The 114,863-nt window shown below is 38.3% G+C and overlaps 1 protein-coding gene across 5 annotated transcripts; it reads left to right on the forward strand.

The window, feature by feature from the left end:
• Positions 1-1,287: 1,287 nt before the first annotated feature.
• On the forward strand, positions 1,288-114,633 carry VPS41 (VPS41 subunit of HOPS complex). 5 transcript variants are annotated; one of them, XM_062498145.1, is made up of 29 exons: positions 3,902-3,982; positions 5,048-5,086; positions 28,127-28,234; positions 31,257-31,334; positions 49,353-49,427; positions 55,009-55,071; positions 56,196-56,261; positions 65,855-65,974; positions 69,374-69,520; positions 70,725-70,791; positions 77,327-77,424; positions 79,795-79,924; positions 81,641-81,756; positions 83,197-83,253; positions 85,466-85,527; positions 86,367-86,448; positions 91,846-91,938; positions 92,434-92,561; positions 93,477-93,621; positions 94,910-94,951; positions 95,060-95,110; positions 97,009-97,146; positions 100,059-100,113; positions 101,099-101,239; positions 102,669-102,805; positions 109,901-110,000; positions 110,775-110,819; positions 112,258-112,337; positions 113,904-114,633. In XM_062498145.1, the coding sequence occupies exons 3-29, from the start codon at positions 28,217-28,219 to the stop codon at positions 113,982-113,984; spliced, it is 2,415 nt and encodes an 804-aa protein (XP_062354129.1). In that variant the 5' UTR covers positions 3,902-3,982; positions 5,048-5,086; positions 28,127-28,216; the 3' UTR covers positions 113,985-114,633. The 5 variants fall into 5 exon arrangements, 3 of the variants coding, with proteins under 3 accessions (XP_062354157.1, XP_062354129.1, XP_062354138.1); XM_062498154.1 differs by having other exon boundaries at positions 109,901-109,985; XM_062498173.1 differs by lacking the exons at positions 3,902-3,982; positions 49,353-49,427 and adding an exon at positions 1,288-1,303.
• The last annotated feature ends 230 nt before the right edge of the window (positions 114,634-114,863 follow it).

The raw sequence follows: 114,863 nt of genomic DNA on the forward strand, positions 1-114,863 counted from the left end.
TTTTGTACAATGGCAGCCAAACATCTCTTTTTTTCTGTAGATATCCTGGGGCTTATATGGCCTGGATGACATTTACATAGTTCTTTGCCACGTCACCTTGATAGTCCATAACAAACCATAAAAAATATGTTTTCTTTTATCATTTGCAAATTAAATTTATTCAGAACAGCTATTTTCATACATTCTTACATTGAAACTGGTAACTTTGATAGCTCTCTCTCAACCCTGTGTACCACTTTCAGTGTGATTTTAAAGGACACTCACTTCTCAGCTTTTCTCAGCCAAAATACTGGCAATTAGTTTCTAAAAGTATGGTAAAGATATACATTATTTTCACGGCCAAGGTGATACTCCCTTGCAATTAACTGTACGGCCTTAAGGGTTTTAAGTGTGGTATTATAAGATTTCTTTTTTATTGCCAAAGATGATCTGCTCTGCACATTTTTTAGTTCATGGCTTTGAATCCAAGGATACATAACACTGTGGCTCCACCTTAGATTTTAAATAGCTCCAAAGGCAAAACCCAAACGGTAGAAAGTTCTGCCTGTTGCTCTTTAGTTTTGATTATGTTTGTAACACATAAAGTAAGTCACTTGTGTGCAAGCAAGACATTCAAGTCTTATTTTATGTTTTTAAAAATCAAAATGCAGCAGCTTCTAGAATTGTAGACCACATTTAGGCTTTCTGAAATCCTTCTCCTGACACTAGTGTGGGCCATTTCAATACCGATGATTAAGTGAAAAGTGCAAAGAGGATAGAAGCTGCTTTGGATGATCTATGGCAAGGGGAGCCGTGCACCTGCGTGCAGGTGCTGCTCGGGGGGTGACAGCGAAGGGCCTGGTGGGGAGCAGGGGCAGCGGGCAGCCTGCCATGGCTCTTGGCTTCAGCTACACCCGAGACCTCGCTCCTCAGGGGCCAGCTCGTCGAGCACTCCAGTGGCTGCCTTCAGTCTCATCGCAGCTGGCCGAGCCATGGAGATCATGCTGGTCTCCCTGAGGGAATCCATGGATTTCAGCTTCAAAAGGCGTCTCGCAGCTGAGGGCAGGGAGGCACCTTGGCTGGGGTGCGCTGTCCGATGGGCCCAGCCTTGCGTCTGTACAGCACCTCCACCACACCTCAGCTGGGCTGTGGAAGTAAAAAGGGGGAGAGGGGGAATAAATAAATAAATAAATAAATTTTATATATCTATAGGAAACCATCCCTCCCCCCGAAACTACATTTCCCAGAGTGCCTCCGCCTCAGCGGCTTCCTGCCCCTCACATGACAGCTGCCCTGCCGCGCCATGGCGGAAGCCGGGGAGAAGGTAGAGACTGTCAGTGCGCGGCGGCCGCAGCGCCGAGGAGCGGGGCTTAGAGCGGGACGGCGGGATGGCGGGATGGCGGGGGCACAAGGGAGTGGAGGGGCGGAGGGGCAGAGCCTGTGCCAGGGCCAGAGGCCGGCTGCCAGCCCTGCGGGGTGCGGGGCCGGCGGGCACAGCCTCGGCACAGCCTCCGGGACAGCCTCGCTGCGCCGGGGGCGGAGGAGGGAAGATGGAGGCAGCGGAACCGGGGTCCGGCCGGGAGCGTGGGTTTAGAAGTGGCGCCGCTGTGGAGCCGAGATTAAAGACCTGCAGGGTCTCTCTGTCCGGGGAAGTAGGAGACATGACCAAGTTCATCTCATCAAGGGCATTTTTTTCTGAGACGAAACTTGAGGAGTTTGATGCTGTTGTTCCCATAACCGGGTGTTCTCCTAAAGCTTCCCGCCCCTAGGTTGCTCTTTCCCAAGGAAAACAAAATAAAGCAAAAAATGCAGTTCCTGGCCCTTTCAGGTACTTTCTAGATGTTTCTTTGCTGAGCCAGAATTTGGACAGACATCTGACTGTGCGGTCATTGTCAATCTTGGATGCCTAGCTGTTGGAAGCTTAGAATTATTTCAAGGGAACCGGCCAAAATTCCAGACTGGCATTTGCTTTTTACCTTCCCTGCTGACAGAGTTTTGTTGGGAGGGCTTGGCTTCCTTGGGGTAGACTTTTTCCCCAGGATTGGTGAGTTTTTAACTGGGGCAGCCTTTGGAAATGAAACAAACTTGGACAAGTCTTCCCTAACAATACAAGAGATGAAAATAGCCTGTGTTTTGCTCTCTTTGGACTATGATAGGAGAGTTACCTTATTCATTTCAGTTTTTTTCCTGTGGGCAGCATGCACACCTCCACTGTGAGGGATGTGTGTGTTGTGCATTGTGTTTCTGTAAAACTCAAGTTTTGTGGCTCTCGCCTTCCATCAGGTTTACGTTGTGGGCTTAAACATGCAGTGGATTACATTTGTTGTTTGGAAAACCAGGGGAAGGGAAAACACTTTACCCATCATACTGGAAAGCCCACTTAAGAATTTTTTGAGAAGTTATGTTTGATCTGATAAGTGAGAGATTATAATGGTGAGAGATAACTTCACGTTCTTATGGTTTCCTCATCTGTTCCCTTACTGCATTCTTAGGCTACTTAAGCGACTTAGTATTACTTAAGTGTTAGTCAGCTGGCTGAAGTGTACTGCTGATTTTCCCCTTGAGTCTGAGTTAGATTAGAGCTAGAGACTGCTCTTTTTTTTTTTTTCAAATCAAAACCATGATTTTGGATTCCAGTTGTCTACAAATCCCTTTTTAGGGATTTCCTTTCTACAGTTACAAGGCTACTAAAAAGTGGAAGTGGAGAATAATCCTCTAAGTTCATGCATTTGGAGGGAAGGCAAAGGAACCTAGCAAAACACCAGGGCAATCACAACTACAGTTTACTGTTACAGTTTGCCTAAGCAAGTGGGAAAACCCAGGGAAAAAGCTTTGCATAGTAAGTTGCTACCAAAGTGAGTTTGTAGGCAAGTATCAATTCTAAGCACCTTCAGCTAAGTTCTTGTTAGGGAACAAATGCAATTGTTTTCCTAAGACCAGGCTCCCTCTGATTTTTTTAATGTAATTTTCTGCAGTAAAATATAAAGGCCATGAAGCATTTACCTCTATTTATATGACATTTGAGAAATTTAGTATCTGGGGTTGCAGTACCTTGTGAATACAGTAGGGATACCAGGGTAGATGTCCTAAATAAAAACAGATTGATATTTTCTTAGTTCACATGGATTGATTATTGGAATCAACTTCTGGCATGCCCTAATTTTGTATGTCAATATCCTCTATGGATGCCTTTGCACATAACTTGCAGCTCAGGTGGGTGTGAGGACCAGCTGCTGTCACAGAAAGTGAGCTGTTAGCTCCACCCTACACCCTACACATGTGTTAGTCTGACTGCATGGTGTTAGACAGTGAACTCATCATGAAAGTAAGTTTCTGTTCCTAGACAGCCAAAACAATTGGAACCATGGTAGGTGGTGTAGCTGCATTAGAAAGTCTCATGTGTACCAGCAAAAATGTCACTTGCTCTAATTCCTTTGTTTGGGAGAGCTTTTTTTTTTTTGTTGCGTACTGTGTGAATTATATCAAAATATTATAATGGTAGTGCGATTAATTTTGATTTATTAAGGAGTTGAATAGGCAGCTCTTGGTATTCAGGAGAGAAAATCACAGTTTTTTACTAGGCATCTGATGACACTTTGCATTGGACTTTGTTGTTCTGGCTCATCCAATTAAATAGCGGTATTGCACCACAGTGTTTTAGTTCTGTTCTCACTTGTTAAGTATAGTTTAAGATGCAGAAAGATTGTATGTAACAAAGTTGTAATTTCCTGAAAAGTTACAGTAGCTTGTGATTAGAGACTGGGAGACTGACAGACAAACAGTTGTGCTGGCAAACCTAAACTTCAAAGGAAGCTAAGATTTTACTCCGTCTTCCCTTGATTCCCATCTACTTCTTACTTGCAATTTCCCAACTCATGTCACAAGTATAGACTACACTGATAATCCTTATATGTGTATTTTAAAGGTGAGGAAAATGGAGGAAGATGGAGGAAACAGGTGTCAGTAATTGTGGTAACACCTTGCACAAATCTTCCAGTAGCAGGTAGAAGTGCTGCTTTGCTTCTCTCCCATTAGCTATGATGGTCATTATGGGCATCAGTATGAGCCTCCACTAATGAAAAGAAGCCTTTGCTTTTGGTGTACAGGTCCCAGTCAGTGCATTTTATAAACATTGAAAGTAAATAAATACGAGAAACAAAAAATTACACTGGTTTCCAGTACATTAAATTTTCTTCTTTTTCCATTTTTCTCTAAGCTGTTGGTAAGGGTGTCTATTTTTTTTTTCCTGGTGGAATTCTGTACTTATTAATCTTACTCTTCAAAGACTCCCTTCTTTAGATTTGAAATGCTGCCTTCTCTCTTGCTTGTTCTTTGTTTATATCATATTTTATTGTTAAAATGCTTACTTTCACTGCCGGTGTATTGGATGTAATCCTTTATTGCTATAGATAAAGATAAATACGTTAAGTAAATCTTTGTTTTGCTGACTTCTTTGAGGAGGCATTGCATCAGCAGATTTTCTCAGTGGACAGACGAGAGATGAGCAGGAGTTGACTTACAAAATTTTTTTTGTAGGGTAGAAAGAATCATCTCGCCAGAGAGAAAGGCAGGAGAAAGCCACATCTTGCATTAACATCAGGCGAGAAGGAGAATGTCAGTGAATGCTGGATTTTTATGGAAATTGTTTTGAAGTTATTTAAGTTTAAAATAAGTCTATTAACAGCTGAATAGCAAAACTGGCTTGTGGATAGGTTGAGAATGCTGTTCTGCCATGGAAGTCAAGATATGCACAGTTTCTTTGCAAAATTTGCTCCTGCTTCTGGAAGAGGGGAAGATATCACAGGGACAGATTCTCAGATGACCCAATCACTCTTTTAGGGTAGCTGACCACAGTGTTCCTGCTGCTCCTGAGTATCACTGTGGCACTGAATGCAAGTGCTAGCACAAATCGAGTGTGAATGACAAGGGTGGAAACTCTGAACTTTGAATTGCTTCTGCTTTGTCTTTCATTTCTTAAAAGGGTTTTAAAGTACTTCTTAAAGGGAAAGACAGCTCAATTATGTATAAACTTAGCTATTTACCCCTTTGTTTTTTGTGTCCTTTTCAGGAAACCAGGTCTAATGACGAATCAACAGATGAATCTGAGGTAACCCTTCTTAAAATGTTTCACATTCGAATCTGTGGTGGTATGGTCAGTGCTAATATTTTGTCATTATGGAGTGAAAAATACTATTTCCCTGTTGTTTTTAGACGATTGGCCAGTATTATGCAGCAGGGATTTTTAATCTGGGCTTAAATTATTAAAAAGAATCTCTGAATTCCTGATAGAAGCATCTTTCTATTAAAACAAAAAAAAAACATAATCACCCCATTACAGTAAAATGAATTATGTTGAGAGAGAAATTCAAGTGCATTTGCTTCTATTTTAATAAAATGAAAATTTGTAAGCATAATTTTATATGCAGTACTACTACATTCAGGTAATTACTTTGTTATTTTAATAGCTTCATAGTCTGGATTTAATCAGGTCCTGTAGACTCTGTTCTGTCAAAAACTGTCTAATTTTCTGGAGAGGTCTGCCTACACTGCTGTAGGTGATGGGAAAAGGGGGCTGGGGGTGAAGAGAGGAAGGAATCTACAAGTTCAAGAGTTTGTCCTTGAACAGTGGTGTACTAACTCCAAACCTGCTCCAAATCATTGAAGGAACCATAAAAGATATGAAGGAGGTAATTGACATCAGGGTGGTCTAGGAAGGAAGGTCTGCAGGAAGGAAGAAATTAAGGTGGCTGAGCAGCTTAAATTGTGACCCACCAGCAAGAACAGATGACACAGAGAAGACTATGACCTTGTGTGTTTCCACCCATTATATATCTTAACTTCAATGGACTTGCTCTTAGGAAGATTTTGGTTTTTACTGAGGGACAAATCTCCATGCTTAAGATCTGTGTTTAAGCACTAAGCAGACAGAAATCCTAAGTTCTCTGACAGTGGATAGTGCAGAGACTGTAGTGGTGGATTCTGAAAAAATCTTTTTGCAGTGGAAGGTGGCTTTGTTTCTTGTGAGAGATAGTTTTTTCTTTCTCCTATTGGGTGGTTGTCTTCAGTGGCACTGAATGACAATAGTGGTGACAAGCAGGGCTTTTTGGCCCTTTAACATTGCTCTGTGGAGCAGCTGCCCGGGCCTGATTTTTTTGCCCAGTGTGAAATGCTTTGGTTCTGAGTGGTGCTTTGTGATGCAGAGATAAACAATCACTGGGCAAGACTAAGTACTTAGCAGAATAGTAATCTTCTCTAGGCTTGACATTCACAGGATAGTGAACAGAGATATTTACCTACTGAAATGATTTTTTTTTTCTTAAAGCCTATTGCAATGAAAAAATGGCACTTTTAATGGCCTTTCAAGATTTAAGCTGTAGCAAATCAGTATTTACAGCAGAATTAATCATAAATGGGTTGCCAGGTTGGCCGTGCAGTACTGTCTTTTACCTTAAGGAGAAATAGGCATCATGCATCTTTCACAAAATGGAAAGTCCTAAAATTTCAGCTAGATCTGTGTTAAAGTTGATGTCTGTTTTTAAGGTCAATTTCACGTGCAGAGAGAAGTGAAAAGGAAATTTATATATTGAGAATGTAGATACTGGATCTAAAGAATAACTGCCATTCTAATGTCTGTGAAAATGCTTTGCATTAGTCATCTTCAAGTTTTAAGTCCAGTCTTTAGTATCTTGATCATCAGTAAATATTTAATGAAATGAAACTGATTAGACTATTTTTAATGGTTGTTCAGATAAAACCAAAATGGTTAAAGCACAAAATGTAAATGTTCTCAGTGCTTGCTTATATTATTTGAAGAATGGTCAGAGCTAGGATCAAACAATGGCTTCACTCCTAGCTCTTGTGATCAAAAAAATCATCATTATTTGTTTTGAATGGCCTGTAGTTTGAATGATGGGGGAATGTATTTTATGGTGGTGGTTGTAGAACCAGAGATTTTTGCAGCCTGTGTTTAGTTTTAGCCATTAAAATATATATTTATGGCATGGACTTCATTGACATCTTACCATAGTACTAAACATTTTTCATATGCAATTACTTTTGTAATTAATTTCATTTAAATTCTTCATTTAAAGTTGGATATTGTTTCTAATGATTCCAGAAGGCACATGATAAATCCAACTTACATTATAGATGTGTTTGCAATTATGGAGGAATGCAATATTAAAATTTCTGATTTTGAGTAAATTATGCCCCTGTCTGAACTGGTTGTGTAAACAAAGTAAGGAATTTTTTTTTTATGTTTTTACTTTTCTGTGCCATTATCTTAGCAAAGAATCAAATATACATTAATTCTGTCTCATGCAGCAACTCTCTCACTCTTTACTCTCTCTTCTCTCTTATTCCTTCAGCATTTTCTAGCAAATGAGATTCTAGTGCTGTTTTGCTACCTTCTGGGTTTGTTTTGAATGACAGGGTCTTTAACCTAATTGCCAGGATGCTTATTTGCACAGACTTGGTGATAGAGCTTAACAACAGGCCTCAAATGTGGGAGTCTGCAAAAATTTACTGTCTTGAATGTACGTCATTTAAAACTCATCAATATAAGTTTGGTTCCAGTGCTGGCTCCACAGTAAATTGAGTTCCTAAGACTGCCCCAGTGTAAAATACTTCTCAGCTGTTTAAGTCAAAATGTGTAAAATGCAAAGGTATCAATTAGCAAAGATGGTGCATTTGTTCAGATGTTCAGCAGACCTTTCTTTCAATATAGAGATAGCTGTAGTTGTAAATTTTGTAGAACTTGTCACACATGTAGAAATTTTATAGATCTTTCCTAGTAACTACAGTACAGCTGACACTTTACTGTCATGTCCTAATATATGATTTGGGGTGTTACAAGCTTTTTTCTTTTCCCATAGACTGCTATATATTATGCCATGGTATGATGAGGAAGCTATATATCTAATAGTCCTCTAATTATTAGGGGAAAACCTTGTTTTGTGAAGTAATTTCACTGCAGTCTTGAAGCACAAGTATTTTCTTTTTCAAAGTTTAGCTTTACGTATTTGGTTTTGGTGGCTTTTGGTCGGTTTTTCTTTATTGGGGTTTTTAATTTTTTTTCTGAAGTATATTTGCATTACTCATTCCAGCCTTGTCTAATCATCATATATGCAGCCAGATTTGAGGCTGGATTTGATCAGGTTTGTTTGGCCAAAAAGTCCTAGTACAATGTGGTTTCATTGGCTTATTTAATTTTATTTTATAGCACCTGAAGCTAAATGTCAGAGAGATAGTTATGTTTTGCCAGCTAATTAGCAAAGAATGAAAGGCTTAAAAATTTCTCCTCCATTCCAATTTACTACAGGGGTTATGAGCAGATTGTGCTGATCCAGCATGTGACTTTTTACAGGAAGCACCCTTTCAAGAACAAATGTCCCTGGAATTATAAATGAGTGCTGTGTCCCAAGAAACAATCATTGATTTTGTAAGGCATGTAACTGTATTTTTTGGTTTGCAATTATTTGGTTGTTAAACTACAAAAAAAAAAAAAAGCACCATATGACTGCAGATGTTCAGGTTCTGCAGAGAGGTATTTTTTTTTTAAAAAAAGTGCATTGATATCTGTATTCCTGCTTTTTTTTTTTAGATACATGAATGTTAGTCATCAGTATTGCATATATTTTCATCCTAGCAGTTCTATTTTTGTATGTCCCCTTCTTAACTTTATTTTTTGCTGTTTTGGTCACTGTTACCCTGTTAAAGGGACATTTGTTCATTTAGTTTCTTGTTTGGTTATTTAAACACCATATTAATAAATTCTATGAGAGTTTGTAGAGAGAAAGGTATTGTAGAAATTCCTGGTTGATGCAGTGCTCAGACTGTTTCTTGTGGTTTAGAAATATCCCTCTCTGATACACTTTTACCGCTGAAATTAGTAGTGGTTTTGTTCTTTAAGGTTTTGAAAACTGATCAGAGCAGGAACACAGTTACAAAAAAATGTAAACCTTAAAAAAAGGCAGCTAAAAAGCCTTGCTATTTTCTTTCTCTTTTCAGTGCACTCCAAGTTTTAGTCTTGTAGGTTGGGTCTGGATTAGGTCAAAGCAATTAAATCATTTCAAGTAAATAAAGCATCTGGTGAAAAAGGCTCCTTGTCATGCTGTGTTTCCATCAAAATGTTCTCTTAACATGGGGTGTGGAGCACTGGGCTGGAAGAGGTAAATTGTTCTGTGGATAGCAGAATGTGGGTGCATTTGAAGAGGCATCACTACTGCAAGAAAAATGGATGGTAGAAAAGTAGATGAGTCTGCTGTACCTGAGTCCAAGTTGCCTTTTTTTTGTCTTCTGTCTGACCTTTTCCAAAGTACTTCTTGTAATCATGCTACTTTTCCTTATTGAATAGTTGTACACTAGGTTATTTTTTTATATGTAAAATGGAAGAAAAATGCTCAAAAAGCATATTCTGTTTCACCTATCTAGGAAGTCTGAAGAGAGATTGGTTCCCTTTGCATGGCTTTAAATTAGATTTCCCTTTTGGGGAGAATGGAAGGAAAAGTTACATAAATTCCAAGTGCGAAGTTCTCCTTATTGATGAGGAAATGTATCATGCAAATAATTTATCAATTTGAGTCAGTAGGATGAGCGTAGTAAATTATTTATTGAAGTTTAAATGGAATCTTTCCATACATTAATTTAAAAAACAAGTTTGCAGTGACTAGTAACTAACATTATAATAAACATTATTAGAGGATTGACTTGCAGGAAAAAATGGATTACTGCAATATTCTTTCAAGATGTCCTGGTTTTGAGTGAAAATTAAATACTTCATTTAATGAGCTATTAATATTAACCAGAAGTGCCTGTTCTTTGTGTTGTGGAATACATAAAAACTAAAAATGCTGCTGTGCTTCCTACATAAATTAAATGCAATTGCAAAGCTACCGTGTTAGCAGAGTATGCAGTTGTGGCTATTCCAAAACACTAAATGTATTTCTCTGTGTGGAGTAGCACTCTTGGCTGCAAAAAGAAAGTAACAGTGAAATTTAGCTCTTCCCCAGTGGTGGGTAGGTGAGCTTCAAAAACTGCTATTCCCAAAACTGCACTGTCAGCTTTTCATATGCAGTAGATCACAAGGTGGCATCCGGGTTGCTCGAGTAGTGTTCACAGGGGAAACAAATGTTTGGCCAAGTTCCTTACTCAGCAAAAGGACAATAAAAGTAGAAATGCACAGCTTTGTTGAGATTTGAACTGAGTTTGGATTTTTCTGTGCTGGAATTGGATTTGGACATGGAAGATAAAACAGCCTATCCTGTGCTGTCTGTGTATGATGCACTTGGTGTGGATGGACTTAATCTATGCTTGTGAACACTTGAGGTGGATTTTGAAGTTTTCAGGTGTTCTTTGTCATGCACAAAACTATCAGTAAAATAAACTGAGGTAGTTGAAATGAAACCAAATTGTATTATATGGACTTTTTCCTACTTTTTCTTTTACATATGCCATTTATGAGGACCAGTCCTGTGCAGTATGTCATCTCTGTGTTACGCTTCAAAACTTGGCTGGTGCCCAACTCCTTCAAACCTGTAGGAGTAAATCTTCAACTGGTGTGCAAATACAGTCTACTATTCTGTATGTCACAACAGTTTTGCAAAGAAATAAAAGGCTCTCTTTTTTTGTCTTTCATCTGTGTGTCATTTCATACTGTTAATGCAGCCCATTTTGAGACATATTCACAGGCAGCTATATCATCTTAATTCCGTGCTCCTGGTGTATATCTGCATTTTCCCAGGGTATTAAATAAATCCCTGTGGAAAATGCATGGGGAGAACAGAAAGCTGCTGTGTGAAATTTTACCATCCTAATCCATATTTACCAATTTTACACCTAGGTACTGGAAAAGCATTAGTGATGTGCCTTATGAACAGTTGGAAAGGAATGAGATCAGAAGTTATTCATGTTTTCACTGAACTAACATTACTGTATTTTCACCATAGAGTTAGGGGGAGATATTTTTAGCAGCATAACTCATAAACAGGCTGTCATAGTTTAGAAATTTCGGTCTTCGTGCCTTTTGTTTGCTTGCGTACCAATAGTTGCGGAACTGAATTATTGTGCAAGTTAGAAACTTTAATGGGTTTCTAGCTTTTGTTCATTATTGCTCTACCTGCTTTTAAACCAGTGACTTCAAGAGAAAAATGCTCTTTGCTATTCTCATTCTTAAACTTTTCTTTTTTCTTTGTTAACATTTTCCTATAGGAACAACTTTTTGATATGAAAGTAATGGAAGAAAAGATGCCTATGTTCTCTCAGTGAGCTTCCAAAGGGTCTGGTAAAGTGCTTGGGATTTAAATTCAGCACAGTAAATAAAACAACAACTTGCAATAAAGTTATATTCCAGTTGTGGTACTATCAAGCAGCCTGGTTAAAGGCCTTAGTCTGAGTTTTTCTTGGCATTCCACTAGCATTAGAGAGTTGATTGCATTGAGAGAAATTGAATTACAATCCTAATTCTGAAAACAGGATAGGTGGTAGTCCCTTTTATCACTGGGGTAGGAGCAGAAGTCTGGAAACCATATCCTAGGGATGGAGAAATGGTAATGATGCACTTCTTGATAGTTACACATCCTATTACAATAATTTTCCTTGTTTGCTCTGTGGCACTTGATTCTTCAGCAGAAGTGGATATATCACCCAAAATAGTGGGGGATGGAGTGCTTTCTTCTGCTTGCTTCTGGATTTTTTTTTCTTGAAGGCCAGGTAAGACCTAGAAATGGCCGCGAGGGAAGGTTCACTTTGGAACACAGAAGTCTTTTTAAAAAACAAATATGGAGACATCTACTTAAGGAGCTTATTAATGAGTGTGAGATGAGTGATGGGTTGATGTTGGCCAAATGTCAGAGCACCTACAAAAATAATTTATTAATTTTCTTCAGCTACAGTTGAGCAGAGGAGGGGAAAAGAAAACTCATGGGGTGAGATAAGGATTAGGAGAAAACACTTTAAGGACAAAACAGACTCAAAATTTTAGAAGGTATAAAGGAAAGAAAAATATTAACAGAAGATAATGAGAACTAAAATAAACTTTTAGAACACCTCCCCCCCCCCCCTTGTACTTCATGAATTACAGGGAAACAGACTGTTGTATTATAGTCCTCACCACGGCTTGTAGAAGAATCTCAGCTCAGATGTTTGGAGCACTTTGTCCTCCCCCTCCCTCTTTTGCATAGTCCTTAGTGTCACCATGTTGTTCTCTCATGTCCTCACTTTTTCCTTTTCTCTGACTCAGGAGAGAATTGGTGTCTGTAGGTTCATTTGTTCCCAAGTTCTATCTAATTTAAACAGTTTTTATATAGCACTGTAGCACTGAAAGGATAATCTTGTCCAGGCTCCACAATCAGGGAATTGTTCACCACGCCTCTCTCTGTTGGTCAGGTGGTCTCTGCCAGCACCGTGCAAGCTACGCCGGCTGACAGCTCCACTTTTCATCGTGTGGGATGCCAAAAGGAAAGAAAAACTTCTGCCACCAGTTTTGTCTTTCTGTCTGCAGCATGGCTGGTTAAAAGCTGCTAAGTAGATAAAGTCCATTGTGAGCCATGTCAAGAGAGCTGCAGCCACGTTGGGGTCCAGCAGCCCCCTCTGGGAAAGGGGCCCTGGCTGGCCCCCTACTCCTCTGAGAGAGCAGGGAGCAAGAGAGCTTCCCGTCGTCTTTCATTCTTAAATGTGTGTCCTGGTTTGAAGGACAGGTGTTTGCCAAGGAAAGCAGAAGCTTCCCCTTGGACTGAAAGAAAATGTGATTCTTCCGATTATCATAATTTTGGAATTAAGAGAGCTCTCAGGCAAAGATATGGGGGTAGGAATAACAGTTCTTTACTAGTATATTTAACAAGACAAACAAGAACAACAACAGCTATGAAATTACCCACAAACAGAACAGTAACTCAGTCCCAGTGTTTTTTGGCTGCAGGCACCTTTTCCCTGAGCTGCAGTTCCCGGTGCTGGGGGCGGGCAGGTCCCGCAGAGCCGCAGGAGGGCTGGGGGTGATGGCAGAGCTGTCCCAGGGGGAGAGAGAGATGGAGAGAGAGCTCTCCGCTCACGGTGTCGGTCCCGGTGATCAGTAGAGTGCTGGATGGTGGTAGTTCACAGCGAGAAGACAGCCGGGCAGGGTCCGATGGTGGTTTCCCGACGCTGGGATGGGACACAGGCGGCGATCGTCCTTCTCGTCCGAACTCCGTGGGGGAAATGGGCCGAGGCCCAGCCTTCTGCTTCCTCTGCTGGCTGTTTGAATCTCGCGGGGCTTGCTTCTTCCCTCCCGTCCCCTCCCCCTTGTCACCAGGGCCCAGTCAACAGGTATCTTAGCATGACAATGGGGAAAATTCCACAGAGGGAAAAAAAAAGAAAGAACTAACCCTCAACATTATCCACCCCGAATTTTCCCCTACCATCATGCCAAATCAAATTAAAAATCTTCAAATTATAGACATCCATACAGTTACAGATACAGGCACAGTATTGTAGGTAGTTCACCCTAAAACAAGGTCTGCTTGGGGTATGCATCTGGTCTTTCCATCCCTTTGCATGATCCACCAGGTATACCCTGGCCCTTGAGCAAAAACCACCCCCCGAATTGGATTGTCTTTGCTGGAGGCAGGGTTCACCCACACAGTTTTTCCTAGCATACCTCTCATATGCACCACTGGAACCTTGTCCCCATCTGGTGTTCTCAAGGGCTCAGACTGGGCAGGGCCTGCTCGATTAGTGGAACCTCGGGTGTTCACTAACCATGTGGCCTTTGGTAGATTAATCTCCCAGTTTTTGAAAGTCCCCCCACCCAGTGCCTTCAAGGTGGTTTTAAGCAGTCCATTGCACTGTTCCACTTTCCCAGCCGCTGGTGTGTGATAAGGAATGTGGTACACCCACTCGATGCCGTGTTCTCTGGCCCAGGTGCTTATGAGGCTGTTCTTGAAATGAGTCCCATTGTCTGACTCAATTCTCTCAGGGGTATCATGTCTCCAAAGGACTTGTTTTTCCAGGCCCAGGATGGTGTTGCGGGCAGTGGCATGAGGCACAGGGTAGGTCTCCAACCATCCAGTGGTGGCTTCCACCATGGTCAGCACGTAGCGCTTGCCTTGGTGTGTCTGAGGCAGTGTGATGTAGTCAATCTGCCAGGCCTCCCCATACTTATATTTGGAACACCGCCCCCCATACCAGAGGGGCTTCACTCGCTTGGCTTGCTTGATGGCAGCACACGTCTCACAGTCATGGATAACCTGGGAAATACTGTCCACGGTGAGATCCACCCCTCGGTCTCGTGCCCACTTATAGGTAGCATCTCTGCCTTGGTGACCTGAGGCATCGTGGGCCCATCGAGCCAGGAACAACTCTCCCTTGTGTTGCCAGTCTAAGTCTATCTGTGACACCTCTATCCTTGCAGCCTGATCTACTTGCTCATTGTGTTGGTGCTCCTCATTAGCCCGACTCTTGGGGACATGGACATCTACATGATGGACCTTTACGGGTAGCTTCTCTACCCGACTGGCAATGTCTTTCCACTCATCAGCAGCCCAGATTGGTTTTCCCCTACGTTGCCAGTTAGCTTTTTTCCATCTTTCCAGCCAGCCCCACAGAGCATTGGCTACCATCCATGAATCAGTGTAAAGGTAAAGCTTTGGCCACTTCTCTCTTTCAGCAATGTCCAGGGCCAGCTGAACGGCTTTGAGTTCAGCAAGTTGACTTGATCCACCTTCTCCTTCAGTAGCTTGTGCAACCTGTCGTGTGGGGCTCCATACGGCTGCTTTCCACTTCCGGTTCATCCCCACGATGCGACAGGAACCGTCAGTGAAAAGAGCGTAGCGAGTTTCATCTGCTGGCAGTTGGTTGTATGGCGGGGCTTCATCAGCCCGGGTCACTTGTTCTTGCTCCTCTTCATCGGCAAGACCAAAATCTTCACCTTCTGGCCAGTTTGTAATTATTTCCAAAATCCCAGGGCGATTTGGGTTTCCGATACGGGCGCGCTGTGTGATGAGGGCAATCCACTTGCTCCATGTGGCATTGGTGGCGTGGTGGGTAGAGGGGACCTTCCCTTTAAACATCCACCCCAGCACTGGTAGTCGGGGTGCCAGGAGGAGCTGTGCTTCTGTGCCAATCACCTCTGAGGCAGCTTGAACTCCTTCATAAGCAGCCAAGATCTCCTTCTCTGTTGGGGTGTAGTTGGCTTCAGACCCTCTGTAACTTCGGCTCCAGAATCCCAGAGGTCGGCCTCGGGTCTCACCAGGTACCTTCTGCCAAAGGCTCCAGGACAAGCCCTTGTTCCCGGCTGCAGAGTAGAGCACATTCTTCACTTCTGGTCCCGTCCTGACTGGGCCGAGGGCTACAGCATGAGCGATCTCCTGCTTGATCTGGGCAAAGGCTTGCTGCTGCTCAGGGCCCCAGTGGAATTCGTTCTTCTTCCGGGTGACCAGGTAGAGAGGGCTCACGATCTGGCTGTACTCAGGAATGTGCATTCTCCAAAAGCCTATGGCACCTAGGAAAGCTTATGTTTCCTTCTTGTTGGTTGGTGGAGACATCGCGGTGATCTTATTGATGACCTCAGTGGGGATTTGGCGCCGCCCGTCTTGCCACTTTACTCCCAGGAACTGGATCTCTCAGGCAGGACCTTTAACTTTGCTCCTCTTGATGGCAAAACCGGCTCCTAGCAGAATCTGGATGATCTTTTCTCCTTTCTCAAATACTTCCATTGTCGTGTTCCCCCACACAATGATGTCATCAATGTATTGCAGATGTTCTGGAGCTTCACCCTTTTCCAGTGCAGCCTGGATCAGTCCATGGCAGATGGTGGGGCTGTGTTTCCACCCCTGGGGCAGTCGGTTCCAGGTGTACTGCACGCCCCTCCAGCTGAAAGCAAACTGAGGCCTGCACTCTGCTGCCAGAGGAATGGAGAAGAATGCATTGGCAATGTCAATGGTGGTGTACCACTTTGCTGCCTTGGACTCCAGCTCATACTGGAGTTCCAGCATGTCCGGCACGGCAGCGCTCAGCGGTGGAGTGACTTCATTCAATGCACGATAATCCACAGTCAATCTCCATTCTCCGTCAGACTTGCGCACAGGCCAGATGGGGCTGTTGAAGGGTGAGTGGGTTTTGCTGACCACCCCTTGGCCCTCCAGCTCACGGATCATCTTGTGGATGGGGATCACGGCATCTCGATTTGTCCTGTACTGCCTGTGGTGCACTGTCGAGGTGGCAATTGGCACTTGCTGCTCCTTCACCTTCAGGAGTCCCACTACAGATGGGTTCTCTGACAGTCCAAGCAAGGTGTTCAATTGCTTAATGTTTTCTGCCTCTACAGCAGCTATTCCAAAAGCCCACCTGAGTCCCTTTGGGTCTTTGTAATAGCCATTTCTGAGGAAGTCTATGCCTAGAATACACGGTGCCTCTGGGCCAGTCACAATTGGATGCTTCTGCCACTCCTTCCCAGTCAGGCTCACCTCAGTCTCCAGCAAAGTCAATTCCTGTGATCCCCCTGTCACCCCAGCAATAGAAACAGGCTCTTCCCCAACATGTTCTGATGGTATTAGGGTGACCTGTGAACCAGTGTCAACTAATGCCCTATGTTTTTGTGGCTCTGATGTGCCAGGCCATCGGATCCACACCGTCCAAAAGACCCGGTTTTCCCGTGCCTCTCCCTGGCTAGAGGCAGGGCCCCTCTAGCACTGGTTATTATTTCCTTCCTGGGCATACATGTTGGAGGTTCCCTCAAGGGGATCTGACAAATCATCCTCCCTTTTGTAATACCCTGCATCTTGGTTATGGGAAGTTGAGGCTACCTTCACTTTAGTGGAGCTCCCTTGGTTAGTGTTTCCCTCCCTGAGTTGACGCACCTGCGCTGCCAGGGCAGAAGTGGGTTTCCCATCCCACCTCCTCATGCCTTCCCCATGGTCACGCAGAAAGAACCACAGGTCAGCTTGTGGGGTGTATCCTCTCTCCTTAGCTGGGGGACGTTGGGCTCTAACTCTGGCATCTGTGACTCGCACTGGTGCTGCATTGACCTTCCTCATCTCCTCCCTCACCCCTCTTATCTCCTCCTTGAACTCCTCTCTGAGTTCCCTAATCACGGCAGAGACCTGAGCCTGCATTGGGCCATTCATTATACTCTCAAAATTTCTGAGCTTATCAGCAACAGAACCCACTGTCTCGTGGTTGGTGTCAGCATTAATGGCTGCAATGAATGTGGTGTATTGAGATGGCCCCAGGTGTGCCAGATTCCACAACATCTGCCCTGTGCACCTGACCTTGTCGGGGTCATTGTCATATTGTCCACCCCTCCCAAAGAGTACCTCCAGTATTGCCACTTCTCTCAGCTGTTGGATCCCCTCCTCAGCGGTTTTCCAGCGCATTCTATGGTGGTGCTCCTGCATTCTCTCTCTATGGACAAACCTCTCTCTTACACTCATTAAAAGCCGCTCCCAGAGGGAAAGGGGGCCTCGTTCCCTTACGAATATGTGATCCACACCTGAGTCCTGGGTCAGGGGTCCCAAATTCCTTGCCTCAGTACCATCCAGCTGCACACCTGTACCCATAAGGTCCCAGACCAGCAGTAACCACGTTGTAAAAGCCTCACGGCCCCTTCGTACAACATCTTTACGCAGATTACGGAGACTCTTGTATGACAGGGACTCTGTGACGATCTCAACCTCTGGCTCCCCTGCTGGTTGTGAGGGCCCTGCTTTCTGATCATTATTATCTAGGTGCTTTGTTTTCACCTTAGACTTTCTAGTTTCCACAGGGGCAACTGCTGCTGGCTGTGAGTGCCCTTGCAGTTCAGCTGGAGCCTGGAGAGATGTAACATTTGTGGGTTCCACTGCTGCACCATCAGGTTCTCCCTCTTTAAGGCAGGGGGAGAGTTTCTCAAGAGCTGGGGAAAGGTACTCCTTCAGCATTTGGCCCATCTCCTTCACTAGAAACCCCACCCACTCTGGATGGTTCCTTTCTGAGGTGAGCTCTGGGGCAGAATCAGGCTCAGGGGCAACATCCTTAACCTCTGGGGCAGAATCCTTAGTCTCTGGGGCAGAATCCTTAGTCTCTGGGGCAGGGGCAGAGTCAGGCTCTGGGACAGAATCCTTAGTCTCTGGGGGAGAATCCTTAGTCTCTGGGGCAGGGGCAGGGTCAGGCTCTGGGGCAGAGTCCTTAGTCTCTGGGGCAGAGCCAGGCTCTGGGGCAGGGCCAGGCTCTGGGGCAGGATCCCTATTCCTTGGGGGATGTATCAGGGTTGTCATCCAAGTCAATCTCCCCTCATCTCGGAATGTTAAATAGAACAGGTTTACAAGGCCTATTAGCAATGTCAGCCACTGTATGACATCATTACTGCTTAGAAGAGATTTGAACCCCTCAAAAGCTGGTGGAGCAGACCCAAAAAACTGTGTAAGGGGTTGGGACAAAATTTTCCCTGGTGTCATATCCTCACAGTATGTACCATTATTAAAGTAGCCCCAAAAACATACAGTTAGAGTGTGATAGCTCCAAATCCATGTGCCTACCTTCCAGAGGAAGTTAAAAATCCATGAATTTCTCACGTTATCAGCCCACAAAAGGAACTGGATAATAGTTACAGCAGCCTGAGTTATAGGACCCATGTTCAAGTAAGGGATTGCAAATGGGAGAGATAAAGCTGTGGCCACATGGAGCCCAAACCACGGTAAGCTGGACAACATGATGCCACCTAACACAAAACTGAGGTAACTCAAGAACTGTTATTCCTTTTTCACCCTTTTCTCTCAATGCCCTCGGGCCCCAGATTTTGGGTGGCCAAAATCTGTCCTGGTTTGAAGGACAGGTGTTTGCCAAGGAAAGCAGAAGCTTCCCCTTGGACTGAAAGAAAATGTGATTCTTCCGATTATTATAATTTTGGAATTAAGAGAGCTCTCAGGCAAAGATATGGGGGTAGGAATAACAGTTCTTTACTAGTATATTTAACAAGACAAACAAGAACAACAACAGCTATGAAATTACCCACAAACAGAACAGTAACTCAGTCCCAGTGTTTTTTGGCTGCAGGCACCTTTTCCCTGAGCTGCAGTTCCCGGTGCTGGGGGCGGGCGGGTCCCGCAGAGCTGCAGGAGGGTTGGGGGTGATGGCAGCGCTGTCCCAGGGGGAGAGAGAGATGGAGAGAGAGCCCTCCGCTCACAGTGTGGGTCCCGGTGATCAGTAGAGTGCTGGATGGTGGTAGTTCACAGCGAGAAGACAGCCGGGCAGGGTCCGATGGTGGTTTCCCGACGCTGGGATGGGACACAGGCGGCGATCGTCCTTCTCGTCCGAACTCCGTGGGGGAAATGGGCCGAGGCCCAGCCTTCCGCTTCCTCTTCTGGCTGTTTGAATCTCGCGGGGCTCTCCCTCTTCCCTCCCGTCCCCTCCCCCTTGTCACCAAGGCCCAGTCAACAGGTATCTTAGCATGACAATGGGGAAAATTCCACAGAGGGAAGAAAAAGAAAGAACTAATCCTGAACAATGTGTTATCATAGAGATGTTAACAACTTTTCTGACTGGCTTAGCAGTGTGCCAAGTTTCCGAGCGAGCCAGCGATTGGTTTTGCTAGGCAGGGAGGAAGCTGCTAGCAGCTCCTCACAGAGAATCATTTCCATGGCTGACTTTTTCCCTCTTCACCACAAATCAATTACTGCAAAACTAGCACAAGGTGCTATCTTTTTAAGGACCAAATTAGATTCTAAATTATACTTTGTGTTTCTTGACTATAGAGTAGCAATCTTCTAGAGGTTTTGCAACAATGAAAATATTAAACATTTGTTGTGAATTTCCAGCTATTTTTTTCCGAAGTAACAATTATTTAAATTATTTCTAAACTACAACATGGGTTCCAGTTGGTGTGAGAAGAAGTGGGACTTGGGCTAGTTTTTTTCTGACTTCCATGTCAGAATGGTTGGCAGTAGGTTGTCTTGAGTGCAGTTTCTTTCAAAAGTGGCAGCATCAGAAGCAAATACCAAAGAAACCTGACGTTACAGTGGAAGAACTTTGATTAAATAGCTGCCTCCTTTACAATGATGATGTTACATCCTCATTGCCCACCTCAGTAATTTGCATCTTTTGACAGTTGTGACATCTAGAACTTTCCAAAGACAAACCTTCCTCTTACCCCCATTCTGACCGGAAATGGTGATCATCTTTAAATAAATTCTTCCAGTTGATGCTGAGGAAGAATAAACTCTGCTAGTATGCACACATAATGCAATTAATAGGGGGTCAGATTACTTGAAATTGGACACATTTGCTTTTAGGGTAGAAGGAAGTGGATAAATGTCCAGAAATATTCCTGGGTTCCTTCTTGTACTAAATAGATAATACACCAATGTGTAGGGTTCAAAACTTCTACCCCTCATCTTTAAAGTACAAGTGATACTCTGATGCCTGCATAAGGCAATCCTGTGATTTATAAAGACCAACTGTTTTGTGACTGTGAAAGGGGAATACAACAAGAAAGAGGGGGAGAAGGCAAATTAACCTCATCACAGGTATAACCCAGTTGTTACTGTACTTAAAATTGTGAACAGGGTAAGCCATTTAGTAGGTAAATATTAAGAGTTTTTCTTCATGTTCTCAAAAAACAAACAAAATAACCTGTTCATTGGTTTTACCAAATATTAGAGGGACTTTGACATGGTCTGGGTTGGAAGTCAAACGGATTTCCCAGCTGTGCTGTGGCATGATGATGTTACTTCCTTAAATTCATCCACAGATGTTAGCAATTTGTTACAGCTTGCTGTTTAATATTTTCTACTTTTATTAACCCTCTGTGTTGCCATGTGTTCCTCTGATGTGATATTTTCACTTGCAGTAGGTTTTTTTGCTAGATATTTTTATTCATTTGCCATATTCCCTTGTATTACAAATGATCAATTTGCATGTTCATTTGCATATGTCAACCCTGAATTAGTAAATAAAATTCCTTTTTCCTTCCACATATTATAAGAACATCTGTGCTTTTAGGATATGGAAAGAAGTCTTGGAAATACAGGGTGGTAGCTGTCTGCATTGCCCAATCCATTTACTCAGTGGTCAGTCTTCTCTGTCCTCTGAATGTCTCTGAGTTGGTGTGGGTGTGCTGCTGGGATGGGAGCGGTAGTCAACTTTTTCCAAGAACCACCTATAGTATATTTGGTGAGCTGTTCATGCTGGATTCTGATGTCCTGTGAACAGCTGCTTCATGTCAGGCTATAAAGAGTCATTGAAAACTCTGTATAGGAAAGCTATGCTGTGAGGGTTGCCTGGCTGGAAGTGACCTTCCAACTGAGGACGTGGTAATTTTGAAGAGGAAGAAGATTGGGTTCCTGGCATGCACACTGAAAAGTGTCAAAATTGGACTTCTAGTCTGTGCTGAGAGGGCTTGATAAAGTGTTTGAGGAAAGTTAGGGTATCAGTAAAGGTCCATCTGAGGATTACAAGAGGATGGAGCAGACGAGATTTGTAATGGTGAGGAGTTGGGGAAGACTTGTGAGCCTTCAAGACTGCAGTCTTAAAAGTGGAGGTTAAGTGTTAGGAGTGGGAGCCAGCCCCTTTATGTGTTTTGTATAGTTGGATTATAGACAGATTCAACTGGTACTTTGAAGGCAGTCCTTCAGTCCTTTAACCTTCATAATATTGTGGTGGGGCAAAGTCACTGTTTTCCTTTTCCATTTGTGTCCCAAAATGGAGGGTAACCTCATCAGCAAAACTAGTCCTGCAGAGTTGATCTGCCTCCATCTTGCCCTGCTGTCCAAATCAGCAAAGTTGAAGAATTTGCTTGTAGTCCTAGCTGAGCAAGGGTGTCTAAACTGAAGCATTATTTCCAGGGTAAAGAAACTGTATGGTTTGTCAAGCTTAATTACTGCCATTAGATACAAGTAAAGTATGCTAAGCCTCAGTGTTTTAACATACAGCTATTAGAAAATGTTTGTTGTGAAGTATGGTAAAGAAGGAAGTGAGAAATGATGCACATGGATATTCGTGGGGTGATACTGAGAATATAGAGGCTTCTGTCTGATTATCTGGATTACCAGATTGTCTGAGCCACATTTAGCCATAAATATAAATATAATGTGGGTAGAGAAAATTAGAGATGACAGATAAGTGAACCTGCTTTTCTGACGAGCCTGGTGTTAGATATTTGCCCTGTAGATTTTGAGGAATGGGATTCAGAAAGTGTAAAATCAGGTTCATTTGTAAATCAGTATCTCTTTACCTTGAATCGGTGGAGACAGGTCCTAGCAAAGGTCTGAGAGCTGAACTGGGAAGGATAAAGGCTGAAAATAGTAATAATTTCTTTATCAGGCCAGAGGAGGAATTGTCACCCATTTGGTACAGTTCCCATGTATAAAAATGCTGTGAAGTTTTAAATAAAAAGCTTTATCTGTATCTTATGTTGGGTAGCACTTGTCAGGGAAATCTTGTGGCAGTTATGTTTGTAAGGTGTTTGTTGGGGTCCCTTATCCAAAGTAAGGTTTGCACAGCCATCCTAGATGCAATCCTGCCCTGCAAGCAATTCTGGTGATAAAAAGGGTTTGCAGACAGCTGGGGGTCAGATGTAAAACCTCACTGATGATGTGCCTTTCATAGCAGTCTGGCTAGAAGTCTTACATAGCCGCGCACCGGCTACTCGGCTTAATACTCTTTGCTCCCATGTCAAACAGGGGATTTATAGTTGAAAGATTATTTCCAGCCAGCCTCACAGGCCCTCAAAACTAAAGTTGAGACAATCAGTCAGTGCCCTGATGGAGATACTATTTCCATTAAAAAATTAAGAGTTGGAGATGGTTATACCTTGGATCAAGTCAAGATGTCAAAACCTCTTTTTCTCAAAAGAGAAAGGTAATAGATGATGTTGGCATTTGAGTTCTGCTGGGTACTTTGCTGCACTTTGTTCTTCTGCACATATTTAAGAGAAATAAGTGAGTATCCCTGGAGACTTTGTTTTGGGGCTTGAGATTTTTTTATGTTGGTTTCTTTTTCTTTTTGTATTTATCATTGAATTTCTGTGAGAAGTGAAGCTGCCCCCAGCAGAGCACTAAGGATGCATTTATTCACTTTTGCATAACTTAAAATGTTCTATGACCTTTTGTTTTAATTTAAAAATAATTTGAGTTAATTTCTTTGGTTCTACTGGAGATTTTCATATAGTGTGTAAGCTAGTAATTCTAGAGCTCTAACTATTTGGTTTAATTTTTTCTTCTGTGTCATAGTGATGACTGTTTAAATAAATAAAAGTGTTGACAGGATTTCTAAAGGTCTGACCTGTATTAAATGTCAAGAAAAGTTACTCTCACAAATTGCCAAGTAGTAGTCTCTTCTCACTTTTTTGTGGTAATATTTGAGTTGCACTTTTTGCGGCAGAATGGGGCTTTTTGGTTCCTTTTTGCTATTTTTAATGAGATTTTATGACATGTCCTAAACATTAACTATTCAGATGCACAGAGGCAGAGCACTTTGAATGACCCAGTAAGCTAGGGGGTGTTGCAATTTAGGAATGGTACTCCTCACTGTAGTGCTCCCACCGAGATTCTACAAACCACATGCTGCTTGCTTGCTCTCCTCCCCTTGCCCTTCGGTGGGCTGGAGAGGAGAGTAGGAGGCACCAAAGGGAAATATGAGGGGTGGAGATAGGAGCAATTTACTGGAAACAGCAATGAGATAAGAAAATGAGCAGTAACAGTGTCAGTACTAATAACTAGAGTGTACAAAAGAGAGAGTGATGCAAAAATACTCACCCATACTCACCCCTCTGGCTCGGAACCAGCATTACCCAGCTCGTCCTCTGCTCAACCAGAAGGAGCCCCTTCTCCTCAGAGGAGTCCCCTTCTCTCCCTTGGCAGTGACATGAGGTGGTGTAGGATAGGATAGCCTCTGTGACCTAGCCATGCCTCCCCTGGCTACTGTAAAAATTAACACCATCCTGGCCAGGAGGAAATGTGCTAATTCACCATTTTTCTTATAATCTCTGAAATCAATGTAAACGTGAAAGAAAGCATGTAAAAAAAAATAACTGTAGGGTTTTTGTTTATTTTGTCCTTTTTTTTTTTTTCCCCTAGACACAGCCTTGTTAGAAGGCCTATGACACTAGGGCCTTGTTGGAGTAGGGTGTGAGTGTGTCTTTTTTTGAAATTGCTTCACTGATGGACCTTAGCCAATGCTTTGCAGGATCAAAACTTGTAGGCATGAACAAGGCTGGAATGGACACTTAGAGTAACTGGAATTCTAGCTGGGGCTGGACAGAAGATGTGCAGCAAAAGGGAAGGACACTTGCCTTATAATGTATGCAACGTTTATTTCCATAAAGGCTTTGAAAAACTTTGAGGGCAAATTGTTTGGGAAGGATGACACTTTGCTGTCAGCGCCTGTAACATAATTAGAGTATCTGTAATCAATAGAGCATGTAGTTCATGTGACAGACTGTCCTGTGGGCAGATCCTCTGCTGCAGGAGCAAATGTGGGCTAATGGAATAACTCTGGGAACTGCCCACAGGTTCCTTCTGGAAATTTTCTTCACGAGGACTGATTTCAGATTTTTTTTCTTTTTTTGTACTCATGATTCCAGCACAGTAGTTCCTGTAGGCAAAACTAGGAAAGATGGGGCAGAATATCTGAAGAAGGTTGTGAACCTGGGTTCAGAAGGGCTGGTGAGCATCCCTTTGCAGTGGCACTGACCTGTTGAGAGCTTGTTGCACGTTTGTGGCTCTTGTTAATTTTGTAAATCCATTCCAGAAGAGTTGGTATTGAGTATGTGCTGGGTGAATGAGAAGGAATTTGTTTTCAGTTCAAGAGTGTTCAGCAATGACAACTGGAAGACTTCTCAGTATGAAGGGGTTTATATTAGTCTTAAGGGCTAATTAGTGTATTTTATTCAGTTGGAAATGTGCTTTCAATGGATATCTGTTCTTTACAGCATATTTTAGTGATATGACTGCTAGCTTTAGCTTTAAAAGGCAAGTAGAAAAATCAAATGGAGTATGAGTTTCAAGTTAGCATTCCTGTTGTTGAAAAAGGTCATTATTTATTTTACAACATCACAAAGATACCTTCCTCTTGACAGCTCTGTGGGTCTCCTTCCCTTAATTTAAGGCTGCCATGTGTTGTGTGCTTTACACATTTTGTGAAGTAAATATCTCTTTTTCTCTTAAAACATTTGTAAAGAATCTCAAAATTCAGTATTGTTTCAGATAATTTTAGGCATTAAATATTGGAGTAGTATTAAGTGGTGGTACAAAAAGCAGTGTTACAAAATTATTTTCAAATTTTTAGAATCCTCTAGGAGGGTTTAATTAAAACTGTCATACACTTAGTAAAAATCCATATAAGCTCAGCAATTGATGTTTTTATTATTTTTTCCCTTAAAAAAGGAAAGCTGTGAGTTCTCTTCTATGGGGTAAATGTCACTCTGTTTATATCTTAGCTTTGCTGCAAGTCAGGACTTGTACTATTCCTCTAGGTTGTCATAGAAACACAGCTAACTGACATCTCAACTCAGCCTGCTCATGGTTTAATTTGTGGGTTTTCAAGATTATTAAAATTTAACAAAAATTATTGATTTGCTTTTATTAACACTGGTTTGTGTTTACTTTAGAAGTTCAAACTGTATAAAAGCTTTTCCTGCTAGTAAAATACCTTTACAATTGTTAAACCCTGATACTCTAAATAAGATATCATCAAATGCATTTAATATATCAGAGTCTAAAGCATCAGAGAAATCTTGAATTTTTGCAAATCACCTTTTTATTTCATTTTATTTACAGTAAAGTGCCCCAACTTTATTTCAATTCACCTTTTAGCTTGACTTTTATTTAACATAGAAGATACCTGTCAGGAAAGCGTGAAATAGGTACATCATCATGCCTAATATTTGGGAGTTTTCATTTTATTTACTTACTTTGAAGCCTGCAGAATGCTTCGGTGCACTGACTTTTGAAAGTATATATTTTTTGTATATGCATGTGCAGAAAAAATTACTAAGTTTTCACTCATAAATAAGACAGGCAAAACTTATTTGCAGTAACTTTATCTAATGGTCCATGGATGAATGATTTTATGCAAACTACTCAAGAGACTAGAATTAACTTTTCATGTTGGTTGCACATTGGATGTCCAGGCCCCAGCAACATGTGGGATCTTATAAAAACTAGATGACTGGAGTTCAGTTTTTACTTTTATGAATTTATTCAATGATCACCCATGCATTTAAAGTGTAATCTTTGTAAGCAATGTATACAATGCAGTAATGTATTAATTGTTATAAAATGGACACATTCTTCCTTACTCCCTCCTTCTATCACATGTATGCTTTATACTTTGACTTTACCTCCTCCCTCTACCTTGTAGCCATTTATTAACGATCTGTAGGCATGAGGAATTTGACTGATTTATATACAGACCTGTAATTTGACATTGTCATTCTGTCTAGTAACAACTTTGTTCAGTGCTAGATTTACTGAATAAAATTGTTTCTTGGTGGACATTTTGACACCTCACTTCATACTCCTACGTCATGCGCTGCTGACATCCCTGTATTAATCTCATTTGTATTCTGTCATAAAACTCTCACATAACATTTTAAAACAGACTCTCTTTGCAGCATATTTCTATAAGCATGGGGCTAAATATTGAGTGTTTCCATAGGTATATATGGCTCTTTTGTGTTTTGTGTGGGGTTATGTACATGTTACCATATGTATGGTGTATATATATGATGGTAGCATGCATTGTAAATGGCTGTACTGTTTAACTTGGGAAAGACTGACTTTATTACTGCAAAGGCAATTTAAACAAAAGACGTTCTATTAACCTGTTAACGTGTCTCCCTTCCAAATTTATTTTTTTGCATCATTGACTACAAGGAAGTGTTGTACAAATACAGTTCTTCTGTGGGCTGACACTGCATTTTTAGGAGTTGGAAGGCAGTGGTTGGTGTGAAGTCAAGGCATTCGTTCAACTAGAGACAGCACTTGTATGTTCTGGTTGCTTAAGAATGAAAGATGTTTTATGTGGGAACCATATTCAGTGTTGATATATTCATTGCAGTCAATAGCAGGTTTAGGAGAATATTTTTGCAGGTATACTGTTTCCCAGTGAGGACCAAGGGATATATAAGGGTTTGTGTATGTCTGTGCATGTATAAGATTAACTGAGACTTACTGAAGCCTGTGGAATCTCTCTGGCATTGTACTTCTGTAGACAGTCTGTTACACATAGATGCCTAAGACCAAAGAGCTATTTTGCAACTGTGATTTTCTTTTCCTAAGAGATAAACATGTAGGGTCTTCTTTGAGCATTAAATTTGTTGCTTGTTTTTGTTTTGGGGGTTTTTTGTTTTGGTTTGTTTTTTTTTTGTTTTTTTTAGCTTGGTTTCCTTTCTCTTCAATATTTGCCCCATGATCTTTCCTTGCATTTAAGTAGTGTTTGGGTGATAATACCTAACATGCTTGAAAAGAAAGAGAGGAAAGCTTCAGTATTTACCAGAATATGATCCTAACCTGCAGCAGATAAAGATGATTCATAGAAATATACTGTGTCCAAATCCTTGTCCCAGAAAGCATATTTGTAGATTTTTTTTTTTACCATAAGCCCATTGGTGGATTTTATACAATTAACTTATTCCTAGTGGATTCTTCTTATTTTTGTTCACAGCATTTTGCCTCTATCCTTCCTACAGAGGTGCAGCATCTTGTAAAGGTCGTGAAGTTTCTTGTAATGTGCATGCTTCAGCTTTCAGTTCATTGTGGCTACAGTGGCACCCTTTATTTTATCATCATTCGTTATCATATCCATCCTTTTTGTATTTTACTTCTGAATTGCAAATGACTAACTTTATGTAACAAAGTACACATGCACATTTTTTCCTGCTTTTTAGATATCAAGTAAGTGCCTCTTACAGCTGAATTGACATGCTGCTATACAGTCTTTGCACACAGAACTTTGGAGTAAAAAGAAAAACCAGTAACAAAAGAGCAAAGCCCAAGCCCCTTCGGATGATTAAACTGTGAAAGTTTGGCTTTTGATTGTAATGGCTGTTGTGAAGAGATAGCAGTGATCCATCTTCACCTGTTGCTGTGTGATAGTTTTGGGATATCATTAAATTTGTTTTTCTATAATGAACTTCTAAGTATTTTTGTTTTTTTTTTTTTTTCTCTCTTGCTCCCTTTTTCTTACACTCCTAAAAATTTAGGAAGATGAGAGTGAAGAAGAACCTAAGCTCAAGTATGAACGGCTTTCTAATGGAGTGACTGAAATTCTCCAGAAGGATGCAGCCAGCTGCATGACAGTGCATGAAAAGGTATTATGTGATTTTGTGGCTGAGATAGCACTTCTGGTTGGTTTTATATATTTATCTGTGCTTGTAATGCATCAGTATATTTCTGTGCAGAAGTGATGCCAAATCTAGAATTGCACTGCAAGGCAACAGTAACGTAAACAAAATTCACCATTAACCTGTATTGAACAATCCACATTTTCTCAGTGATAAAACAGGTAGTTCACATGGTTCAATTAACAACAGATATCTCAGAATCAATTCCCTTCTTGTTTGTATCAAGCATTTTTTCAGTGGGAAACACGTTTTCTCAATGAGGAAATGAGGTGAGAATGCAAGATGCAGTGATTTAGATGAGATATTTACATAAGCTACTAGAAAAATGCTCACTCAGTTTTAATTATGAACAGTATTCTGAACTGCAATCACAGTCCTAACTTTTCTTTCTTCAGAAAATGTGCTTATTTGTATAGCCTGTGTCAGTAAAGACCAACTTGATCCTGCCAGGAGCTTAGCATATATTTGGCTGTGGAAGACATGTTAATACAGTGTAGGAGAAAGTAATTACTGTATTTTTTGTTTGCTTAGTTTTTCTTTTGGGGGGTGTCATACTAACACTACCCTGTCCCCCTTCTCTGATTCAGTATGTTAAAAACAAAGAGAGAAACTCCATATGCTAGAGATTTTGATGTACCAAGGAATGATAGGGATAAAGTAATAGACAATGAAAAGTAAAGAAATTTTAAGAGGAATTAATATTTTGTTCTTAAAAGGAATAAACTTCATATGCTTCTTTAGTGACTTAAACAATTGCTTTTGTATTTTATGAGTTTTCTTCTCTTTTGTAAATATTGAAAAACATTTTAGAATATTGAGGCATGCTGAAGTGCATCAGAAAGTGTGCATTAAAGATTTGCCAACTCTTAGTATGTAAAACATAGTAGCTATTTTTTGAATGTATAATGTTTCATAGACAGTAATATCTCCTTAGCAGTTATTGTTAAGGGATCTATCTTTGTTATTCGGCTGTATTTTTAGATTGACTTGTGCTGTGTTTCTTTTCCTCAGAGGACTGTTGCTATGGCTCAAGAGGCTCTTAAGATGAAGCTTTTATTTTAACTGTGTGAATGAAAACAATAAGTCTTTTTAAAATGTTTTTGACAACTTAGAATTGCACAGATATTTGGAAAATTGGCAAGCATTTCCTCTTTGTCTGTGGCCTGTTTCTGTTACCTTTTATTCCTGCGTCTCAGGTAAATTTTGAAAGCCAAGAGTTTAACAGGATTTTTCTATAAGGATGTGCACAGATACAGCTTTTACTCTAGTGTCACAAAGCATGACAATACAGGGAAACTGTTGAAGTATCCCAGCACTTTCAGTTTTCCAGCAAACTAGATACACTATTTATGAGAAGAATCAATATTGTTAGAAGCCAGGTACTGCAGTCTTTTAGGAATAGGTCTCTTGCAACAGAGAGCTTAAAAATGAAGCTGGGTTGTAGGTTTTGCAAAGGTATTTCTGTTTCATTCTGGTTGAGTTTTTTGGGAAATTTTCCCTGAACAAACAGGAAAAAACCCTGCTAAATGCTGTTATTAGAAAAATTATGGAGTAATATGTAAAATTACTCTGACTAAACAGTTTACCTTTGCTGGGAATCTTGAGACCTGGCTTCTGCATTCAGACTAATTTCCACCCTCTCAGAATTTATATTTTTTTCATTTTTGCTGCTAAAGCATCATATTTTCACCGGGCTTGCTGTCTGCACTGGATGACTAATCGTCATGGCACCTGGTGCATTCAAGCAGGCCTGTGCAGTGGAATAGTCATACCTAGTTATGTCTGCACACCTGATGTTTTATTAACCAGTATTGATTTTTTTACCCGGGGGACTTTTTTCTTCCTGAAAAAAGGCAACCTTGCAGGAGTGAAAGGCATTGCAGGGAATGAATTTCTAATGAACCCCTTCTTTCCCTTTCTTGACTCCTTTTAATGTAGCTTCATATTTTAAGTGCCTGAACTGAAATTTCATTTTAAGCAATTCCATTTTGATAAATCCTTTTAAACCTTGACTTTCTGTAAGGTTATTTTTTAAAGATTGTGCTGCCTGACTGACACGCTTAGCAGTGCCTGTAAATTTGAGCATTTCATTATAGGTTGCAATGAAGCATGCTCACATGCAGTGAAATACAGAGAATTGAGTAGCCTAGACTATTTCAGTAATGCTGGAAGTAGGAGGGTGGGGGAGGGGGCAAATAAAAGAAACCTCTGTCGTAAATCAAGTAGTACTGAAATTCTATCTTTTCTGTTTAGGTGTAGTTCACATGGTTCAATTAACAGCAGACTCTCGGAATCAATTCTCTTCTTGTTTGTATCAAAATAAATTTGTGATAGTATAGATTTATGTGGAGATTTCTTTATTTTGCTACTATTTTTTAGAATTAAATTCCTGAGGTTTCTAAGGAAATGTATTTGTCTTGGGAGTATTCTATTTAGGAATGTTACTATGTGAAGGAAAGCAAATCCAGGAGTTATCTTTGTGCTTAAATGCACTGTCAGAGACCTTCCATAATTCAACTGTATTTTACCAGTGGCTTACAGTTGACCTCTTGCTGTTTGAACACTTTGTTTTTATTTTAATAATAAAGGAAAATTAAAAACAAAGTTCAAAGGAAACATTTGGATGGAAACAAAGCTGGAGAAAGGATCTAGGAACTATTTCAGATCTCTGTTGGTTCTTGCTCTCACACTGCATTTTTAATTTGCTGCCACAGTCCATCAGCTGGTGTGTACAGACTGCAGACACACCATTAGTTGTCAGTGGATGAGGGTCCTCATGACTCATTCTGACAGCTAACTTGCACTATCACAGTAATATGGGCTTGAAGCCCTGTTTTAGTCTTTGGGTACAGTTAAAATGACCTTTCTCTATAGAAAGTGGTGGGCTTTTTTTCTCTTCCCCAGTGTTGCTAATCCTGTTCACTTAGCATTGTTGTAGTATTTCTTATGGCGTCTTTGTGTTTATGTAATCAGTCTCTTTCTTTCACAGTTTTTGGCACTGGGAACACATTATGGCAAAGTTTATTTACTGGATGTCCAGGGGAACATCACACAGAAGTTCGATGTTGTAAGTATGACATTATTCAGAACCCATTTACAGGGATGGAAAACTGCTGTGATGTACCAGTAAGTCAGTTAACACTCTTGTCACACCTGCAATTGCACCAACGCATTCCAAAACATAAAAAGCAGTGTATGGTCCTTGCAAAAAGAGTTTATGCTGGATGGTTGTGTGGTGAGCACATCTCAGTTTATATATAACAAACTTCTTCCTGAGACAGAAGAGGAAATACATATTTATGATTACAAGTGGCTGTTAAAAATGGAGCCCAGAAGCTCTTATGCCCATAAGGCATGAACCTGTTCATTAGCTGACAATTGTCAGTTATTAGTTTGTGTGCTAACATCTTATCTGGTTGCCACAAGTAATTGAAAACTGATTGATTACCCTGGTGGCTCTGTTTACCTGTTTATTTATCCATTACAAATATATAATGCTAATATTTTACATAAATGTTTTGAAGTTTGAATTATTAAGGGATTGTACTGATTGCAGTAAAAGAAGAACCCTTTTTTCCTTATTGTGGTTTGTGGTATCAGAGGAATAAAATGCTAAATTTAGAGCTCTGTTCTAGATTATGAAATGTTCCTTTTTATTGTGGATATTAGTTCATTAGTTTCAAATTCCCTGTCTTTCTTGAGGGATGAAAGGAAGAGAACTAGCGATTTTTCTTTTTTTTCTCTTCAGGTTGTCAAAAATTCCAGTAGCCAAGCACTGGTTTTTCATAGCAGTGTAAGCACTAGCCATAGAAACCATCACAAGATGTGGACATGTTTGCAAAAAGAATAATGCATTCTAAAGTTGACACAGCTGCATGGAACGGGTCAAGCATTTGTGTATATTTTTGAAGAATCTAATTATGGATTGTGCAAGGCAGTAGGGGAGTATAAACTTAAGGCACATCTTTTGAAGTAATTTGTAGATTTAATTTAAGTCAGATTGACAGTGACTTTACTGGGGATTGAATAAAGTCAAGCTAATTATGTGCTTCTATTTCTTGTAATTTTGTATGTTCATCAGCCCTGCAGCTGAGAATGCTGACTGCATTTCAAAAGAGGAAGAGCTTTTGGTGTCTCCCTTGCAGTTCTGATTACTTTATATGGATGCTTCTTGACAGAGTTTCTCTGGGAAGTTGGAGGAACTCTCTATTTGAGGCAGGTCAGATTAAATGTACCTGAATTATTCTCTTCCATTGTTGCAGTAGAAGATAGAGACTCACTCAAATGAATTGGAAATTTGTATTGAGTCTGGCATTAACTGTCCTAAACTTGTATTTGTTCCATTCAGCATAAGGTGCTTGGAAAAATTTAGTTGTAGAGCAGTCTTCTTCTGTCCACCACCAATGCCTCACACTGGTTCCAAGCAATGAAATCTTCCTTCTGTAAAGCCTTAGGGGACTGCCTAGGTGTAGAGCAAGGAGCAAGGGGACCTGTTACCTGCTCAAGTCTGTGATACAAAATCCCTGCATTCTATCTAACCCACCGTCCCAAATCTGCTGTTACTTTCTTTCTTTTCGTTACTAAAAAGTCCTACCAGTGCCTGCTGAGAGGGTGGTTTCTTATGATGTTATTGTTGGGCCATATGGTTATTTTCTGCTCAAAGATGTTACTTTTCCAAAGTTAGCCTGCTTCAGGATGATTTTCGTGCTGCATCTCCTTATAAAGATGGCAGTGATTTCTTTTAAAACTGTTGTTAGACTACAAACTGCTTTTTGAGCTAGAGAATAGGAAAAATAAATGTTTCTTGGATTCTATTCTTAATGTTTATACATATTTTTGTAATGTACATGTCTCCAGTGCAATAGATATATCAAGAATTAGGTGGAAATGGTGCTTCTTTTTTTCTTTTGTTTTCCTCTTTTTTTCTAGTTTGAAGAAGAATGATTTTTCTCTAGCACCACTTGTCTTTAAAAGAATTTTTTTTTTGAGGAGCTACTGACTGTTGTAGAGTAGAACAGGCTAGCTATATGAGAAGAAAGCAACCCTATGATGTACATGGTTGCTTAAGCTGAGAAGTTTTCTGAATTAATAATGTCAGCTGCTGAACCCACAGACAGTTTATTCTGAACTGTCTGCTGTACATCAAAATATTTTCATTCTAACCTGAACTCAAGATGTTGGATTTCAGACTAGAGGCATCACTATTAAAACATTCACTGGGGTCTTCCTTCAGTTCTCTCCTACTAATGCCTCTTTATTGTCTCTCCTGTGAAATTTGCATTAAAGTATTGTCATGTTGTAAGCTCCAAATAAAACCTAACCCTTACTTGAAAAGAAAGGGAATTACTTCCTGCAACCACACAGGGACAAAGCATTTATTGTAAATGTGCTGGCAAGGACTGTTTTAGTGGGTTTTTTTCTGGTTCTTTTTCTCTGATCCAAAAAGAACAAATTCCTTCTCAGAACCTTTTTCATTGGTGGAATAGCATCTACGGTTCTATCATGAAGTTGTTAATAGGGGAAGTGTCTGTTGTTACTGATTGTTGGAAATTAATATTGTATAGAATTTCTTCTGGGTGAAATAGCAGTATTACCATTGCAGTATTTTAATTGTTTGCAGTAAACAGAGTACCTAGGAAGTGTCTTTTATGTATTTTTCTTTTTGAAAGGATCTTATAATCAGATATTTTATGTCTTGTGACATGGCAGAAATTAATAGTAAGGATAACAATGTGCCCTTTGTGCAAAAGAAATCAGTTACATAATTCAAGGAACTGTACTTTGAGTCTATTTTTCAGGGGGCTGTTTTGATTTTACTTTTTTTTAAAAGAAAAATTAGGAAATGAAAAAAATAATTACTTTTCTGTACATCTGTTAAATGTGTAATTAGCAAGGGAAAAAACCAAAAATGGGAAAATTTAAAAGCAACTAGATCTGAAACACTATTAGTATGTCAAATAAACCAGAATGAAGCAAGAGGGGTTTTTTTAACCATTTTTAAAAACTCATTTTAATGACAAATTCACATTAAATATACTTAGAAAATACCATTACTGCTCTCACAGATTTGTCTTGATTTCTTTCCTAATTTCAGGAAGCCATGTTCAAAAATATAAATGGTCTTGGAAATTAAAGAAATAAGAATTTTGCTTTTATAATAAATCCTTTATTTTCCATAATGATTTGCCTTTGCATTTGAGCCAAATTGTAAAAAAAAATTAAAAAATACTGACATCAGAGGGTTTGCCTCAAAATGAGTGAGAAAATTCACCAGTGTGTTGTATTATCTCCAGAATGGAGAGAATGGCCAAGAATATTATTATTATATGTATTATGTATTATCTCCAGAATGGCCAAGTTTTGAATGACAGCACTCCTTTTGAAGACTGAATGCATTTATGATTTTAATTTGAGCTAAAAACAGCTGTAAGAAACACTAAAATATACAGCTTGGCACCCCTAGAAGTTCTTCTATTGTAGCACACTTTTTTTTTTATTGTTTAAAAAGTTTTTATGTCTACACTTCTTAGCGTCCATAGGAAATCAATGTGGTTATCCTGGATTACAAATAGTGTAGTATCTACTCTACTTTGACCCATAAATATTCAGAGAGGCTTCTGTGAAGCTCATGTAAAAAACTAAAAATTATTTTCAGAATTAAGTCTTGCTCTCATCCAGCTCTTCAGGTATCTGATGCTGAATCCCATGCCAAGTGGGCTACTAGTCTTTTCAGGCTTGCAGCTCCTCTTATCAACAGCAGTGGATGTGTGTGCTTTGAAACTGTTGTGAGATATTTGTGGTTTGGGGGTAATTGAGGCAGGAATTGGCAGGTTTTGGCCTTTTGTGTTGCTTTGTATCTCAGCAGTCTTGCTTGTGCTTTTGTTATCTCTCTCTCCTCTTTGCCTAGCATTTCTGTAGCTCTTGCCAGGGTGGATTGTTTTTGACAATGTCAGCTGCCTAAGATTAACTGGTATGCATCCTCAATATTGTATGTTTGACAAACTGGTGTTCTCTTGTATTAGGGTTCAGTGCATTGAGTGAGATGAAATGTGTCAAATGCACTGAAAATTATTACTAAAAGGCAACAAGAAGAGGGAAGAAAAGCCTGCTAATTCCACTGACAAAGGATGATGCTGGACTGATTCACAGCACGTTAATTCCAAATGTCTCTCCATCTTTCTTTCCTTCTTAGACTGTCTACAATTTATTAATATAATTATTGCCTGAACTGACATCCTGTGGATTAAGGATTTGTAGATACGAAGAAAGCTGTACAAACATGTTTAGTTACGTAACAAATCAAAAAGCTTTCAAAGGGCAAGAAAAACTGTCCCCATTTGAAAACTTGAAAGAGAGTTCCTTCTGTGGTGGTATTATTACCTTTGGGTGTATTGAAGTTACAGCACTCACCAACCTCTGGAGCAAGATCTTGCTTGAAGGTCAGTTTGTGGCCTGTTGGTTTTGCTGATAACTCAGCAGGTTGCAAAGAAAACATAAGAGGTTTCAGTTCACTTGATACCTGTGGCAAGAGTTTAATTGTTAACAAGAAAAAAAGTATTTCTAACAAAGAAACAGCTGTTATTAAGCACTAAGTGCTGCTGCTAGCAATGATGCAAAACCTCCTAACTGCTCAGGGAGATTATGCAGCATCTTTAGATGGAGAAGGTAACTTAGCTTTTCATTATATAATGAAGTTGCTTTGGATGGAACTTTACATGAGAGTTTGAAACTAAGATGATATAAATGTCATTTACTTTGGCAGGCTACTTAAAATTCCCTGTTTATTACCTTTAACTACATTGTTCTAGTTGTTAGTGTCGGACTATGTAGGAAAACTTAGTCAGGAAGTGAAGTGAAGCAACAGAATTTAAACATCTGGGTACCTCTGTGTTAGTATTTGCATGGTGTCACTGTGCATGTTAAATTTGAAGCTGAAATCCTGTTTTGTTTACCAAGTGGGCTATTTTAAGTGATAGTTCCAGAAACCAAAATAAAAATTAAGGTTTTGATAGAAGCAAGTGTCTCTGCAAGGGACAGGTTTCCTTCTCCAACCTTGGGCCTCCCACCCAAGTGGGTGTTGCGTTTTTATGTCTTAAGCGCTTTATGCCAACCCCTAGCTCTTTCAAATGGAAAAAAAAATGGATAAAAATGTCATCTTTTGGGATTTTTGTCTTAAGTCTTGAGAATCGACACCCAGTTTAATATCACTTCTGCTTATATCTATCTTTTCATTTTAACTACAGTGGATTTGGAAATCTAAAGGTTTTTACAGTAGTTTTGGGAATAGCTCAGATGGCTTTTGAGTCTGGCTTTTTGGTATAAAGGCTTGGAAAGTATGTTTTGTATGTTTATTCTGGTGCTGTTTCCAGTGGGAACTATGGAGCTATTGAAGATTCAGAACTATCTTTGGCAGGAATCATGGTGTACCTGTGGTATCTTGCCTAGACTGGCAGAAACTGTGGTGTTGTGACCATTATTCCATAGATCTAGAAAAGCTTCTTGTCTGACAGAACTGAAACAAGAAGAAAACAACCTCTTGTGCATGTTTTTAACATCATCTTTGTACCATTGTATCTGACTTTCCTTTGAAAGGAGTATTGCTTAAATTTTTAGTCAACCAAAAAAATCAAAGGGGTATGGAATGCATTTGTTATTAATAGAAATGTTGCTTGGAGTATGGATGAAATGTAGGAATTCTAAACAATTTTAGAATCACTTTTGATTAATTTTTATAGCTCAAAAATGAGGCAAGTGTGACCATTTCAATTATTCTTTCAAGCTTGTAGTTCCAATAACTGTAGCTTAGTGCAGAATAATGTAAAAAGTTTAGCTGGAGGTATGAATTCAGCTACAGAAAGTTTTGTATGGTGCAGTCATTTATTCTTTGAATGCTGTTAGCTCATACAAGTCAGATGTGTGCTTGTACTCCAGCAAACATTAACATGTATGCTGTAGAGCTAATTAATTTTAATTGAAGTGTAAAGTCTAGGTACTTTATCAGTTGATTCTGGAATAGAAGTTGTTTCTGCCTTCTCTTTTGAACTCTTGACTAGCCACTATGTTGCCCATGTACCTTTTTAGAGAAGGATTAAGGATTACAGCCACATCTTTAAACCAAATGGTCCTTCTACAACTTCATTACCTTTCAAATGCATATTGTTTTCCTCTTTTTTTTTTAACATAGAAGCATTGGAAGAAGTCTCCTTTTTTGTTCTCCAGTATCAATCACTTTTCTTCAGAGTGGGTATCCTGTTGTTTGTCAGTTGCATTTCATGACCAGCTCTAAATGTATTACATTTAAGGTACCTTAAGCAGCCCTCCTTAATATCACTCATTTCAGTAGAAATTTGTTATGTCACCTTTTGATGAGGTAAAGGACTGTGATTACATCCTGTTCTATCACAAGCATCTGGACATAGGAAATAGTTCACTTCCTCTTGACTTGGTAGGGTGCTATCATATTCTGCATGTTTAAAAAAAAAATTGAAGCATTGAGTATTCTAGGGGGAAGATATTTCAAAAGGGGAGAATGCTAAACATGAAGGCCATTAAGGACATTACTACTGTACTATTTAATACAGCATTGTTGATCACTGAAAGTTTCCAGTTTATTTGCTTTTTTTCACCAGACCTTGTTGCCTCTTGTTTCTATGGGGGATCAGATAGAGGACCTTACTGTGATACTGCTAAGTGAATTTACATGTGTCACTTTCAAACAGTTTTGGACAAAATTATTTGTGACCTTATTAAGATACATCAAAATCATCAAAACTCTTTTTTTTTCCTTCTAAGTCTTTTACCATCCTGGTCTAGTAACATTTGCTATTTGAATGTGTATGACATATCATGACTATTCAGAAAGTGGACCACTGTGCTAAATTGCTCTGGAGTTTTATTAGCACCAATGAAACAGCTAGTTTCAGGTAGCACTGGTTAAGGATTTTCATAGAAGACTGGTAACTCAGATGTGAGTTTTCTAAAACCTAATAACACTTAAAAGCATAGGGAGGATTTAGAGAGGTTTGATTGTAAGACGCTAGTGTATTGCTGATTCCTAGGGCTGTTTTCCTTTCAAATGGGGTATTATACCTGGATAGCATTTTTGTCCATAGGGAACGCAGGCACTTATGTGCATATATGGAATAATAGTAGTTTGCCTGTCAGAAATATTAAGAGTTCAAGCATTAATAAAATATTATTTACATTAGAAAATGTTTTCCTAGTTAGAAAGACTGAGTTCTGGAGCACAATGTTTTCTTATACAAGTTGACATTAATGACAGAGCTACATCCCTTTTTTTCCATTAACAATAAAAATACAGTGCTATTAAAAATAGATAATGACATAACAGGGGCATAATATGATGAGCAAAACATGAAGGCAAAACCAAGCAGTTTCTCCTATGGGGAAGATGTTATTGATAATAAATTTAAAAATTCTAATAGAGATTCCTTTCTGAAGGATGAGACTAATTTGTTTTAAAAGACATGTCTGTGTGTATAGCACTTCATTGCACTCACGACGGAATACTTAGCATGTACAGTCCAGATTTGACCAACGTCTGGTGTTAATACCCTCAGAGTGGCTGCTAACAAACATATCTACTGTCAACCTGGCCATCTCCAGTGTAGTGCTGCTGAAGAACATTAATTTCACTCAGTGTCCTCTGACACAGAGAAATAAAAGTATAAGAAATGTCAGAAATTGGTATTTTGGTGTTGGAAGGTTCACCACTGTAGTCCTAAACCGGCTGCTAATTGAAGTCTAGTTATTGAAGGTCTTGGCAGTTTTACAGATAGGAGCTTTGAAATGTGAGCAGTGTAAAGATGGAGTGAATGAATCTGTTTGCTTTTTTGATCTACTTTAAATAAGGTTTATGATATGCAATCAAATGTACACTTCACTGGTATTGAAATAGAGCCTCTTTGTATGTAAATGCATTGAGGAACTTGCAGAGGATCAATTCATCTTCATATTTAGCTTTCCCTATCGTACTGTCACAATGAGGATATGGCATACAATATACTGCTTACAGTAAGTTAGAGTGCATTTCATAATACACAGTTTCTACTTGTGTGAGTACGCTCTATCTCTCTCCATCTTTTTGGTTTGCATATGTTTTTAGGATCCTGACAAGAATCAGACACCCAACATCGACTGAGTATCTCTGGTGGACTTGTGAAACTTTGCCAGATGTTTATAATTGCAAATAAAGAAAGTTCCAGATTTGGTGTCCAAAGAGAATACACTGCTCTCAGTAATCAACAGATGTGTTTATTATTGCATATAGCTCTGACTTATACCTATCTGTGTAAGTGTTGATAACTGAAAGTTTGCATGGAAAATGATACTGTAGGTGTAGGTGTTGGCTGAACTTGAACATTGATCACCCAGTGTAATACTTAACTATGCCAGCAATATGACTACTTACATTGTTTTCAGCAAGGAAAGGGAATTCATTCCCTTATACTATTTCTGCATCTCTCTTGGTTTCATCAGTGGAGATCTTTTCACTGATTTCAGTAGCCACTGGCTTTGGATCATTGTCTGTAGAAGTGTGGTTGATAGGCTAAAATAATTGAAAAAAGTACTTACTGCAGTTTTTCATTGCAGGAGCTTATAGAAAAAAAAGAGACCTATGAAGAAAATAATGGCTATGTTTGGAGAAATAGGGTTTCTAGGTTTCATGGGATGATGTCCTCTATCTTGTGTTAGGTCATAGAGTGGGATGAGCATCATGGCTGTTCAGAAAACCTTCCTGGAAATCATGTTGGCACAACAGTGCATGAAGCCCTGAGCAGAATAGTCAACAGCCCCTTTGTCCCTTTGTTTCTTCAAAAGTTGTTTGGTGGAAACACCAGTAAAATAATCTCTAAAAAGAAGACCTCTTCTGACAAGAACTTTCACTTTATGACCTGCTTGGCCTTCTTCATTAGTCACGTTTCTGAAATGTGGCTTATGAGGAAATTTAGTAAAATCTCATACTTTTCACTTCAAGGATCGAATTCTATAAAATTCTGTTAAATACATTAATAACAGTGGTGGTGGTATTTTGTTAGAAACAAGCAGTGAAAGTGTCCCTTAAGTTACATCCTCAGAGTTTTTGGTATGTGTAGGGGATTGTTCTTCAATGCCCTTTTTAATAATTCAGTAGCCTCTCTTGAAAGTTTATATTTAAAGATGAATTCTCACAAGTTCATTGTGTTTGGCAAACTATTCTAAAAATAAAGCAGTTTCAGAAATTGGTGATGTGAACCTCCACGTTGCCTGGAATAGTCTTTCTCCCCAGGGGATGTTGGGTTTTCCAAGGAAGTTATATCTATCACCAGCAGACTTTCCTCAGCCCTCCCCCTGTACTTCAGCATTCCCCATGGGTGTGCGATGGGGAATATTGCTTCATATTCTCAAATGGCTTTAATCCACAGATAGCAACAAAGAAATAGAGGAAGGCTTAGGATGTAACATTGTTGAAGAGCCCTACAGTTATACAGAGGATGGCAAAGGGGACCTGAGGGGAGAAAGAAATGGGAGTAGTTTGCTTACTTTGGCACAGGGTTCCCAGGAGGATATCTCCTTACACAGCAGTGTTTTAGCAGAAAAGAGATTTTTCTTTGGATCCATCAGGAATTAGCTAACAGTTAAATCCTGCTAGGAAGTAGTCTAGGCTTTCATTATAGATTTGGTTTTGGTAATAGTTCCATCATTCCTAAACAAGCATTCTGATTATCTAGTAACTACTAGAGGTTTAGGGAGATCCCTTGTTAATGTTTTTCCCTTGTTTTTTTTTTCTTAGTCTCTGCAATTGACAAACAAGGTTAAGGGATTCACTGATGTGGAAAGTACTGAAATCACTGTAGGCTTTTTGTTCTTCCTCACTGTCTTAGACAACATATGAGAGACTTCTTGTCCTCATATTCCCTTAGTTTTAGACAAGCTTTTGTGATCTTTGTTGTAGGTAAGGTCTGCCTTCCTGCAGACAGAATAAAAGTGAATGTTGTTACTGTTCTGTGTCCCAGAACTTGTCACTCTCCCGAGCTTTCCCCACCCCTCCAGCTCCTTTTTCTTCTAACCAGCATAATCTCTCATTTTCCATTTGGAGAATGACAGATTCAAGAGTGTTACAGGAAATGCAATGGAGCAAGAATTCTCACTTTCCCAGAATTTCACTGTTAGTATTGTTGAACTAAACCTCTTTGATATGGATATTAGTAAATTTTCAGTAAATGAAACTTTAGGTGTTGTGAATATAGAGTATGCTACTTTGTTGCAGGCAGTGGTGAACATCTTTTTTCCGACAGCTGCCTTTTCAATTTAGACCTTTGTGTTATTGTGCTTTGTTTCTCAGCTATGTGTAAATAAATAGGTATGTGTGTACTTCTATATTTTTATAGGTAGATCATGGTACAGCATCAGAATTTGAGTTTTGAGTTGCTTTTGCCTGTATTGTATCAATAAAATTCTGCAAATATGTGAAAAACATGTGAGTCAGTGTGACACAGGAGCATTTGGGATAAGAAAAGTGCGTGGGTTCAGTTTCTTTTTAAAGATGGTTCGTCAGTACAAGATAACGCTAGATATGAGTGTATTGAAGTTGAAACAGGTGGGACACAACACGTAATACACTTGTGCTTAGCTGTTCTGAGGATTTGGGGTGCTTTTCAAAGCAAGTGCCTCATCCTACGTAGAGGCAGGCTTGTATTTTGTGAGGATCTTAGCTTAGTTATGACAATAACTAAGATGGTTTCTGTTTGCCAATCAGTATTTTACACTTGGATACCTCCACCATGGTAGGAGTAATACAGACATAATAATGGTAGTCCATACTCCAGTAGGCTAACATATAAAACCATGGGTAGATTGATCGTATTGCTGTACATTGGAGCTTTACATGCTTGTATATGTGAATGGCATGCAGATGAAACACGAATAAATGAAAGACAGGAACTTTTAGGAGACGAGTTTTTTATTACAATGCAACTGTGTACATGCAATTTGCCTTAGTATGGAACAGCTACGTTATCATGCAGATCCAGATTGATACTCATGTACCAGAAAAGACCCTTAGGTGTTTTTCGTCTTTTGGTGTGTGTATATGTGTGTTTGTGTATGCACAGTGTCGCATTCTCCTGAGGGAAACCATGAGGAGTTCTTTTAGAAATGGATGGTCAGGAAGTAAATTAAGCCAAACGAGGCAAATGTGGTATCTGCGAACTGTTTATTGGAAACTTAAAAAGGAGTTGCCCAAACGAAAGAGGGCTGGAAAAGACATGACAGAAGGAAGGAAAATGGGAAAGGAGCGGGGTAGAGGGGAGAGAGGGGACAGAGAGGGGAGCAGCGGAGAGCGTTGCCCCTGCGAGTCGGGGCAGTGCGGTCGGTGTCCCGGCCCGGGGCGGAGCGCTCGCTGCCCGCCCGTGCCCGTGCCCGTGCCCGTGCCCGTGCCCGTGCCCGTGCCCGTGCCCGTGCCCGTGCCCGTGCCCGTGCCCGTGCCCGTGCCCGGCTGGCTCTGACCGAGCCCGCGCCGCGCTCGGAGGGTTCGGGGGCCGCTCCCGCCACGACGGCGCCGGACACGCCGCGAGTGGGCGCTCCGAGCGGAGCTCCGGGACCCTGCACGGGGCACGGCCGGGAGCCCGGGCCGGGCTGGGGCCGGGCTGGGGCGGCAGCGTCGAACGCAGGTAGCTCGGGAAGGATGCGGGGGCGGAGCGGCAGGAGGCGGTCAGGGACACAGGGAGGCAGGACAGGCGAGAGGGCGAGCAAGAGCCAGCGAGGGCAGGAGAGCCGAAAGGCCGGCTGGGGCCAGGGCAAAAAGCAGTCTCCAAAGCCCCCACAGCTCATGGTGCAGTTAATTTTGATGCCCTCTGGCTGCTCCCAAAGTATGCCTGCTGGCAGGAGACCATTGGCCCAATCCAACCTTCCGTGACGGTCCATTGGTGGAGTTCAGTGTCTCCTACTGACTGTCCCCTGGGAGGTGTTCCCAGGTGAAGTGCTCCCAGAGACAAAACTGCTTCTGGTTGCCTCCTGCACGTGGCGAGTGTGCAGCCCCTCACCCGTGTGCCTCTGACAATCAGCCTTGAGGCAAATCAAAGCTAAATTGGCTCGTCACACACAGATAAATAATAATGTTTAAATTAATTTAGGAAAAGTTTCTGAAAATTCTTTTAAGAGAGCGGATGAAGGCACTGATTTAGGGGGTTGTAGAAATGATGGGAGCCTCTTGAAGTAAAATGAGCTTTGCTGTAAGTATGATTGAACACCGCTTTGCTTTTCACACTCCTAATGTGCGTGTGGCTTGCCTGCAAACCATGGCTAAAAGGCATGAAGTCACAGACAACTATTAAAATGTTTAGATTCCTAGCTTGTAAATATTGCATTTCTCACAGAATTGGAGTGAAATCCAGGCTTATGTTTCATGTTCATCCACTTCATATCCATTGGGATGCAGCATTTGTGAAAGAATCAATTATCCATTTGTTAGTCGAGGGAGCTTTACAAATTATACATTAGCAGATTGATTTCTCAAGTTCACCATTGGGGGACTGATTGTATAAGGTGGGTTGATGATGTGTGTCAGGGGAGAAGGAGTTGCCACAAAGAAGACAATTAAAAGAAGCTTTCTGAGTGGCCATGAATTTACTCCTAATTGAAGAGCTGACTTAATCCATAATAAGAGCATTTATTTCAAGCATTTTATGTTAGGTAATTGATTATCACATGAAGTATATTTGCTGCTAGATATTTGATTTTCCTTTTCTTTAAATTTAGGATTTTGCAAAAATCTGCATTTAAATCTTTATGTGCAAGGTGTCTGCTAGCTTTCTCTCCTGCTACCTAAACTTCTCTTCCATCCATTAAGGTAACATTTTTTTGTTCTATAGTGTCAGCTTGACATTATTGATTTTGAACAGTCAAACTTACTTATGTTGTCCAGAATTCCAAACATGTCTCCATCAGAAGGAAAACTGCAGCTAATGGAAATTTAGCTGAAGGTATTTCTTCCTTCTTTGTTCTTTCTTCTTTTTAAAAGTGTATGAAATTCTGAAGCTGTTCCCAGGTAGATCATTTAAGTGTATTTCTATTCCTAACTAACAGGATCCACTTTATTGCCAGATTTGAATTATGTTGCTTGAGAAATTCAATGTGGAAGTATCATTCTGATCACAAAGTAGTCATATATTTTTACTTGATTGGCCTAATGCTAGGGATCCTGATTAAGTTAAAAAAAAAGATTACGCAATGTAGTGCTAATAAAATAATAAAGAGTAATTTTTTCAGCATGTTATATACAGCTGCCTCTGGTTTTGTGACATAAGGTTTAAGATTAGATCATCTCTTAACTAAGTGATATTTACATGGATTATATGTTCTAAATTTTAAGTTCTTGTATGTGTTGCAGGTTTTTTCCAACACCCATTTAAAATACCTTTAAAGCAGTAAGTGACCAAACCCCAGTGAATATCATGGTTGCAACTCTATTAAATAATCAGTCCTTCAAATGATGATGAGTTAGTGACCACTGTGTCTTCTCTAATCTTGATTGATTCTTCGTCTTTTGTAGACATGTAAAGGTAGATTGTGCAGGAGGGGCATTTATTCCTTCATTGTAAAATCCAAAGTCTTTTGTCTTTTGTCAGACAAATACACTCTTCAGTGGGTTAGCTGGACAAACCTTTAAAAAAAAACACAAGGGAAAGGCGGTTGTAACTTCATGCCTGAGTTTATAACATTTAAATTAAAAAAACCAAAAATAACAGGGTGAGAGGGGGTGACCCACAATATTATTTGTGTTCCTCCTTTTTGAAATATCAAAATTATCCACAGGGTATTGGATGAAATTAAATGCAATTAATTTTGATGCAATTTAATTAATTTGATGCAATTAAATTTGAAATGGTTAGTAGCTTTGCTGACTGGCACAGAAGTATATTTAAACAAAATATGATTATGACAAGAAGAATTGGAGGTGATTCTGGAAGAAATACTTTGGTTTAGATAATGTATATACCAGTTTGTCTGCAGTCTTTTCTTTCTGATTTCCTGGATAGATTGAGATTTTAATTCTCAAACAGCTTTCCACTGGAACATAGCTGTGGAAGTCATAGGCTTGACTGTTATTTAACTCTGGATAAGAGGAGTCTGGCATTAGAGTTCTTCCTGAACTTTATTTGAAAATGTGTGTAATATTCAGCCTGGACTGATCATGACCTATCATCACTTTCTGAGCTCTGCAGAAATTTCTGACTTGTAAAATCAGTGAACAGGCTAATAGTCAATGTCCTAGTTTGACTTGAGTACTGAAAAAAAATTACTCTGTGTTTACTTTGCTTTGTGTATGTCATTTCCTATTGAAACTTAGCAGGAGTTTTGTGTAAATCAGCAGGTCTCTTTTAGTTGAATTTAGTTGTTTTCCCTGATTGTCTTCTCTGTATGGTGCAGACAAAAATAAAAAAAAATAACAAGCAAAAGAAAAAGTTAATAGCAACTGATGGAGGTGTTGGGCATGCAGAAGGCTTGTAACAAATTGCTAGTTATATATAATGTTATGAAATACAGTATCATCAAATTTCTGTTTAACAGTAGAACATGTTTGGAAATATTGTGTGCTATTTTGAATATGGGAAAAATGCAAATACTCTGGAATCACTTTTTTTTTGTCACTGACAACATTCTAGAATCTTAGAATCACAGAATATTATGTGGTTAGAATGTAAAGATAATGTAGTCCTAATCCCCCCTACCATGGTCAGGGACTACTTCCCCTAGACGAAGTTGCTCAAGGCTTTATTCAGCCTGGCTTTGAACACTATCAGGGTTTAGGATATCCACAACCTCTCTGGGCAATCTGTTCAGTGTCTCACCACACTCACAGTGTATAATTTCTTCATAATATCTAACCTAAGTTTCCCCTTTTGCAATTTGTACTCGTTGCTCCTTGTCCTGTCTCTCTCCAGCTTCCCTGTAGGTCCTTTTCAGGTACTGGAAGTTTGCCATCAGGTCTTCATGCAACCTTCTCTTCTCGAGGCAGCTTTTTCAGCATGTGCTCATAGGGAAGGTGGCCAGGTACCTTACCATACTTTCCAGTAGAATCTGCTCTGTGACCTTGCCTGGCACACAGGTGAAACTGACTGGGCAGTAGTTCCTTGGGTCTTCCACTTTCCCCTTTCTAAAAATGAGGATTGTATGTCCCTTTTTCCAGTCATCAAGGACTTCACCTGACTGACACAATTTTTCAAAACCAATGAATAATGGCTCAGCAGCTTTATCTGCCAGCTCCCTCAGGACCCACAGATGAACCTCATTAGGTCCCATGATTTGTGCACATTCTGGTTCCTTAGATGGTTTCAAACATGATCCTCTCCTTTATGGGGCTGGGGGTCTTCATCTTTGCAAATCCCTGCATCTGCCTTTCTTGACTTGGCTGGAGGACTTGCCGTTGAAGGCAGAGGCACAGAAATTATTGAGAAACCCAGCCTCCGCTTTGTCCAGGCTAGCCAGCTCTCCTATTTTCTTCCAGATAGGGCCCACATTATCCCTAGTCTTCCTTTTGCTTGTCACATACCTGTAGAAGCCCTTCATTTTATCCTGCAGTATCCTGCAGGAGAGGTTTTGCCTTGCTGGGCACTGTTAATAACCTGAGTACAGTCACACATTTGATCTCCAAAGTACTGCCATATGGCTTTCAAACCACATCACAATAGATAAATTCCATCTTCCTGACCCTTGTCTTCAACGTTTATGTGAAAACAGCTTGCATAGTCGACTTTGCCTACTTTCTACACTTCATTTTTTCAGAGACAAACTTTATCAAAGCCATTTGACAGGAAAATAGGAAAAGTGTGGACTGTAGTCTTGACCCATCAGCTCTTCTGGTGCGTTCTGTTTTGTGTCTTTTTGTCTTGGATTTTGTTGCAGTAGTGTCTCCAATGAGGCCCATCAGTGCTGGAGTAATGGGAAGAACATGACCAGTTGAACACTGTATTTTAGTGTCTGACCCTCTGCCAAGACCAGGCTGTTGAAGACAGATGTTTTGTCTTTGCAATTGCAAAGTAACAAATGAAGAGAAGAAACTTAGTGAGAAAATTGTGGCAATGGCAACTTAGATAGAGCCCAGAACAAAAAAAAAAGAAGAAAAAGACACTTCTAGAGAGCATGATGCAGACAGGCTATCTTTTTCCCTGTGCCCACCCCTAGACAGAAGCAAAGTCTTCTCTTGTACCTTGATGAGCAAAACAGAAATTTAGAAGGGCATTTTTCAAGGCAAGGCAGGAATAGAAGTATATGTTGATTATGAAGCTTCTAGAAAGTCAGATTGACAGCTTATGCATATTGCCTTACTCAGCATCCTCCAGTCTTGGAATTAGCTAATTCTGTGTGTAATATCTGAGAACAGAGCTTTATGCTAGCCACACCATCAGGTTGATGGGCTTGAGCTGTACTTCTGTGCTGACACCCCCAAAATGTGACAGGAGGAACATAGCTGTGGAATGTGCACCAGCTGCCTGCACTGCTAGTTGTGCACTCATGTCTGATCTTGAAATCTTCAACTCAGTATAACAAGTCTGTGGCAAATGAAAATACTTCTGGAGCACATAAGTCAAGGAAAATCAGTTTAAATTCCCAGTGAATTTCTTTGCAAACAGCACACAGTGGAAAGACCACTTTGTGATAGGCAGTAATTGCAATATTTCCAGGTGCCATTTTGTGGTGAGACCAAGAATTATGTATGCTGTGCACAAGAAAACAGGGAAGTAAAAGGGCAGTGTCATTTTCCCAGCTCATTGGGCAACTATGGCAGCGCAGTGTGCAGTTGTTCAACCTTGATTATAAAGAAAATTCTAGAAAATATGATTTGGGCATATGTTATTTTCAAAGTGGATGAAAGGTTCCTTTCTCTGAGTTGGAATTTGTTGTGTGTGTGAAAGATCATGGGGGTAAAAACTTTCCAAAGGATTGGATAAAGCTCAGTTTATCTCCTGTAGATAGTCCATGCGGACAAGTGTGTTTTTATATACTTATTATGTACTTTTAATGCAATTCCAAGTGCCATAGCATATATAAGTACCTGTGATATTTCAGACACAGTTGTGTAACATCTAAAGTGATCCCCCAGCTCTAGTGCTCTTCCAGTGACACTTTATTTTTATACAAATATATGATGGATTTCTTTTATCATGCTCAGAACCACAGGAGTGATCTAAGTTGTGGTTCAATCCATTTGATATTTTATGAGAATAAGAAAAGTTGTTCTTAAAAGTGTGAGACTTACCTGGGTGAAGATCCTTCAGTGATTCTTGAAATTATGAGCTGTTTGTTACAGAGCGTTAAATCAGGATCATGGTACATAAGTTTCTTGGTACTTGAATATAATTGGATTAGGTTTTGTTTGCAAAAGGATATGCATCAGGTTATCCAAATGATGCTATAAGTTAGTCCTCCGTACCGCAGGTATGAATAGGTGTTTAAGCTAAGTAAACAGTAGCAAATATTGTCTAACCCTGGAGGTTAGAACCAAAAGTATATTTGTATAGGGAAGGGAAAATTTATTAAATTGGGACAGTTTTCAGGCTTTTCTCCATATTAGTCTAAGAATGAGTAAACCTATGTTGCACTTCAATACCTTCTAATACTTCTGAGAAGAGTATTAGAGTAAAAAATAAAAGTAAGAGAAGGAATTTGAAGAAAGAAATAGTTACAAGCCTAGCTATCAGATCAAACTAGAAAAGTTTTCAGTTGCCCTGATGCCTGTGTGGTCACCATATTTTATCCAAAGTTTTGATATTGGGAACTAATAGCCATGGAGCACAGGCTCAGATGCTTAAGATCTGGGAGCCTGGCACTTCATGAGCATTCCAGAGCCCTGAGGCACATAACTGCCAATAGAAAGTCAAAATTTTGCGTTGGGCAGAAGGCTGGAAAGAAGGTTGTCTTTTGGCTTTGTCACAGAAATCCTATTCTGTGAGGGTTTTTTGATTCATGCAACTAAACATTATTCAGCCATTAACATGTAAATCTTTCAAAGTGCAAGGAATGTTAAAGCATGTCATTGGTGATGTAACTTTAGAAGTATTTTTTCTTTGTTTTCTTTCTCCAGAGCCCAGTGAAGATAAATCAGATCAGCCTGGATGAAAGTGGAGAACATATGGGTGTTTGTTCAGAAGATGGGAAGGTACAACAAATCTATTTATATATTTTCTGAGGTAGTAGCTAGTTCTAGTATTACACTAGGATAATTGTGATAACCTGTGGAGTTGTTTCCTGCATTTAGCACCACTACTTTGACCATACATTTTGAGAACTGAACTCACCTTTGAATACTCAAAATTAAAGTCCAATATATTTTGCACAAATATGCTGTAGGAAAAGTATTTACAAGAATGTCAATAATGTAACTGCTATTAAGCTGATTAACAGCTGTGACAGGAGGACATGTCAACTTAATCATTACTGCTGTGCCAGTTATACTTCAGTGACTACTCTGCTGTTCCTGCAAGACAGTAGTTTAATGCCTTTCTGCTATAAATCCACAAAATTGGATTTTGTGGGCATGATTTCTGTGGGCTGGTGGTTTTCATTTTCACACACTTTATGAATGTTTCTCTTGAATTACAGAATCTTTTGATAAACTATCATAGTTTATCAGAAGAATAAAGTGTCTTACAACAGCCACATTAAATAAATGTAAAATCAATATATGTACAGTTTCCTAAAAAACTGACACCTACTTCCTTGACTGAGGACATATATCATTTGTGTAGTGTATAACTAACAATTATCAGTGTTCCTCTGGAATGTTGAGCTGTGACATTTAGTGGTTTTGGTGATTGATTTTCCAGTTATAAGAATGTCTTTTTGTTTTTGCAGTCGATGACAGTATTTTCTAATGTTGGTTTGCAATGATAAAATTCTGATGCACAGAGTGTATGTAGGCTTCTTTTTTAATATAGTGCTCATATACAAATGCAGTGCATTAAAAATCATTTAAATAATTTCTCAATATCCAATTTGCTTACTCGAGAGAACATTTCTTACACAGTAGACTTGGGGGAGGAGGAGTGTAGATAATCCTAATGTTGCATTCAGTAGAAGTTCTTTAAATTAAAATACAGCTGGATTTTGCAATAGGAAAAATGGGCAAACAACCCCTTTAGACTGTATGCGTTTGAGTTTTTTCATTCCAAATAGGTGGGATTTTTTCTGTCAACAGGCAGGCAGGCAGTTTGTGTATCCAGACCTTTTGTTTCTGAGACATATCTTGATGTCAGTATCTTGACACAGTCATTAGGATACTAGTGCCTATCAAAGTGGTTGTAGAATTTTACATCCTGTGTGAAACACCACAAGAGTACACTATTTGTCTAAGCAAGATAAGGCAAGGGTCAGTAATTGTGCAAGCTAATAAAAATGTTGAGCTAGCATTATTGGTTTAGGTTTTCCTTTGGTGCTGAGGAGCAAGCACTTGCTGTTGCTGTAAGGGCTCCTCAGGTGTGACTGTGGATGACTGTCAGTAATGAACTATGCTGCAGTGAGGCTGCAAGCCATACACATTTGTTTTGTATACTAAGTTAATATTAAATATACTTTTTTAATTTCAGAAATAATGAAAAACTCATAATCCCTATTCTGGTGTGGCTCTGTTTGAAAAGACTTCAGTATTTTAAGTGGTGACTCTGTCTTCATTTAGTGAAATAGCTATTGTGGATCCAGTGTGTGACATTTCATACTATACAAGGCAGTCTAAAATACAGTCCCATGGCCACAGGGGTGGAGTATCACAAGTACACTGTTCTGCATATTTGCATTCACAGAATCCAGGGATATTGATACTTTACCATATATTACACTTGTGGAAAACTCACCTGGAGACTTGAAAGATCTGGGTATTTTAGATTTCCCACATGATCCAGGAAGGTTTGTCTCTCTGAAATAATCCACTCCTAAAATTGATTAAAATACATACTTGTATGTTGTGCTACTGTATAAGAAAATGGCAGATTCCCAACCGGATAATGGAGCACTTCTAGGTTCTGGTCATAACAAAAGTGTAATTTTCATTCCTTATAGCTCTTTCCTTACTATATTGGGAGTGCTGATACTGTAAAAAGTTGAAATACTTGTACAAGTAGTTGCAAAGTCTTTATTAACTTGATTAAATATGTAAATGTGGTGAAATCCTTTAAAAAAAAAAAACAATGGGGGAAAAAACTGTAAAGCAGTAAAGTAAAACAGGTTAGTTTTTAAAAATCAGTTTTACAAACCAAAGCAGGTGTGATGAAGAGACCTGGGAATTTTGAGTCAGCTGCAAGTATATTTTACCAATTAATAAAGATATGTTCCCCTTTGCAATAAGCAGAGTGCATTTTCACATATCAGAGTAGATCCGATATGATAGAGATGGAAACCATTTATTTTCTTGAGGGCAGGCCTTATGATGAGAACATCTTCCTCATATCTGATCTGCTGGCTGATGTATTTTATTTTACCACTTTTTTTTCTGACTCCCAGACTCCTCCCAGACTAGGTTTGATCTAATTGTGTATACTGGGGGGAGAGCACAAAAGCACAGTCAATTTTCTAACCCTCTTCTTGACAGTCAGCATCCAGACCCAATGTCAAAACCTGTCATATGTTTGTCATGAATGTCCAACAAATGCTTTGGGAGCCACTTGCAGCTTTTCTGTACTACACGTTTGATTCTTTGAAAACCTTCCTTTCTAATGAGATCAGCTGCAGTTGATCACCACTGACATGGAAAGGAGCAGAAATCATAACCAATACTAGTCCTCTAGTCTAGCTGCTGAGTACTGAAATGCTAAGGTATAAGAGAATTTTGGTGCTCAAATAAATAGAACAGGAAACAGGCTTGAATTTTCAGAATTCTGGAGATTTTTAGATTAGTTTTTTGTGTTAGTTTTGTATGTAATTAATTGTACACTATCTTGAAAAACCTGGATTGGACTACCAATTTTACTAAAGCTTCTGTGTCATTACGTAAGAGTGTAATTGGCATCCTTATTCTGGCTTGTAACTTTTTTTATATGAAGAAACATAAATTATAAACAAAGTCCATTGAAAACCCATGTGCTGTCTCTCTAATGCCTGTAATAGCATTGATGTTAAGAGTATCTGTGAAGTATTACATTGATAATTTTTCAAGAAATGTGACTTGTTTCCCTGCCTTTTAATCACTGATGGTTGGTTACTTCTTCCACACATGGAAGCAAAGAAGCAGCTAAGTCTGGATGCACTGGAGTGGTGGGCTCTGGATATTTAAAATCAGACAGGACTAGAAAAATGTAGTGGAATCATAAAATCCTTTTTCCAGCTGCCTAAGAGCATCATGAACAGAATGGGCATGGAAAGTAGAAATAGATAAATCCAATATAGGTTTGTAATAGCAAAAGAATCACTTCCTTTCTGAAGAATGTGAGACATTAAGAAGTAATAAACTGTTAGATGATGTCCCTAGAGTAACCATGATAACATGTAATTTTTGCAGAGTTGTTTTTTCCTCTTAGCTCACTCCATTTTGTTGTCATACTCTAAAAGAAGTATCATATTACCATATTCAGTAATATATTAGGAAAATGTTCAAGGCACTGTTGCTAATTTTGATTAGTTGCTTTTAATTTGAGAGGGCTGTTTTGTAATTTTTGAGGATTCTGCTTTCACAGAATTCACAGTGTTATGTTTTAACCATGTGTTTTCCTTTTTTTTTTTACTCCTTTCTTTTTTCTGTTTTATTTTCTCTTACATCTGTTTCTTACTTTGTGCAGGCTGTTATATTGAATATGATGAAAACAAAAAGCCCAGAAAGCAAAATCCTCTAGACATCAGCCCAAAGGTTTTCTAGGCTTACAGCCAGGTCCAATTCAAATACAACCCTTTGGCTGGCTTACATAATCACAGCTTTGTGATACATCTCACAGTCTCCAAATATTGATTTTTCTAATCCTTTGGAGCAGTAGCTCAGCCCTACACAGTGCATTCAGAAGTATTTTTAAAGCGTGTTGTTAGAGGCAGTACATTCGCTAATGAGTAATGGACTGAGCTGATAATGCTGCTTAGGAGATGTATCCAGGAGACAAGCTTGAAAGGAAAATGAGGTGGTTGGAGATGTTTTTAACTTCACTGAGACTGCTGAACTTTGAGCCGCTCTAAGGATGTCCTGGTTCCTTGCTGATGGTTCAGTTCCTCTTGTAGTTTCCCTGAAGTTTAATATTTTTACTCTGTTTTCTTGACTGCAGGAATTTTGGGAATTCTTGTGCTCTGAATTGACCTTTATAGAGCAATTAAGCCTCACTTTTTGTGGCTCATTACTGATACTTACTGACTTTATTCTTCAGATCTTTCTCTGAAGGGATTTATATTTCCTCTTTACTATTATTTTTTTATTTTTTTCCCCTGAAGGAATCATGATGGGAAGAAAGAAATAAGGTTAGAAGATCTTTTAGAATTTTTTGAGTCCAATACTGAACATGCAGAGCAGAGTTATTGAAGGGATAACCTTTTCCAGAAAATTTTCCAGAAAATGAGAGCCTGTCTGAGAGCCTTCTTAAGTAGATTTGCCGTCAGATGCATTTCCTCACTGATCACTCCATGGGATGCTCTTTTCCTCCCTTCCTCCAGTGGTGTCCAGCCCTCCTCAAATGAGTTTGTTTCAACAGCTTCTGGCAGTGGGTGGAAATCTCTTAAAAACATAATGAAAAAACAAACCAGTTATTATTTTTTCTGGAAATCATATTTAGTAAATCAGTTACTGGCCATAAGTCTTTGGCCCTGTTTTATTCCTAAGTTTTGCAGATGCTGGGTTTGTCAACTGTCTCATCTGAGAGTTAGGAGAGGGAATATTGTTTATTGAATGAGGAAACCTGAGTCCAAAAGAGGGCTGTACTTAAAAAAATCTTGAGAGACCTTATTCTGTAGTCATATTGTCTGAGTCTAATAATATTTTATAAACAATTGATATTTCTGTACTTGTTCTGAACTAAAGGTAAGGAAACTTTTAAAATCTGTTAATCTGTTAATTCTCTTGATGGTAGAAACTTTTTTTTTCAATATGGTGTTGACTCTTCTTCAGGTTAATTCTGATAGAAATTATGACTGCCTATGGTTGCAACTCTGTTGCTGACTGTTAAATGTACTGATACCTCAATATAAATGAGAAAGAACGAATCTTCCTCTTCAGAGGAAGACATTTCCAATGATCATGGAATAAAACAAAATAGCACTGCATGCACTTGGGAGGAGGAAAGGATGCCTAGAAATATATGGAACTTGTATTTCAGGCTGGTTTTGCTATATTGTCACAAATTTCTTTTCTTATGTAAACCCACGATTGCTTGGAGGGAAAAAAATCCTACCATTCTTTCTCAGAAAGGAAGATTTTAATTTATTTTCTCCCAGATGTTATTCTGTTGCTCTTACCATAGTTAGGTTGCTGTCTGTTAAACAGATTTGATCAGCCTAAAGCAAGAGGAACGTACTGTTTTTACTGTGATTGCAACAAAAAATAAAGGAGGAAAAATATTCATAAGAGTACTTCTGCACTGCTGCAAATATTAGAGATAATGTCACAGTAGAAGACCAAGCCATATCAATTAGCTGTGAATTGTTAATTGTGTCTTCCTTTAGGAAGAGTTACTGTTAGCATTCAAATTAATCTTCCAGTTGTTAGGTTTTTACTTTCGGTGTTAATTGTTCAGTGTAAATTAGGTAAATAATTTGGGTTTTTCAATATACTTTTTCAGGTGCAAGTGTTTGGATTATATTCAGCAGAAGAGTTTCATGAAACGTTTGACTGTCCTATTAAAGTAAGTGCTTGTTTTAATCTTCAGTAATTGTGTTGGTGTTGTCTTTAATAAGACAAAGGTCACATTCAATCTAAATGAGAGAGGGGAATACCACTTCCTTACAATGTTATCCAAGTCACTAGAAAATAGTTTGCTATCTCAATATAAAAGCTTTTGATCTGGTTAGGTAGGAAGAAAGCCAATCTTGGTTATGTAAGAAGTATTACTGAGTTTTTCAAGTACAAAAAGGAAAAAAAAAAGAAATTGTCCTGTTTCAGATGTTATCCATCTCATATTTCCAACATATTTCTTTGTAGATTTGTGATAAAAATTCTGAGGGTTTTGCTAAATGCAGGGTCAATATTTTGCAACCAGTTCATATCCATTAAACCTGCCTTAAAATAAGGCAGTGATACTGATGTACCCTATCTGAAGGGAAAACTTGAGTTTAACTCTGCTTTAGAGAAGTGAGTCTTCCTGGATGTTGAAAAAAGGACCTCTACTAGGTGTATGGGAAAATCTAGTACTTTTTAACAAAAAACATTTGCTGCAGGAGAAAAGGTGATGTGGACAAATGTTTGCATTTTGCTGCTTGGGATCTTCCATGTTGCATCTGGTCTTTAAGGTGTGGGGGAAAGGAATGAGATTGTTATGTTTTCACATATGCCAGATGTGACTCACTTGGCTCCTAGGTCCTTTATTACTCCTACAGTTGGATCTCCACACTTGATATGTAAAACATAAGGCAAAGAGACTGTGTAAGATGCTACACAATATTGTCCTCTGACAGGGCTGAGGTAGGTGTGCCCTTTAGGCAGGTCTCTGACCAGATTGAATTGGGGTAACTATTGCTCACAGCAGTCCTGTTCTGTTTGGTCCTAATTCTGCAGCCTGCTATACAGACAGGTAGCTATTCAGGGTAACGTGGCCCTCCATGTCAATGCATGTCATACAGAATATAATATGAAGAATTATCTTCTCTTCTAGGAAAAACAAACAAATGTCTGAAACAACTAGGCTTTACTTCAGCTGTAAAACTTGATCATTGACAAAAGGTTATCTAGTTTAAAAATTGATGTGGTGCTTCATGTAAACTCTTACTTAAGCCACAATCCTCTCTTTCCCCTTTCCCTCACTATCCCCAGATTGTTGCTGTTCATCCTCATTTTGTAAGATCACACTTCAAGCAATTTGTAACAGGAGGAAAAAAGGTAAGCGTTCATAATGGTCTTTGGCTACCTTTAAATAGCCCTTTGATATAGCTCAGAAGGCTATATATGTGACTTTTAACATCTAGAACAAGGATTTCTGCTTTTTCCTTCTCTTTATGCATTGTATTCTAAAGCATTGTTAATTAAAAGTTATTTCGGGGGAGAGAAAGTGCACTTTTTATGTTAAAAACATGTTGCAACAAGTTGAAATTCAGAGTAGAAATACTGTTCTGTCTGCATAGCCTGAAAAAAGTAATTTATGTTTCCAAGGCCAGATTTGCTCCATTTTAATTTGTTGAAGTGGGAGCAGAAGTTAGACCTTAAAAACTTTTTTCACAAAGCCTGTTGATCTTGGGTTACCCATGGGTGATGTTTTGGGGTGGGTTTTTTTTTTTTTTTGTTTGTTTGTTTGTTTAGCATTTTATTTTATGGAGATAAACCCAAGTATTTTCATCAGCTCTTGTCCATGCTATGGGGTTTTGTTGTTTTTTAAAAATTGACTAAGGGGAGTTCCTGATATAGTAGAGCTCACCCCATTCTAAGCACCTGTATCTAAGTAGTCTTCTATTTGGATTCACTTGGTGTTTTAAATGTTTTAAGTGTCTTATTAGTGTAGGATACAATTCTGACTTCCAGATTGCAGCTGTTTCCAGGTCCTACATTGCATATTTTCAGTGAAAATACAAAATTTTATTTGGAACAGTTTCTTGAATTCATGGAATTTTCAGTTGCCTTCTCTTATGAATTAAGGATGAACAATCCTCACAGATGCATCAAACCAAATGCCATTTCTCTCTTACCAGCATGTAAGAACTACAGGCTTTGAGTGCTGAATACATCTTAATTTTCATTAACAGTTCAATATGTTTCAAAGCATAGCTGTGCTTTATTTGTTTAAGTGGCATGTATGCTTGACAGCTTTTTCTAGCTGGTAGAAGTTGGTGTTGTTCTTAAAATAATGCACAGTCAGTGTCTCTCTATGTCAGCCACCAGTTTGTGAAGCTTTTTAGTGCTGATAAAAGGGGCATGGGAAGAGAGAAGCAAGGAATTAATAGAACAGGGCTCGGTCAGGTGGTAGAAGATCTTGCATTCACCTGATGCCGAACAGAAAAAAACATCAGGGAGTTAACACATTCTCTTTGGTTATCTTTGATTACTTGACAGGTTGTTTTATATTCTGTCCTCTGGGGAATGGTATACTCATTCTTAATACATTCATGCTTTGCTGAGGAACTTTCCTCCTCAGAAAAAGTTTAATTGACATCTTAACATAAGATATTTAACATTTAAACAAATGTCCCTTGACACCTGTAATTTGATTTTATTGGTACAGAAAACCAACAAATATAACCTCTAGCCTTGTGGTAGAAACCTTTCCCCTTCTTTTCTCCAAAAGGAGCTTACATACTTTTATAAAAGCCACCAAAAAATGCCTTTTGAAAATTCAGGAAGCTAAGTTCCACCTACTAATAAAACCACTCTTTTTTTTTTTTTTTTTCTGAGCATTTACACCTCTCCTTAACTATAAAGCCAAAGTGTAGCATGGACACAGCAGGCAACAGGAAGCTGAACACAAGAGTGAGGAGAAGCAGGCTGAAGCATACAGGCTCAGGCTGTGGACCTCACTGCTCTCTCCTTGTGTCTGGGGATTGTGCCTACTTAGCAAATTTAAGCAACCAAGGTGAGCTCCTTCAGTGATGGGGAGAGGTCCTCCTGTGGATCCTGAGGTCTGTGCATTTCTAGCCTTTGCACGTACACAGTGAATTCATCCCTGATAGCTGGCAGTGGTGGGAAGCATGTTGCCTGTTGTCCTCATGCACACCAAAGTAAGGGTAACAGTAAGGGTGTCTTCATTTTGGATCAAACTTAAAAGAAAAGCTTTGCTTAAAGCTCTCATGCTATGCTCCTTGCCTGAGGTGCATTAAAAAAACACAGTATGTATCCTGTGAACTCTCAATCCAAAGGCTTGCTGGGTCTGTCTTTGTTTTTGCTTTCTGGGAATGGTGACATAATGTCTATAAGCATAAGGCGTGTATATGTAATAAGACATATTTTTTAAAGTTGAGAGGGGTTTTTTGTTTGCTTCTCCTTTATGTTTTTAGAAAAGTATTCTTCATAACAATATAAAATGTGTAAAAAATACATTTTTCAGTTGAAAGATCCACTCAGGGCATCCTGAAAATGTTCAAGAGACAGAAGGAGGGAAAAAAGCCCTGTGACGTGCGTCAGGGGTGCACAGTGCAGGTCCTCAGTTCCCTGCACAGGTGGATGTCTGGAACTTGGGTGAACTGCTGTGTAATGCTGGGATTTGCTATGTCTTAGGAGCTCAGCCCGACCTAAAGCTGACTTAAGAGCAGTGCTCCCTGGGGTAACAGGGGTAATCATTGTGAATTGTTGTAAGCTTAACTCTCCTGTGCAAGTGTTTATATGGTTGCTTAACTTTGCTTAAGTAGGCATGTAGAGAAGCTTTTCTCTAAAACGTATTATGAACTAATTAAATTATTTGCTTATTAAAGCAGTAGTTTTTAAAATAAAAGAACTTCTGTTAAGCTTGAGATGATATTTTGGGTTGGTAAAGCTTATTTCACTCCTTTTCCTAAGTGAATTAATATTGTCTGTGCCTAGAAATAATACAGGTACTGTGGAAATTGACACTGTTGCAGTGAGAAGCAATAGGTACTGTACTGAAAGGAGATGCCTCCCTATACCCCTCCTCATCTCTGCAATTAACCACAGCACCACAGCATCATGGTAACCCTGAAATAATAATACTGTATATTGTAAATAACAGGGCATTTCTATCCTGAGCAGACAATAGAGCTTCAAAGCAAGGGAAAAGACAAATAATGTGCTATTGAAGGCCATAACCTTCTACCATTTAAAAAAGGGTCTAATCTCAAAAAATAACAGGGTGAAAGTCAACTAAATGAGGGTGGTAAAGCTGAAAACAAGGTGTTCTTGATTTAACTCTTAGAGTGCTGGTCTTTCCCAATACATCAACTAAATGAATGTTTTTGTGAAGTCCTAGTATCTATGATGTCATGAGGGTTAAACAGACAGAACTAACAAAGAAAGAAGACTGAAGATTATTCCCATTCCAAAGTCAAGGTATCAGCTACTGTGACTTATGTAACGATAACTTCAGGAGAGCAGGACAAGTTGAGATTCCTCTCTTGGCAGAGACATCATCCCTGTTAACGTCAGTAACTAGACTCAAAGGCTTTTGTAATGAAACTCTGAGGAGAGTGAGTTCTCTGAAGTGATAGTGTCATTCTGCTGAATGTCTGCTAATGAAGGGGTTTTTTGAGTCTTCTCTAACTAGCATGGTAGTGGGGACCCAGCGCAAATTAAGCAAATATATTCTGAAGTATAGGAGTAGAATATTCCATATCATAAAGGTTTGGGTCTCCTCATTTGCCTAGGACATGTATTTTATATAATAAGTATTGATTTGCATATCAAGTCTGAAATATTTTGAGGGCTAGAGAACCAAAATAAAACTGCAGATTTACCCCGTGACTATCAACAGTCTCATCTCTCTGTATCTACATAGTATATTCATGGGCTTATATATATATATATATATATATATATATATAAGTTAGAAATATATATAAAAACATTTTTAATAGTCTGTGTTTCTTCTGCTGCAGAAGATAAACTGTAAGAACTAATTTTCAAATACAGATGTGTCTGATCATGTTTTATCCTCCCAAAATTAACATTTAAACGTATCAGTGCTTGTGTTTAAATATTAGACTCTTTTTCCTTTGTCTTTTATAAAAGCAGAGATAACTTAGTGTTACCTGGGGCAAATTTCTTATTAAAAAAACAACAAAAACAAAACTGTTATCAGTTTCAGAATGCTGGACCCATGCTAACTCTTGCCTGAAATGCAAAACAAGACAATTTAAATTCCTTTCCACTCCAAGTGGATCAACAGCATACACAGAGAAAGGATGGTGATTGCAAACAGTGCACAAATGGGAAGAGAAATAGCATTCTTGGGGATCTGTGACTGCTGTTAGGGGTAGCGGAATTTGTATGTTAAAATCAAGTCTGCCAAGGAATGTCTCAGATACTTTTTTTCTGACTTGTTGCTTTTTAGTGTCAGCAGTTGCACTTTGTGTGGTAAGTAGATGACCTTACCTCTGATCCCTGTGATATGTACTTCATAATGACTGAACTACTTCGACAAATTATTGAATTGTCAGGATGCTGCTTGCAGCACAGTCCATTTTTAGAAAGCAGATAGTCAGCTGTTTGGCATTATGTTGGCTAGAAGAGTACCAGACAAGAAAGGCATATTGCTTTGTAAGCTATAAAATGTCACTCAGTAAATACTCAAAGGTCTGATTTAAGTGAAGAAGGAGTAAATACTGTGGCAATTTCTGTCCATGCATTGGATAATTTACCAAAAGTAGGAAACAAACTGTAGCAGCAAGCAAACCACAATAAACTGGTCTGTGATTTCCCTGCTGCAATGTATAATGCCCAGATAGATCACATATTATTGAGCAGAGGAGACTTTGATATGTAGTATGTCCTGTTTGCTTAATAAGCTTTTTTTTCTTTTCTTTTTTTTGCTTACGTTTCTTCTTTATGGGTATTTGGATATGCATTTCTTCTTTATCGCTAAAACAAAAAATCTCCTTGTGCTGTAATAAATTTGGTTTGTGTAAAGCAAATGGATCACAGTCCTATGTGCTTGTAATCTATAGTTGTGTGTTTTACAAATGTGTGTGTAGAACCCTTTTTTTCATTGCCTGAGGTGGTAAGCAAAGAGGATCTAAGCATATGAAATGTGTCTCTATGTCTGGAAGACTGCAGGATTTGCTTTTCAAGGTGTTAATTCTGTAGCTCTTTGTGAATAGGCAACAGCTGGAATGTGGCAGTTGAGTTATTAAAAGTGAAGCCTAATAAAAGTCCTGTGGCATTTGTTTGTATTAAACATCTCAAAATTTCCATCTTACCCATCCATGCACTAGAACAGTAGCTCCAGTTTCATCTCTCACTGTTGCCATCGCACACCTCCCGATGCTGCTGTCTGCCTCTGCCTCCTTGCTTGATTTCCCTTGACTGCACTTGCTGCCCTCCTCTCTGTTCATACCCCAGCTCCTTAGACAACATTTTGTGACGAAATCTTGAAAGCTCGTCTTCAGCTGAAAGCTTGAGGCTTACATTATTCTCTGCCTTGTTTGAGCTCATCCAGTCCATCTTCTGTTTCAAATACAAAGTATATTTTTTTATTGTTGCTCTATGTTTGCCTAGGGATGAACTATTAAGCAGTAAGTCTTCATGCAGCGTGCTGTTTTGTGTTAGTCTCTGGTAGCTGTTAATCTTGGCTGTGCCTGTAAATATTGGTTTTATGCTGAAAACAATAAATGGCTGTAGTTATCACTTGTAACCATGGAAATAGGATTTTAGATTTTCGTGGTCTTGCCTAGCTGAGGTGGAAGTGGTGACAGAGGTGCCAAAGCACAGGACAAATGCCACAGGTAGGCTCATCTTCACACTCAAAGAACAGGACTAGGAAATTTCAGGGACTTCTTCCCTAATTTTTATTTTGTGAAATAAAAACTAATCCAACAGTTCTGCAATAGGGAATGGGAAAGTGGCTTTCCAGTTACAAATTGAAGTCTTAAGCCTTTTTATTTTTTCTCTTCACTAAAAGTTCTTCAAACCTTTACATAGAAGGGGTGATGTTGAAAAAAAGTAGTGATGCTGGGCATCATTAAAAGTGTGTTTCCTTTGAAATTTCTGTAAGAACAGCCATCCTTTTTTTCAATATATTGAAGCTACTAATGGGTAGTGAGAATAAATTAAATTGAATTACTTCACCATTTTGATACTACCAAAGTTGCAATTATTCACCTTTATGTTCAGAGGATTGGGAATTCCTGTACATAGTTTAAGACTGGGATTACATGTAATTAGTGTTAATGCTAATTGCATGACAGGCTCCATTAAGTCCAAGCACTCATCTATTCTCTTCAGTGAATGCACTCTAAAAGAGAATTTTGAGCTCTTTTTGGTGTAGGTTGATCTCCTGTTAGTGAAAGATATGAAGAGATGTATTCACTAATCCAAGAGAAACATATCCACTTAGTTTTAAAACAAAAAAGTGTCCTTCATCCTCTTGTCTCACACATTTCAATATATCATTTTTCTTAATCATCTGGTGAACAATCATAAGCAGTTAAGAAGACTCACAAAATAATTAGTGAGCTAACAGAAGACTGCAATGTACTATGAAGCAGTGTAGGTAGGGATGTTGAAGCTAAAGGTTATTTTATTTTAGTGGTATTACCAAACCGAAGTGCATGCAAGACACACTGGAAGAGTGTTCTAAGTACAACTGTATTGTATGTAACAAAGGACTAGAAAGTTTTATGAGAGCAAGTGAAAAATGGGGAAAACAAATTCTATTGCAGAGAAGCCAAGAAAGTGGGATTTTGGCTTCTGTTGAAATATAAGTACTGTGAATGCTGACTACCATAATATAGGATTTGTGGCAAATAAAGTCCTAAAATATCTTTCCCCTATCAAAAAGAGGGGGAGGTGGTAGGAAGAACCCCTCCAGAAACTGTGAATTTCTTCTTACAAGTATTTTGAAGTTTTAAATTACTTTTTTTGTTATGATCAACATTTCAATGTGGAGACAGAAAGGAAAACTAAGAAAGAAATTAGGCTGTTTATTTTGAGAGAGATGCCTTCAGTAGACAACAGTTCCAAAACACATAGGAAAGTTCTGGGTTCACAAATTCAATTCCCAGGTGTCATTGCTCTAAGAAATAATAAATAAATAAATAAATAAATAAATAAATCACATTTATTTATATGGGTATGTATATCAATAGCACGCAGATAATTGTACTGAAGATAACCTAATTAAGCATATTTTTAGATTTTGGATTTTGGGTTTTTTTGAAGCCTCAGTGTGGAGTGGCCTTTGACCTTAGTGTTAGACCTATTTCAGTTGCTGATCTGAAACAGGGAATGATGGGGTGTTTCAGTGATTCAGATTCCCTTTCCGTCCTTATTACAGGTGATACCAGCTTGTTGTCTTCTACTGCCTTGGTCTGAGAGTTTGTGTTCTTAGGTTGAGCATAGACGGAAGCAGGATTTTTCAAATTATCTTCTCTCATCATTATGTTCTGAGTTCTTTCTCAGATCACTTACTTTTCCTTGCATTTTGTTACTCAAGAGTAGCAAAAAAAGCGTGATGTTCACAAACCATGAATAACAAAAAATATGCAAAGTGTCATACCAAGTTTGCTCTGGATCTTGAATATAATAAATTAATGTAAATCACAGTTCAGTCACAATTTTCAGCAGAAAAAGTTCCAAGTACAATTAATACAATTGACATCAGCTAGGTTTAACCTTTCACATCAGCCACATCAGTTTCAGGAGCTTCGTCCTGTAAGTCTCAATGCAAATACGATGTATTTTGCCGCTGTCTTTACTGGATGGTATTGAAAGAAGTATCCAAGCAGCAGTTCTTCCCCTGTCCAGCTTCTCCTTAGGTGTTAGTAAACTAGGAGAAAAAGTAATTTTCAAGTCTGGATCAGCACAGCACTTAGTTTTTCATGACATCTGTATCATCTGAGTGGAGATCATTTGGACTGAGGGCTGCTCCTGTGCTTGCAATCTATCTACCACTCTTCTAATGGAAATCCCTCCACATAGCACTGACTTAGGGACGTAGATGTTACACTGCTTTCAATGGCTTGCCAGGCCTGGTAACTGTATAATAACATGTTCTGTGAGAGTTACTCAGTAGCATTTCACATGGGGGGGAAAAAAATCTATGCTCTCTAAAAGTTGGGCCTTCATCTGACCTATGTAAAGGACAAAAAATCACTTTGGTGGAATTAAAAGTTTGATGTCTGCAGTGCAATTCGCACAAAAATTTCTCAATAGATTACCCTACCTAGTGCTTGCGTTAAACTCTTGGACAAAATACTTGTCTTCTGGTGCCATCTGGTGGCTATAGGAAAGAGGTAATCTGATAATTGCTGTTAAAATCTCGTATTTTGCTAAAAGATCTTATTTTAAACAACTAGTGTCCTAGCACTTGATGTATTTATCCAAATACAAGTGGTGGGAAACCATATATAAAAAAGTGCATACAGCTGGATCTTTGATAGGAAATATTAGCAAGAAGAGTACTCCATTTGGGTTTTAGCATGGTAGAAATCCTTGCAGGCGACTATTTCACACCTTCCAGTGTGAGGTGTGAGCTTGGGTTCAGGTTGTGAAAACGTTTGTATGTGGGTGTACTCATACAAAAGTTGGCAGGAGTATGATCTCTGTAGACACTTCAGCTTCTTACTTAGGTATCCCTCCAAGTGCTGCTCTTTGCATCTGAGAGTGATTCTCTGTAATCCTATTGAGTAACTTAATGAGATATGCAGTGTGGTGGCTAACAGCTGGCTTGGGGGCCTCACAGTTATAAATAATCCTAATTATATTTTTAACTGATATATAACTAATTATATAACTACCTTAATTATGTAAGTTGACCGGTCTGGGCCCTTGGGGAGCAGGTCAAGGCTGCTGGGGACATGGGCAGCTCTTGGCCAGTTAGCCGGGTTGCAACTAATTCAGCTGATCAGGACTGACCACACGGGCTTTCAAAACCCTGTAAGGGGAACAGCACTCAGTAAAAGTTGGCTGTTGCCACACGAGCACAGAGCGTTGTATTGTGTCACTGCATCCGTCTCTACCACGACGATACAGAATCAGAATATTCTGATTTGGAAGGGACCCACAACTTCTAAATGAATGTCCCATTAATGGATCGAACCTGCAAATTTGGCATTATTAACACCATGCTCCAACCAACTGATGTGGCCTGTCTTTCTGTGCAGACTTTCTGCATGTAGTTGAGTTCTTCTTTGCTGATGAAAAGCATCTCATAGCATGTCTTATGCATTTAGATATTCTAACATACCTTCTTTAGTTGCGGAACATGAGATTACCAATCACACAAGTTTTACAATCAGCAGCACTTGTGGTATAGTGCAGGCTGGTTGTGGTATAGTGCAGTTTGCACAAGTGGGACTAAAACACAGCATCTCTAGACCCCTGTGGAAGGCTGTGTAGTTCCACATGGAGGCAACCAAAAGGTCACAAGCTTGGAGATTTTTTAATTTTCTTTGACTACCTGGGGTTTTTTTTGCGGGAAGGAACCTATGAAAAGATTTGTGGATCTCAAGGTCAGTGAGATGACCTGGTTTCTTTACCAATTTTCTGAAGTTTTGTCACTAATGCTGTTTAGGTTCTGAAATAAATTAATTTCTTTATCTTAAAGAGGTAAGTAATTATACTTACTGTTGTTTGGAGAAACTTGATGAAAGGCCTTCTTGTTACTAGTACTAAATTCAAGAGGAATTCTGTAATATACAAGATGCTCGATGTATATTGATTGTATTTGCTTTTGTTTTGTGATACGAAATACATTGTGATACAATGTATTTCATTGTACTTAAATCCAAAAAGAGTAAGGGATAATTAAGAAAAAATAACTTCCATGTCTGCATACAGCACTGTGTCACAGAAATATTTATTGTTGCACTTCTTTACAGTTGCTGTTATATGAAAGAGGCTGGATGAACAGATGGAAGCCTTCAGTTTTACATGAAGGGGAAGGCAATATAAGAAATGTAAAATGGAGAGGGCACTTAATTGCTTGGGCTAATAATATGGTAAGTATTTTTCACCTCCATTACATTAACAAAAATATCTGTGTTACACTGATTACTGGAATTTTTCAATGCTAATTGCCAGAATATTTAGTTGAAAAAACATGCATTTGTAGAATGGAGTAGAAAAGTCACTGAAGGATAGTGGTCTGTATGTCATTTCTTTGTTGAAATTTCTTGTGTTGTTCTCTGCTGGCTAGTCAGGGCTCTCCAATATGATTGCCATTTCTGAAGAAATTAGGAAAGTAGCTCTACATACTACTGTGGTCGTCACTAATGTACACTATTATTAATTAGAATTTTGATTTGTGCAATTTATTGAAGCAAACTGAGAAAAGAATGCCAATGTAATTCTTCTCTGTATAAATAATAGAACATCTCCACTCACTTCCACCCCCTGAAAAAAAAATTAACTGTCCGGGTTTTGTAATTTGTACTGAAATGACATTGTCATATGCACTTTCAATGTTGCAGATTATAAAAAAGTGCAGTAATAATTTCTCATTTAGCTAGGCCACTAGAAAAAGTAAGACTTAGGAGAAAATAGGCCCTTTTGTTCTAAGTGTAATTTTGAAGGAAACCATTGCATTCATTCTAAGTGTTACATTTCACCTATCACTATATATTTAATTGATGGGTCCAGCTTCTGTTTTGAAGGGATATGTTTTTAAGTGTGTATCGTATCTAAAATCCGAAGTATTTTTTTAAATGTGGTGAAAGTACTTCTGAAACACTACCTTTTTTTTCTTCTATTGTTTTTCCATCCTAAAGGGAGGCACTTATTAAAATATTTTGAAACTTTAAAATTGTTCTTTTTTATCTTTCAAAACCAGTTGGATATGAAATTTTTAGAGGTGGACCTTTGTTTATTTACTTCCCTTTGATAAATCTATTCGAACGGAAACTTCATTGAGGGCTTGATTGACATACCATTAGGTTTTTTGAAGGATTTCTTCTTTTCAGATCCATACAATTAAAATACATATCCTAGGTATCCTAGGATGGATAGGATGAGAGCTATCCCTAGAGATGATGTGCCACTTCAGAACACAGAATACTAATAAAACATTGAGAGCCATCTGTCAGAGACAAAAAGCCATGGTCAGGGCCTATCTTTCAAAGAAAAATGAAATGACACTTGCCCTCCAAAAGATTAATATATTTGGTTATTGCCCTTTCCCTTCCCCTTTAACTTTTTTAACTCCATTCTCTAGCAAGATTTTTGCATTACGGTTTTTCAGTTTTTTTTTCCCAAATCAGAGAAAATATTTATAGCCTTGCTTCTTACTGTGTGTGCACGGCTACCTAGTTTTTATATTTAGGCAAGGTCTGGTTCTGCTTTTCAGATGCATAGGTACCCCATGTTTGCTGCTATACCCTTTTCTCCTTCCTTCATGGCTAATAGTGCAAGTTTTGCAAACTGAGACGTCTGAGGGACAAATCCTTAGAATTGTCCAGCCAAATGCTGCTGGACTCCCATTGGACAGGGTTTTAGCTCCTTCATGGTAGGAAGTTCACTGTGGCAGTCCTTTCAGTTCATGATGCAAATGGCATACCTGTTAGAGGAGAAGCCACTCTTGGAGCATTCTCACAGCATTCAAGAAGTCACATACACGCCACCCCAGACTTTAACTTCAGAGACTGGAGTCCTTTTACAGTGGGCAGCTCCAAGGAGCCAAGAGGGGCCCCTTTTGACTCTTTGCTCACTTCTTGTGCTCCTGCTCACAAGCAGAGCATGGGAAATTACATAGCAACAACTAAAACATCAGTGAGTCATCAACATTATTCTTACAGTAAATCCATAACTGAGCACTCTATGAGCTAATAAAAAGAAAATTAATTAATAATTAATTACCAGCCAAAAGCATATCTAGGTCTAAGTTCACATCTTACTACCTAAGACTTCAGAAAGATCCAGCTACTCATGCTAAGCAAGTAAACTTATTATATTAAACAGCTGTCTCTCAAGAGTTATAATCAAAGAGGATCCTACACTTTTACTTTGAAAACCACTTTAAACAGGAGTTCGTCTATCCCATATAAGATTTGCTGCCATCTAAAAAAACAGAAGGTGTGATAACGGGTCACTGAAAATCATCCTTGGAGACAAAGTAGTAAGATTTATAAAAAGCAACTTTATTAAAATGTAAGTCAAGCAAGATTAAAAATTTTATCAGATGAGCCTAGAAAACACGAAGGATAAGATCCTTGTTTATGTTACCTAGAGATCTGGCCTCTGTACATTGCAGATGCTGTGTGTAAGTTGTTGTTTGTTTGTTTGTTTGTTTGTTTTTGAAACCTTGATGTCTGCAGCTGATGAGATGCCAGTAGAAGTGTGTTCCATGTTCACAGTTCTTCAGTGACAAAGATCACTGAAAAAAATCCCTTCACCCACCCTCGTACCACTTCCTGTTCCTTGTGATTTAAAAAAAAGTCAAAACCTGGCTTAGACCATGACCATCCATGAGTTTTTAACAGTTGTATCTGTGTATTTGTACAGCTGGGGACATAGAAATTCACAATGTAGGGAACAGAAATAGGCAGGGGATTCTTTTAAATCAGTTTTGCCACTAGGAAAATCCTAACATGGCATGGCATCATGGATGCTGACCTTTCAAGGTCTTCTCCATCCCCTTTTCTGTGATTTGAAGACTCACTCTCTAAGCTCTGTGGGCAGGAAAGAAGTCCCTGCTGAAATACTGAGAGACTTTTGTTTTAAATTACCAAGAACAAGTCATTACTTAACATGAATTTAATCTCCATTTTGCTACTGGAAAGGTTATAGCTTACCTTGTCTAAATGACACAGAAAATTCTAATTATTGGTTCTTTTTTTCCTCTGTCTCTCAAATGACTTTAATCTTCCTGGTTTTTAACTTCGTGTTCTATTAGTTTAGGAGATTTCCTGAGGAGAGAGTAAAAAAATTGCAGCATACAAAACCAAGCATTGTTTAAATGTGCTTGCTTTTCTGTTTTTATAGAGGAGTTGAAATGCGTATCTTGAGATTTAATTATTTTAACTTAATGAGCTGGTGTTTTTCCAAGGTGGAAATTTCTGTGTCTCTGCAGAGGCTGTTGTGAAAAAGCTGGGATTCTTTTTATTTCTCCAGGAGTAACACCAGCCCAATAAGCCATACTGGTTCATGAGTGGAATTGCTAGTTGGTCACTCATTCACTTATTATTATTTGACATGTGAATTTAAAACTTCTAAATTACTCGGATCCCTTTACTCCTTTTGTCACCTCTTGCATCAGATGGGTTTTTGTATCAACAGTTTTCTGTTGGCACGCTCAGCCCTGCTCTGAAATGTATGCTATAAACTGCTCTGACTGCCCTAGCATACAAAATGGTGAGTAGGAGTTTGTCATACTGAATAAAGTTCTCTTGTTTTTAAACTTTCAGGGCGTGAAGATACTTGACATGATCTCCAAGCAAAGAATTACCAACGTGCCTCGAGATGACATAAGCCTTCGCCCAGATATGTATCCCTGCAGCCTTTGCTGGAAGGATAATTTAACACTGATTATTGGCTGGGGAAATTCAGTAAAGGTGCAATTACCTGTCTTTGTAATAAATGCTTGCTGTTATCACAGACAAACAGAGGATTGTTTCTGAAAAGTAAAGACAATCGAAAAAAATGGAATTTGGTTTGACCAGTGTTCAGAACTCTTGCTGCCTTAGAAATGTCATTGGACTGACCCTCAGGAGGAGGAGGAGTGATAGGCACCCAGTGGTCAGACAGATCTCTGTATGAGAGCATAGAGTGAATGTAATCCTCAGGGACATTTCACTCCTCTGTGCCTTGGAGAGATTTCGTCTTTTGAAAGCTTTTAGTGTGCTGTTGAATTTATTTCTTTTGATTAGCATTAAGGAAGAACAACTTACCATTAGGTATTTTTGGAGGGGATTGCTTTGGGGGCTGAGGAGGTTGCAGCTGCTGAAACAGGCGCATGATTTTGGTCAACCATGGGGAAAAAAAAACGGGTGGGTGGAAGGACAGACTGCTTAGGGTTTTTTTATCTTTCAACAGGAAACTGGCACTTCAGACTTGTTTGGTGCAGACTGATTATATTTGCTCAGACCAGCACCTGACATGAGTTTGTTACAAGCCTGTTAGCTGTTTTCTAATAACAGACTGCTGCATCACTGCACAGTGGGAAATTAAAAGTGCCTGATAGGAGTAGATGGAAAGGGAGGGTAAAGTGAGGTAGGTGACATGTAAAAAGCTTTTGAAGTGTTAAGCTTAGAGTTTTATAAATGAGGAGGTTTGTCCTAAGTTTGGCATCTGTCTTCCCCCTTCTATATGTGTGTGCTTCCCAACATTTGGTTATTTGCATTTCTTTGTATGTACATACTCCCCTCCTGTAACTGGGAGGAGCTTTACTGGAGTAAGTAAACTTACTGAATAAGAATAAGGTATCTTGAAAGGTAATGAGACACAAAGTGTGAGAAGACACCAAAACCAAACTCATATATAAATGCTCCTATGAAGAAACCATAGCGGGCACATACTTTCACATTTCTCTTATGTGGTTCTCTTCTCTCCCAGCATATTTATAAGGCCGTGAGCTACAGCCACAAGTTTTCTGTGTGGTTTTCTTTACTGATGCATCATTGCTGTTTCACAGCTTGTGTTTTTCAAAATAAAGAAATACACGTCCGGGAATTCCCACAAATTCCTTTTCTTATTGAGTCAAATTTAGTATTGTTTTAGGAATTGTTGTTGTAACAATTCAAATCTCTTGCTCCCTAGATTTGCTCAGTAAAAGAACGGCAAGCCAGTGAGATGCGTGACCTTCCAAACCGCTATGTGGAAATAGGTATGGTTGTATGAGCACACTCCTTTTTAAAAAGCTTTAGAGGTCTTTTACATCCTAGCCTGAATGAAACTCTTACACTTTGGAGGCAACATGTAGTTGTGACATAAATGTGTCCTCATTTTTAGTTGCTGAGGTTGTCATAATGCCCTCTTATATGGGTGTGAGAGTTTTTTTATACAGAGCCTTAAGTTCTGTGATCACGTAAAATCAGAGATACTTGCATAAACAGTGAATGATTTAACTTTCCCTTCATACAGATTCCTTTGGAGAGTTTGAATTTTCATCTTGGTTAAGTGATTGATGGTCAGTATGGTAGTAAAGAGAAAATAGATACTGCTTTATTTGATTATATGTTGTTTGACTACACTACTCGTAACATTTTTCTCTTTTTTTTTTCCCCATAAAATCTCTGGTGTAGTGCTAGGAAATTGATTTTAATTTATTTTTGTTTCCTGTCGTGGCTTCTGAATTTTCTATTTTCATTTGTTTTCTTATTTTTCTAGCTAATCTGATGTGAATAAATTTTTATTATTGCTAATTATTGCAAAGTTCTTGACAAAATGTGTGTATTAAGTAAAGTTGTATTCAAAGAAAAATTTGGAAGGGATGAAAACAAAGTCACAACTGTCCCCAGAAGTATCTGCTGGGGAAAGTAAGTATCTAAGAACAGATAGTGCTGGGAAGATAAACAGGCCTCTGACTTAGCAGACCAGAGTAAGCAACAGTTTGTAAGCTTTTGGTGCTCCCTTGACTGTAGTAACTTGAGGTTGTAGATAGGGTGTTCAAGCAAGACCCTGAATAATGTCAGTTTGGAATGGTCCATGCGATAGGTGTATGTATGCTCTCTTTTCTGATTTCAGGGAAGGACTATTCTAAAATACCTTCTGAAAATCAGCCAGACTTTTTAAGCTCTGCAGGGAATCTGGGTACTGAGAGATTGGTGGCGTGCCTGAGAATTAACTGAGACCTGAAAGCTGTTTGTTGTTTAGGATCACATAGTCCAAACAGACTATTTAACTGCAGAATTCTAGGATATTTGAAATAATTTTATCAAGGAAAAGTTTGGTCATGAGTTTTAGCCTCAGATTTTGTATATAATATTTTCTGTACCTGTAAGTAGCTTTTAGAAAATAACTAAAGGGGTTTGGTCACATACTGACAAGTGAACAGAGGTAACTTCTATTTCAGCTGTAATGTGTTTATATGGATGGTGCTAGTCTTAGGTGACTGTCTATTGGAACTTGATTAAAAAAAAGCAGAAAAAGCTGTCATCTGGCTATTTAGGTGCAGACATGAAGGATAAAGATTTTTGTGGAAGTAACTTCTTCATCTTAAAATTTCTGGCTTGAGGTTTTCTCTGTATTCTAAGTAGGTCTGGTATTTTTTCTCACTTAACCTGCTAATGATGTGCTTGAGATTTTATTTTCTGGTTTCAGGTCAAAGAACTGAAATTGCTCTACCAAATGCTGTTCACAGCACCCTAGAACTTGGGAATATTGAGAGGGAAAAGAGAGAGCCATTGTTTGTTCAAGTCTCAGTATAAATTAATAGTCTTTCATATAGTCACATAGAAGGTCTTCTTAACTGCAGTATGTCATGCCATAACATCTATTTCAATTTTATTTCAACAGTATTTTTCAAAGGCATAGCTGGAAGGTCTGATTTTATATCAGACATGCAACCAGTATAGTTTGTTTTTGCAAGATCACTAATATCCAGAGTGGATGCATAAGTTGATATACTTGCATAAAGTAAAGAATTTATACAAGGCGAGAATATCATCCTTCAAAGCAAGGACAACAGAGTACCCTTCAGATATTTTGACTCATAAGATCTTGTCAATAGACTTACGAGAAATGAAACCCTTAACAGAGAATTACTTTTGTCATGTTCAGTGGTGTGGTGTTTTTTATTTTTTTTTCTCCCTACTTTTGCAATTTTTCACGTGGAAAGAAATCCAGAAGTGAAGCAGGAAACATCATAGTTGCTTCTTTGGTCATCAGAGTAATACATATGGGGTCTATGATAAAATAGTGTTTCATCATGTGCCAACAGTTTCAGGTTTATGCTGTTTTAGAGCCATTCTGAGGGCCCCTGTGTTCCATGGTGGTATCATAGATAACTGTGATGGCGTTAGAAGATAATAAATGTTACTTCAGTACTTTGCAGCCCAGTGAATTAGGAAACGGTATTTCCTGCATTGCAAGTTAGGTGCATAGGATCCTGTTTAACAAAGCACCTCCTCCTCTTCTGTTTCTGTCTCTTAGCTATACTTATTCTAAGGTGTGAAATAATAACAGTATCTGCTGTCACGATAAACCCCATAATGTGCAAAAGTTACACCACTTAACTGTTCTAGCTGTCTTATCTTAAAGAAGATAATGCTGTGATTACCTGTAAGAGAAAATAGATTAATTATACAGGTCTCATGCACTGACATCCATGTGGCATTGCTAATTTTATTTACATCTTTCAGCATATTACTGGTGCTTTTCTTCAGTAATCTTGCTTTTGTTTTTCCTACAGTTCATTACCTCTGTGAGCCTTCATTCAGTGTCAAAGATAAACTCCAAGTAGTGAGTGTTTCTATTTAGGTTTAAACGTATGTTAGCTGAGCAGATCCTATCAGTTTAGCTCTGTCAGCTACTGCTGTGAAGTAGTATATTGATTAGAAAGTATTGGTATTGAATTACAGGCTTAACGTGGACTAAATGCCATTGTGATCCTTCTTAAAGAGTGTTTGACCTCTGTGCTCACTCCTGAAGCATGTACAAAAGCTGTAATGCTGCACAGCTTCTGGTCTGAACAGGGAGCACTTCCTCAACTGGAACCCGTGAGAAGGCTGGTTGCTAAATAACTAATTAGACTTTTTAATTAATGTAGTGCCTTTTCAAAGGAAAGTAGGTAATCTAGTCTTCCTTGGCCTTGTCAGGATTTTATATACTTCTATGGAGAAGTACTTAATCTCTGCCTCAGTTACTTGGTTGTTAATGATAGCAAAAATTGGAGATAAACACTGAAAGTATGTAAAAGACTTCAAGTTGATTAGAGAATTTCTATTCCATTTATTTTTGTCCAGATTTTATCTGAGGAATCTCAGCTAAATTCCAGGTACCAGCCCGGCAGTCTCTTGAATACTTGTCTCCCTTTGCATTCTACCAAATTTCCCACAAAGCAGATTCCTGGTTTAAAAATTGCATGTTTCAAGGCTATGCTTGTAACTACTCATCTGTATGTTTTACATGGGAGTAGCTTCACACCTGCATGGCAAATTGCAGTCTCAATAGCATCATACATTTAGAGTGCACATTTCAATCTGAATACGTGGGAATATTTATTTTCTTGTTTGTAAAGTGAGATTAATGGGATCTAATGTACCAATTTATTTCTCTTTATATAGAAAAAATGTAAGGCTTAATTGATGAATGTGATGATCAGGAAATTTACTTCATAAGGTGATTCATGCAAACATTTCATTGAAGCAAGTCTGCTTTACTCTGAGAAGTCAAAAAGAAAAAAAAAAAAAAAACAAACCTAGTTATATAGTTGATTCTACTTACATTTTTGTTCATCTGTTTCGTCACAAGCCAAACCTATTGTTTATAAACTTCTTCATAAAGTGAGTCAAAAAATTCTTCATGGTTTTGACTTCTTTGTCATCAAATCTCAGAATTTCTAAGCCCCAAGGTTCTTCAAGACTGAATATTTCCTCTGTTGGTTAATGAAGTTTTCTCAGTTCAGTGGAAAAAAAGTTTTTCGGAACATGAGCTTTGAAGTTTAAGTGATACTTCTGTGGAGCCTTTTCTTGTCCTCTAGTTAGAACTGAATTCACATACTGTTGGGGAAAAAAAGTTACATTTTACATCAAGTGCAACTCCATGCACAAGATAATAGCTTGCCATGTCGTATTCTGTTTTGGTTTGCATAAATTACCTAGCACACTAAAAAAATCTGCAAAATTCCTATTCAATTTTATAGTTCACAGTGCAGCACACCCTTAAGTGTTCTCAAGATGGTATCTCCACCACCAGTGTTTTAGTTGAAATCAGAGGTAAAAACCTCTGACTGTAACCAAAGTTTTAGTCTTTAAAATCTGCTGTAGTAAAGCAGGGGCTGCTTTTAGAGGTTTGAATAAACAAAATAGACCCTTTTTAGTTTCAACGTGTTGCATACGTGTGGTTCTTGAAATCCCAGAGAATGGTTTTATACAGTTTAGATAAATAATGTAACATATATTGTTTCATTTGTGTAATTTGATGTATTTCAGACATTTCATTTAATGAGCAGCAAAAAAAATTTACATGTTTCTTCATTTTGCTTCCTGGTAATTTGTTTGACATCTGTACATAGATGTTGAACATGGAGTAGATCCACTGTCAGCCTGTCTTCTGTCTTCTCTTATGACAGGCATAAACGTGTATGACACATGGCCATACCTCAGTCATTTCTATTTACTTCAATACTACATTTGTTTTAATAATTTTGGATCCTTTTCAAATTAGCAGCATTTCTGCATTGCCTTTATGTTGGATTTCTTTTCCCTCTTGATCACAACACAGTGTCCAGAGATTAAGTCAATTTAACCTATTATTGTTCTGTGCAGCTATAACTTCCATCTTCTTTTTTCAGTAAGACTTTTTTGATTAGCAGCATCAAAGGTTTTTATCAGGTCAAGAAGCACTGTCTATGCCAGTTAGTCTTTGTTCAAGGCTGTAGCAGCAGAGCTGGAGCATTGTGTTTCAATAACGCCTCTTGAGAAAGATGAGCTCAGAGAAAGCTGATAGTGAAACCAAGGAAACTAAACTCTATTCAAAAACAAAACTTGAAGTGGTGATTTTTGTTTGTTTATTTTTGTTTCACAGATCAATATTTCTGCTTGATCTTAAATACACCATTACATTGGGCATTAAAAGGATTTTCACTGGCAAAGGGGCTAATGTTCTAGTATAAGACAAAGAAACACACATGGATTTTAAAGCTGTATCTATAATCATTATAAATTATAATTCACCATGCTGTTTTCATCTTCAAATACAGACCACAGTATTTTACGTGCCTTTGAGAGCCATCTCTTGGCCTTGCTATGAAGCTGAATTCAGAGTTCCTTTGATAGTATGGATTTCTCTTTGATTTTTCTTTTCCATGTTTTTCCTCCTGCCTTCCATATTATTGTAAAATGCCAAACTGGCAATAAGATACGTAGTTGCTTTTGAACTGATTTGTTTGAAAGCATCACTGAGAGCAACCTGTGACACAGTCAAAGTAAGCTCATCAGTCTTGTAGGCTAGAACAAGATAATTATGTACGTGGTTACAAATGTGAACTTCTTTTCTGTGAATGGACTGAGTGTTCTGCCCTTGAGTTGTAGTGTGGTACTTCAGTGATGCCAAAGTGTCAGCAGTCATTAAAAGAAAAACAGTACTTCCTTATTCATTGAGAGACAGGTTTTAAATATATACTGTTCCATTGTATTTTTTCTCCTTTTGTGGGAGGACAGTTATTTCTCCTGTTCTTTCTTATTATCATTGCTAAAGAAAATTATCTTTATTTGTAATGTCATTTTGCTATATTTTCTGTTTGCCTCGCTAAAATAATTGTAAGTTTTAGTAAATATATGTGTGTGTATATATATATATATATATATGTGTGTAGTGTAATGTGCTAAAAAGTATGGAAGGAAACGTTTTGTTTCCCACTTACGCTTAGATTCTCCTAAAACCATGTTCGGGAGAAAATAATGAAGTATCTGGTGCTTTTTTAAAAGCTTATAGTTACAAGGCTTGCTAATGTGAACATTTGGATGATTCTTGTTTTTGTCTCCATTAGAGAAGAGCTCACAAAAAAGGGATGTATTGTAAATCCAGCAGCCTAAATTAAATAGCTGTTTCTGTAACAGAGGTCTCATCTATTAAGTCTTTTTTTTTGAATCCTCTGTTTTTCTTTCTTGAAAGAAGTCTCATGCAGCTACCTCGATTTCAAGACCAATTTTAGGAAACTATGTTTTTAGTTTTATGAACAAGAAAAGATACTGTGAACTCAGTTTTCTTTGTAATAAGTCTATCTGTAAATTATTCTGTGATGTTTAAAGTGGTGATAAGTAAATAATGATCTTTGTGTTTTCCTTTTAGAAAAAAAAATATTAGAAAAATAGTTGTAGCAGGTGCAATTCTCTTATGGCCATGTGAACTTACTGTGAATACACAAACCAATAAAGTTGTACTGCATATTGCATGTTTTATTGAGTTTGATTTTTGTTTTCTTCCTTTTTTGATGTAATTACCGAAAATCAGACTGCACCTTCATTTCAAGTGTTTCATGTCTAGCATATCCTGGAGCACAAACATTTCTTTTTGGAAGCTTTAATGTAATTTAATCTGTTAAATTTCATCTGATCCGACTGAGAAAACTCTGAGTTTGTTATATGTGTCAAGTCTTCAGTTCTCTGAAGCAATGCTGTATGTTGTTTTTCGACTCTGAAAATCAGTGAGTTTTTCTTAGGTAAGTTTTAAGTCTGTTTTTCTTTCCTGTATTTCAGTTTTCCAGTTTGACACCGAATTCTACATCAGTGGACTTGCACCTATCTGTGACCAGCTTGTTATACTTTCATATGTGAAGGAGATCTCTGAAAAAACGGTAGGTTTTTTTCTCTCGGAGGTTCTTCACAACTTTAATTTGGCCTGTGAGATGGGCCTTAAACTAATCATACTAATATGATTACCTGAGAAAAAATTTGTAGTCTTCTGGTAGCAAACATTGCTTGAAATGTCTCTGATCCATAAAACAAGGTCAGTGGAGGTGATGTGGAAGACTAATGTGCTTACCTTTCAGAAATCATGTTTGGATTCCTTTGTTTCTTGCAGAGCACAGTGAAGGTCTCTAGCTAGCCCTTCTTGTTCCTTTTTCCTTACTTTCTTCCCCCACACCCTGCCTTTTTCTCTCCTTTTCGCTCTTTCTTCCTGATGTTTCCACACCAGAAGAAATAAAGAATCTTGTTTACCCATAGGAGGAGCTTGCTGACACTGCATCTCAAAAGAAATGAGAGTAGTGAAGTTGATCAACTCAAGCAATTAGAGTCACTGTGGGGTGGAATGAATGATTGTGAGTGACTGGCATCACTGTCTCCATTTCTTCTAAGATCTTTAGTTTTGTACACCCAGATCCATGCGTGGATAGGTAGAAATTAGAATTCATATCAGCCATTTTTCCTGTGCGTGGACAAATGCCGTGTCTGTCTCTGACATTGATTTCATATTGCCAAATAAAAGGCAAGGCAGCGGAGGAAATCCTTGAAGCTGCAGTGTGAGAACGGCAGATGCTCTTGATCATCTCTTTGATAAGCATGTCTGCGTTAGACAGCCATCACCATAGTAACCTTAAGAAACTGGGTGCACAAGTTGCTAGGCAATGAAATGCTGTAGGTTCAAACAGATGCTCAGCCTTCTGAAATCAGCGAGGTTCTACGTCAGGATGTGAAGGAGAAAAATAATGTCACACCAATGTTTTCCCAAAAAAGTCAGCGCAGTAGTCCTCCAGTGTGGGAAGAGTAAGTGAAAGACAGGAAAGCAGACAAATGGGGTAAGAAAGGGGGAGAAGGTGGGTTGAAATGCTAGGGAGCAAGTAAATTGGAAAGCCACTGTTAATAAAAACGTAGTACAGGACAGGAGCTAGTGTAAATGAGGTAGTGACTGCTAAAGGTTAAAGTCATTTTAATTGCTTTAGGAGAGAAAGATGAAAAGGGAGTTTCAGGTGATATAATGATAATTAAAAATAGGAAGAAGGTTTTTTTCACATATTTGCTTTTAATTAGCCTTTTAAAAAAACTCCAAGTGCTGGACTTCACTAACTTCCCAGTTCTCTGTGTAGCTGTAGAAGGAGCAGAAGTACAGTTGTCTCTGATGGTGCATCTACGTCCTGTTGTGATGGGAACTCCTTTGTTAGTGTCTCAGCTCACTTGTCTTGTTAGTGTGCAGCCCAAACTGCTTGAGCTGCAGCAGAATTACTGCACACTACAAATGTCCCTTAGTTACAAGGAACACTGGTCTTCCTAGACTTGATTTCACAGCTTGCACATGACAGCTTCTTACTTTTTACAAATTAGATCACAATTGAACTTGCTTTGAAAAGTTTTTTGGTTTGGGCTTTTTTTTTCATGGAACAGTTACATTGAGAAAAGACACAAATGGTGCTACTTCAAAATGGGTAGGTTAGAACTGTTTAAATCCACTTTCTATATGTCCTTGCTCTTTTATTCTGTATTTTGCTATAATTCACAGCCTGAAGTAGAAAATATAGGATTGTCTTGGACCTTGACTTAATTAAAAATGCAACCAGTTGAAGACAGCAGTTTCACTTGGACAGAAGGTGAAAATCAGTGATGTCATCTCCACCATAACCACCTACATTGCACTTGAAAGTTCATTTTACTCTTAAGTTCATCAGAACAGCAAAGTTTTTGTATTATTCTCAGATTAATTTTTCCCTGCTGCTGCTGGCTGCTTAAAATCAAACACCAGCTTAAAAAAAAAATCATTTTAATACTGGAATATATTTGATTCATAGAGCTCCCTTCAGGGCATGAGCCCAGCTGGGTATGGGTTCTAAACTGTTCTGTTGCTAGTTGAATGAAGCAATTTGATAGTCATCTGTGATAGCTTTGAAAACTTCTGTGATCAGGAGCAGAAAAGTAATGAGCAAACTCAGGGGTAGGATTGAACCTATGTCTTGGCTATACCCCCCTCCTCCACACTGATCTCTTCAAGGGAAGCAATCCAAGAGTAACTTGGATTACTTAGAGTAACTTTCCTTTGAGTTCCAGATGCAATTACTCTGTGGAGCACAGCTTTGCAACTTCGGATGATTTGCAGCTGAGTACCCAGTGCAAAGCACTGGATATTTATGATATTTGCAGCTGTTGAATTTCAGCCTTCTTTGTAGAAGACCACCAGTTGGTATGGCTAAGGTAAATCATGTGCTTAGGAAACAGCTAAGATGTCATTTTTCTAGGAAGTGGAATGTTGTGCAAGGCCTAGACTCGACATTGTACAACCCCTCCCTGAGTCCTGTGAAGAGATCTCTTCTGATGCACTAACAGTGCGAGGATTTCAGGAAAATGAATGTCGTGATTATCATTTAGGTAGGTGTTCTCAATATTGTTCTGTTTTATTTTCATACCTTGCTTAAAAAAATATTTGGGTGTAGTTAGCCTTCTTTTTCATTTTTATATCCTTTTTTGTCATCTCCTTGAATAGCTGTAACTGCTTATGACACTGAAGTATAGTGTGGAAATCCACAAGAACCAGTCACATAAAAGAAAACAAATGTGTGTATTTAAACATCATGATTTTTAATGCCATCTATTAGGTCAGACATACTGGAGAAGGCAGAAGTATATATCTCATGTAATGTCCAGTATTGTGGAAGGCAATATCTTTGATGGAGATTTATTCAACATGTTATCCACAGGAGCTCTTTTTACACAGAGGGCTTCAGGAATAATGAAACGAGTGCTACAATGTCTGGGAAAGCTGCTTTAGAGGGAAAGACTGAATAAGTATCATTTCAGCAGTAATATGTACATGAGTCAGCTTAAAAAGGGGGCACACTGATATTTGGCTTCCCTGTACAGACAAGGCTGCCAGTGATATTACAGACCTCAAATGGTGAAATGGAGTAAATAGGAACTGGATTTTGGCAAGTTCCACCTTGAAGATAGGTTTAATTATGTAACAGGAAGGAACATTAAGCCCTGGCACAATATATATGCTGTCTTTTAAAGATAGCATAGTTTTCTCATCTATATGTTGTAGCTCAGAAAAATGCATGGCAAGGCTGATGCAGAATTCCTTGGTGACGATTATGTAGCAATGTAGCATGTGTTGTACAGAAGTGTTTCTTCTGGCTTTTAAAATCCATGAATCTGAATTTTGAGTCTCTCCTCTGGCAGCATGCTTCAAATCATAGGCTTGGCAAATCTCTTCGTGTACATCTGTGCCCTTAAGCCACTAGAAATATAGTATGTCTCCTCCTGACCTCAAAAACATTGATGCTGCTATCAGTAGAATTGGGGTTTCTTTATACATCTTCCAAAGCATTTGGAATGTCCACAGCTGTATTTTTATGCTTTATGAATATTCTAGTTTACCTGAAAAATCTAGATGTTTTGTATGACTTTAAGACTAGCATTATTTTGTGAATTGCTTATCACTTCAGGAGTGTATTTGTATGTGTTCATAGAAACTGATCTGGACAGTGTGTGGTTTTCTATTCGGTACCTGCAAAGTATTGGTGTTTCTTCATGGTTCTGTCCAAATGATAACTATACAGAACAGTCATCTTCTGCATTTGATTTGACCTTTTAGTACTTTTTCTTTGAACTTACTCAAAAATAAAGGTTTATGGTATAAGAAAATGCATTATACATATAGCCTTAACTTGCAGCATTGCAAATGCATTGATGTAATGATGTGCTGTGTCCCCAGGGGTTATGGCATCTATCATTTATGCTTTTGATGGCCTTGACCTTGATGGGAAGGATGAGTTTATTGCAGGCTATGTAGTATAATAGTCTTCTAAAAGTATAATAATGGGTTCTAAACCATCATAAAGTTAACACATAGTGGATGAATCAGAATTTGCAATAAGCTGTAGTGGTTTTTTGAAAGATACTTTGCCATTTAGACCAGTTTTAATTTATTGGAGAATACAGTGTCCAAACTAGTGTGTTCTGCAGGAGTAGCTTTGCTGTCTTCCTTGCATCTCCTCCTTGTAAATTCCCCTCAAGGGTGTACTAAAAAGCAGAACTTTACTTAAAGAAAATATAATAATAATAAAACTGTGTATGCATTTGCAGAGTATTCGGAAGGTGAATCACTCTTTTATATCATCAGCCCAAGAGATGTGGTTGTGGCTAAAGAGCGGGACCAAGATGACCATATTGACTGGCTTCTTGAAAAGAAGAAATACGAAGTAATTTTAACATCATTCTTTCCCTCAGACTTTCCTTTTTGGAAATTGGAGTAGGGCAATGGACTTTACTAGGTCATTTGGATTGGACAGTTTCTGTTCCTACAGTCACTGACTAAATTCTTGTAAAAGGATGGGAGTTAACTATACATCCCTCCATCTCTTACACAGTTAGTCTCACTATTGAAACAACTAACCAGAACTTCACCCAAGTGAGGTAGCTGAATTAGATGCTGAAAATACTGCTCTCATCATCAGTCATGAAATGTATTAGCTAACACTGAAAATTATTAGAGCTGAGTTTTGGCTTTAGAACATTAGAAGATTTAACAATGCTATAATATTAACTACTTATATATATACAAACTATTTATAAATATACTATAATATTAACTATTTAATGAGCTGTGCTTTTAAAAGAAAAACACTGGGCTCGAACTGTAGCTGTGCATGCTGAAAGTAGTGTTGCTCACAGTGAAGCTGATCCAATATTAAAAGACATGGGTATACAGCTCTCTTGGAAAAAAATAGCTCAGTGTTTGGTTGTGTAAATATTTGTGTTTGAGTATGTATATCTAAACACCTAAAACAATACTAATAAAATCTTCCATACCATATCAACCCATGCACACAGTGGTCTGAATTCTAATACCCTGCATTTATTGACTTAGAACATGTGTTATGATGCATAAAGTTAACTTGCAAATTCATACTTATGTTTGTTGTGTGCCCATTATAAGAAAAAAAAAATGTAGAAAAGCCATTCAGCATGTATCACTTTTGCTAATATAATCGTGATATTTCTCATGCAGATTTGTTTAAATCCATGTGAGTGCTTTTGTATTTGAATAGCAAACTTGTATGATTAGTGCAGTTTTGAAATATATGTAAATCACAGCATCTGGTCCAGTAATTTGCAAGTGTCAGCTGTGTGTATGCCCTTATGAAAGCCATTCAAGTTAGTAGACAGGCATGTTATGATGTATCTTAAAGATTTCGAAAAAAGTAGAAGTAGAAGAGCAGCAAATGACAAATATAAATCATTCTGACTGAAGAAGACATTTGGGCTGTGGAACAGGAAGGTAGCCTTCCCCCATTCTCCCCTTTTCCTGTTGATTTTTTTCACAGGTTTTGGTAGTGAAGTGGTCTCTTTTGAAAATGATCAAATGTGATTGCATTGTGTGTTTTGTTGTAATCTTGTGATTTGATCCTAATATAATAATGTGGAGTGAACCCAGATGGAAACAAAAGTAGTTTTCTCTTTGCTTGACTGCTTTTGTTTGAGTATGAATTCAAAGCTGTTCATCCAACCATGGCATTAAAAATTCTAGTGCTTCCAATGCCCTACTCTGAAAAACAGTTGATTTATGCAGTTCTAGAGCTTTCTGTATTGAAAGTTTGTGTATTTGACTAGTATCTCTGTTTTCTCCTTTTTGAATATAGGAAGCTTTGATGGCAGCTGAGATCAGTCAGAAAACCATAAAAAAGCACAAGATTTTGGTAAGTCTCAAAACTTCTATTCAAAACAAAATATCTTATTTCTTTTAGAATGCTGTAAGATGCAACAGATAAATTCCCTGGTTTTTATAACACCAGGCAATAACTGTTAGGCATACTCAACTGGCATCTGATTTCTTGGTTTCAGCTGCAGAACAGAAGTGTTAGTCTGTGAAACATGAAAGGATCCACATTATATGAAGGTGCTATTGGCACTGAAAGGAAGAGAATTCCATTTCTCTGATTGCTGATGGAAGTTTTTGTTTGCTTTTACTTTTGTATTAAATTTACTGTTGTTTGAAGTAACACACAGTATTGCACTATTAGAGATTGCAGACAGGAGTGACAAATTTCTCCTTAACTTCTACCTTGTATGTGTGACAGGGTTTTGTAAAGAGTTTAAGAGTTTAAGCTCCTTTTCTCACATATAGTTATTTGACATGTTTCTAGTCCCTTTCACAGAGCAACAAAGGGTATTGATGTTTAAAACAAAAGGCAGAATGGTGTAATTGACACAAAAACATCACTAATTTTAGCTTTTTGTTTGTTTGCTTTTGTTTAAATTCACTAATAGTGATGCTGCTTTAAATTGGAATTTGTACAAAGTGTTCGAAGATGTGTTCAATTTTTTGGCCAGATTACAATTTTTTGGCCAGATTACTGATGCAGTGAGCATGCTGTAAATCAGTATGTGTTAAAAAAAAATTTATTCTTGTGTAGTCCAGAAGTTGAATCAAGATTTAAATGGCATGCCATTACCTATCACAGAGTTTGCATTCAACAAAGCTGCTCTGTGACCCTTGCACGAGATGTAATGAATTGTTAAAGGAGGTCCTGGCAATGCATTAGGAGGAAAAAAAGAAATCCAAAGATACAAACACCAAACTAAATTTTAAAAACCCCACATCTTTTCATTTGCTTTACAGAAATTTGCTCTGCAATAAATGATTAAAATCAGTGAAATGCAAGCAGTTTTTGAGAGTTTGGTCTCTAAAGCAAAAGCCAACTGAATGTGTTGAGGAAACAAAACGTTGACATCAAACCCTAAGTGAAGGATTAGTGGTATGCTGATTTAAAACAATTCATGCTCTCACTGTGACACCACACGCAGGATACCTGACAAGTCTGGTAGCCTTGGGGATTTTTTCAATGGCAGTAATTATCACTGCTCCTCTGCACCTCTTGAGCAAAGCACAGAGATCCTAAACAAACAGATCTACATCTCTTTTCCTAATACATCTTCTCTGCTCACTGGGAAGCTGATCCACAGAAGAAAGAAGATTTCTGTCGGCCTCTTTCTTGAGTGAAGTTGAAAATACAAAGGTGGTTCCTATAGTGTAATGAAATCCTAAAATCTTGTGTATATGCTTTTTTTTTCCTTACTTTGTAGTAGATTGACCAGCTGAAGTTGTTGCATATCCCTGTTTATATTCTGCTATGGTCAGTATTGTCCTTGATATTGATCAAAGAAATACTGTACCTCAGAAGATGCAAATGTTTAATTTTTTTAAGAAACACAGACTTCATTGTACAGCTTTGTTGGGATTTTTTCCCCTCTTTTTTTCTTTCTAGAAACAGTGTGCTTTTTTTAGTGATGTGATTCTTTAGTTATGCAGTGACTACACTGGATTGTGTCAAAATGGACATGAGTTTTGAGATTACATTAGGAGGCTCCTGCCAAAATTTTAATATATATTAGATGCCTACCAGAAACATTTTACAACTGGCATGTGTGATGAAATTTGAGAAAGGAAATTTAGTATGTAACAACTAATAATCTTGCCAAGTTCTCACTAATTCCTGCACTTTATTGAGCAGCACTAAGATGTATATTCTCAACCAACTTCTTTCCCTCCTCTGCAAGCTTTGTATTGATGAAGGGTACGTCTTATATAATGACTGGTGGTTTTCTTTTTGAACTAATTCAAGCACTGCAAGATCAGCATTGTGTTTCAAACAATCCTTAGAGGTGCTAGTCTTCTCAGCATCCATGAGGTTATGACAATTATTTAAAAGAGCCCCTTCAGTTGTACCTGTGAGTAGTCTATGCAGGTGGTTTGTACTCACTGTTCTGTGGGCCCTCCTTGTAAAGGAGAATCAGGGGATGCACTTAAAGCCTTGATTTTCCAGCACTGCTGTTATGGGAGCTCTTGTAGTAGTCGAGTAGTTAATTTCCAAACTTTTATAACTCATTCTCTGTTTCTATTCCCCCTAGGACATTGGCTTAGCCTATATCAATCACCTGGTGGAGAAAGGAGAGTATGACCTCGCTGCTCGGTAACCTAGTATTAAAAATCTGCTTTGATGGCTAAAGTGTGTCTGTGTGGGGAAAACAAATTATTGATTCTCAAGTATTTGCAGATGTTGATTTTCTGTGTGTTCTGGAGTTTCTGAGCTTTCAAGACATAGAAGTGTATTGCAGTGACATATATTCTTTTTTTTTTTTGCTTATAGTGACCTAAAAGTTACTGTAAACTTTAACTGGAATTGTGGCATATATTTTTGGAAATGAGCCTTGAGTTTTCAAAGTCACACTAGATTTTCAAAACTGAGGTTTTCTTTGGATTTTGATAAACTCAGTGTATTAGTGTATCATTGCGCATAAGACCCCCAGAAAATGAACAAAAATGTCAAATATGGGAATCCAAAGTGAGGATCAGGAATTACCCAAGGTTTTTGTTTTCGTGTACATATAAATATACATAAGCATATCTTTTTAGGTGTTCAATTTTTCTCAGCTGAGATTTAAAAACTTCACTCATAAAGCTGACCAAGAGGGTGGCATCTCTGCCTGTGGAGTGTGGATTTCAACTAGATGATGTTTAAGCTTCCTTCCAATCCAAACCATTCTATGATTCTGTGGAAGCTAATATGACCCTAATCACTAAGGGTGAATGTATAATACATAGATAGTCCTCTTGGATCCAACAAAATTTTAAGGTTTGAAAGGAGGAGAACCTGGCATACTCTACTTAAAAAAAGTGGTTGCTAAATTAAGTCAGTTTTGCAAGTGTCATGATAGGGAGAAGAAGAAAAAAATCATTGTAGTAATGCTGTCACATTTGTATTACTTTCTGTACCTGCTTTTGTTCTCATCTCTTTCATTTTCTTTTCAGAAAGTGCCAGAAAATCCTTGGCAAAAACACAGAACTCTGGGAATTTGAAGTTTACAAATTCAGAGAAATAGGTCAGCTTAAAGTAAGTTAATTTCTGTGTCTGCACTCAAGTAATTTGTATCTTGTACTTGCTGTTTATATTGACCAAGTAACTAAAGCATCACATTTAATGGCCCTGTTCTGGTATTGCTGCCCCAGATCTCTGTTTGCTTCTAGATAGCTGTCTTTCTGACTGATGTGTATGTGTCTTAAAACAAGAGTGGAGGCATAATGCTACGTATTCTACTTGTTGGCAGTCTCCACGTGAAAGACCCACCCCCAAGGCTTTTACTTGCAAAGATGCTCACAGTTAAATACATCTTTCCCATTTCTTTTCATTCGTTTCTAGTATGTCCTGAAAACCCTACCCCAAGGACTGAGGAAAATAGACTCTGAGGTGCCAGTCTTTTTGGCAAATCCAGGTCCATTGCAACAGTTACACAGTTATAAGTGTCAAAGAATTGCAAAGCAACAGTGAAGACCTATGCTGTGTGCTAGAAATGGTGGTAAGAAAGAGGAGCAGTCTGGTGTTTTCCCTAGTCACAAGCCAGCTATCACTGCAGTACACATTTAATGTGAGAGTCTCAGTTAATAAATTGTGCAGGACATAAAGCCTAGTACTGTCACTGCTAAACCAATTGAAAACATTATGCACACTCCCTTTGGTAACATGTGTACATTTACTTCTGAATTTTATGTCTTCCTATTCAAACTCAATGAGCCAAAAAGAGACATACTATTAAGATCTCACAGCATTCAGTCCCTTGCTGGTTTTGAGCTATTTAATTCTGTTCAAAGACCAAAAGTGTTTCAGCAACATGAATTTCAGAAATGTCTGACTTCTGTTTCAGAGCCACTCCAGTGCAAAAACAGCCTTGCCTTTAGTATGGCTTATTTGTGGTTTGGTGCATTCTTTACTACTTTGGAAGATGAAGTCCTATGTTTCTGTTTCTTTACTTCAGTCCAATAAAGGACTTGAATGCAGGTAGAGGTGAATTTTTGATACACTGCTTCTTAGTCCTTTTGGCTTAATTTTGTTTTTAGCTGCAGATGTCTGGAAGGGATGTTTGTCTTGTCTCCACTTATGTCATCCAGCAGACTGTAAATATAAAAATAGTTGCAGGTTTGTTGCAAAAACATCTCTCCTCAATTACCGCTTTTCTAAACAGTTGGCTGTTTTCAGCCTTTAGAATGTCTTTTTTTCTTCTTAGAGCCTAGGCCCAGGAATTCTCACAAATATGTGAGCTCCAGTCCATTACATTATTCATCTTCAAGTTGCAGTTCTAGAAAATGCCTGCCTTATTTCGGTATTTCAATGATGTATAACTTTTCCCAGATTTCAGACTATCATAATGGATGAACTAAATTAAGCCAGATCTAAAGGAAGGGGTCCTTGTAATGTAATGTAATGCTTGGGATCACTTGTGTGGAATTTTTACCTACTTACATGACTAGCAGATACCAAACACCATATTGTAACTGGCCTATAATGGCTTTAAGCCCTTATGAGGGGACTATTTGAGATGTGGAAGCAGAGTTTATTTCAAAACAGAATTGTCTTGCAAGAATTTGCACTGTATGTAAGTTGTTTCCTGAAATCTGATGTTTCAAATGTAGCATGATTTGCTAATAACTAAGTTGACAGTAAACTAAAGGCTTGAAATTTCCTTCCTGAGCACAGGAATTAGTGATACCCCACTGCCAAAGTCTGTGGGGTGAGTGTTGTTTGTGTGTGATTTTAGGGATTTTTTGAGTGTTCTGTAGTAAGCAGTCCTGTTTGGCTACCAGAGGTTGAATTTTGATATCTTGATGTCTCTTGTCTTCAGTGAATGTCCTCTAGCAAACCTAGCTATGGCAGTTTCAAGATTCTAGAGCCTTGCAGTGGTCTGTTCCTCTCCTCCTCCAGCAGTGGTGGCTTGAGGGAGTTATATGCTTGTGTTGCCTTTTGCCGAAGTGGGAAATGAAACTCGAAATAATTTTAGTAAGGAGGTAATATAAAAGAGGATCTTTATCTGAAGGCCTTCAGGAGCAGTTATGGAAAGATGTCCACAAAAGCCCACCTCTACTGGGATGAACACACATTCATAGGTTTTAGGAAATGAGAATAATTGGTAAAAAGCACCAGTTAGGATGATACACTTCCCCCCCAGGTCCCCAGGATGATACAGTTCCCCCCCCCCCCCTTCTCTGGAGCCCCCCTTCAGCACTAGTTGTACTTTGTCCATGAGAATATATCTCCAAGAGTTGTACTCAGCCTTGGTTCCCAGAAGAACCAAGATGGCACAGGGCCTTTGCACCTCCCAGAGTTTGGAGCTCTGGGATTTGTTTTGTCTTTCTGCTTAGGGAAAGGCAATGGGAAAGTAACTGGGAAAACTAGTCGCTAATACAATAGGTGATAGAGTTACAAATATATGTGTGAAAAATACACAGAACATAGAAAAAAAGGCAAAACCCAAACGGCATCACTTGTGTTCAAGTCACTTCAGTATAAAATCTAATGTCCCAGCTCAAGCAGCTGAGGAAGGTGGATGGATTCAAAGGAAGGTTTCAAACTCCTGTGAGTGCTGGCTGTTGTGGCATGAGGGATATGCTCCATTCTGTTTGCTGTGACAGTAGTGGTGCATGATGATCAGCTAGTAGCAGCAGTGCTTTAAGCAAAATATTGGCTAATAGGCATTTGAAAGACTTCACCTGACTGCAATGGGCATAGCAAAGAGCAGCACTATCCTGACAGGCTCTTTCATCTCTTAGATATCCTTTGAGGACTAAGTAATTGTTGTTTTGGCTTGCTTATTGGTGCAATGGTTTAAGCTCTCTCTTGTCAACTTTTATATGGCCTTTCTTGTGTATACCTCATCCTTACATTTATTGATGAAAAGTCTGAAAGCAGATCTTGAAAAGAAACAAGGGAAGAAAATATTTCTGTGTATAGTATCCCTTTTTTATTTAAAGTCACTTTACCTCATAGTTCAAGGATTGGTACAAAGAAGCTTTTTTGTCTGATCTTGTTCCCTAACTGCAGCTTAAAAATAAAATAGGAAGAGTTTGTAACCTCCAGCATGGGTCTTAGTTCACCTTTGTGCCAAGGCTTAAAAATAACTTGTATGCTTCTTACATGCTTTTCTTGTATGCTTAGTCTTTCCTGAGCATAGAGGTGCCTGTGCTTTTTCTTCAAAGCAATGGGACATGGGGCAGGAGAAATTTCCTTCATGAAGCAGCCTGGTTCACACACAACAAGACAACTGTACCTCTCCAGAGCTCTCTGTGTGACCAAATTGCAGCCAAGTGTTGCAAGTCTACTGGGGGAGGTTGTTCATTTTGGAGGTAGCATGAAGCTAGAAAACGGGAGTGAAAACAACTATTGGAGATTGTCTTCTGCCTTTGAGTGTCCAGTTAATGTCCAGCTCTCTTTCTCTATAGTCAAAAGACACGTTTTATGAAGGGGTCAGGAATACGATACCCCAGGTCAGGCAGCAAGACTGCGCCCTGAGTTAACTGATAAATTCTGTGGCAGCTGGTGGGAGCTGATGTTGACAGCACTACATTTCAGAAACTGGCCAAGTCCAAACAACACAGGGAGAGGTGAGGTCTAAAATGTGGTGAGATGTTTTTTTCACCTGCTTTGTTCAAGCAACTTCAGTAACAAACTGCCACTGTACCATGTGCCAGTAACAGGCAACAGGCAACATCTCTGAGTGTTTGGAGGAACTTCACTGGTGTTGGTCCCTCAGCTCCGAACCCTACAATCCCCAGACAGCTGGTAGCATTAGGATTTATTTTGGCAGGTGGAAATAGTCTTAGCCTCTAGTTGCATGGAATAGTAGTGCTAATTAGATGCTGTGCTGAAATTCCAGGGTATGAACTGATTTATTCTGGCAGCTTCTCATCTCCTGCTTGCTGGAATGCAGTTCCTTAACACCTTCTAACAGTAACAGATCACATGCCTTCACCTTTTTCATGGAGAGATATATTTGCAAATTATTTCTCAATTTGGTATGTAAAAATAGCCCTTCACAGAATGTGGTGACCCCAAAGTAAGTTGTAGTTCAAAATTACACATATATTGTGCTTGTGTGGTCAGGTTCTGGCAGTGGGAGTGCTACACTAGTGGCTTCTGTGGGAAGCTGGGAGAAGCTTCCCCCATGTCTATCAGAGCCAATGAAAGCCAGCTCCAGGATGGACCCACTGCTGGCCAAGACCAAGCCAATCAGGAATGAGGAACACAGATAACAGATGTGATAACAGATTTAAAAAGAAAGAAAAAAAGTTCCTGCACGGTTGTAATTGCGACCAGAGAAGAACGGAGTGATAATATAAGAGAGGAACAACTCTGCAGACACCAATTTCAGTGGAGAAGGAGGAGGTGCTCCAGGCACCAGAGCTGAGATTCCTCTGCAGTCTGTGGTGCAGACCATGGTGAGACAACTGTGCCCCTGCAGCCCATGGAGGACCAAGGGATGCAGATCCACCTATGTAGGTGGATCCACCTGTGTAGGAACCCATGCTGGAGTGGGCTGTGCCTAAAGGACTATATCCAATGGAAGAATGACCCACACTGCAGCAGTTCATGGAGACTGTTGCCCATGGGATGGGCTCATGTTAAAGAAGTTTGTGGAGAGCTATTTCCTGTGGGAAGGATGCTACACTGGAGAAGGGGAAGGACTCCTCTACCTAAGCAGCAACGAGAGAGAAGCAACATGTGATGAACTGACCATAATCCCCATTCCTTTTCTCCCTGTGTTTATGTGGTGAAGGAGCTAGAGCCCAGAAAGGAGGAAAGGATGGGGGAAGGTGGTTTTTAGATTTATTTTACTTCTTACTATCCTTCTCTGGTTTGGTTACTAATAAATTCAATTACTATCCCAAATGTGAGTCTGTTTTGCTGTGATGGTATTTGGTGAGTGATCCTTCCTGGGTCTTAGCTTAACCCATGAGCCCTTCATTATATTTTTTCTCCTCTGTCCAGTTGTGGGGGGAAGTGAGAAAATGGCTTTGTTGGGTGCCTGGTGTCCAGTCAGGGTCAACCCATTGCAACACATTTTTCAGCTAGTGAATCCTTATACCTTTTTTTGAGGCCAAGACTTAACAAAATGGGTTTTGAAAACATTCTTGTTTTGAGGGGTCTTTTATGTGTTTTGTTTTCTAAATTACTTCTGATCTCCTAAGAACAATGGCCGATTCTCCCATTCTAATTAGTATCTTGCCATCAAATGATTGTTCTTTCAAATGAGTTATACAATTCTAGTGTGTATGAGCCTAAAGTAAATAACTTCTGGGTGCTGCTTGCAAGTCTGAGTTTATAAGACTTCCAGTGATTACCAGGGGCCATGTTTTGTGTATAGCTTTGCTTTTTTGTTTCACAGCATTTTTTTTTCTATCAGTATACCAGAATGTTACCTATCATTCCCCATCTGACACTTTGTTCTCTTTGTTCCCTTAGGCAATTAGTCGATACTTGCCAAGACGAGATCCGGTTTTGAAACCTCTGATCTACGAAATGGTCCTGCACGAATTTTTGGAGAGTGACTATGAGGTACTGCAGCCTGATGTGTCCACATCAGTGTGTCCAATAGTTATTGCCAGCCAAATCCCCTTAGCAGTGCAGAATTCTGAAAGCAAATTCTTGGATATATTCAAACAGATTTTCACTGGACAATTCCACAATAACAATATTTAAAAGTTGAATTTTAATTTTAAGAGAATTAATAGAATGATCCTCAGAGCATGTGAATACTGTGAGAATGATTATTTATGAGACTGTTATTTTTAGTTTGTTTAATGTAGCATAAGTGTTTGAGGTGATGCACAAAGCCTACAGCATCTGAAAGAGACTCAGTTTCATGAATCTTAATAGCATTGCCCTAAGAAGGAAAAAATCTGTGTTCTGCACTGTACATGGCTGTGGGCACATGAAGGTTCCTTAAAGGTTGAGGACAGCAGGTACCAGAGTCTTAGCTGAAGCTTTGATGTTTTGAAATGCTCCTTAGGCCATTCTTTCTATTTCTGTTACAATCTCTTATACTTTTAGGGGTTTGCAACCCTAATAAAAGAGTGGCCTGGAGATCTGTACAACAACACAATCATAGTTCAAGCTGTAGTGGATCACCTGAAGAAAGATCCACAGAACAGGACTTTGCTACGAACACTTGCAGAATTGTGAGTAGAGTTTTAAATTCCTGTTACAAAAAGTACATTTAAAATAGTGTACTGCAGTTTATCCATATTTCCTTAGCTATCTTAACAGAAATCTTCTTTGCTACAGTCTACAAAGTATTGGCTTTCTCTTCTCTCCACTCTGCTGATTGCACAGTTTAGCAATTCTTTACCCTTCCTTGTAAAGCTCACATTGAGTATTCAAGCAAATTTTTAAGCATACGATTGGATTTCCTGCTCTTCTTTTCAAAGTAAATAGCTAGCATTTCTCTTCATTCTGTCAGAGGAAACCTCTTTTCTGAAATGTGCCTTTCAGAATTACCCACATGAAAATAAAATGGTGGGGGTTTTTGCCCACTATTTTAGAAGTAGTGTATTTAGATTTACTGCGTGGATGGAAATATGTGACTGGAAAATGTGCCAAAACTGATCTGGTTCTCGGTCACTTTGTAACAGGGATAAAGCTGTTTTATTTTCTCAGCCTGATCACTGTGTTACTTTCATACTGTTTCTTTGAAGAAAGAAGAGTTGCTGTCTATTGCTAAGCTACAATCCGCCTGAAAGTTTTAGGAGAACAATGTATTTTTAGCTATGAAGAGTGTTCCAGTTGATTTGCAGGCATTGAAAGGCTAGCATTTTGTGTGTCTTCCCCTGTGAGTTGAAAATGGAAAATGAAAATGCAGAAAACTGCTGGTCAGAGCACAAATGAAGGCCAATATAAACAGAGGTGAAAATAATGTTGCCTGATGTTTATTCCCCTTTACAAAAATGAATCACAGATCTATTTAGATATTTATAAAATCAAGTAGTACCCTAACATGTTTTGCATACTAGAGTATGTTTATATTTTCTCTCATAAGTGATTTTCCTGCACTTGAGTATGTAACACCACATGTATTATAATCCTGTTTTTGTCAGGTACACTTACGATCAGCGCTATGGCAGAGCCCTAGAAATCTACCTAACTCTGAGGCACAAAGATGTCTTCCAGCTGATCCACAAGCACAATCTTTTCAGTTCTATCAGAGACAAAATTGTTCTGCTCATGGATTTTGATTCAGAGGTATGATGATCTTAATGATTTTATATTCCATTTCCTCTAGGTATAATTTAATAGATTAAAAATAAATTATCTAAAGTTGGTGTTGACACACAGAGCATGTTTGTTGCATCTGGATACATTCTGAGATAAGGAAGATTGCTTGCCTAGATTGCAAAATAATTGACGCAAGGATTATTTTTTCCTTCATATTTCCATTTGTGTTTCCTTTCCATTTCCATTTCTCACTCTCAATGAGAAGAGTGAGTGTCCAGATCATTTGAGGTTATCATTGTGATTCTCAAGTGACAACAGTAAATATAGTTTCACACAGAGTATCATTTCACCATGTTACTCTTTCTGTATTTTGAAACAAATAATGGTATTAATAAGCCAAAGAAAGGAGATAGTGAATTTATTTAGGCATATATTAAATGTACTTGCCATTTTCCTTTCACCACAGTCAATTAATCTGCTTTTGAAAGTTTGCAAGGTTATTAACCTAAATTCCAAAAATCAGGAAGTGTTTATTCCATGCTGAATTCTATCTTCTTTCTTTCCAGCTGGCTATAGAACCCAAGCAAATGAGTTTTGTGTGATCAGTGGGAAAATAACCAAGTAGATCTCTTTTTTCAGTGCAATAGTTGTTTAAGCACTGTAGTTAAAATATGGATCTCTGCTATTGGTGATCATCTTTAGTATGTCCATTCTAAACTATATGGAGAAAAAAAAGTATACATATATTTTTGATCTAATAGCATAAGTCATAACAGGACTCTGTGGTTTGGTATTTTTTGAAAGTGAAGCAAAAGTTTGCTCCTGAAAGAGGAAGCAGAACCCGAATCCTCGTTCCCACTTGGCTTACATGGTCTTGTCTGCTTGATTAATGGTATTTGTGTGCAGGTAGTTTGGAGGAATCCAGTTATGAGGCAGGTTGAATTGTGTGTTCCTTATATAGTCATCACCCTGCAGTTGCCTTTTATGATGGAATAAATAGTATTTCTACATCGTTTGGCAGTGGCTTTTTGTGACTGATGATGATTCAGTGGGCATACTTCACCTGCAGTGTAGGTACACAGCATTTATTGTTATTAGTGAGGAAACTTAGGGGAAGTATTCTGGAGGAATACTGCAATGCTGTGCTGTCAGGATATGCTGCTGTTACGTAAATTGCCCTCTGAATTTCTGTTGCTGAAAAGAGTAGGTCTGCAATGTCCATCTGACACCAATCAGTGAATAAGCATAATACTACATAGAGTGTGAGAAAATATGTGTACCTGTTTCCTACTTGAGTTCTCTTTCTCTGTTGTAGAAAGCAGTTGACATGCTTTTGGATAATGAAGACAAAATTTCCGTGAGTATAACAAGTTCATGGTGTGGCAGTCCAATGCTAGCTTTTTATTACCTGTCCTCCTTTCAGTCTTGTGAATGTGATGTTTATCACAGGTTTGTTTTCTTGCAGATTGACAGAGTGGTTGAAGAATTAGAAAACAGGCCTGAGTTACAGCACGTGGTAAGTATTCCTGTATTCTGTTGATTTCAAGTTGAGTTGCATAAACTCTTGGCTGGACATAACTTTTACAGGTGTGTTTCTCGTGTCAAAATGCACCTGACTCTGAAATGTCGCTACTTCTGCCAATTTCCTCTTTATCATGGCCACAGCATCTTCACAGTAGTTAAATGATCTTAAGAAGTGTACCTGTGAGAATTTGATAACATAATGCATCATAATGCATGCTTATTAACATCTTCTTATAGCATTGTAGTCAGTTGTCATTTCTGGTCAGTTACTTCTCACTTTTAGTCCTCCATTTTCCCTACCCAAAAATGGGGTTTTGTCCTGGTTTTGGGCAAATTTGGGAGGAAACTCCAAAAGGGGTCCCTCTAGAAAGCAGATTCAAGCCCTTCCACCTACTGGTTCAGGAAATTATTTCCTTGGAGAAACATGGAAAAACCTGCTTATTTAACAAGTAAAGTATTCACAAGTTTAAAAAATGAGTAGTACTAAGCAATAAAACTTCCCGCTGTTCTGAGAAGATGGCGAATTCAGAAAGTCCTTGTGGGGTGCAGCTCAGCTTGTTCAGTCTCTTATCAGTCCCTCCTGTACTGGAAAATGCCATGTCCCAGGTCCTGGTGGGACACAGGCATGAGCTCCCAGTGCTTTTCTGGGTTTGCAGTCCAGAGCAGGGCTGATCAGTTCCAAGAAAAAGAAAAGCCACAGTCTTGGGGAACTTCTCTGCCTCAGGTAATTAAAAACTAACAAAAAGCAAAGGAAAGCTCTCTCCCTCTGTCTGTCCATGCTGCAGACAGCAGTCTGTGAGAAGGAAAGCTGAAACTCTTATCTTTACGTTTTGAATGCAACCACCTCAGACATTCCACCACTTCTCCTTCCCCCCACCCCTTCACTCTCAGATCTAGTTTTAAAGGTGCAAAACTTATTTCTGGGCTAAACAGATGAATGGGTATACAATTCACCATCATAAAGTCACCCCAGAACAGGTTGGTTGGTGGGTGCAGCTATGTTTTGCTGATCTCCAGAGAAAGTGAATTGCTTGTGAATTTCTGGAGCTGTAACTTCCATACACTGTCGAATTGTTCTTGTTTGTACAGAATTACAGTATCACTGTAAGGCTGTGGCTCCACACTCCTATTCCAAAAGCTCCTCTTTGGTTTGAACATGCTGTCAATGGAGTACATAATGTGTGGCTGTGGGCTTGGGCTGTATTAGAGAGGGAAGTTTAACTTGCTGCTGGTTACTGATAGGGCTCAGGTATTCATCTGATGGAGAGGTGGTTTATGGGTTAGAGATCTCATTATGGGAAGCAATTCCGTGGAAGTGCAGTCCACAGCCCAAGAGCTTTGCAAAGGCAACTGACAGACTATCAGTTTACAGAAGGGATGCATACAAAGGAAGGCAACAATGATGGTGAATGGTCTAGAGGGGAAGCCATACAAAGAGTAGCTGAGGTCACTTGGTTTTATTCAGCCTGTAGGAGAGGAGATTGAGGGGAGTCATTGTAGCTATTTACACCTTCTTCACAAGGGAAGTGTCAGTGCAGCACTTATCTCTTCTCTGGGGACCTGTGACAGGACCCAAGGGGACAGCATGAAGCTGTGTCAGGGGAGGTTTAGGTTTGATATTAAGAAAAGCTTTGCCTGCTAGAGTGGCTGGGCACTGGAATGGGCTTCCACTCTAGGGAAGTGGTCACAGCATCAAGCCTGTCTGAATTCAAGAAGCATTTGGACAATGCTCTCAGGAACGTGGGGTGGTTCCTGGGGCTGTCCCGTGCAAGGCCCAGAATTGGAATTTTATTATCTATGTGGTTCCCTTCCAATTCAGGAGTTTCTATTATTACATTAATAATATTGAATAAGTGGATTTGAATTCTGATTTTTTTTTTTGATTCCTAGTATTTACACAAGCTTTTCAAAAGAGACCACCATAAAGGCCAACGGTATCATGAGAAACAGATCAGCCTTTATGCTGAATATGATCGACCGAACTTACTTCCATTCCTCAGAGACAGTACACACTGCCCACTGGAGAAGGTAAGCCCCAAAATTCTTAGGCATAAGTCCTTGATTTTTATGTCTGGTCTGTAGCTTGTAGTCTTCTGAATTTCAAGCTGTGTCTGGTACTGCCCTCAATTGCCCATATGAGGGATCCTTTGACCTTGTGACCATCACCTGCAGTTTGGTTTGCAGAGCTGATGACACCTGAGACGTTCCTCTCAGCTCACAGGGCAGGAATTGATGGGTATTTTTAATGCAGAAGTTCTGAATTCACATTTGAAGTATAGCTACAACTACTAGCTATATCTACTCATCATTGCTTTGCCTGGCTGAACAGTAGCTCATGGTTTCAAGAAACTGACAATCATTTTGCCAAATCTAGGAGCTGTCAGTGTTAGATCTTGAAGAAGCATTTGCAGTAGCTGTAACTGTAGTTATTCTATCTTTTTATTGTAAGGCCATAAGTTTCCCTGAATAACATACGCAATATAAGTCACTGAACTAACAGGGCTAAAAGTATTTTGTCTTTGTACTTTGGCTAATACACTTGAGGCTTTACAGAGTACCAGGTTTATATCTTCTAATACTTTTTTTTTCTGTTTTCCTTCCCTGCTCTTTCTTATCAAATTACAAAATGCATAAAGGTAAGACAGATCTTCAGTTGTTTCTCCTGCTTTAATTAATGTGAAATTAATGGAATTTTAAGTTTTCCAGTTTAGCTGGGTCAGTATTTTATTATTTACAGATATTATTATTATTATTATTATTATTTATTTACTTATTTATTATATTTATTTATTAATGGCTGAGCAGAGCAGAGCTTGTGAAAGGTTGCCTATTCATATGCAGCTATAATGATGACACAGTGGAGTAGTTTTCACGTGTAATATTGAATGTTGTGTTTTGGTTAGCATTCCAAAAAAACTAGTACTGTTACTGGTACCTCTCTTGTTTTGCATGCTTTTGTCTACTGAAAAATATGTTCTTAGGATTGGAGAATTGGGATTTGTTGAAACCATTACCTGAAACTAGATTGATTACTTTAGGCACTGAACCTGAGAGATTTCCAGCCAGAAACTTTGGTCTACAGTGTTGTCTTACTTGTTTTTAAATTTCTGATTCTTAGTTTCTGCTTTATGTATGATTCATGTGATCATGGTTTCATGTATTTACCTGCATGATACCTTACCTGCACTTTTTTTTTAATTTTGAAGCAAATTAGTTTTAGTTACTGCACATCCAGCCTCCTAACTTTAGTGGCAGGTGGTGCAGAAAAGTGCTGTGTGAAACTGATCCTCATTTCTGGCACTGCTTTTCTAAAGATACAGGCTATGAGCAGGAATAGTTCAGAGACCCATCAGCTTCTGGAAGGTGTGGTGCAGTGATCACCAAAGTCAAGAGAAGAATGTCAGAAAAAATGTGTCATTCTAACCTTAATGTTAAAATGTTAACATCTTTCAGTAAGAGGCTAAGGAGGGGAGGAAAATATGCTACTACTAATTCCATAAATATGCTTCTTACCATGCATGTTGTATAGTAACACTTTTTGTGACATACAGATCTTTGTTCTAAGGAAATGAAAAGGGGAGTAAAAATTTCCCAGTTACCACTATTTTCAGTTCCTGTTAAGCAAGTTCCAACATTGTGTATAAATTGCAAAAAGCAATTTCTATTTAAAAATATCCATTCTTATTATTACTCTAATGAAGTTATAAACTCATCAAGAAGAAATAATTTGTGCTGTCTAGAAGTAAACCACTTTTATTCAAGTGCAGTTTAGCATACATTTTAAAAATGAGCTGGAAGAGAAGTAGGAATGCTCTCTGTTTTCCTCTAGAGGGAGCATGACAATCAGGAAATGGCGGTATCTAGAACTACTGAATACCTGGTGGTGTGTAGTTTTCATTTTAAGTGGACAGGGAAAATGAAGGCTATCAGCTGTGTATATAACTTATTAGTATTATCCACACCTTCATTCACCTGAAGTATCTGGTTGGTAATTTACTTACCCCTGGCCCAAAATTTTTTGTCCATATCTCTAATCCTCATAGTAACTCTTCTGAAATAATGAGAATTGGAAGGAAAAGTTAATTCCTACCTCATCTTTGATTGTAGCTATACTTTATGTATTTAAAGTTCTTATTTACAAATGTGAAAGTTGGTGAACAGTTTTCTTTAAAGGAGTGCCGTGAATCTTGAGTTTGCTTTCTGTTTCCAAATTGGAAGCAGACATGGCATTTTTTATGGCATACCAGCCCTGAAGATTTTCTCTTCCTACAAACATTTTGGTAATCAGTTTGGTAGTTTTGATAATTGTGCTGGTTACCAACTACACATAGATTCTGTAGCTGCTAAAGATACTTAGCCCTCAGGTCTTTAGACCAAATATACAAGAAATGTTTCCTCCATATTCTTTCGGTTTGTTATTTTGCATTGTCTCCTTGATATAGAATTTGGAGGCTACTCTCTCTCCTGTAACCATTCTGGTTACCCTGAGGAGATTTTCAGCCTTGTGTTATTAATGAATGTAAAGCAGACTTCCATCACTAGAGACCATGTAAGTCCACCCACAGGAAGCAAGTCTTGATAGCAGGTAAACTTAATGTTTTGTATTAACCAACTTTTGGAGGCAGAATAAAGAAGTTGCAGTAGAATTAAAGGCATTGATTGACATAGTCCAGACTGAAATACCTGTTCTGTCCTGAGATTTATTCAGTATCAGAGAAGAATTTTAAAGAGAATTGTGGAAGTCACCGAGTTTCTCTTCTTAATTAAGGCCAGAGTTTCTCTTCTTAATTGTGTCTGTGCTTATTAAGGGAGTCCATGTTCCTGTCAAAATGTAACTTCATGGAAAAATCGCTCTTCTTGCAGCATTTGTGATCAATAGAATTTTGTGTTGCATGGTTTTTCCTGTATTATCTTCTCTCCTCTCTTCCCTTACATTCAAGGCTCTTGAGATCTGCCAGCAGAGGAACTTTGTAGAAGAGACAGTCTATCTTCTAAGTAAGTAACTCAGAATAAATAACTGCTCAATTATGATACTTTTGAACTTGTAATAAAGTTCATGGTGTGGAAATATATTGTCTTATATCTAAACCAAATAACATGATTTAGAAAATAAAGCACTGGATGGATATGATGTCTTAACTTCATATACTGTGTTACTGTGTTTTTTACTTGATGTTCTTCTGGGGTTCTGGAAGTGTTGCAGAGGCTATGGGGAGCAAGTTGGGCAGGGAGGTATTTCTAATGCAATCTCCAAGGGAAGAGTAATACTGCCATTTTTGAAAAGAGAGGAGAAATTGAACAAATGTTTTATTCTGAATGCATCTCAGAGGCTTAGTATTATCTTTTGCTGAAAGATATGCTTATATTGCTTTCTATATTTTTTTCTGTAAAATTAGTTGTAAATTAACTCCTTCAGCTGGCCAAGAATTCTACCTCTGAGAGTCATTGAAAGACTTATTAGTTATGAACAGAATAGCAAGCATTTTTTAAACAATCTCTAGTTCAGTAAGAATATTCTGTGGACCATTTCAGTGGAAAGTAGGATTCATACTAATGAATTTATTTAAAGAATAGTTCATAACTTCTGCTACTTCTTCCTTTTTCCTCTTATTTTGTCATGGATGTAAGCTGTGCTATACTTTCTCAAATTAAGAGGGCTCATGTGGGCTCTTGGAACTGGTATTTCACATTACAGTTTACATCTGTGTACATACACATACCCCATCTCATGTTAGATGTTGCTGCAGTTCAGAACCCCAAATATGACCCAAAACATCTTTGAGAAATCCTCCAGGTCCCAGTCCAGCAAACTGCCCCAAGCACTTGTTCAGATTATACTGATTTGCATTCCTATGTCTGAATAGTCTAGGTTTGGTCTTAGTTGAATTAGTTTGAGTCAACTTCACACAAAATTCTTATTGAAAGAGCACTGAACACTGATGGTCAATTAGCACTTATAACCTCTTATTTTTCCTTGTAGGCAGAATGGGCAATAGCCGCAGTGCCCTGAAGATGATAATGGAAGAATTGCATGATGTAGATAAAGCTATTGAATTTGCCAAGGAACAAGATGATGGAGAACTTTGGGAAGATCTCATATTATATTCTATTGACAAACCACGTAAGTGGGATAGTTTCTGGGAAGCTTTGCACGTGTGGAATGCTATTGCAATTAAAGGATAGAATTATTCACATACATGTTAGAGAAGGCGTTTATGTATGATCAGGGAGATGTTCTGGTTTGTGAAGCACAACACAGCTGGCCTACTGTGCATAAAAACTTGCAGTAAGGCAGTGTGAGGGTATGCTGTAGTGAAAACTTGGAGGCTTAATGTTGAGTAAGCTCTGCATAATTATGTCCTTAATGCCAAGGGGACAGGGGACAGTGTTTTTAGTTTAGCAGAATGAGACTTTATTTTTAGACAGCCTCAAAACACAGTCTTCAGGCTTGTTGAGGCTTTTGAATACTGTAATACTAAGTTATTACAACTGCTTCCCTTCAAGATTCTGAAAATGAAGAGCTTACACCTTTCTACCCCTCAGTAATTTATTTTGTTTATGTGTTACAAAGGTAAGATTGGTAATAATGAGTGCATTTTGCCTTTCATTCATTATATGAATAACTACTCCAAGTTAAAAGGTTAGATGAACTCAGAAACAAAAGTATCAGTGTTGTCATGGAGGCAGATTCAAAGAAGTTTAAATGACTAAGAAAACAGAATTTTCTTAACTATCTATTCCATAGATTCCATTTATTCCATAATTCCACATTCCATTTCGCAGCCTCTTCTGGGGTTTTAAATCAAGACTTTAAAGTCTCTCTTGGGACCTCTTTTCTGGGGGATTGGGAGTCTTGTAGAATTAGTGTCAGAATATGTATCTTTTCATCCCTTGGCTGCTAATTTTGACAGGAATAAGTGACCAGAATCTGTTAATCCTTCAAGGAGAATGGCATTCTCAAATTACCCATACTTGAATGCATCACTAAAAGTTATGCTACAGTCAGTAACAGAGCAACAGGGACTCAAAGCATACAGAATTCTTTCAGTTCATTTATGATACAGTTTCTTTAGCCAGATGCTCTTCAAAAAGTAAAAGACTTTATCGTGTCACTCTCACCAATGTTTAGAAACACATTGAAATCAGGTTAGGTGCTTGAAAATTTGTTTATAAACCCTGGAGCTGGATGTGGAATTACTACATAAAGTAGTTATTTTTTTCACTTTATTTGCTTGAGTGCTCTTTTTATTGAATCAAAATGCATTATTTACGTGTGAGTTTGTGCTGGAGACTCAGTTACCACTTTGCTTAATACACTTGAAATTCTGTAAATCACCAAACTGTGTCTTTCTCACTTTCCCAAAGGCTTGTATTCAAGTAAATACAGCTGCAAGAAACGTACAAAGACTGTGAAAGAGACTTAGTGTTTTCACTTAGTAGGGAGCTGTCAAGGAATAAGCCAAAGCCTGTATCTTGCCACCAATATATCCTTTAATCAGGTATTTTGCTGGTTTGTTTTTCTTAAGTTCTTTGCCTCTTGGTTTTCACAGCTTTTATTACGGGTTTGTTGAACAATATTGGAACCCACGTTGATCCTATTCTTTTGATCCACCGCATTAAGGAAGGCATGGAGATTCCTAATTTGAGAGACTCACTAGTGAAAATTCTTCAGGACTACAACTTGCAGGTAGATGTTGCATTCGTCATGGGATATTAGTTTTCAGAGAGACAGCAAGCCCTCTTTGTCACTGAACAGCACAAGAAATTGCTATCATGATTTGTTCAGTCATTGGTCGTGGACACTGTGGGCCGATACAAAACTATGACAGAAAAAGTGGAAATTTGCCAAGATTTCTTGATGGCTTCTAGCCCTTCTAAATGTCTTCCACACTGTCATAAGTCTGGTGGGTAAGTAGAACTGGGGGCATCTAGAGTGATTCAGCCTATTATACACTGCTCAAAGGTCCAGTACTGGAAAGTTTTGTGACCAGTATTTTCATTCTGTTTCACATTAATGTAGAGGCAGAATGGAGGCTGAATGCAACATGCCCTCCTTGAAACGTTCAACAGGTGTTAGAGCCTACATGTTAAGTGTCATATTAACTGAGGAAGATGAACTTTTAAAATCAAATTAATGTCAGTGATGCAGCATCAGTTGGTTAGAGCATGATTCTAATAATGCCAAGGGTGTGGGTTCGATTCCTGTATTATGGACCATTCACTTAAGAGTTGGACTCAATGCTATTTCCAACTCAGAATATTCTGTGCATATGTTGCTGTTTATGCATTTTTTTTAAAAAATGGGCTGTTCACTGGATTATGGGAGTTCTTATCCCAGCACAATTATACAGCTATGTGCAGTCCCTTGTGGGAACTGCATACCTTTCAGTGTTAAAGCATTAAAGAAAGCATACCTTTCAGTGCTCCCTAAAAGTAGCCAGCAGAGTGTATTGTATTGCATATTTTAGATCTCCCTACTACAGAAGGAGTCCCAAACCTGAATTCTCTGTTGTGCTGTTCAGCATCACTCTACTGCAAGAAAGATACAGAGGAGTTTGAATACCTCCAGTGTGACTACACAAGGTCCAGGAAAACATAGCTCAGTAGGCAGCTGAAACTCAGATTTTCTGAGCCTCAAAACATTTGCTCCCCATCTGTTCCCATTAGTCTTTCAACGTTTTGAGCACATAGATGGGCTTGATGGTAACATTAAGGTCACAGCTGGTATCTTGCCCTCTCAGGGCAGGGTTTAAGCCTTTCTAAGGCTTTTGCATTATTTATTTTTATGTGAACTTCAGATTATGATTTTGGCTATTTCAAAGAAGCATTTTATATTTCTTCATCTCCCAACTTGTTATATGCGAGGAACCTCCCCAGATAAATAGATACATGTTTGCATACAATGCATTTTGTAACATTACTTCAGGTTTTGACTTCATGGGGGGCTAGTATCCTTCCAAAATGACACTAGCTAAATACCCTGCATTTCAACAGTTGCATGTTAATCTTGCTGCTGTCAGTACTGCCGCTGATCCTTCTGATCCTGCATTCTCATGAAATCAAAATGTAATATTTGTTGTGTTTGCAGGCAGACTGAGAAAGTGCTGTAAGCATAGCTTCAGCTTTGCACATCTGCGGAGTACATTGCATAGCTTCAGACAAAGCTGATGGCATCATTTGGTCACATTTTGAGGAAGGAAGTATAATTATTTCTTCAAATACCTTTTAACAGAATTACTTTTAGCTTAAAAACATGTATTTAACCTTGAGAATGATATCTAAAATTATTTACTGTTAGCGTTGAAATGATTCATGGATTTAAAATTAATTGATTTTGAAGTAGAGTTGGATAACTCTAGGGCTAAAATTTAGATTTCATAGGGATACTAGAAATTTAGGAAGCTTAATGTAATTTTTCCTTGGATTGCTTGTATGATAGAAAAAAGTATAGACCAAAAAAAGGCAATATTTCATTAGAGAAATAAAAGTTATAGTTTAAAATAAGTCTGTTCCTTAAGTGATACTGGCATTGTGAAGTGCACTGTTTATGAACAGATGGTTTATCTCCATTGAAATTTAGAGATCTTGTTGCTGGTTTTGCACACTCGCCAAAGCAGCCAGTTGGCAAGCTCCAGTTTTATAGAGGGACTGTTTCTGCATTCAGAGTGTGCTTCAGGGCATGGCTGGGACTTTGGGTGAATGTCTAAGGATCCTCTCCTTGCTGAGGACAGTTCTGTTATTGCTCATGCCTGCTCTGCCTCATTAGCTGTGTTTGGTGTGTTTGTATGATGCCTGGTCATACCTCATATACACATGTTGTGTGGATTCATGCTGAGAAGTCATGGCCTCTACTCTGGCCTGGCACAACTCTGGCTTTTGGTAGAAACCTCCTGATGTGTAGCATGAAACAGACCAGACATTTTGAACTCATCAGAAATACAAATTTCTTTGGCTAGGATTTTCTGTGTCTTCATCTTTTTGGATCTCAAGCTCTGTACACATGTAAGTTTTATTGTGTTCATTTTCAAAGGCAAAAAGAATCTTGTGCTAAGATCTGTGAAGGAGGAGCACAGGTGAAAAGAGAAGCTGCTGCTTGACTGCCTAACAACAAAAAACCTGTGCTGGTCTTTTCATAATCATGGCTTCCCAAAAGATGTTAATGCTGTGCCATTATATTGTTTAATTGTGGGGTCCTTTTGCAAGCCCTGATAAGATTGTTTTATGCCTATGTAAGCATGCAAATGCAAATTTCTTATTATGCTCTTGAGTTTCCATACCAGTAAATTTTTCTTATATGGGTAGGAGTTAAAAGCAGTGTCTTTGACAGACTTTGTCTTTTTGAAAACAGTCCCTTACATCCCAGCAAACCCAAGTAAATCAAACTGAGAGGCTGCCAAAGTATGTGTGACTCACAGTATGCATTAGAGAATCCAGAAAAGTCTACTAAGGCAAATTTTATTGTATTTTTTTTTAATATGGACTCTTCCTTGCATAATTTTTATTAATGCTGGCAGATTGCAGACTGGTTGCTTCACTTTAAAAAATGACCACTCACTAGATGAAGTGCTGCCACTGTTCTGTATGCTACTCTAACATCACCTCAGCTTTGTGGTTAACTTCTGAAATCTGATCACTACCAACCAACCAAGCACAGCTCTGAAACAGAATTTGATATTGTTTTAGGCAAAAATAAAACAGATCATGTATGACTTTTTTCTTAGGCTACTCTTTCAAGTAAGTACTACTAATTTCCTTTTTCTCTGACATTACAGCTCTGCTTTAGAACTAGGGATCTTTTAACCTGCCTTACAGAACACCCATTTATATTTTCCAACTTCAGGAAATGCAGTTCTGCCATGAGTTTAAAACCAAGCACAGTCCTAACTATTCCACTAAGCAGGGAGATATTTAAGTGGGTTTTTTTAATTAGGATTAAACCTTGAAGTGATTTTTTTTTGTTTGTTTTTCTTACCCCTGAATATAATTTATTTTGGTGTTTTGTCTTGGTCATCATTTGAGTTAATGTATTAATACCATAGTACATAATCAAATGACACTGTTTGATTGATGAAAGGTTATTTACTGCTAAAATAATGCTGATTTTAGTTTTTATACACTGTAACATTCACAAATAACAAATTTATAGAGACACAGAAACAATGACAAAGTTATAGTTCTTTGAATTTTAATAGGAGCATTTATCAAATTAAGTGTAGTCTAAAGCTATTCTACTGCTACTGAAATCTGCTTTGTTGCTGTCATGAATTTATAGATAAATTAGACATGTTGGCTTAAAGAGAAACCTGCTTACTTATTATAAATTACACATTCCTAGTGTTTTAGTAAAGCATATATAAATCATCATTCTCCAGGTTTCTAAAGCAATGTATCACACATCTCCCAAAGAAGGCTGGTAGTAAAATCTCCTTATTTGTAGACTTGTGAGTTAATTATAAGCCTGTTATGCTTTCCAAATATTTAAAAGAGGTGTCTTTTCAGCTTTGGTTTGTATCTGAATGAAAGGTAGGAAATGCTGGTGGTATTGGAAGAAGTTTAAATACCTCACTTCTTTTAAAAAGAAATGCTTCATTTTTTACCCTTTCTATGTCATTTGTTAGAATAAATCCTTGAAATATGTTGGTATTCTGCAACTCCTTTCCCCCTGGCTTTAAAATACAGAAGCAATTTGTTTAGATGTAGTACTTACAGATTTTGTGGATTAGCCATTTTTACTCAAACACTGACTTACTAGTTTGTAATTGAACCTGCAGTAACTCTGATGGGTAAAGGACATTGATCCATTAACAGAACTCACATCTATACATTCACTGCAGAGTTTATGAACTAGCAGAACCCAATGATAATCCAATGAATGCTGCTTGAAACGACACCTGGAAAAATTGTTATGTTATGCTCCCAAACGTAACTAAAAATGCTGTTCAGACACCTTGGAGGCACTAGAGGGCAGGTGGCAGCTTGGATAGGGGAACATGTGCCTTTTGGCGGTAAAGACTAAAAATAATGTGGTTTTAATTGTGGTAGTGATGCTATTTGAAATAATTTGTTTAACTGGCCTTGAGAAACTTGGACTTGTTTGTGGTTTAAGCTGAATCAAGGCCTGAATTTATTCCCAGAGTTTAGAGTATACCCTTTCAAATTAACTGCATACTGCAGTGCTTTTCTTTAAAGATAATGTTAGGCATTTGTAAATCAAGACTATTTTAATCAAATGGAATGGTTTATGCCTAATATCTTCCCTAATACAGCCAGAAAACAAACTCTTTTTTTGCAATAATTGTTTTGATTTTAGCAGTGTTCATTAATTTCATCAAAGGCATTATTTCTGCCTAAAACTTCTTTCTGTAGGTGCATGATGCTGTCCTGCTTGGGCTCAATTACATGCTTTAAAGGATAAATAAAATCGAGTTTCATCCTCAGTTCTGTTTCTTCTTCAAAAGTGGTTTCATCACAGTTTATGCCCAATGACAGTTTTAACTAGTTCAACTTAACCTTAGGGTGCATAGTTACCTATTTTTACCCCTTTTTAATGAAACTCCCTTTCTCTTGACTCCAAATTCCCCTTCCTTTGCTTTCTGTAACTCTTAAATTATCAATTTTTGAGATCTTCAAAGCAATTTCTACAGAAGTGTTGAGATTTTTTACATGGAGAATAGACATTTGACATTCTGCATTTTGATTTTTACTTTTACATAATAATTGCTGCCTACTGTATTCCATTTCTAGCAAAATAAGGTCTGGCAGTCCTTAAATGTGTATGGAAAGATCTAAGTGCTGTTTATATAATGGAAGGAAGTGAATATTTATTAAAATACGTGTTTTCATGGGTACTTCTGTTACTCCTGGGTTTTAAGGCAACAATAATAACCAAACAGTTATTGAGGTTTTTCCAGTGACCTACTGATAACTCTTTATTTTTCTTTCTTTTTAATGTTCTTTTTTCTGTTGTCACACTGTATTTTAATTAAAAAGTGCTAGGACACACTTCCATCTTCCTATTTATTGTATCTTTTTCTGTTTCTTGTATTTAACATGGTCACAGCACCAGTGTTGTCAAGAGTTCAAGAAACATTTGGACAATGTTCAGAGGCACATGGTGTGATTCTTGGTGCTGTCCTCTGCAGGGCCAGGAGCTAGACTTGACAATCCTTGCAGGTCCCTCGTAGATCAGGATATTCTATGACTCTATTCTTGTTTTACTCCTTTTACTTCAACATAGGGAGGTTTCATCTGTCTATACTAAGTACACGTAGCAGAGATTCTAGTAGACAGCCAAGACCTCATCCCCTCCAAGTTGTGTACTTATTTTTGAAATAGAATTTGTTGATTGAGAATAGTTTGAATCAGGTAAGCACGCTTTCTGAAACACAGTCTCATTCAGTTGTCCTTGCTAAAAGTTTCTTGTATTTCTTTTCAAACCTAGCAACATTTTTCTTTATTTAGAACAAAATTTTAGCCTTTGTTGCCTTTGGATAAAGTTGGCAAGTGAAAGACATAGCCAGATTGTTCCTGAGATTATCAACAGATTAAAATGATTAATTTTCCAAGTGTGTGTCTGGTAGATCTGCATACAGTTGCTGGTGCTCTGAAATGTTTTATAGCTCAATGTCTCTAATACTATAGCAGTGTCATTCACCTATTCATATGCCTGATTTGAAATGCTCATGGTGTTACTGTTAATTTTTTAAATGTACTTCAGATTTGCAGTCTTATCTGTGTATCATTCTTAGCAGTGTGTCTTTATTACTTCAGAATGTGTATGTGAAAAGGTAGAGTTTTGAACAGTGTCCACGTGGCTGTAAAATCTGTTATTGTATTTCTTCTTAGGTATTTGCATTAGTTGTGTCCTCCACTATTTTAGAATGCCCTTTTGTAATACAAATGATCAGAAGAAGAGAATGAACATTGCTTCTTTATACCTCTGTTTTAGTAGGGTTGGTCACATTATAATTGGCTGTGAGTATCTTTGGAAAGCCCTTTTCAAAGGAATTGTTGTCTTGGAAAACAAATTTTCAAACATCAGTTTGGGAGAAGGAAGAAAGAATTCCAAAATACTTACTTGGGTTTGTCATCTTTCCAAACTTGCTCCATTAAGTATTGTGAATTAAGGCTCTGTATAATTTTTATTCCCTTGCTTCTTCTTTGTTTCAAAATCATTTCAGGCAATGACATATCAGTCTAATGAAAAATATCAAATAAGTCAAAAGGGAGCTGAGACTTTTGCTAAAGAGGAATGAACTAGGGACCTTTGATTAGTTGCATTGACATGTATTATTGCTTATTAAATGATACCTCAGCAGGATATATGGTTGAACAAAATATATTTTTAATTAGTGTTTATAAGGTTTTATGTTTACCAAATATCTTTTCTGAAGAAGACAGGAAAGATACAGGAAGAAGTTTTGAAATGGTTTGGAAATTAATTTTGAGGGGCACTGTAAAAATTCCTTTGTGTTATAATTTGTTAACAGCATCTCATAGAAAGGTGTTCATAATTTATGATAATAGTATCTTTGTAAGGAATTTTATTTCTTAATCTTTGTTTTTGTTTTCTGATCTTTTGGTTTTTTATTGTATACTTTTCATTTAAGTAGAGATGATGGCAACAAAAGGTTCCTCCTTTGCCTTCTTTATAATACCTTGAAAAGTTTTAAACATTCCTTGCACTCACTTTGGCAGCAGAAACACAGTGGTGACTTGTCAAGATAGTTGAAATGCCCATCTGTTCAACAACCACTGTATTTTATGTTCTTTGCACCAACAGATCTTGCTCCGAGAGGGCTGCAAAAAGATACTCGTTGCCGATTCTCTTTCTTTATTGAAGAAAATGCATCGAACTCAGATGAAAGGTGTTCTAGTGGATGGTGGGTACAGAGGAAACATGATGACTTTCAAGGTTTTAAAGACTATTGCTTGGTTTATATAGTCCCTGACTGTCTGCTTTGGAAGCTGCCCAAAAGCCTACATTTTTTACCCTATCTGGAGAGTGTAGGAGGATACCAGATGCTTTTTCCCTTTGCAAAGGAACTGCTTGTATCTCAAAAACTACAAGACCCAGCATGCAGCTGTTTCACTTGATCAGTCTCTGTATAGCCAGTAATCTATTGTGTCCTGTAGTTTGTCTGTGAAGGTGAAAATGCTGTTTAGTGCCAGCATGGACAGTCAGAAGGTAATAATCTGCAACCAAAGCAAAAGATACAAGAAGGTTGTCAGAAACAGTTGAAAATATGCTAAAGATGCTTGTGAGCAGCGCTGTAATTCACACTAGCTGAGTGTTAATAGCAAGAGACAAAAGCTGACAGGACAGAGGACCAGAGCTTCTGCTCCAAAGTGCTGCAGAATTAACAGCCACCTGCCCCATGCTCCTTTTTCCAGTTTGCCTTTTTTCTCTTCAGCACTGATCCTGAACAGCCTCAATCCTGCAGTTCTACCATCATCAGATCTAAATATTAATCATGTTGTTATTATAAATGCTTCTTCAGTATTGCTCTTCAATTTTTAATAGTTTCTTTAGGCATCTTAAGTAAATGTTTTAAGACCAAACTCCATTTCTGTAATAGTAGTGCGTTCATGCCTGCTTTATAAAAAAGTAAACCTGGAGTTTGCTAACAAAGCTTCATTTTCTATTTGTTTTTCAGAGGAGAATATCTGTGAATCATGTCTGTCTCCAATACTTCCTTCAGGTAGGATGCTTTTCTAGAGAAAAAAAAAAAAGAGGTGGTTTTTTTTTTTCATTGTATTTTAAAAGGAACTACTGTTTGCTTTTATTAATAAAAATACACAGTCTCCCTTGGTGATCACTGTATAAATTTTAATATCCCCAAGCAAAGTTTGCTTTTGAATTCTGACATGGGAGTAGAGTCTAACTGAACATTTTTTGTTGCAGTAAACCCAGATATTCTTTCATATTCAACTTTGACTTCCTTATTTTCTGTTTTGAATACACGGAATTCAAGGCAACTTTTAATGCCATCAACATATGTATTCTCAAAGATTATTAGAACCTCAAAACTATGATGCTGCCACCAAATCTTGTCCACCTTTGTTGTATTACTCACACTCAACTTGTAGATTATAAAATTTTATGGAATGTACTTTTTGTCTGAATGGTGGAGAGTTCTTGGCTTCAGTCAAGGGTTCCACATTTGAAAATCTTAAAACTGACTAGCTTTAAAACACCTTCTAAATTTAGTTGTGAAACTAGAAATTCAGGATGTTATTTTGGAGATGTACATTCTTCAAGGCAGCTATAGTCCAGAAATATCAATGCACTTTTTGGGTCTCTTAAAAAGAAGTAGTTTTACTAAGAAAGTATCTGTCGTGACTTGTTAAAGCAAGAATATATAAGATGAAGTGTATATACAGACATTTGTTTGTGTTCTAAGTGTTAATAGCCTAATAGATAGAATCACAATTTATCTGGTTTCTACTATTTTTCAATTAAATAAATAAATGAAAACAACTATACTGGGGTCACATGCAGCAATATACAGACAGGGAAAATCTGGCAAAGTTGAATGTGCTAGTGCTTTGAAGTATATGTGCTGAGGAAAAAAAGATAAGTAGAATGCAAATGATGGTCATAAGGGAGATGGTTATTCTTTAGATATGTGGATGTTGTATTTAGGGTTCTAATTTGGCTAAATATTTATGAGGGAATGAAAACCCGCATCATACACCTAGGCAGCTTGTTGCCAAATTTTAGTGGCATGCAGTGCAAGGTCTAGAACTGCTCAGTGTTCTGGTTCTCTTCACACTAGTGCAAGAATTTTTCTTCTGACTTTTCTTCAAAACAACTGATTATTTGCTGGTAGTTTACTCTTCTCCCTGCCCAAATTTAGCATGTAGCATATATTGAAATGAAAAATTCCTGGTGGAAAGGTATACTGCATTTAAGCCAAAGAATAAAAATTGTTTTGTAACTTCATCACTAGCACGCATTACTTGAAACCATCACTCTTAATAGTTTCTATGAATCAGCCAGAATAATTTGGAAATGGGTTTGAGAGATGTTACTTGAAGTTTCTCTGTGTATAATAAAATGTTGGCATCTATTGCTGTAGCCACTAAATAATTTGTTTCATTGCCTTGTTGAAATGAATTTATTTTTCCCTTTCCCAGATGCATCCAAGTCCTTCAGTGTGGTGGTGTTCCACTGCAGACACATGTTTCACAGAGAGTGCCTACCTGTATCTAACACAGTAAGGAATTAGCTTAATATGTCTGACACCTTTGCCAAAGATAAAGTGACACATTTTCTTCTGACAGCTGTGGAGAAAGGCGTGGGTCTGTGAGGAATTGTATAGTAATAATTTGTGATGATACCACACAGTAGTATGTGACCAAGGAAAGGGAGTTTAAGGATACTGCAACTAAAGTTCATCCAATGTAGAAAAAATCACTGCTGTTTGAACAGTAGTTTATCACCTTCTGCAATCTGAATATGTAATGCAGCTCTGAGACATACAGGGAATACAATCTGTCTAATTTTTTAATTCATCCTTTTCCATTCCAGCTTTTACCTTAATTAAATATACTCCAAGCCAAGAATAAAGGTATTTTCTCAAGTGAGTCATATTAAATGATTCTGACCTAGAATACAAAAATCAGTCATTTCGGAGTGAATATTTAAATATCTTTGTAATCATCATTATGTTCAAAACATGTTTTTCTTTATAAATTGTTTGGGGGGTTGGTTTGTTCAATTAACACAAAGCAAAAAATTAACTTCTAGATATAACAGGGCTTAAATTTAGGAACAAAAGCATTTAAATGGTAACGAGATCACATAGAAAATTAAATTTAAGTCTTTAAGGTTCTGTGTTCTGTCTCTGAAAATTAATACATAGTGAAAAACTAGCTTTAGTGAATCACTTCATCTCCAAGTAAACAAAGTGCTTGTAGCCATATGGTACAGTATGTATACTTAAATATGTTATGAAAATCTTAATGTATTACATCATTTGTACAAGAAAGCCCAACAACTAGTAGGTACTTCTTCAACATTTACCGCAAATTTTATTGTGAGAAATAATCTAAAATTTGTCCAGCATTCTGTTTTCTGGGGCAGACGACTGACTGGTTATGTGGGATTTTTAAATGTTACATCTATATTATCTGATATATATTCATAGATAGTATGTATGAATTCAGGGGTGTCTTCATGTAACAGAGCCAAATTTCCCCTATTACATTGTATTATGTGACCTTAGGTGATAAGTCATGTTACTGATACTTGTTTATTGGTGACATACTGAAAGAAAAATAGTGGATTCACAAAGTGCACACGGAGCTAAACAGAGTAACAATAAACACATCTTTGTCAAATGACAGTATTTGGGCTCTAATCTCAATTGTTGGAAATCTGTGGAGCACTACCCAAAGGCAGAGCTATGACTAAGGCATCCAGTGGTTATTGGAGCTGACCAAGTGACTTTATTCTCATCTTTTATATATGAAGATAATCAGTGATGCCTTTCACTGTGTATTTTCATTTTTGGTGTGGAGGAAATTTGATATTACTCTTCTGGCTGGTGGTGGTAGTACCCTTGGAGTGAGTGGTGAGTTGTGCTGCCCTCTAACTGCAGAACAGCCAGCCTTACTATGCTTTTCTATATTGTCTTCCCTCACCTATCCATGACTAGGTTGATTGGGAATAGCCTGTGAGCAGTAATGCTAAGAAGAGCATTAGCACTTTTCATTCATCTTCACACATTCTGATGTAGCTACATTTCTCCAAGAGACTCCTGTTTTCTTTTTTGATTTAGGTATCTTCTGTCCAGTTCTGCAATATATGCAGTGCCAAACACCGGGGGCCAGGAAGTGCAGTCCTGGAGATGAAGAAATAGCAGTGGCCTAGTTCTCCACATCAGTCAGTGACGCCAAATCTGTTAGGACCATGCAAAGCCGCTGTATTTTTCCATTAGACCTCATTTCTGTATATAATTTTGATTGTGATTTAAAAGCGGTTCCTGTATTTATCCTGTTTATTAAATATTTTTGGGTAATGAGAAAATGTGAAAATATTTCTCTGGTAAGTCTTTGTTATGCAATTCATATGACATGGTTCCTTTGCTCAGCTCGTTACTTCATTCTGGAACAGAAAAAAAATAAAATGGGAAGAAAAAACCCACGCGATTTAGACATTTGTGTTTGCTATCAGTTAATGTGCTATACAGTTTGGAACCACATCAGGCTTATGGTTGGATATTGTAAAGAAAAATGTGAATTTAGCTCACAAGATATAGGGATATACTGCAGTCTATCTGTTAAACTGGAAAATACAGTACCTCTAGTACAATACCTTCTTCTGTACCTTATTCCCATGTAAGTATACCTTAAAATAATTTCTACTGTGGAAACTTGGATTTCTAGTTTATGTATATTCATAATACTCTTTTAAAATTCTCTGGGCAATTGGTGTAGCAATCTGAAAAATGTTTTTTTTGTTGTCGACTGTGCAGATCTGTATAATACTGGAATAAAATTTTTTGTGTTCAGAAATGCTAGGATTTACTCTGCATGATTACATAGACAAAATAATCATTAAAAGAATAGACCTCTCAAAAGCATAGTAATCTGTTGTTTTAATCAGACAACTGAGGAAAAAATAAAAATGGTGCAAATTAGTAATGAACATAGAGTAGGTGGAATTACAGAAGGGTAGGAAGTTTGTAGTGCAGAGCGTAGTCTGCATACATCAAACTTCACCCATAAGAATTAGTGCC

The sequence above is a fragment of the Cinclus cinclus genome, chromosome 1, assembly GCF_963662255.1.
Source record: "Cinclus cinclus chromosome 1, bCinCin1.1, whole genome shotgun sequence".
Taxonomy (NCBI): domain Eukaryota; kingdom Metazoa; phylum Chordata; class Aves; order Passeriformes; family Cinclidae; genus Cinclus; species Cinclus cinclus.

Excerpts from the sequence above, each read along its gene's own strand:
- VPS41 (XM_062498145.1), top strand. Across the intron at positions 70,792-77,326 it reads AAACCGCTATGTGGAAATAG|TTTTCCAGTTTGACACCGAA; the intron begins GTATGGTTGTAT and ends CCTGTATTTCAG. Across the intron at positions 110,001-110,774 it reads GAAAGGTGTTCTAGTGGATG|AGGAGAATATCTGTGAATCA; the intron begins GTGGGTACAGAG and ends TTTGTTTTTCAG.